Here is a 144,179-nt window from a genome sequence, read left to right on the forward strand (position 1 = left end):
AGTTTGAGCCCAGGCTGGAAAACATAGTGAGATTTTGTCTTAAAATAAATAATTTTTCCAAAAAGGTCTGGAGCTATAACTCAGTGCAAAAGCCCTGAGTTCATTACCCAATATCGAAAGAGAAAAGACTTTTTTATTAAAAAATTAAATCTTTCACTCCTTTTATCTTACATACTTTGATTAGATTTCAGGGTTGATTTCCATATATGATGGTAGATATCCTAAGGTTTAGGAAATTAATAGCATAAATAATATTAAATGAGAATTTTGTTGATTTTTATAAGAGCCACATTTTGATAGAATTTTTCAATTTAATTACTTAATAATGTCATCTATGTATACACTTCATTTCTTCAATGTAATTGAGAGTAACTTATTAATCTTTGTATGCCAGACAAAATCTATGATACAAGTAGAGAAAAGAAAACTTTTTAACTCTCCTATGGACCATAGATTTGAGTATCAGCATACCATGTCAAACTTATTTGGCTTTATATGTCCAATTAAAGGTAGCTTTACTGACTATCAATTCAAGAAATATTCTGTGCTACTAGATCATTTCTTTTATGTGAAAACACAATTCTTAATTCTTCTGAAATACAGTGTAAATAGATGACAAATTTGAATGTGCTGATAGTGAATTCCAAGCTGATGATAAATAAATTATATATTATGAATAGAAAAAAACTGTTATGCCAGTTCTACATACAAAAATGGTAGAAATAAATACAAAAGAGGTTATTTCCTTTAAAAATGGAAAAAAGTAGGTATGCTGTATCTCATAATTATATGACAATATGATTGTGATGACTTTTTAATTATAACACATAATCAAAATAAAACTACCTACATAATGAACACCAATTTAAAAATATGTCTTCTTGCTGAGCATGGGGGTCCACACCTGTAATCCCAGCACGAGGGAGGCTGAGGCAAGAGGATCGCCACAAGTTCCAGACCAGCCTGGGCTGGTGAGTTCAAGACCACCCTGAACTACTTAGTGAGATTCTGTCTCAAAAAAAAAAAAAAAGAAAAAAAATATATATACATAAATGGGGAAAAATAAGAATCAAGATATATTATGTGAACGTACAAATCTCTTTTGATAAATGTCATTATATTGTATACCTAAAATGTACCCATAAAATTAATTTAAAATATGTATATATTTATACATATATACACATATACATATGTGTATACATATACATATATACATATATGTATACACGTATATAAAAACATATATATGTAAATATGTATATATACATTCATGTACATGTATATGTATCTCCTTTTTACTTTAAATATATGATTTTGAATATTCAAGTTAATTCTTATTAACAATCTTGTGAGTATAATTGACTTACTAGTAACTCCAAAATCCATCATCAAATCTTTTTTTTGGGTACCGAGGATTGAACTCACAATCTTGTGCTTGCTAGGCAGGCTCAATGCCACTGAGCTAAATCCCCAGCCCACCAAATCTTAAATTTAGTTTTCATTAAAATTAAAATTAATAAATGTATCTGCCAATATCTGTAAATATACCTGCCAAAGAGTATGGTAAGAATAGTCTTTGGATTATGAGTTTTATCTGATTAAAAGTGATTTTCGGGGCAGGGGATTTAGCTCAGTGGTGCCACCACCTGCCTTGCAAACCCAAGGTCCCTGAGTTTGATCCCTGGTACCAAAAAGAAAAAAGAAAAAAGAAAAATGTGACTTGGGCATGGATTCTGATTTCCACAGAGTACCTAGAAAGATATATTAGAGTAAAAATGAAAATATCATAATACAAATAAGATCCTAGAAGTCTTAAAAGGAGGAAAGTTTATTGATATGGTTTTTGCCTCCTAATGCTCAAATTTTCCCTATCTCCATCATTTTCCTTTGTTCTTAGACAGATTTTTATCACTGTAGAAGTGTTCTCCAAACTGGTTTTCTTTTCAATCTTCAGTTGAAGATAATTTGATCCCAGGCCCCATTACTCCAGTGAAATAAATTTGTGGAAAATGCAAACAATAACTTCTTTTACTAGATTAAATAACTAGTTAGTTATCTCACTCAACTACTCTTCTGGATAGCATTTCACATTCCTGACCACAACTCTTTTTCAACATTTACGAAACAGTGGTTCATACATGGCCTTGGGTTTACTTTAAATATGTTTGAATCTCAGCTCTGTGTCTTAATTGTGAAACTCTGAGGGATTTTTAATTTTTTTCTTTTGAAAGTTCATACACATCTATTTGAGGGAGACAGAACATATTAACAGACATAAAAATATGTTTGCACATAGAAAACTAAAATTAAGACTAAAATAGACCATTACTGGAACCTACTCCAGACAAAGAGATGAAGAGAAAGGATTGTTTGGGCTGACATAAAAGGAGCTGGAAGATTATCCCAGGTCCAGCCAAAGGAACATGTTTCTGGTGAACAGAAGGAGAGCTTGTGTGTCTGGGAAACTCTGCCAACAGGACAGTGACATATCATGGCAGGCAGGGTAAGCAAGCATGAAAAGATAAAGAGCTTTGGAAACAAAGGTAAGGAGCCTGTCTGTTATTCAAAACGCAGTTAAGAAGTCATTGAGGAGTTTTAAACTGAAAATCATCTAGGCTTAATAAAGTATAAAATGCCCTTAGTAAGTGTGCAGCTAATTGTATTTGACACTTGATCAAGGAGGTTCAATAGAAAGCAAGACCTCATTTGATTGTAAATCTTAAATATTTGAGGGAGATCAAGGCTGGATAGACTGATTTTGAATTAAGAGAAAAACAGGCTGGGGATTTAGCTCAGTGGTTCCGCCGCCTGCCTCCCAAGCACAAGGACCCAAGTTCGATCCCTTGTACAGAGAGAGAGAGAGAGAGAGAGAGAGAGAGAGAGAGAGAGAGAGAGACAGAGACAGAGACAGAGAGAGACAGAGAGAGACAGAGAGAGACAGAAAAAACAAAAAACTTAACTATGGCTGAGAACCTAAAGTATACCATTGTCCTGGGTACTGCTCTATCAATTACTTGCATTTACCAATTAAGTCAAGAAGCTAGGTAGTAGCTAGCCCCTTTTCCCCAATATTAGTGGAGATTCTTACCTCATTTGCTGACAAATAATTCAAAGAATTACCCTCCTATTTGTTAGTGGTTGCTATATGGATCAATGTGTAAGCACCTGGTACGATATTTAGAAGATAGTAGGTACCTATATAGATACTGATATAGATAAATGATAGACATAGGCATATAGAGATGGCCTAGGATTTTTATTGAGATTTTAAAAAAATATTTCTACCCCTTTATTTTGTCATAATACAAGTTATTTTTAAATCTCAATGTTATAAAATATGAGAATTGCATCACAATATCTGCAATTTCATATTGACTTACAGTGTTCACTTGTCTAATACATTATCTCAAATAATACAAAAAATTTATTTGTGTGGATTAGCCTAATTTCACAGAGGCCTAATCTGATCAATCAAGGAGAAGTTAGTATATCTCATAACTTTCCTTGGATGAAAAGAAACTAGGCACAGATAATATATAATATTTACTTTATAAATTATCTGCATGCTTTGTCCTAACATCAATCCAAAGATCTGAAAAACAAATGTGGAAGTTAAAAATTGGCACTGAAGTTTCCCTTACGCACCCAACTATGCAACTCCAAGTTGCATAAATTCTTTTATAAACTTGATTGTCTCATAGTCAATCTGTCACAAGCATTCATCAAGGAAGAAATCTGGAAATATTAGAAATGGTTAGATCACCCCAAGTATTACCAGAATCACAGCTATCACCATCAACAAAAGAAAGGGATATGGCTATAATTTCTTTAATTGTATGACATAAAATACCAAAAACTATTATATACACAAATATTAACTTGGAAAATGTTTCCACATAAATAGTAGAAAGGAGAAAAATATGCTTTTAAAAATAATTTTAAAGAAAAATCAATGAGAAGACAAATAATCAATAGCAGTTGCCAAAGCACATGACATTGCACCTAGGGAAAGACCCAATGACCAAGAAATGCTTAATCTCTTAATCAGAGTCAGTGATCTTCACGTTAAATAAAGAAATAAAACACATTAGAACAAAAACAATTTAAAGAAATAACCTCCAGTGACGGTAGAATACTCATTTTTGCAGTAGAAATTCAATGGACCTTTAGAAATGAACTAGAATTGACATAAAAATAATGTCAACAGCTGGTAAAATTTAAAATATCACAATCATTGACTTTCAAACCCTGTACTTTTAAATGATCTGATAAAAACAAAATATGTATTAAATAAGACTATATGTGCAAAGATATTTACTGTAATGAATTTTTATCTGTATGGATGTAATTATATTTGTCTATAGCAGAAAAATAAAAAATAGCAAGTATGAATGGCAGTGTTTAATAATTATATCTAATATGTGCTACATAAATATTTAAATATTGTGCATATATTCCAATTATTTAATCTAATATGTACTATAGAAACATTCTGCATATATTCCAATTATTTAAATACAGTGATGCCTCAGTTAGTTCCAAGATTCTGGAAATGATGGCCACATTCATGTTTGAGCAGGAAAGATGTCCGCAGCTGTGTTCATTACTTGATGTAGAACGCAGAAACAAAAACAAAAAATTATGCCAAAGGCTTCTGTTTGTGAATCCAATCATTCACATTAACACATTGAGGTACATTAACACATTGAGGTACATTAACACATTGAGGCAAAGAGCCATCATGTTTTAAACTCAACAAGTTGATACATGTACATTAAAGGAATACACCAAAATATGTACAAAAATCTTTATTGTAAATAACTATAAGAATAAACTTTACATATGTGTATGCATATATTATGTATATTTGCATGAGAATTGATATAGTATGGAAAAATACATGTCATTATTGTTTAATTCAGCTAAAGTGGAGACACAAAGAACATTTACTTTACACTTTGGACTAGTTTGTTAGCCTAAATAAGAATGTACTTTTTCACAACTTATACAGATAATAGCCATTTAAAAGAAATATAAATTGTATGTGTAGAAAAAAATATAATAATGTCAGCTAATTATGAGAAAAAGTAATTTGGTTACCATTTTCTGTCTTCTCTAGCTGTAGTATCATTTCCAGTGTTACTGTTTAAAACTCATTTCCATCAGGAATTCTGTATTTGTAAATTTCTGTGATCCATAGTATCTCAATTTTAATGAAAGTTTAAAACATCTTGAATGTATAGTTTATGACTCACAGAACCCTAAAACAGCTTAGGATTATATGTCTGTGGTGAATGAGACCAACAGACATTTTCTTTCTAAACAATGAAAATAGTATTCACCTCATTGGTTAACTTTTTTTCTTTTAAATTTTTCAGTTTTCCTTGAATGTTACAAAGAACTTCAGCATAATCACTTGAAGAAATAATACTTACTTATTATGGTAAATATACTAGTACTTCACGAATCAAAATATCAAAGTAAATCAGCTATTAGCACTTTATTTCTGCTTCTCAGAAACTAATAAAACACATTAATAATAGAGTACAGTTAAATCTAAAAGGCCATGTAACAAGATGAAGCAATGGGAAAAAAGAATTTTTATACAAATAAGTATTTACTTCCACAAAATCTTAATAACTAGAACTGATACATTCACAGAAAGAGCCAGATTTATGATTAGAGAAAAGAGAACAAGTAAGGTCAAATCTATTTTTGATGTATATTTCATAGAGACATGTACAATCCTCATATCTAGTGATCCAGTCTTACATATGAAATAAGCCAAGTCAGATCGTGAACAAAAAATAGATTACACAAAGAATTCCTCAAAGCAAACATGCAGGGGGCACCTGTACATTGTCTGAAAGAAAGAAACAAAATGGATCATTTCCTGACAGCATGAAGAATTCCCTAGACTCCATAAATGGATATGAACATTGACATTATAAGGGATGTATAACAATAGGTAAGACTCATTCATTTAAAGTTTAAAGTGCACACAGGACATTATGTAAAATTAGAGGAATAAAAAAGCAGGATGTCAAGAATCTCAGTCATGAAGGAATTATTTTAAAATGCCTAAGCCAAAGTAATAGTCAATTTTCTGTATATTTTATATTTGTTCACATTTTTTGAACAAAAGCGCTGACTGCTTTCCTTCCAAACTGGTTTTTAAGCATACTGTTAGAACAAAAGGCCTTAAAAATTAAAGATATGGTAGTGTCTTTTTCTTGAGCAAAGAGGAGACGTATTTGTTATGTAGTTATAATGCAGGCAAGGACTCTCATAGGAGAAAGGACAGGAATTCTTCCTTAATGTAAATGGTCTGGGTTTCCTAAATTTAGTAGTAAGACTCTTCTGGGCCCATTTGCATGTCCCTCTAATGTTTGGCACAAATAAAACTGATGGCAATGTGCTACTCTGATGATTACTGATCCATGATTGTGCCATGAAAAGTGCATTCCTTTGTCCTTGGACTGACAGACACATGTCTTCCCCTCACATCCATGAGGTTGTATCAAGCTATTAGTTTTCAAATAGGCTTTTCGCAGTTGTTGACAGTGTTGGCAACAGGAGTAAGGTGTTGATCAAAACAAGGCTTTTTGAGGAGGGATGAAGGACTTGTGGGCCAAACTGGAAGATTCAACAGAGTCATGGAGATTGGTAGGAATCATAAGGTATTTGCAAGAGTATTCATTTACACTGAGTTGGAAATTCTAGAAACAGAAAGAAGAGGGAGGGAAGGAGAAGAGCTTGGGAAGAATAAAAGAAATAAAAGCAGTAAGAAAACAAAAAGGAAGGAAGGAGAAAGGAATGAGGGAAGGGAGAGGAAAAAGGGATCCTTTATCATGGATCGTTTTTAAAACACTGCTGTAGAAAAATTCTTCTAAATCTGAAAATCTATGTAGATTATTTTAATAAAAAATATTCTTGGTTTGATGAACTCAGCACTATTAAACTGGTTTCTTTGCTGCTGGGCAAAGTGCCCAATGCCTTTATTTCTAGCACTTGGAAGACAGGGGGAAGAATAGTAATTTGACCTGGGAAACTAAAAGAGACCTTGTCACTCACAAACACATACACACAAAATAAAAAAACTGGGGATGTAGCTCACTGCAAAGGGCCCAGTACCTAAAAGTAGAAATAAAAATTTTTAAAAGCTCCCTTCTGCATTTCTGTTTAACAAATATTGTAAGGTTTTATTTACTTAAAATATTTTGATTCTGCAAACTTCAGCTCTCAGCTTTTCATTATTTTTAATTAACAAGACTGACCCTGTCACTTTCTCCAATAAAATAGGACTTGCATCCTTAAGATCTGTCACCAAAGCCTTTCAGTCTCTTTCTCTGTGTATATGATTTGCACCAAAGTACTTTCGTGTGCAATCCTGATGATCTTCATTTTCTTTCACTACAGGAAGCATCCAAATCCAGAGATTTATCAAAAATTTGGAATTATAATTTAAATGAAAAGAATGTCTAATTTACCTAAATCAGAAAAAAAAATGTGAGAATTTTGTTAAGGTAAGCAATATTTATTATTTTGAAAATTATTTCTGATGTTATTGACCTAATAATAGGAAATATGTTCAATGAGACTTGGGTTTTACACTAGCAAAGGTTATACTTTTAAAGAGCTCTCAACAAATTCTCTCAGAATAGTAAAGAAGACAATTGAAAAGAATAATGAACATATTCATGTGCTATGTTTCACATTGAGTCTTCAAATTCTGTGACTTATTTGAACTTCCTCTTTTTTCTAAGTATTCTTTGGTTAACATTCATTAACCATACCCCACTGATAGCAAGAAATAAATTTAATAGAAACTGAGTTAGAGGGAATTTATCAGAGCTAAAACTGACCTCCACTAGTGATGCAAAGCCTTATCTTTCTCCAACTCTCTTGCTTATTAAAAACATATTACCACATAAGGATTATATTTAAATGTTCTTCAAGTCCTTTGCATGTAGGTGTTTTTTTTTGTTAAATTCTTTTATTAGTACATTGTAGGTATACAACACAATTACATTTCTCATTGGGAATTGTACCTTTACATAATGTGTCTTGGTTCTTATATTTTCCCCATTGCTGCCCCTCCCTTCACCCCCTCCACCCTTCCCTATTTACAAAGACTTTATTTCCATTTTTTCCATTTCTCGGCATTTTTCCTTTCCCTTCTTTCCTTTCCCCTGCCCCTCCCGCTACCCCTATCCCATTGGACATTTTCTTCCTACTTTGCATTATCGATTATTCATTCTAATCATCGGTACATTTTAGGTATACAATATAATGACATTCATCATTAGAAATGTGGACCTTTACATAATCTCTTGATTCTTATTTTTCACCCTTGCCCAGCCCTCCCTTCAACCCCTCCATTCTTCCCTATTTACAAAGAATTTGTTCCTATTTTTCCATTTTCTCATATTAATCCTATTCCCTTCCATCCTTTCCCCTAGCCCTCCCACTTCCTTCCCCTTTGCCCCTTTTCTTCCTATTTCACATTACCTATTATGCATTTTAGTCCTTATTTACACTTTCAGTTTCTCACACCAGAGAAACTATTCGGTATTTATACATGTGTGTCCTATTTCTTTCACTTAAGAGTATCGCCTCAATGTGCATCCACTTAGCTATAAATGCAACCACTGTGGAAATCAGTATGCAGATACCTCAAAGAACTAGGACTGGAAGTCCCATTTGACCCCGCTATTCCACTCCTGGGGATCTTCCCCAAAGAATCAGAAGAATCATACCACAGTGATATATGTGCACCCATGTTCATAGCAGCACAGTTTATAATAACTAAAACTTGGAAACAGCCCAAATGCCCATCAACTGGAAACTGGATAAAGAAAATGTGGGTTTTTTATAGAATGGAGTACTACTCAGCCATAAAAAATGAGAAATTAGAGACATTTATAGCTAAGTGCTTTGCATGTAGTTTTGAGTATCAAAGATAAGCTCAAATAAGTATTGGTCCTATAACTAAATATTTGAAAGAAATATATGTATGTGTGAGAAAATGAGGGAGGATATTCTATGGATATTTGTGTTTGCATATTTATGTATACATGTATGCACACATAAACACATGTTCATGCATGCATATATATATATATATATATATATATATATCACAAAAATATTTGTAATCTGCTGAACTAAACATTCAGGTCATTTGCCCTGGAATCCTAAAGCTGGTTATCCATAACCTTATGCTGGACAAGCTAAATCACATAAGAAAAAAATACTATTTTAAAAAGTTTCAATAATAATCCGTGACTTTTTAGCTTAATTGATTCCATAGTACTATTTATCAATTCTGTCTGAGAAATATCAGTCCCATGCACTTAGGAGATCTTGTTCAAATATTTTCTTTCATCATTAAAATTCCTTTAAGTCTGTATCACATCATTCTTAATTTGTATGTATATAATGATTTCCTTGTCTGATCTCCTGTTGTTGAAGATTCAGTTGCATATATTTTATCCAGTTCTAAGCTCAAAACTGTATTCCATTCACTCTGTCCTGTTCATCTATAGGAATCATTATTATTTACCAGTTTTTCCTGTTATACTATAACCTATCCAAAGTTCTGGCCCATACAATGACATGCCTTTACTTTGTGATTGCTCCTTTTCATTGCAAGCATACATCTTATCTTCACATTCCCACTCGATGTTCATAAATCGTGGCAGTCTAGCATCCACCTCAACACTACTGGTAAGGGTACTCAGTGATCTAATTGCCAACCTTAGTGGAATTGCTGTTTATTTATCTCATCTGTTCTTTCACATGAGTTTAATTCCTTCTGTATCAGTGGTAGTTCAAATTTTTCTGTCACTCTTTTGATTCTTTCCTAGGTATTTTCTTCTTTATAAATTGAGCCTCATTCTCTGTCTTTCTCTTAAATGTCAGTATCTTTGATAACTCAACTTCAAAAAAATTCTTTTGAAGCTTGGTGTGACGGTAAATGCCTTGCAATCCTAGCATTCTGAGAGGCCGAGGAAGGAGGATCACAAGTTCAAGCATAGCCTGAGCAACGGGGCATCTTGGTGAGACCCTGTCTCAAAATTATAAAAAAATAATAATAAAAGGGATAGGGTGATAGCCTGTACTGAAGGACCTGGGTTCAATCTCCAGTTACACACACACACACACACACACACACACACACACCCTTTTTCAGTAATAACAACCTCTTGAGATGTTGGTACAACCCTTTAAAAAATAACTTCTACATCTCTTTTACTAACACATACCATTCATATTGCATATGGAATAATTTGCTGAATATCTGCCTTAGATTTCACCAAGGTATCTCAAGTGCATCATTTCTGAAGTTCAATTGATCATATTTCCTCTGAATTTGTTCGTGAGCACTGTTTTTGATGACTCTAATTCCCAAACAAAAACTCAGGAGTTAGAAGAGATCTTTCCCCTACATTTCTCCACATCAAATTGGTCAAGGCCTGTTGTTCATTTTCCCCTATTATATATCAAATCTATGCAATATTTCCTTACATGGTAACTCATTCTTTCACTTTAATCCAGTAATCTCCTATTATTCTACACTCTCTTGCTTCTACTCCTGCCTCCTCCTTTCATATTGTTTTCATCGCTCCCAAATCGATTCTGATAAAATTCAAATCTTAGCTTACAATGTTTTATGGCTTTAATTGCTTACAAGCTCAAGCCCAAGTTCCTTAGGCAGCTTACAAAACCCCTCCTAGTATAGTCCCCATCAAAATCTCTTGCCTCATCTCCTATAATCTTAATTTATGCTTTAATAGAATAGCTATGTATACCTCCATTCTTTATATATGATAATTCTTTTAGAAATATTCACAAAAGCATGCACATACACACTTTCTCTCCTTTGAAAAATGTCTAAGCTGCCATGTATGAGGAGTCAGAAAAGCTTCTTTGCATGAGGACATAATCACTAGCACATTTGTGATGGTACTCTCCACTGAACATGGTTTTTATCATTTAATTTAGCACGTTGAACCACCATATATTTGTATCCATTTTTTTACCTACTTTATTGGTCTAGATGCTGTTTCATGCAAAGAATACCATATGCTTTTCTCTGTCCCACTCCTCGGTATGTAGGAACTGAAAATATATATGATGAATAAACAAATGAATGGGCATTTAGCTTTGTAAAGAATGATACACATTGCTGGTGTGAAGAAGGAACAAGAGTTAATAAAATGATATGGCGAATTGTAGGCACACTTCTAAGAACCTGGGTGCTGCCTTCTTTTCAATTAGCATGTGGACAAGCTCCATTTGTTTCTGTCGTACTGTCTGTGACTAAAATATCACAGACCGTTATCTTTAAATAAAATAAAATCTTCTGACGGTTGATGTTTTTGAAAACAGACAACTCTCATCTCATTTAAAGATTATATTCAAAAATTTTGCTATATTCAGCCATTTGGAATTCAAAAGCTTTTTTCCTGTGGACTGTTGCTCATTTATCTAAGCAGGCGACAAAGACAGTGCTACCCACAAAAGATCTGACTTTACTGGTGAATTCTATTTCAACTGCACTTTACTAATCAGTTACATGTGTATTCGAATAACCCATTTCTCCTTTCTGATGAACTTGGACCCTCTCTCCCAGTCTGAGGTGAACTTTAATCAGAAGGCTGGTTTGCTTTAAAGGTTTCTGTATTCTAACAGATTGCCTATATTTTTGTAGAAATTGACGATTGTTTCATGTAGTTGAAAAGTACTATGCCATTTAAATTCATGAGATTTATATTCCCATTAAAATCTAAATATTGTGGAGTATAGTGCAGGAAAAAATCATAAAGGTCTATGACACCACCAAGGTTGTAAGGGTATTTAAAAAATGAGAAACTCTGTATCTCTTGGCTTAGCACATAAACTGTGTGATATACAATAAAAAGTGAGGTTCTAGAAACTGAGCTGAGGATATTTCATATGGGCTCTCAAATGTCATGCTATGAATATTACTCTTAAATTGAATTCATTAAGATGTTGCTGAAACCTGTGGGAATGAACTTTTGGAAGTTTAACTAGCAAGTGGTAGGTTTTAAAGTGGAGAAGAGAGGATGACTATTAAAGAATTGTAATAGTTGAATTCCTTTCCTTAAGATTAAGGAATAATGATCAAATATCTCCAATGTAGGAATAAAGGCCTACATAGGCGCAAAACTATGCTGTGAAAGTTCACATATTATGGTTTCATTAGATGGAGTAACTAGTCTTTAAAGCATCAGTACTTATAAGAATGATTACATTGAAATTATTCAAGAAAGCTCAAATATTATGCACATCATGTAATTTTATACTATGCATGCAACAGCAAATAACCATGATTTGAGAAGATATCTTTTCTCAGTCTGTCACAATGATGTATAATCAGGGTATATGGAAATATGCACCATGAGATTGACAATCTCTTGAAAAAATATATGATTTCACCTGTCAGTTACATAGAAAACAGTAGTAGTTGTATAAAATGTTACAGATATGTCAACTTTAAAAGTCAAAAAATAAAACTCTTAACTAATAAAAAATCAAATTACAAAGAAAATTAAAGTAAAAATGATGAAAATAGCACATACTTAAATAAATCCTTGTGTTAAGTATATTGAGACAAATCTAATCTTTTAGATTACCAAAATCTCATTTTTCTCTGGCAGCTTATAAGAAGGTATCCAGTCACATGGAGAAATGTGATAATTAAAAATTACAAAATGACAACCTATGTGTCATCATTCTTTGACATTTTTTTTCCACATCTGAAGAAACTCAAGCATGTATGATTTATGCCACATTTCCTTTTCCATCACGAGAAAGAAAAACTGGGGTTCATTGTGTTTCTTTCTACACACACACACACACACACACACACACACATAAAAATGCCACTGAATATACATATATAAAAAACTTTAAAATATCTAATGAAGGGCAGGGATTTAGCTCAGTGTTTTCCCCACCTGCTGCGCAAGGGCAAGGACCTGACTTCGATCCCCGGTACCAAAAAAAAAAAAAAATATATATATATATATATATATATATAATAAAAATAAAATACAATAAAATACCTAATGATCTGCATTTTAAAACCTAAAATGAAAATGTTGAAATTTTCCAAAAGAAATTTCTTTTAACAGAGCACTCTAAATGCTATCTATCACCTTACCAGGTGACATTTGCTTTTGCAAACTGAAAGCTTTGTAATTTTGGATAGCAAATCCTTGTAAGCTGTAACATTTAAAGGTAATAATGTTCCTTCCAGGCCCATGACTGCCTTCCAGGCAGTCAAGCCATCAAGGAGGAGTTGCATATTTTCTCATGCCAGCCACTTTCCCTTCCTCACAGAGAAGATGGCCAGGCATACTACTCATAGTCCTGCCTCGTGGGAAGATACTTTCTTCACTGTTTTTCAACATCACCCCTGAATATGACTATCATGCAGCTCCCATCCATTTCTGCCTTCCTCCCTCACAGTGAGCTGGCCTGGCCTGCGCATTTTTCTTCTCTGTTACCACCAGTAGGGCTCCTAGCCCTCCTCCCCCTGTGATGATAGTTGATAACTAGCTAGATGTAGGTGTAGGGGCGACCTGGGGTCTGTGCTCCTTGCTCCTGCTCATTCATGCACACAACTCCTGCTCAGTTGGAGGCATACAATTTTTATTTTAGACGAAGTAATTTTTATTTTAGATGAGTCTACATATCTTTATGACATGGCCAGTGTGATGTAACCCAGGTCATGATGATGGCTCAGAAGTCTTGTTCACTTCGTGGCCTCTAGTCATCTGTTTCATAACTATAGAAGCCCAGCAATGGACCAAAAGTTTACTTCCTTTTTTTTTTTTCTGCTTTTCTGGTACCAGGAATCAAACTCAGGAACTTGCTCTTGCCAGGCAAGGGCAGCACCACTGAGCTACATCCCCGGGCCAAAAGTTATTTCTTAAAAAGTGCACAAATTTCTGTTGACAATGGGTGGGCTTTCTCCCAGAATCCTAGAGTATATCATTGTGATTTTCTCACAGGGCCCTGACAAATGTTATATACTCAATACAGTCTAAACACTGAGACATGGAACATTATAAGGTGTGATGGATCCGATGACTCTGAAGCAAGACAGCACACCACTGCTGCTGAACCCTTTGAGTACAGATCCCAGACAAATCTGTAGCTTTCTATGTCATCAGTATATCAGATTGGATCAATATTCCTGGATATGTAATAGGCTGCCTCCATATCTCAAAGAGGCCTAAAAAGAGCTACATTTAATTCATTATGATCAGAGATTAACATACACTGGCCCTAAGAAACTGACTGGAGTGGCAGGTCAGTGAATCTTCATGGTGTTTCTTTTACATCCTTTGAAACATATGAGGCTTTAGGGGCACATCTAAATACAACCGTAACACCATGGTTCTGGCATTGTTCTTAATAATACTCTCTTTCATTATGAAGAATTTTTACACAGCATGATAAATTTACAGTCATCCTGATTAAAATATACTATCTCCTACATTTTATTCACACCATAGATAAATATATATATATATATATAGTCTTAGAAATCCTGGTAATAATGCTATGATTTATTGAACATTCTGCACTATACTTAACTCAATAAATCTTTACTTCCTATTTCTAAAATGAGGAAACTGAGTCTCAGAGAGTTTAAATAACTTTCCAGATATTATCTAGCTGGTAAAACACAGGAATAGAACATAATACAAACCAGTCTGCTTCCACAGCTTTTGTATTATGATGATTTCTGTTGATCTCTCTTGCTACAGAAAACAGTTCTTTTGCTGTCACTAATTTCTCGAGGCCTTAGTTTCTCCACTTAAATGAGGTAGACTATATAATTTCAAATGTTTCATATCTAAAATTCTATCATTTAAAATAAGAAGCTACTCTTCTATCCAGATTTTCAAAGCAACTTTGAATTTTACTGAACATTGGAAGAACACACTAACTTCTCTTTTGTTTCCCATATTTCAAATTATTATCCATGCATGTAATCTCACATATAGACACTCTTCAAATGTCTCCTCACTTCATTCTCAGAATGTAGTTATAATAATTTTATAAGTATAATTAATATTTGTATCGTGACTCTGTAATGGTGTGGAGGTCACTCAAGCTTTAGCCTGGGTACATGTCAACACAGTTGTTTTCCCTGTCAGCGCTCTGATTTTCAAAACAATTTTCTTTTCTTTTCTTTTCTTTTCTTTTCTTTTCTTTTTTTTTCTTTCTGGTACCAGGGATCGAACTCGGGTCCTTGTGCTTATGAGGTAGGCAGTGGGACCACTGAGCTAAATCCCCGGTCCTCAAAACAAGTTTCTTATCATTTGCTTAGATGTCTGGGACCTAACTACTAATATACTTCCAAAACTCTGCTGTTATTTTCAAATGCCATTAACAAATTCAAACATCGAATATTTCATTAAGGAATCCTTCCTCGGGCCTGCTCCAAAGCACCAATCTCCCCTAACTGATCTTGAGGCTCATAACTCAGTTCTCCTACTGGGAGTTTCCTTCTCCACTCTTATGGAGATTCTCTATTCTTTGTGCATTGGATCTCCTTTCTAGTCCACACAATTTTTAAATTTATTTCTTTGTTGGTCTACTTCATTTATTGGTATATTAGGGTTCTTCAGAAAAACACAACAGGAGATAGATAGATAGATAGGAATTGATCTCTCTGTTTACAAAGCCAGAGAAGGCCCATGATCTGTCATCTCCAAGGTGAAAACCTATGAAACATGGTAGTGCTCGTCAGTTCAAGCCCAGAAGCTTGAAAGTCAACAGACCCAAACATGTAAGTCTTGTGACAGTTAGGTTTAATTGTCAAATTAATTGGCTTGGGAGCCAGCCAGGGGATTAGTAATACACACTTGCTGGTGGGTCTGGGTGGGTCATGGAAGGGAGGTTTTAGGGTCTGTATCTGTTTCCTGGACCCTTGCTCTCTGGTGCTCATGCCATCCCACTCTGCTCCCAGGCCACCAAGAAGGCCACCAGCTTTCCTCTGTCAGCCCTTCGGCTATAATGTTTCTGCCTTGGAACCAGCTGACCATGGACCAAAATTTAGGAAACTATGAACCACACAAACTTGTCCTCCTTTCAGGAGTAGGTGGCAATGATTGGAAAACTGACCAAGACAGTCTTACCATGGAGGCAGGAGAAGACTGAAACTCGAGGTAAAAGAGTCAGGTGGGGGAAAAAGGGCAAATTCTCCCTTCTTCTATACTTTACTCTACTCAGGACCTCAACTGACTGGATAATTCCTCGCCATATTGGAGAGGATAAATTGATCTTATTGAGTTTAATAATTCAAATGCCAATTTCTGAAAACACCCAAATACACACACATTTATATCTTTCCTCAAAATTGTTTTTAGAGTCCTCAATACTCATTTTGGTTCATGGATTATATTTTCTATTGTTTTTCTGAGTATATAAATGATAAATTATTTTCATTTTCGTCTCTGAAATGTTTCTGTTTTCTCCAATTTTTTTCTTTTATATTATTCCATTATGGATTTGGTGTGTATCCTTCCTTTTGAGCTTTCCTCAAACTAAAGATTTCTAATTTTTCACAAAATTTTATGATCAGGTCCTTAAATAGAGGATTAGAATTCTTTGGCCTATGGAATACCCTCAAGAAATACTCTTGATTCCTTTTTCTTTTTTTTACTGGTACTGGGGATCCAACTCAGGACCTTGGGCATGCAAGGCAGGCACAGTGCCAGTGGGCTAAATCCCTGGCCCTTGACGCCTATTTTTGAGAATTAAATTTGTCTGTGAATATTCTGATGACCAAGAGGAGAGCCAGATATCACAGTCTTATTATATAAATTTTTATGTAATCATCTGATTGTAAATATTCTTTTGAATGAATTTTAGAAAAAAGGAACTATATCTTCTTTTTTGTTTTCTTTATTCAAGTTATACCTAAATGGGTATGTGTTTATTTAAAAGTCTAATATGGATCCTTTTTTATATAAGCATACTCAACATACAAATAAAAATGAAAAAAATAAAAATGAAAAGAAATCCTAGAATTTATAGATAAATATGTGTAGCTATATGAAAAAGTTTTATGATAGTGTGTTTCAGATTGTGTGTTCATAGGAAGCAAATGATATCATATTTGACAAAGCATCCCGTGAGGATCCAATTGGAGCTCAACACAATCATGGTTCTCCCAGGCATATATCACTCATAATTCTGATCTGTCATAATAATTCCATTTCATATCTTCAGTCTGATTCTGGAGTAGAATTACCAGATTCCTTCATAATTACACTCATTAATACATGACCTCTGTTGTACTTGGGGAATCACTATTAGTTCCTTCATGATAAGGACATAGAAAATGCTCGTTAAGAAATGGGCAATCTATTATTTGTTTCTTTATTTTGTAGTAAGGTTATAACACCAAAAGATTTTTCTACATTCTTTTCATTCTTCAGAACTGAGATCAAAGATAAATCCTCACATGAGAAGATTTTCCTTAATATAATCATTTCAAAATTGTCAGCATAGATTTCCTTTCCAAGTTTGATGTTCTGATCTCTTTAGATAAAATTCACAAGCATTATCATAGGATGTATGATGTATGATGGAAAGAAGGTGATGAAATCAAAAAGATTTTTCAATGTGAGGGAGAGTGGTTTGAAACCTATATAAATCTTTATTAACTGTTCTCCCTTGGGCCTGGTGTAAGTTATGAAAATATCAACTTCTATGTAGGTAATAGATCTCCTAAAATCAAATCTTACAAAATTCAGCAAACCATTATTTCTATCTTTTCTAAATTACATGGAAATCTTATACAATAGACAGGTTGAAATAATCCAGGTAGCAATAACTTTTGCTTTACCAATCTGTTGTGAATTTGGTACTGTAGTATATGTTTACTGATTTTACTAGGCTTAATAAAGCATAGGTGAGCCCTAAAAACTTATAGTTTCATTATAGCACAGACAGTGGGTTAAATTGAGATTTCCTTTTTAAACCACTGGATTGGTCTCTACTACTGCACACGTGAAGTGCTATGATCCAGTATGTCTTCTCTGTTAACATGAGAAGTTAAACTGTGTTTATACTATATACATGTCTTGTACTAACGCACTTATCATATTAAAACCTACATTTATGGTCCAGGTAGTAGTCTGCTAAAACCCACAACTATATGTAAAATAACTGCAGCAACAATAAAAATCTTCCTCTAAAATGTCATTATCCATAGAGCTCATCAGCAGTATACCTGAGAAGGTAAGTTAAAAGACAATACACTGGTTCATATTGTGAAAGTTTAGGAAATACTACTTAACCGAGAAATATTGTGACACTGAATTAATCGATACTGATTCTGATACTTGATGACAAGCTATAGAAAGTTATGCACATTGACAACAATCTTTTCTGATAGAAGACACAGTCACCAGGAATAAAAAATAAAGTGCATAAAAAACTCATTGTTTTATCATATTCTACTGTAATATAAATTCTCCAAAAAATGGTAAAGTCATAAAAAAGGAAAAGTAGTTGCCCAATTTCTACTATTTTTTGCATCACACTTTTGTTGCAAATTTTTTGTTACCAATTTTTTACAAGGGCTTATTTTGTCAGGGGAATCAGGAAAACATATTTCTTTCTCAGTGATGACTGATCATTTTCTGTTCACTTTAATATTTAATGGACATCAGGGCCGGGGATTTAGTTCAGTCGTTCCACCGCCTGCCTTGCAAGCCTAAGGTCCTGAGTTTGATCCCTGGTACCAAAAAAAAAAAAGAATTTGATTACATGGAATTACTGACTATTAATGATCATCTCTAATTAGAATGAATAGGATATCACAAATTTTGTACCTCTGTTTTCCAGTGACTTGTCAGTGTGGGCAGATTGCTAGATCAATCATCCATCCTCACATACATAAAGCAAATTTAAATAAATTTTAAGATATTTACATTTTATTCTTTATATTTAATAAAAATAATACAGTCTCTGTTATTTATTATTTTAAATAATAGAGTAGTAGGATTCATTTCACTCTCATTTATATATTTTCATACATAGAAATATTCTTATTAAGTGCAAGACTAAAATTAGAATATGATGTGGTGAAGGGAGAGACTTTTAATTTAGATCTAATATTCTATACCAGTTCCACAAATCCTCAGTCACCAACTTCACTTACAGAATTTGAGTTCAGAAATTTTCAGAATTGGCAAATTAACACAGTTGGTTTTCGTTGGAGAAAGATTTTCAAATGAACATGAACTGAGAGAGGCTGCAATATGAGACAAATTCTGTGAAGCCCCAGTGGGAAAGAGCAATGTGGAATTGCTATTGGATTTCTGGGAATGTGGAAACTTTACTTGGCAGGCCAGGGTTTATGAGCAAAACAGAGTTCCCAAATGTGAAACTGTCTGGCAGACAGTTTTATTTTTAAATTTTTTACAACTCTAAATTTCAACCATTTAAATCATGCATGGATTTTTTTTTAAATCATAAAACTATTAATTTGTATTCACTCAAAGTTTGAGGCTATCCAGAAAAGTTAAAGAGAAGCAAATAGGTGTATAATTCAAGAAAATACATTTGCTTTTGACAAACAAACAATAAAAACCAGTTGGATTTCACATTTACGTATATTGCGGTGTTCTTCCTAAGCAATGCAATGGTATTCTCCAATAAAAATTGGGGTAGAAGAAGGGACAAATTCCTCAAAAAAAAAAAAAAAACACAATACCCATGAGCAATTGTGGCTGTAAATGCCCCATCCATTTGAATGAACGTGCTAGTCTTCTTTTTTTCCAACATAACAGTTTGGTTTCTCCATTATAAAAATGAAAATACTTTCAAATGAACTGAAACATTACTCTCATGGAAACATAATCTTCAGATTTCTCCATCATATAACTGAACTGAATGTAGAACTTTGTTTTAAACTATATTGTGCTTATAGGATTATTTCATTTTTATGCTTTAAAAAGAATAATTAATTTCAATAAGATTACTGGTGATTTTTAACTCATTCTGTTTTTTATTCAGTTTATATTAATCATTTCTATTTATATCTCATAATGAAAATTTTAATTTTAAAATATACTAGTTACTAGTAATGTAAGTAATATTTCTTAAAATAATTTCAAGTATGGAACACCAGTCTATGCTAATGAATGATAAAAAATTGTATTGACTGTCAAAGTGCAAAATGTGATGCACACAATGTGTAGAAATTATAGAGAAATTTGATCTTAACCTACTTGGTTCTTCATTCAGAATTTCATTTCAACATCGACATTTGGCCTTCAGAATTAAAACAATCACAGCTACTATAGTTGGCACAAAAACGTATTTATGCAATTGTTAGTTTCATACTCTCAGAGGTCATCTGCCACATCTTGAAGAAATAGAAAGTTCTTTATTTTTACTCAAGAATTACAATGCCTATGAAACAAAGTATAGAAACACCTTCCATTAGCTGCTTCATGGTAATTAATTGGGGTGAACTCCTTCAGCATCTGAAGATTTTACCCACATCCCTTGGGTAAAGCTCCAATTCACTGAAACATGGATAAAGTACTACATTTAACTTTGCAATTCTATTTGTTTAGTTCAGTTTTACTTTTTTTTAATGTCATTTACTTCCAAGTCTAATCGCTATTCTTTCCTGTTCTTCTTCCCTCCCTCCCTCTCTCTTTCTTTCTTTCTGTTTCTTGGAGGGTGCCAGGGATAGAACTCTGGACCTTGTGCTTGTAACTCAGGCCGGGGCACCACTGAGCTAAATCCTTGGCCCATGTCTTTCTTTCATTGGAGGAATCAACTTTCATTTCCAAACCAGCATTCTGCTCTATACATCTTGTCATTTGCCTTAGAAGTAGGTAGACCCTTTCTGTGTTTAGCTGTTATTTTTTATCAACTGGAACTTAAATATATTCTTCATCATTACCCCTACCCTAAAAGTCATGTTTTCCCAAACAATGTCACAGATTTCTGCCCTTAGTCCATTCCTGGAGCTGCCCTCCAACATTCAAGGTTAGGCTTTCAACACCATGAAATCATTAATCGATCTCTCATCGGCAAAATAACTGTGCAACACAGAAAAGAATAATTCATCTGCAATATTCTGAAGATCTATGCAGCATGAAAGATAATAGCATCAGTTTTAAAACTTTTATGTTGCTGACTAACAAAAGCCAATTAAGAGGCTATAGATGAATGTTAATATCCATAATTATGATATTTAGGGATTATACTTAGATATTTGAGTTTTTACAAAATTAATCAGAAACATGAGCCTCATCAAATGATACAGTGAATTGAGGTGGTCTCTATGTTATGCCCCTTCAGCTTGCGAGTAAGCTGACTCTCTTAACACTTTACTCCAAATTGTAATACTCTGAACACCCACAAGACAGCTCCAGGAAGCCTACTGCACTAGTTTGGACTGGAAATGTCCCAGAAGGCTATATACTAAAGGCTCAGCCCTAACTTGATGGTATTAGGAAGTGGTGGAAACTAAGCAGTTAGGTCTAAGGAGAGCTCTTCTGGTCATTAGGGATGTCCCCTTGAAAGAGATATTCGAATCCCAGCCCATTCTTCTTTCTCCATTTTGCTTCCCAGCTGGCATGAGATGAGAAGTTTTGCTCCAGCACACACTCCCTGCCATGATATACTGCCTCTCCACAGGCCCAAAAGCAAGCAGCCCAACCAACCATGTACTGAGAACTCTGAAAGGGTGAGCTAAAACAAATCTTCCTTTTTTATAGTGGTTATCTCAGGGTTTTTTGGTATAATAACAGAAAGCTGACTTATACATCTAGTATAATACAACAAATTGCTTTCTTAATATTTCAAGGATGTAGAATGTACCTACATTGCTCACAGAGCTGCTCAGTTTATGGATCAAGTTTGCCAGTGCTCCATTGGGATTATGTGGCTCAGGCCTTGACCTTTCTGCCCAGAAACACTTGAAATGCCATTGCTATGTTTAACACTTTTCCCCACCACAGCAGTAGCTTGTTGAAGTTAGAATTCCTACTCATTAGTCTTCTGAATTGTGAGGAACTGAGAAGGAAATGATTTTAAAGCTGTTTAAATCTCAGAAACTGGCAATGATGAGAGGTATGGATTTTGCCCTCTGCTAAGGCCAGCTAAGATGCCTTTCATAATCTGGGCTCCCGCAGTCTCTGTCTCATAGAGATTCCACCATAATGGTAATTCTCCCTACCCACCTTTGGGAAAGATCTGACTTCTGTTATTATTGCTGCCACTTCAGATATAAAAGAAAAACCTTTGGAATTATAGTTGAGAATACTACCCAGGCCAAGACTGCAATGTGGAAGCTATTCCAGTTTTGACTGGCCTCTCTTGCCCTCTAGTGAATTCAAAAGTTTGTTTATTAAACTTTTTTTGTAATTATTACCCATTAGAGAGATAGTTCAGTGGAAGGTATGCTGGTATTATTGGAAGAAAAACCATATTATAAGTTGAATTCTTCTCTTTATCCTGTCATACACACTCAATAGATTGTATCATATTCTAATTTATTGTGGGTAAATTCCTTTAGACATAGTAGGTTTATACAGATCCAATTTGCTTCCAAAATTTTTATGTAGTCTTGCTCTCTTCTTTACTTTTACAGTTCTTTGTTATTTTTGTTTAATATGTTCTTTCTGTATCATTAATTTTCACAGCAAGCTGTATTCTTCCACTACTTAGAACTGCTAAAGTCTTATTTTTCTATAGCATAATACTTCATACAAGGAATATAAAATAGATATTCATTAAAGGGTATAGAATCGCTATAGAGAATTACAAATGTAGTTACATTTTAAACTATTTTCATATCTAAAATAACTAGCTGTATTTCATTTGAAATATGAATAATGCAAATAAATACATGAATATGACAATGTGTCCTTTGTAATTTGGATAGCCACTGTATGGACAGCAAGTTAATTTAATTCATTTTGCTTCCTATCCCAAAGGCAGAAACATACTGACAGTAGATTAAGTTTGTAACAGCAATGTACCCCACCCTTAGATGTACTTCTTTGGACCACATACCAGAAGACAAAAAAATCTATTAGGTTTGAGCGAAGCTTGGAACAAGAAAAAGCTTTGCAGCATGTCTTGGCTACAGTTCAAGCAACCCTGAGCCTGACCACAGTGTCTGGAAGACTCTCTGAAGTTGGTGAGGCTGCCTTAGTGAGAGAAGAAGTAAGTGTAGTATTTATAGCAGCATCCATGAGACATTCACAATGCAGTCACTTGGCATTTACATATAAAACCATGTCATTTGCACCAGGCAGTAATATACCTTTTAATAAACAACTCTCGAGGTGGCATTGAGCCCTGGTAGAAACACAAAACTGTCTATGGGGGAACAATTGATTGTATATCCATAAATGCTTCTAAGAAGCTGATTTTTATCAGGCCTGTGCAGTCATAAAGTGAGAAGGGGCCAGCAGCATCCACTGGAAGCTGGAAATTGGACATGAGGGATAGGTCTACCTCACCTACCCTGACTCTATCTTTGCCTATCTCTCAAAGGCAGCAGAAATGGAAGATGCACATGATCTCACTGCATGTTTTGTTGAGCGCCAAGTTTGATTTAGCCACTGATGTCCTAAATTTTCTATCTATCAGTTACAGATACAAAATCAAACCCATAACATTGTCTTATTTCTCACAGGTACCGAGTTTACTCCCTGGTTCTCCTTCTGTCCTAGGTTTTATATTCTTATTTACAGACCTTCAGCCAGTACTGAACACTAGGGGCTGATGGAAACCTCACCCAGGCATGTGTTGATTCCAACCCATAAAGCAGTGGCTTTCCACTGGGCTTCTTAGCATCTCTCTTGCCAGCTGTAAAGTCCAGCAAACTGACAGAATGCGAACATCAGCTACAATGCAGGGCACACTTCTCCATGTCTGTCCCACCCTCTCATACCTTGCCCTCCAAATCCTGGCTGTCCTGAACTCAGATTTTCATCTCTAGATAGCCAGTAACTTCAGATTTTCTGCTAGCTTTTCTGTTGCTTGTCTATAATCATTTTTCTTTTTTTCCTACCTTCTTCTCATACAGAGCTAAGTAATTGGCAAATATTCTAAGAACAAAGAGGGTTTATAGAACACTTTCTTTGTGCTTCCATTCTCCCTACCATTTTTGGCCCCTAGTCCTGGCTGTCTGTACAGGTTACAAATTCCTTCAAACAGAATTTTTCTGATACTTTCCTCATATTTTGTTTTTTTCCGTGGTTGAGGAGCATTATGGTGCCACACGATAATTCTTTCTGGCTCAAGTCATGAGCATACGCTAACTATGTCTTAATAAAACTAGAAGCACCAATGACATTTCTAACTTTTCCAATATCCTCAATTTCAATGTCCAATTACCTAATAAAATATTTCTTTGAATATCTTATATTTTATATTCATAGATGGGAAATAAAAATCACTTGAATAAAAGCAAAGTAATAAAAGAAAAACTTTTGAACTTACATTGTGTGGCATTAAAATATTTATTTACAATACTTTAATGAACAAATGTATCTCATATGGTCTAAACTACTACTAAAGGTTAATAGTAGTATTAAGAAAACTAGAGCACAGAAAAGTTAAACTCACCATGGTTATCCGAGGTCACAAAAGTGGTAAGTAAATGATTGAAGAATTAAACCAAAATAATTTGGCTTTAGAGTTCAAAGCCTAAATAACTATTTTATTATACAAATAAAAATATTTCAATGATTGTAACTTCTAGTTTAATTTTCTGCCAAGAAATTATGAAACAACAGAAAAATGCTAAAATATACTAGAAATATTTTTTCTTTGATTCATTGAAAAGAACTGAAAGAAAACTAAGAAAAGAGGCCTTGTGTCATTCATTGATACTTAGTGCTAAGTTTGTCTACTCTCTAAAATCAACTTATATATCTATCTTGCATCTTGGAAAATACTATCCTAGCTAATAGATTTTACCAAAAATACTTGTATCTTTTCATATTTTTTAAATAAATCAAGGGGTAGATATTATATTTACTCCAACAAAATTTTAATTATAATATTTCACATAAATTTATTAGGTACTGAATATATAGAATAATGAATTCCTATTTTAATCATCTTTATGATTACTTTGTTAAATGAACATATTTTCATGTTTGTTGTTTTTCCTGTGGGGGTTAGCCCAAACAGGAAAATATAAATAAAAATTTTAAGAACATATCTGAATAATGATGGCAAAATGGTGGGGAGAAAGGAAAGGAAAAAGAAAAAGTACTAAAAGAAAAGGAAAGAAGAAAAGGGAAAAGAAGAGCCATACATGTAATCCCCGCACTCTGGGAGGCTGAGGCAGAAGGATCACACGTTCAAGTCCAATCTGGGCAACTGAGTGACTTAGTGAGACCCTGTCTCAATTTTTTTTTTTTTTAAGTACAATAAATTGGAAAAGGCTTGGAGATATAGCTCTCTGTGAAAGGCCTGGATTCAATCTTCAGAACTGAAAAAGAAAGGAGAAGATGAAAGAAAGAAAGAAAGAAAGAAAGAAAGAAAGAAAGAAAGAAAGAAAGAAAGAAAGAAAGAAAGAGAGAGAGAGAGGAAAGAAAAGAAAGAAAAAATTATACCATTATACACCTATTTGGTCAAATGAATGGTCAAAATACTGAACACTGAACATCATGAAATGCTGGCAAAATATATGGAACAACAGGGAGTCTCATTCATTTCTGGTGAGGATGTAAAATTCCATAGTCACTTTTAAATATATTTTGTCAATTTCTTACAAAAATGAGGTTTTTCTTACCATATAACCCAGCAATTAAGCTCCTTGGTATTTATCTAAAGGAGTTGAAAACATGGCGGGGGGGGCTACACGTATATTTAACATGTTTATTGCAACTTTATTTATAATTGTTCATACTTGGACGCAACCAAGATGTTCTTGACTAGGTGAATAGGTAAGTAAACCCGTGCATCCAAATAGTGGAGTATGATTCAGTGCTAAGAAAGCAATGAGTTATCAAGGCATGATAAGACATGCAGAGGAACCCTAAATGCATAACACTAAATTAGGGAGGGGAGGGGAATGGGAAAAAAAAAAAGAACAGAGATATATCATTGAAAGGTACAATTCTCAATGAAGAATGTCATCATATTGTACACCTAAAATGTACCAATAAACTTAATGAATAAAAACATTCCCTTGAATATTATAAAAAAGTCAATCTGAAAGACTATGTACTTCATTTCCAACCATGACATTCTATGAAAGGTAACACTTGAGTCATTTAAAGGATCAGTAGTTCCCAGAGGTTGTGCTGGATGACAGAGCAAGGGGAGAGCACAGAGCATTTTTAAGGCTCTGAAATTAATCTGTATGACTGTGTAATGGTGGATGGATGCCACCAGACACCCAAACCTGTGGAGTACACAATGCCAAGTGTGATGCCAATGCAAACTATGGGCTTTAAGTGACAATGACAATGACAATGAAGTGTCCACTGATTGTAACAAGTAGGGTTTTTCAGTAAGGGATGTTAGTAATGAGGAAGTCTTTCCAATTGTAGAAGAAGGAAAATCTTTGTAAGCTTTCCTCAGTTTTGCTGTGAACCTAAACCTGCTTTACCCAGTAAAGTCTATTTTAAACAACTGTCATATATTTATTTTCATTAAATTACATAAGATGACTACAATAGTCAAAATAGCCAGATAATGTGTCAGCTTTTCCTTAATGTATGTTTGCAGGCCTTCATTTTCCCTCAGAAATACACTGTTATGGGCCCGGGATTTAGCTCAGTGGCACCGCGCCTGCCTCGTAAGCACAAGGTCTTGAGTATGATCCTCAGTACCAAAAATAAAAATTGATCAATTAATTAATTATTTCTCCCCCCCATTAAGTTTATTGGTAGATTTTAGGTATAAATTACAGTTACATACACTACTGGGATCTTCTACCATTATATGAGTATCTTGGTTCTTATTTTTTTTCCCCTTGCCCTGCCCTCCCTTCCCGCCCTCCACCCTTCCCTATTTCCAAAGATTTGGTTTCCACTTTTTTTCCTTTTCTCATATATATTTTTCCCTTCTTTCCTTTCCCCTACCTTTCCAATGTACCCTGCTCCTTTAGACCTTTACTTCCTATTACACAATATCAATTCTACATTTTTAAAATTAAAATATGAAGACCTAGGAGACATTACCACAGATTTTACAGAATTTAAAAGGATATAGAAAGCATATTTCAAAAATCTCTTTTCAAATAAATTTGACAACTTCTATGAAGTACATTGGAAGACCAATTAATGAAACTAACTCTGGAAGAAATATAAAATTTGAATAGCACCTATTAAAGAAAGTATATTCCTAGCATGAAAACCTACCTATATGACAACAACAGGCTCATATACATTTTAATGGATGAATTGTATCAAACATTTAAAGCAGAAAAAAAAGGAACACTTCTCTCCTCATTTTAGGAAATCAACATTGTGCTAATCGCAAAACTGCATAAAGATAATAGAAGAAAAAGTATGAACATACATAGAAATTTGTTTAACAAAACAATTAGAAGTAAGATCTGACAGTATGTAGAAAGTGGTTTTGTTATAGGGATGGCAGTGTTGGTTCAGCATTGGAAGATCCACCCCCAGAAGTCATCATTTTAACAGAGGAACGGAAAAAGCCATATGATCCTGTCACTAGTTGGAGAAAAAGTATTAGACTAAATTCTACAGTTATTCATGGTAAAAACTATCAGGAGACTACAAGTAGAGCAAAACCTTCTCAACAGATTAAATACATGTACTCCATACCTCCAGCAAAAATGCCTTATATGAATGGAGAAGATACAATGCTTTCTCCTTAAGGTGGAGAACAAGGGCAGATATGCTTACTCTTTATCTGTCCATTAAAGTTTGAAACCTAGGCCCAACCAAAATACTCTGGCAATAAAATGACACAGTTAGGATAGGATTGGCAAGGTAGAAGCAAAATCTTTATATGTAGATGAAATGACCATCTACAGAGAAAATACTAAGAAATCTCTAGGAGCCTCTAGAACTGGTATTTGAATTTAGCAGGATTAGAAAACACAAGGTATACAGAAAAATTCAGGTCTGTGTATACTTTCTATAAATGAAGAATTGGATATTGAAATTTAAATGTTATGTAGGAGTAAAAAGGACCTAGAAAAGTAAAAAACAAAACTGTTGGAAGACGTTTAGTGTCTAATTTTAAAACTTCTTCTAAAGCTACAGTAATCAAGGCAGTATTGGTGTAAGGAAAGACATATAGATCATTGGAATAAAATAGAGAATCTAGAAATAGAACCACACATATATGGTCCACTGAGTTTTGCAAGATTATTTAACATTAGCATTTTATAGAATATAAACTGAATTCAAGAGCTGAGGAAAAGATAGTGTTTTCAGCAAATGGCACTAGAACACCTGGTATCCGTATATAAAAAATTAACTTCAACCCTTTATTTCCATACATAAAAATAACTTGAAGGAATCTATGAACCTAAACATGAAAGCATAAAATGTAAAACTTTAAGAAGAAATTATAAGGGAAAATGTTTATGAATTTAAGGTAGGCAAGAACTACCTAGAATACAAAAGACATGATGTATAAAAGAAAAAAATTGATAAATGAGATTCCATCAAAATTTAGAACTTTAAATGACATAATTAAAATGAAAAGTAGTCCTTAAACAGACCATATTTACACTGCATATAACCTATGAGCAGAATATATAAAGAACTCTTACAGCTCATTAATAGACAACCCAATTAAAAAGTATACATAAGAAGATGATAAATAGCCAGTACAACACAAGGAAAGGTGTGCAACTCTAGAATCAGAAAAATACTAATCAGTACAATAACAAGATTGAATTATACACTCATTAGGGAGATGAAGTTAAAAGTTTTCAAAGCCTTGTCATGACTTTTTCTTTTTGTTGGATTCTCCCCCTTTGCGTTTAATTTGTCACGCCCAATGGATTCATTCTGCTGGGCTTCCTGGGTTTGTGATCCTCATTGTCTTTTCCTAGGGTATTGTCTAAAAATTTTTGGAGTGCTGGTTTGGTATTCATGAAGTTCCTGAGGGGCTCTTTATCATAAAAGTATCTTATTTCTCCATCAATTATGCAAGATAGCTTTGCAGGGTACATCAATCTGGGTTGGAGGCTGTTTTCCTTGAGGGCTTGAAATACATCACTCCAATTCTTTTTGCCTTGAGGGTTTGCATTGAGAAGTCTGCTGTGATTCTGATGGGCTTTCCTTTGTACATGATTTGTTTCTTTTCTCTAAGTGCTTGTAGATTTTGTTCTTTTGTTGGATTTCTGGAATCCTAACTATTATATGCCTATGTGTAGATTTTTTTTTGATCAAGGCTAGCTGGGGTCTTATATGCCTCACTTATCTGTATGTGAAGTTCTTTTCCCCTGCTTGGGAAGTTTTCTGCCATCACTTCTGTGAACAGTTTTTGTATGTCATCTGCACTCCCTCTTCTTTCTTCATTGACTCTAATCAGTCTTATGTTATTCTTCTTTGCGTCATCTAGCAGCTGCTGCATTGATTTCTCATGGCCCCTTACAATTTTAAAGCAGTTTTTCTTTTCCTGGTCACTATATCTGAAATTCTATCCTCATATTGGTTCATTCTGCTGTGCAGACTTTTGATGGAGTTTTCAATCTCCTGGAAATCTGTTTGCATCTGTTTTATGGATTCCATTTGTTTCCTATGTTAGTATTCCATCATGTTCCTCAGTGTCCTCTCTAGACTTATTAATCATGTCTTGCACTATGAGCACAATCTTTGCTGTTATCTGAGTAATTATTTCTGATTTCATTGTTCCCAGGTCCTCTTTTGCTGCCAGTTCAGAGTGTCCAGGTGGTTGAGTATCAGATTGTTCCATCTCGTTTCCCTTTAGGGTTGCTGTAGTTGATCCGGAAGTCTATTTTTCAGGCTTGTTTACGTGTCTTCTCATTTCCACGGGAGAGGGGGAGGTGCTTCCTGTGCCCATGTGGCTCACCTTCTCTGCCCTAGGAACATGGAATGGCAGCGGGGGAGCTTCCTTCTGGGTGCTGGACTGGCTCAGCTTCTCTGCCCTAGGAAGGTGGAATGGCAGTGGGGGAGCTTCCTTCTGGGTGCTGGGACTGGCTCAGCTTCTCTGCCAATTAATTATTTCTTTATGACAAATGCTAGTTGGTATATCATTTGTATTTTATTCTTTTCAAAGAAAATATTTTTAAATTACCTGGCATAAAGTAAAGTTTCATAGAATAATTTGTCAAATTCTACTGAGTACCCCAAAAAAGACTTTACTCATACTTGTCATATACGTATTGTTGATACCCATTTCTCTCACTTAAAACATCTTGCTTATCCAAATACATTCAAAGGGCTTTGAGATGCCACTTGCCTCGTAAGCACCAAGGTCCTGACTTCCCAAGGGTAACTCATAATGCAGTTTGACTGCTAAAGCTGTAAAGATATTTTGTGTCATGTGTTTCTATTTAAACCATTTTGAGCAGTTTGTATAATTAAACCAATGGTTTGGGAAGAAATCTTGAACATCACATCCTATCATCAGGTATTATTTTTTATTTAAAGTTTAAAAGAAATTAACTGTATATTCAGATATCTTTAAAATGTCATTAAAATTTAGAACAACATGGGAAATACTTATATTTATTTATATGAAAAATGTATTAGACATTAGTATCAGCACCCTCTTACCCAATACACAATCAATACAAAAAGAGAATTTTCAGTGTCTTTTTCAAATTTGAATATTTCACTGGTGTAGTTAACATGATCTATCAGATATACTCATATCTGTTTATAGACAAATAGAACAAGGTACAACTTATCCCTATTCCAAATTTGATAAATTATTAAATGTTTTTCATGTCAAACAGCAAAATGAGAGTCTTCATCATTTACATGGTGAGTAGGCATCATTTAAATGGTGAATTGAATATTATTACACATGCCAAGCAGTTAGATTTTCAAATGGAGACCAAATAGTTGTTTCATAATTTTTCTTTTGAAGTTCCAAAAAGAAAACATTTCCACTAAAGTATTTAAAATATAATAGATCTCCCTGAAGAAATCATTCATTTTGACTCACAACACAAAGAAAACACTGTAGATGAATGACCTACTTGGAATAGGACTTGTGTATTATTTCTGAAGTCCAATCAGATATTTGGGGAAGGTTACTGATAAAGGGACTGTGCATGGAAGGCAAGGGAGAACATAAAAGACAGAAAATATTAAAAAGCTATGAGAAGTAGAGTCACAGGTATATGATGGTATAGCAAGGAGCATATTTTTTAGCTATGAATGTTTTCTGTGCAATAAAAAAATAATAACAGCAATGTTTGCAAGCCCTTTGTAATGAAGTGGAATTTTTAAAAGAAGCTTTTCTGGCTCTTGTTTTAACAAGGGGATTTTACAGGCATTCAAGGAATAGAAGTGAAAATAATTTGCCCAACCAGGTTTTGGGGGCATTGAACCCTATTTCTATGTTGCTGACTAGTTTCCCTGTGGCTTTGAATAATTCATGTCTAGATCTTTTTTTTTTTTTTTTTTTCAGGAAGCAGGCTTGGTAAAAAAGCCTCTCCTAGTCCATTGCTGACTCACTTTATTCCTTCTCCCCATCTGACAAGTATGTGTCTAATTGAAACACATAGTGAAATTTGCTTCTCCAAGAAAAGAAATGGAGGAACATAGGTTATAGTTAATCTTATTTCACTTTAACTGCTTAAAATCAAAATTAAATCCTCTTGACGTATGAATAAAGAAAGTCAAATCACATTGGTCAAGCAACATATATTGTAGACTTATTTATAGCAAGAAATAGATTACTATTTTCTAAAATAAATATTCTTTATATTACTTCAGTTAGTTTAGTGCCCCAGGTGAGTAGATAAAAGAGCAATGTGTTCAGTATAGAAAGCTAATAAAATTGTGTTAGACATACAACAATATTAAGAAAACTCGTACTTTTTCATTGTTTATAATGTAAAAATTGAAAAGTTGGTACAAATGTTTTAAAACTCATTGCAAAGTGGTGTTGGCTTTTGGAATTTTCAGTTTTATTCATAGCATAATTATCTGCTCCTAACACTACACAACTTTCCTTTGTAACTAGATTCTCCATTTCACAGTTAATCATCTTTGCTCTCAAAGTAGTCTCTTCCCTTCCATGTCCATTTTGGTTAGTGGCACCTAAAGAATTCCAGTCATTAGGTTTAAGTACTTGGTATCATTCTTAACTCATTTTTTCTTTTTCATTACCCAAATGCAATAAGAAATCCTTGCTATATATTCCACTGCTATGACTTTCTTACAGATAGAAACAATTTCGCTTCTAACAATCCAGCTTAGACATTTTTGTTTTACCTTTCACACGAGAAACAATGCCCTTCCAACAAAATCAGATGTGCCACCTCTTTTATATATAAACTTTTATTGGCACACAGCCTCACACATTTGCATATAATCTATGGTTACTTTTACTCTGAAACAGTATAGTAGAGTAGTTGTGAGAAAGGCTACGTGGCTGACAAAGCCCAGAATATTTAGTAACTGGCTTTTTATAAAAAAAAAAAAAAATGGCATTCTCTGACCCAGAATATTATCATAAATATTTTAACTAATACCTTCATCTCAACTCTTCTAAAATTCACCTTCACATTATACTCTTCAATTGAATCTTTGTAGAGCATGTACATTCAAAATAGTCTCATGCTTCAATTCCTTAAAGTTTCAAACTCAGTACATCAAAATGCATCATTGTGTACCTGATACTAAACATTCCACTGTGTAACTCATACACTTGTATATACTTGGTCACCTGAGTATGTACGACTTTTTCAGTCCCATGTGGAATATCTACCTTTCTTCTACAGAAATATGGTATCATGTTAAAAACTCATCTAAAATAATTCCTACTCCAGGAATCTTTCCTCAATTCATCCAGTCATAAGTGAACTTGCACACTTCTCTCAAAGGATTTTTCTTAGTCTTCTCTTCACTCCAGCCATTTGTCCGAATGCTCCACGAAGTTTGATGCTCATTGAGGAATAGAACTTTGTGCTACTTCTCCTTCATCTCCTATTGGTCTCAGTTTGGTTCCTTGGAATAGTTTAATTATTTAACAGCCATCTGTTTTGCAACTTATTATAGTCTCAGCACCATGATAGTAAAAGAGAGCACACAGAGAAGAAATGTGGTCACAGTCTTGAAAGAGTTTACTTGTTGGTATTAGATTTTTACAGTATAAATAATACAGTGTAGAGTTTTAACTAATATGCTGAAGAGAAAGACAAAAATTTCTACTTAAGCCAGACTGCAAGACAAGGGAAGCAGTCTCAGTCAAGTCAAGTTGGCAATTTAGTTGCTGGAATAGGAATTGGTCCAAATTAAAAAAAAAAAAAAAAGAATCTTAAGCAAAGATATTTTATATATTGTAAAATAGCATGGGAGAAATTTGGGAAAGCATGATCATTTCCATAAATCTGTAGTCAAGCAGATCTGGGATGGAGTGTCATAGAGTTAAAGCTATAAAAGGAAAAAGGAAATAAGTTCTAAAAATAGAGTCCTGAATGCTATTTGGATATTGGTGCCTCATGCTGTAATGGTCACAATTCACTTTGTGAAAAACGCTATCATTGAAGGATGTTAGTAATTTTTGAGAGGAGAAAGGAGAAGACTATGGCTAATTAATCTCAGGAAATACCTGGTTAAATAAAAGTAATTAAATATTTCTGAAGTATTTTCACGCTAATCACCAATTGGAAGAAGGGTTGTGAAGTACTTTGAAATGTATTAAGTGACCATGAACTTCATTCTTCTCAAAACATCACTAGCGACAGATATAGTTAGGAAACTTTAGGGAACACTGTTTTAAGTCATAAGACCACATTTAGTGCTTTTCCTCTCAGAAAAATGAGGACATATTTCAGTTGAGACAGAACAGAGGTAGGAAAATAAGAGAGAGAATTACAGTAATTTGTGTAAGAATAAGAAGGGCAATAAAAATGAAAGAGGGAGAGAAATTCTAGGTATATTTAAAAAGATAGGATTTGTTAAACTAGATATGAGGTTTTAAAAAACATATTTACTATGTCATGCCCCTACCATTAATTTATCATTTCTCATAGAAGCTCAAAAAGTCCTGTAAACACAAGTGTGTTCTGCTAATTCATTCTCCTTTATCTCATCAGTGTTCACCTCTGCTTAGCCTCTTTTCCCTCTTGCTCCTCTGGCCTTTGTCTGTCTACTGTTACCACATGTGCATCCTGTGGCCAGACAAGTTTAACACCCACAATTGCCCACCTGGAACTCTTTCTTTTCCATCTTCCAAACCAGTTGAGTCCAAGCTCATCCTTCCGTTCTTTGCTCAAGTTTCTTTTCCTCTGAAAAATCGTCCTTCATCTCTCTAATGCAGCTGAGTTTCCTATTATGTACTGACTTGGAATCAAGAACCTCTTATACTGAGCTCTTAACATAGCTGGGTTATCATTTTTGGTAGCTGTTGTTTTGTTTCTGATTGTTTGTTTAATATCAGCTACATCACTTTATGTTAAATTTCCAGGAAGACAGGGAGTCTTACAACCTTATCCTTAACACTGAGAAAAACTGCTGCCACTTAAAAAACTCTATAATGTGTATTCAATAAAATATTAATGATAAACAGAAGACGTTATAGATATTTCTAAGATTTCGGGTTTGAGCACACAGCTGTATGCTTAATAAAGAAGGCATGGTTACTCATGTTTTTGACATTGTATTTTCAATATGTCTAAGCACAGAATATGAGTCTGGAGATTAGAAGAAATGGTCTGGGTTAGCAATGGGCATTTTGAATCTCATTGCAGTTAATGATATAAAGTAAGGAGAATATGTGTAATAAAATGGGAAGCCCAGAAATGGCGCCCTGAGAAATAACTGTAATGGTAAAGTGTGTAAGAGAATACTGGCACAAATAGAGCAGAGAAAAGAAAAACAAGAAAGAGTATTTGCAAGGATGGAGGAGAACAAATTTCAAAACAGATGCAGCTTCACCGATGGACATGGAAATAAAGGGTTGAGGTTAATTTTTTATATAAGGTTACCAGGTGTTCTAGTGCTATTTGCTGATAACACTATCATTTCCTCAGCTCTTGAACTGAGTTTATATTCTATAAAATGTTAATGTTAAATAATCTTTCAAAACTCAGTGGACCATATATGTGTGGTTCTGGACCATATATGTGTGGTTCTATTTGTAGATTCTCTGTTTTATTCCAATGATCTATATGTCTTTCCTTACACCAACACTGCCTTGATTACTGTAGCTTTAGAAAAAGTCTTAAAATTAGGTACTAAACATCTTCCAACACTTTTTTTTTCTTTTTTTTTTATTTTACTCTTCTAAGTCCTTTGTACTCCTACTTAACTTTTCAATTTCAATATCCAATTCTTCATTTATAGCAAGTCTACATAGACCTGAATTTTTATATGTAACTTGTGTTTTCTAATCCTGCTAAATTCAAATACAAGTTCTAAGGGCTCCTAGAGATTTCTTAGTATTTTCTCTGTAGATGGTTATTTCATCTATATATAAAGATTTTGCTTCTACCTTGCCAATCCGATCCTAATTGTGTCATTGTATTGCCAGACTATTTTGGTGTAGGCCTATGTTTCAAAGTTTAATGGACAAATGAAGAGTAGGCATATCTGTCCTTGTTCCCCACCTTAGGGAGAAAGCATTGTATCTTCTCTATTCATATAAGGCAATTTTGCTGGAAGTATGGAGTACATGTCTTTAATCTGTTGAGAAGGTTCTGTTCTACTTGTAGTCTCCTGATAGCTTTTACCATGAACAGCTGTAGAATTTAGTCCAACACTTTTTCTCCAACTAGTGACAGGATCATATGGCTTTTTCCTTTCCTCCATTAAAATGATGACTTCTGGGGGTGGATCTTCTAAGGCTGAACCAACACTGCCATCCCTATAACAAAACCACTTTCTACATCCTGCCAGATCTGACTTCTAATAGTTTGTTTTGTTAAGCAAATTTCTATGTATCTTCATACTTTTTCTTCTATTATCTTTATCCAGTTTTAGGATTAGCACAATGTTGATTTCCTAAAATGAGAGGAGAAGTGCTCCTCCTTTTTTCTGCTTTAAATGTTTGATATAATTCATCCATTAAAATGTATATGAGCCTGTTGTTGTCATACAGGTAGGTTTTCAAGCTAGGAATATACTTTCTTTAATAGGTGCTATTCAAATTGTATATTTCCTCCGGAGTTAGTTTCATTAATTTGTCTTCCAAGGTACTTCATAGAAGTTGTCAAATTTATTTGAAAAGAGATTTTTGTAATATGCCTTCTATATCCTTTTAAAGTCTGTAAAATCTGTGGTAATGTCTCCTAGGTCTTGATATTTTAATTTTAAAAATGTATAATTGATATTGTGTAATAGGAAGTAAAGGCTAAAGGAGGAGGGGAGGTGGGAGGGGTAGGGGAAAGGAAAGAAGGGAAAAGAAAAAATATGAGAAAAGGAAAAAAATGGAAACAAAGTCTTTGCAAATAGGGAAGGGTGGAGGGGGTGAAGGGAGGGCAGGGGAAGGGGAAAAAAAATAAGAACCAAGATACTCGTGTAAAGGTACAAGATCCCAATGATGTATTAACTGTATTTTATACCTATATGTACCAATAAACTTAATGGGGAAATAAATAAATAAATGAAAATAAATTTAAAAAACAAAGAATATATGGAGAAAGCCAAATTGTATCCATGGGTAGTATATTTTACTTAGTTGTATTTAAGACTCTAGAACTTTCACTATAAAAAAGATGAAATCTAGAGCCGGGGATTTAGCTCAGTGGTTCCAGTGCCCTGCCTTGAAAGTGCAAGGTCCTGAGTTCAATTCCCGGTTAAAAAAAAAAAAAAAAAAAAAAAAAGGGACAACTCAGATCACCTTTCAGTCCTAGGGATTCCTTAAATGTAGGAATGGAGAGTCCTGGGTTTGAGGTTAGCCAGGATGCAATGAAGTTGGAGTGGGAGATCAAAGCTTTTTATGTTCTACTTACAGAACTCAGATGATTTCAATTTCTTCAGGTTCCTCATTTATGTATTGGAGGTAATAATAACTATTTTCCAGATTTATTTGGTTTAAGTAAAAATAAATGAAGATAGTTTATGTTTTCTATGTTATATGTTTTTATGGAAATTAAATCTACTTTAATCCTTTGAAAATTTAGAAAGGTAAAACTATTGACCTAAAAAAAAAAAAACTACTGACCTAACCTCTCCCTAATAGTAGTATCATAAAATGAGTTTTATGTATTCCTTAAGAGAAAATTTAATAGGAGTGCATTTAAAAATAATTCCACCACATTAGCAAAATCTATGCAAAAAGGTCAATATAATTCAGAAAATCCTTTTCATAAGCTAGTTCATCTGGAAGAGTATAAACAAGTTATAAAAAGGATCCATTTTAAAATTAAATTATAGATATTGAATTCCTAATGGATATCCTCAAATGATTTGAATAATTGTCCTTATCTAGCCCTCTTTAAATAACACCTACTAATGTTAGTAAACATCTGGGCAATACTTAAGGGAATAAAAAACTTGAACTAGAGGATATATGATAATTTCACTCTATCACAAAGTTTCTAGAATAAAGTGTTTCACTTGCTTCAGCATCACCCAAAATATAATCTGCCCTCACTAATAAATAATTTCCAGGAAGTTTTTCAAAATGGTTGTGTTTCACAGAAATTCTTTATAGGTGCACTATTTAGGAGATTGATTCTTCTAAGTTGTCTTAATCATATGGTCATTATAGATAGGAAGCATGAGATAAATATGCTGGCAGAAAATCTATCCCTGCCTTTCTTTGAAACTAGTCAGTTTCCAACTATAATGCTACATACACAATGACTTTTCTAATATTTAGCTGGCATTTTCATGCATAACATTTTCTGAATTTATTTCTTAAAACATGGTATATAGCCAAGTAAAGTAGTACAGACCTATAATCCAAGTACCTGGAAGAGGGTGGTAGAAGGATCACTGAATTCAAGGCCTGGCTTGGGTACATAGTTTGAGGCCAGCATGTATTAAATAACAAGACATTGTTTCTGGCAAACACAAAAACAACCCCTCCAAAGAGGTACTATATAATTTCATAATCCCTTAAAGATATTATTATAAATATTGTTAACTAGTTAACATCATGTATAAAGATCTAAAATTTAAAATTGTTTCTACACTGTGCTTCCACCATAAGTGAAATGATTTTGAAAATTAAATATCAAATAATCTAAAAAGGTAGAAAATATTTACTAGAGGCCGGGGATTTGGCTCAGTGATTCCACCACCTGCCTCACAAGCTCAAGGACCCAAGTTCGATCCCGGTTACCAAAACAAAAACAAAAAAAAGAAAATATTTTAACTGTATTAAATTTCATTTCCAAGTTCAGATAAAATCTAAGAAATTTCTGATTATATTTTTTCTAAAAATATGAATTCGAGAAAATATAATAATTGGAAGATATTTATATATCAAGTAAATCTACGAATTTTAGTTTTTAATAAAGATCTACCATTTTATTCAACATAAATCTTTAATTTCTATAAATTCGTTATGAGAAAATTTTTTTTAAATTATGTTCTTCATCAAGAACAAAAATACAATCTAGAAAAGAGTCTTTACCTTTTTAAAACACTTGAGTTATTTTCTCATGAAATAACCGTGATAATTTATTTTTATAACAATATTAATAATTTTAGACAAAATGGATAATTCAGAACTTGATCCTGAAGGATCTCAAGAATTATTGTCATTGTGTTTTTTCTTTTCTTTTTTTTTTTTTTTTGGTACCAGGGATAGAACTCTGGACCTTGCGCATGCAAGGCAGGTGCCGAAACCACTGAGCTAAATCCCTAGCCCAGTCATTGTGTTGTTGTTCAGAATAAATATTTATTTTAGTCTTACCAATGAATTATATACAAACATCTATTGAAACATTTCTAATAGATTAATACTGTTTAATATGTTCATACTTTCGGTTTTAATTAATTAAAATATGATAGAAATAAAATGAAATCATAAACGTTAGAGAAAAGCAAAATTGAAGCTATTAAAAATAGAATTGTTTTGATTTGAAGGCATGGGGATAAGGTAATTTCAATGTTTTAAGAAATAATATATTGATTAAGCTTTTGGGAGATTATCTTTAGGGTAGTATAATGAAGAAATATTCATTTTAAAAATCAAATATTCTTTTGATTAGAAGAGAAGTGTTGCCAAAAATAATGAAATTGGACCAATATTAATGTAAATACATTTTCCTTCCATATGGAGACCAAAAAAGAAGAGATAAGTATATAAATATGATATTTGAACAATTTTGATTAGATTTGAAAAGAATGCAATTTTAGCATACCATACAGCCACTACTAAATAGCTGCATAGCAACAAAATCTGCCTTTGTAACTTCATAACTTCAATACAGATGCTAACTAAAAGGTCACTAATGAAAAATCAAATATTGCCATCTCTAAACAAGACATAAATGAAACAACTTTGGGACACTCAACTTGATAAATATTATCTATATGTGAATTCTGAACCCAATGAATAGGTTTCTATGGATCCTAAAGAGAATTATGTCACCATCTGATACATTGTTGTTGTAGTAAAAAAAATTAAGAACACACTCTTTCCAAAATAAAGTTTCCATTTAGGAATAATCAGCAGGACTTAATTAGAAAACATGAATAATTGAACAAGCTGCTCTCTCTAAGCAACAAACTTAGGAGTCATGTAGAAGCAAATTCTTGTTAGACAAAAGGACACATTGTACTGAATCATTCTTTAATGTTTTTCCTCTCTTTGACAGCAACCTTTTCAGTGATAATTCAAATGAATACCCTCTGAACAAATACTATAAATATAAGTCTTCATTTAAAACAGAACAAACCAAACATATCAAACCAAGATAAGAAAAGCTTCCTGCAGCTTCTATATAAAGCCAAGTTTCTGAAATTATAATTGGGAAAGGACTATGGAAAAGGTCTGTGAGAGAAATAACTTAGAATGTTGAAGTCATCATAAAATTCATCATTCTGGAAACAATGGTCAAACATATAAATATTGTCTCTACCAAGACAGAGTTTGAATTTATGTACCTGTTTATCATTATATATGAGGCCTACCCTAAGTGCGTGTTGAACACTTACCTATAAGCTCTTCTGGCATTCCAGGTTCAGTAGGTTTAGTCAAAGTGATCACTAATAAATCAACTGGTAACCACTATATAAGTGAACTAAAAAAAGTTTAAGCAAAAATATACCGCGAAATCCAAATAATTAGAAATAGTATCAAAAACAAACGAAAGCCACAAAAAAATAAAAACACAAGTGTTAAGTATCTCATTTAGCACACCAACCACTGATTTCCCCAGAGCCCCAGGCAACGCTGCTGTTACTATGACTTACTGTATTTTATTCTTGCTCTCCTTTCCTATTATGGCTCATGTATTGTCTTCCCGGATTCACTGTTTTTTCTGTAGAACTAACCAAAAGGACCTCATCTATTTCTGTGTTTGTGTATCTGCTGTAAAGAATTGCAATCTTCTCCCCCATAGTTCCTCCTGCTGCTTTTGTGCTTGTGGCTGTGCAAGGCCTGCCAGATCCTTTCCATAATTCATTGCTCTCTCTTGTCTCAGCTGACTTTTTCCCATTCTATGCGGTTCCAGATTCCTGGACCTGAGGAAGACGTCAGGACACCTTTAGGAGTCCTGGATTGAGAAAGTTCACTGGGCAGATTTTTCTCATTGTGAAGCTAACCATGATGTGCGTCTATCACAACGTTCCTAGCGCATGTTAATTGATTCCTCCAACTTTGCTTTCCTATTCCTGCCAACACAATTGATTCTCTACCAGTTCTCACAGAACAGCCAACACAATGTCTCCATTGGCAATAACTCTCCAGGAGGAAAGTTGGCATTAATCTTTTATTTTCTATAAATTCACTGAATAAATTTAATATTTTAAGCTCTTAGTAATTTATTTTACTATTAAAAAAAGAATTGTCACTTAATACCCAAGACCTCTTTCAATACTAAAAATGTGCATTATGCAGAAATTTTTTGTGTAATTATGCCTTTCAAATTGAAACAAAATAGTTCTTAAAATATTTGAAATTAGCAATAATTAGATATGCCTTATTTTTGAATTATATGCTCTCATGGGCCAATCTTAGGCATGATAGAATAAATAAATTATTATCAAATACATGTTTCATGATGTGATTTATTTTTTTAAAATAATTATGACAGACATTTTTCTCACATTATTTTTACCTGACATTATTATCAGATATACTTTATTTCACTTGAATCACTACTTATAATTATGTCTAAGAAGAGCAAAATGTTAAAATACATTTTTTTTTCTCTATAATGAAATCCTATGTGGATGGATGGATCTGAAATTTCCCTTCATCTCAATTTTTTCACATATAATATTACATAGTTTGAAATATAAATAAAAGTTAAAAACAAAACCAACATATTCTTCAGTTTGTAATAGCCATGACATTCCCCAGAAGGAATACATAACCTTACCAAAACAACAGTTTTAGAAAGCACCTCCTATAGGAGAAATTGTTAGACAAAAACCACAATTTTATATTTAGAAAACAACTGAGATGTCATGTAGTTAAGTTTTCATTTAATACATCAAATACCTATAGAACATCCTATTTTGTAATAATCATTGACGTGGTTCAAAAACAACTAATGCTGGGCAACTCATCACTTAGCAAAGTGTTCTGTCTAACTATGTTTCTGAGATACTCCAGTCAGTCAGAAGTCACCTTTGTGCCATTTTCCTGTGGAAGTAAGTCCTGCTTCAGCCCTCTGAAAGAAGAAATAAGTGCCTATTTTTAGATATTCCTTGTAGCCTAACTTTTAGTTTTTAACTATCTTTATTGGTCTTCCCTCATCATATTCTTCCTTGGCAGTTTTCCTCTGATGGATTCGGCAAATTTCAATTCAAAACTGGTTTTGAATTAATAAGTCATTACTATTTATTGTCTACCTAGTAGATTCTGGCCACCAGAGTTTAATGACATTAAATTTGGTACTTTCAAATGGAGTGTTGTATGACTTTTGCTATTCTTTTGCTATTCTGAAGAGCTGTCTTTCAAATGGATCATTCAAAATTGCCCTTGTTGTCTATAAATCCTGCCCAGGGACATGTCTCACTCATTACTTATAATTAGTATGTAAATATGCACTTTGACAATGTTACAGTATCTCCACATTAGATCACTAGAATTTCCTATTAGCTGTCATTTTACTTCTTGAGATAAAACTGCTAATGGTCAATAAATACATAGTGGTAAGAATATCACTGATTATCCACTTTAGGGAACTTATCAAAAGAAAATTCAACAGAGGAAAATTTAATTTACAAATACTAATTACAGTATTTTTATAATTGCAGACCATTTTAAATATCCTAAGTGTCCACAACACAGAAATAAAAAGTTTTGTACTTCTATTCAAATAAATACTTAATGGCATGAAATTTTAACCATGAAGCTAATTTGATGATTATGTTGAGGATATCCATGAAAAAATGTGAACTCTTAAAAGTACAATATGATTATAAATGATGTAAGAAATAAACATGCATGAGAAATTGTTTAAAAGGATAGATGGACTTAGAGGATTTTATAATTGTAAATAGATTTTTTTCTTTAGACATGCTTGGTACTGATGTTATAATACAGATTTCACAATGCATAAAATAAAGTCAGTCTGATCATTTGATTTATGATATGGCAGAAATAGCATAATAACTCTATCAGAAAAGTAACCATATTTCTGAGCATGTCTAGTTAAAGTAACATAATAATATACATGTGACTTTAGTCTTGTTATTATACAACAGAGAAGTATGGCACCAAATAACTAGGAAATAAAATCTATGGTGATTTGGAAAGGTAAAAATTCTAAAATATATAAATAATGACATTTTAAACAAAATTAACCCGAAGTACTCAGGTAAAAAGTAATACTGACTACTGTTATTGTAGTAATATCCACTACTAATCCTAACCCTGACCCTAATCCTAACCCTAACTGTCTTTCTCTTTATTTTATAGTCCCTATATCACTTACCACAATCATATTATATGATTGCTATTATTATGAACTCTATATTATTGACAAAGAAACCTAATCTTACAGATATAAATGACTTACCTGAAATTGCAAAGCAAATTAGTGGTCTAACCAAATTTAAATCAGCTCTGTGTAGCCCGAGATTGTTTGCTTTTAAATGAAACACAGTACTATTTCCACATGAAGATGATCCATTTTCTCATTCACTCTGTTGAAAACCTCTTTCTAGTATATAAAGGAAGATGCAGAGTTGTGATAGTTACAGTGTGAGTTTTATTGTTTAGGTTCAAGTTGACCCTTACAAGCATATGCAAGATTTTTTTTTTATTTCAGCCAGCTCTTCATTCCTCTCAGTAAAAAGAAATAATTGGAATATATTTTCTCCAAAAGATTGAAGTTTCAAATATAAAATTTGTCCTATCATCCATTCATGCCAGCAATATTTGTTAACCAGCTACTTTGTACTAAGCCTTCAGGGAAGGTGTGGAGATACAAAGATGAGCCAATCAGGGAAGACAGAGAAACATTAATCAAATTATGTATGAAAATTAATGCATAATCACCATGGTGTGTTAACTTTCAGGAGAGAAAAATAAGGGAGTGAAGAGGGCTTAGTAAAAGGGTTGAAGAGATTTTCCAGGGGGGGTAATGCTATATCATGGGCTATATGAAAGATAATTAGAAAAATAGGTAAACAGCATGAGCTGCCTTTCTGGCAGAGGGCAGCATGTGTGAAGACCCTGGAGCAGGAAAATGTGAACTTGGGGAATAAAATTCAGGCAAGTAAATGACTTTTTGCCTCTGAACCAAAGGAGCTGCAAAGAATGATCCTGGAGAATATAGGCCTGGTAATGAAGAGGACTTAAAAGATATTAATCTTTTTCTAGGAGGAATATCATTCAAGGGTTTTGAGTAGAGGAACGACCTAATCAGATTTGAGTTTTTTTAAAAGATGGGAAACTGTGAAAGAAGATAGATGCAGTAAGACAAATTAACAAATACAGTAGGGAAGCTAGAAGGTATAGATATTTTGGACTATGACTAAATTCTGAGTATTTCCAAGAGTTACTTGTTGGATGCAGGACAATGAGCTAACCAAGCCTCTTCACAAAGAACAGCAAGGGAGGTAAAAGAAAACTAAGTAATCCAGAGTCAGAGACAAAAGGACAGGGTTTCCATGAAGGAGTTATTAAAATTGCCAAGTGTAGATTAAGACTGGTAATAAAAAAATATTACTGGATGCAGGGATGTGGCGCTCATTATAATGGAAAATATTTTTTTTGTTTTTATTGTTCCCACGGATTAAGATTTTGGTTCTGCTGTGGATCAGGTTTCATTTGTGTTAGCTCCTCCTCAATATTTTTCTTTTCAAAATAGCAAATGAGTATCACATTAAGCTTTAATTTACAAGGATATTTCTTTTTTTATAATGTTTCAGCCTTACTAGAAATAATGAAAATAGAAGGTATTTGGTATCAACAAAACCAAATCAATTTTTACTGAGGGTTTGGATTTTTCTTGTGATTTGCCAGTCAGACAAGTTCTACGGTTGTTATTTTTAAGGGTGACTAGATACCAGTTATCAACAGGACCTAAGTACTTTCAGAATATAAAATAAGAAGGTGGGTGAGTCTTACCTCTAGAATTTAGATTACTTCTGAAAAACTGAGCAAAGCTGATTCATCTCATTTAATTTTTAAATTGGCTCTCAAGTTATTTTATAGCTCAGGAACATGAAATATAGCCCTACTGTCAGATGGATACATTTGAAATCAAACTGATATTTTTGGATTCTTTCCCTTAAGATAATCAATATATAAAAGATTCCATAAGCCTTTCACTTTATTCCATTGTTTGATTACAAAGGGTTTTAGTTTCTGAAAAAACTTCCATATCTCATCTATAGAGGCTATAACTGACCACTTCATCATGAGTTTCTATTAAATTACATTAGTAAGTTTTTGAGTCTAAATCTTTATTCTCTTATTTTCACAATTTTGTAACTTAGATTTTCTTGCATCTTAATTCTCTACAATAAGTTCTCCATAAATCATAAATGAATTCAAATATTCTTTGGAAAACATCAATCTATGACCTGTACTTCTAATGGTTTGAATATATTCTCATAACTAACAATTTTCCTAAAAACAAGGAATAATTACTATAATTTGTGAGTAAATAAAGATATGCAGAATTGAGAAGGAGTGGGTTTCCTGTTTTAAACTAGTTTGTTCATATATAATCTATATTATGTCACATGGCAAAGAATAAACTGCTAATGTTGAAAGGAAATTGGGAGAAAAGGGAAGAAATGAACTCAAACAGTCAGGCATTTTAGAGCTTTAAGTAACTGATCCATTTCATTTTTAATGAATAGAGAAAAGTGCTGATCTTTGTTTTTCTTTGGTCTTATGATATTTTCCTTCATTGACTTTTCAAGTCTTACAAAAAAACTGATGCTTTTTATTGCTTCTTACCGTTGCAAACAAGTTGTTGGCACATATTATGTGACAGACATTCAACTCAAACTAACATATTCTAACAAGTTAGCTTTTAGTTTATGGTACATGAAAAACCTGAATAGAGCTCTTCTTAAATATAATTTATAAAGCACACATTTATTAACCAGGGCATGTTAAAATCTGTCTTGCTGTGGTCATATGCTAACAATTGGTATGATATATTGTAAGGGTAGTACCTGTATAGCTAAAACTGGAATATCAACCTATCCACCGAATTTTAGAGTATTAATAGAAAATAAAATTCTGAGTGCTATATTTAAAACACACACATGTATAAAGAGGTTAATAATATAGCACCATGTATACCACGTTATGATGAAAAGAATATAATGAAAGAACAGTTATAAAAATATTTGGGATAAATTTCTTCAGTTTTCTCTTTCTCATCCTTCTGTTTCCTACTTCCTCTAATTCTGAGCTTTTTATTTAAAATGTTATTGGAGAACTAGATTCTGCTGTTTCATTTACTAATTCTTTCAGCAACAATTTCCACAGTGTGTACTCTCTGTCAGATCCTTTGGTAGGATCAGGAAACGCAACAGTAAGCAAAACCAAACATTCCTATATCTTCATGGTATTTTCTGGCAGGTTGTAACGAAATAACAAATCAAGTTATCACCGAAGTAAACCTCAAATTGCCCTTTCACAACGCTTATAGAAGAAAGATACACGGAGTCATTTGAAATAACCAAAAGCATCAGGGATCGCTAAGTCTATCGTTCAGAGCAATGGGGTACAGGGAGAACCTGACTGCTAATTGAGGAGTGTATCTGGAAGATGAAACAGATGCTTCAAAGAAGGGATGGAGTGGGCACAGGAAATCTAAATAATTTTACTCTGGTCAGTACAAAGAGAAATGAATTTGGCTTAAAAACTCATTAAACATAGACCACAGAAAATTTCTGAGCAAAGTTAAGAATATTGTTTTTATGCCAAGAGTAATTGCAAGGCGCTGAAATATTTTGAGCACTTTATAGTTTCAAAAAAGCTATTGTGACGATACAGTGAAAAGTGGATCATAAAGAAAACAATGTACTTATGGATAAGCCATGTGTTGTGTGTTATCCACATTAAATGTTCTGGTAACATTAACCAAGTGATTGGACAGTTCCTTAAATATGCAACGAACAGTGGTGATGAGTTAGACGTAAAAGCCTCCAGGAGATACCAATGGTTTCAAGATTGCAGTTTTTTGGGGACTCTATTATTTAATAAGTTAAATAGGTCAGTAGCTTTATCAGCTTAGGAGTGGTCAAGTAAGTTGGATTTCATACCCGTTGAATTTATCACAGGAAGATGACTTTATCCTCAATAAGAGAGCTGGGAAAGCTATAGTACAATCAAGACTCATCACTGTCTGTTGTTTTTGTAAATGTAGTTCACTGGATCACAGCCACACCCATGCACTTAAGCATCATTTATGGATGCTTTTGCACAGTGCTAGAGTTGAGTTTTTCCAACAGAGATAAGGTCCCTAAAATAAGGCCGTATTTATCATTTTTACAGAAAAAGTTAATCAGTTCCTACTCTCAAAGATAAAGACGATTTTATTGTATTTGTTACCCACCACAGTATCATTTATGGACAAAAAAAGGATAATCCTTCGTGTGTGTGTGCATATGTGTGTTATGGTCAACTGAATCCAGAACCTTCATATACAGCCTTTTTATTTTGAGACAGAGTTTCACTAAGTTGCTAAGTTCCTCAGGCTGGGCTCAAACTTGTGATCCTCCTGCTGCAATCTCTCAGAGTGCTGGGATTATAGGTGAACACCACTGTGTTGACTAAAATAATCCTTCCTTAAATAAATTAACTTATTTACTCATTGACAAAATTATTCTTAAATTTTCAACCATGTCTAGGCACTGCTGATATAGGGGAAGAGATACAGCTCCCAACCCTGCTAGATATATGAAATACGAGTTTGTGTTCTCTAAAATCGAAGAATGAATTCTAGGAACAATGGAGGTTAAGAGTAGGAAAAATTTATTGAGAGAAAGAAAGCTTCTGTCTAAGAAAGACAGAAGGGGGACCGGAAAGTGTGTTGCATGCTCACCCCACTTTTCAAAAATGTTTTATACAGCAAAGCCGTGTGGTGAGGCAGGTACAAAGTGGGACAAAACTATAAGACCCAATGGAAATTTACAAGGTGGGCATGAGGCAAGACAAAACCATGACCAAGCAATAAGATTACAAGCACAGTCCCCCAGGTAATATGATTAAATGGGGATCAAATGGGAAGACAAGTCACATACAAGGAATTTCCCATTTAGAATATCAATCACTGCTATCTATCTCTAGGGGAAGTAATGCCTCTTCTTTTTATAATGCTAACCAATGAATGTGCCTCAGTTGTTCTCCATGTTGGTTCCTTGTAGTGTTGGCTCCTGGAGGGCTGGTCCTGTCTAACTGCATACAAGATATCTAATTAACCTACCTATCTGCAATACCGCTACTATTTAAGAGGATGATGGGGACTAAAGTGATTCATGTTTGTGAACAATTGCACCCAGCATGGAAGAGGTAAGTGATGTCTGTATCCCCTCTTCAGAGCAAATGTGCTCCAAAGAGCTCTCCAAAAGCAAAGCAAATAGACACACAGTAGGTCTAATCCCTCTTTAGAAAATATTTAATATTTTAGAAAATTACTGAAGGATACGTTAATGTTATGTCTTTGCCATACTTTCTTTCGTACAGCGTCTCTTTCTTATAAAATAAACTCAAACACAAACTGTGCCCTTGGGCCTACAGGGACAGAGCTAGGATTCCAAACACCTACATGATTAATAAACTGTCCCCTTGGACCCAATAAATGATTTTCTGGAAAAATAATTCTAGCAGCTTCATGAAGGTTTAACTATGTATGTGATCTTGTGATTCTGTTGTTTCATTCAATTCAACCAATAATAACTTTAAAAGGTATTTTTAAAATGAAGTATGTATACTTGAGCAACAGATATCTCTTTTCCTATAAAGAAAGATTTTTTTGGAGGCATGCACCATTAACAGTGTTCATCAGTCTTCTGTGACAAAGGCTGCTTTTCTAAGGTAAGGTCTCTCAATGATTATGCAATGAAGAAATGAGAGTGTTATTTAATATGAAAAGTACTGCTTTTAAGTCTTCTTAAATAGAGAGATAAAGCAAATTCCATTTCATGTAGTTTCTTTCAATTAAATTTTTATGAGCAGCATGTGCTTCCCTGGGGTGTAAACAGGGATCAAACACAAGGGAAACAAGATATGTGAATAATATTGTTTACGTCTTTCTCTGCTTCATCCTTCTTGTGTCAATAAAGCACCTACTTGAACATGATTACATGAAGAAAAAACTATTTCCAAAAACAATAGAAAAAAATGCATTAATGTGATTTTCTTTTGTGGAATTGTTGGTACATTTCAACAAAAATAGGTTTTATATAAAAAAGGTAAAATATTAATGGATTTTTTTCAAAGATCTATGTAATTAAATTGAATCTTTATTACATGTCTATGATAAATGAATATTATCATCATAAATTATGAAGAAAATATCTTTTCAAGTCTAATAGCTAGAGGCCAAGAAAGAAATAACAGAATTCATATCTTCTGATTTTCAAGCCATAGATCTAATGATACTAACTATTCTTTCCAATATAGAATAGTATTATACACTTCATGTAATTACAGTTAAATATCCCTCATCCAAAATGCTTGAGAACAGAAGATTGAGTTTCATAGTTTTTTAGATTTTGTAATATTTACATTTATATAATGGGTATGGAATCTACATCTAAACATGACATTCATGTGTTTTATGTACGCCTAATAGACATCATCTGAAGGTAATTTTACACAGTATTTTCAGTGTGACCATGTTTTGACTGTGGCCTGGTGCATGAGACCAAGTGTGAAATTCTCCAATTGTGGCATCAAGTTGTGCTCAAACAGTGTCTGATTTTGAACCATTTTAGATTTCAGATGATTGAGGTTGGGACATTCAATGTGCATAGACAAATCATTCTTAAATCATGCTCAGCAACCTGTTAATGACAAATGGTATTATGAAGCAAATTCTATATTTGCTCATTAAAAAGCAATTCATGTCTTAACTGCATTATTACTTGATCTTAGAAAAGACAGAGGTCTACTCTAAAATTTCTTTAATCTCTTTCTTACTGTCCCTAAACTTTGAGTCTCAGCATCTTTGTCTCTAAGAAGGGAATTTTTAGTAATCTCCTATTATTCACTAATATTAACTCTTATTTGTAACAAGAGTTACATTTGTAATAAGAGTTGTGGAGAGTTTCTCATGAGAAAGACATTTTCCACCTACCAAAAGTATCTAATTAAAGTAATTCTATTAGAATGCTCTCGAACAAACAGAGTGATTCTATTAGGATGTTCATAAACAAATGAGAAAATTCAGGATCCACTTATTTCCATTTCTGGGTCAAGATTTTATAATTGGGTCATGGCTAGAATCATGTCCAGGGAATCGGATATTTAATTTCAAACTCATAACACCCATGGATAAAGCCTCCTGTTGTGAGAACAGTTTGTTTTCTCTTTTCATCTCAGCAGATCTGCTAATACTAATACTTCGATTACATGAATACAACAGCTTTTGATTCACTCAAGTTTCCCAGCAAAAGTTTTCTTGACCTTATTTTGTAAAGAGATTCATAAATTCAGCAAATCTGCCTTTAGTTGCAAATATTTTTCCATGTCTTAGATGCAAAAAAACCCCATAAATGATTCTATAGCAACCCTCTGTTATTTGTCTACTGATAATTCATTTTGAAATGGCAAAAAAAAAAAGGAAGGAATACTTTCTTGTTCAGGTTTTTTGTTTTGTTTGTTTGTTTCTTTTCTTTTCTTTTTTTTTTGACCTATTAATCCTCTCAAGGTTCATCCTGCTAGGAAGCTGCAGGGTACTTCAAACCAGGTCATTTTAACCAAGCATAAATACCGCACAAATTGGATGTCCCCTCAGGCCTTTGAACTGACTTGAAGCTAAGACTATACACAGGTCTTTGGTTTTATCTGTGCGTGTCCTTGGACTTGAGCCAAATTCTCAGCAGAAGCACACATTTGCAGGAATAGGACCAGCTGCAGAAGGTTTTGAATCTATGAGCACTAGAACTTCTAAAAGCTGAAAAAATATAAACCACCTCTAAACTTTAATTACTTGACTTTATAAAGGCACATGGAGAAACCCCCTATGTCTATACCTAAACTGTTCACTGGTATGGGGTAAAGTGGAAAGACAATTAGTTTGGGAGATTGACTGTTTTTCAATCCTGACCTACCATTTAGTTTTGGGAAATTATTGAAGTTTTATCCTCATTTTCAGCATAATGTAATGGGTTTTTGTGACTTACTAGAACAGACTAAAATACTTCGGACAAATACTTTTAGCTTGAAGCTGACAATTTTATCAAATATGCAGATGGGTTTTAGTCTAGATAATAATTTTTTTAACAAGATTTAAAATGTTTATCTCTTTCTGTAGATAGGTTTCCTTTTGTGGTGGGAAATTCTCTTCCACTGTAGCTTTCTTTGTAATTACTCTGTCTTTTAAATCATCATTATACAGAACCAAATAAAATGCTCAAATTTGTAAAATATGAAATAAATATTTCTTCAAAATTAAGCTGAAGTGGACTGGGGATTTAGTTCAGTGGTGCTGCATCTGTCTTGCAAGCACAAGGTCCTGAATTTGATCCTGGGTACTTGGAAAAATAAAAAAAAATTAAAAATTAAGCTGAAGCGATACAGCCTCAACATCCAAATTCCTATAAAGGGCTTGAAAAGTTTGGGAATGAATAGGGGAGGGACCATTCCCAAACTCTATATAAAGAGATTAATTAGGAAAGGAAAATATATATTTGCTCCTTTAAGTATGACAGTGGAAAGAGGCATCTTGTCAAGTAGTGTCTTTTGAACTTAGGCATATTTACTGAATTTGGATTTGTTTGTCTTAGTCAGTTTCACAGTTCTACACTGTAATATCAATATTTTTCCGGGTTCAGTGATGTGCAGATCATTCCCTTTTCTAAGAGAGGAATGGGCTGAGGGAGACTGTTAATTCCCTCTACTCAGAAATAGCCAAGGCACATGTCCTATTTTAGTGATGGTAACACACCTCTCAGGAACACACAAACACACACACACACACACTATTGACAAGTGTCAATTTTTAAGGACTACAAAGAAAATGAGTTTGAAGGAAATTATAGAATGCCTATTTTCTTTTACTGGCTTCTTGAGGTTCTGAAAAAAAATGCAAACCAGTGTATTATAGGCCTTTCAAATTAGTCTCACAATTTACAGTCATTTATTAACTGAAAATACTAGAACCAATAGTGATAAAAAAAACTCTGGCCTCCAGCTGTGCTGAGTGTTCTTGGGGTTAACAGAACTTTCTAAGATACACAAAAGACACCCACAGCTGAAACCCTGGTAGACAGAAAAGAAGACCTTCAAAGTCTGATGAATTATATGCCAACCCAAGGCCCTTGTAGCAGCAGACTAGTTCACACTTAGAAGGATAAATCAAAGCATTAATCGGTCTTCTCAGTAAAGCAGGTGTTTTGACTGCTTTTATGGTTCATTTTCATGCAAAAGGGTTGTGGGACACAGAAATCACAAGGGATTGCAAATAAATGGCACTGACAGGATTGATACCACCAGGCGAGGGGGCCCCAAATCGGCCTGTCTTTTCACATTAGAAAATATACCTAACAGCAGGACCTTTGACAGCTCCAGGTCCACAATAGGCTATTTGTGAGCTCAGGATTTTTCTTCTCTTGTTTTTCTTGTCTTGTCTTTTCTTTTTGTGATATGCCAAAGACATTTCTTTTCATCTCATGATAAACTACTTTAGCAACCATAGCAGGTTTAGAATGTTAAAGAACCATGGAGCACAAGACTTGACAAAAGGATTTTGGTTTCTAAAGTACTTTAAAACAGGATACATACACTGTGTAATCTGCTTCCAAGATGGAAGGGGAAGGAAGGAGGCAGAGATGCAAATCTTTCACCTCATCTCAATTTAAAAATTCATCAGGAACAGAAATAACATTAAAATGTTTCCAGAAATCTCAAGAGTTGGTCTACTTGAGGCTTTATATTTTACAGTGTGACGAAGTTGGAAAAATAGTTTGAAATGTGGAAAAATCAAATAAATGTATGATCGGTACGATATTTTACAGAAAGATGATTTTGGGTTCCTGGTAACAGTGTTTTGACAAGAGTCCCTGTGTTAGCTGCCAAACAGGTTTTTGGTCTTGAAGTACAATGTTATGTTTTGGGTAAAAGATCACCGTATGCATATTTCTTTTTTTCTTTTTCTGTTTTTTAAGTGAGAAGAAACATCAGAAGTAGTTGAAGGACCACGAAGTGGGTACTCCAAGGATGAAGTGACATTCTGTTGGATGGCTTTTTACGTTTGCTCTGGAGTCATTTGCCTCATTAACAACAATTTGTGTCTTGGAAGCTTTTCTTGAGTGCTATAAGCTGACATGACTGTTCTTTGGGAATTACTGTTGCTCTAGTTCCTCTATACGTCCATCAAACATTTTCACCATGACAGCTATAGGCTGTTTATTTCTGCAGTGCTCATAGTGTCTCCTTTCCCAGACTTATCACCATGATCACCTGAGCCATTTCCTCAGCCAGAATCAAGACTCACACCTATGATCCAGGGCTCTGGGAGTCTGACAGGAAGCCTGCAAGTTTGAGGCCAGCCTGGGAATCTTAGTGACTTAGCAGAATTCTGCCTCAAAAGAAAAACAATAAAAGGGCTAAAGATGTAGCTCAGTATGACGACATTGGATTCAATTCCCCATACCACACAAAAATGTATTTCCTCCATATTACCATTTATCGGTGAATGAAAACTGGAGTCTCATTAGCAATGTTAAAATTTCTCCAATATCCTCTTCTTCAATGAATTTGTGATCAATAGCCCTTTAAACTCAAATGCTTTTTAAAAAATTGAATTGTCTTTTCTTAAATTTCTGCAACAAGCTATTAATATTCACATTCCATTTTCAGTTCACCATGAAAGATCCTTGTTTGTTTTGAGATCGGCCTATTATTAAGTGGTATGTGTTCACTACACATAACACAGACAGACAGAGGTACTCTTTAATATACGAGCATGACCTTTGCTTAACTTTATATAGTGTTTTTCTATATAATATTTTTCTCTTGTTAACTTCTCTTTGTGAATTTTAGCATAGAAACTTCAAGAATTTATCCTTCTGTTTCATCAAATCATATATGGTGATAATTCTAACACCATGTAGTCTTCTGTAATACATTTCACATTTCAATTGTCTAGTTCCTTCAACACTTTGATTTTCTGTGCTATAGATAAATCTAAGTTCATATTTGTTATAACTGTTATTCATAAAGATATTTTCAGGACTTTTTAATATTTTCAACAATATCTTTATAAAGCAAAAAAAGAGTTGGCAAAAAATTATAATAAATATAACACACTGGTCTTGATCCCACATTGTGGGGATCCTGCCTTTGGTATGTCCAGACTGCACATGTGCTATTTTATTACCCTGATTATGTGGGGAAACCTGAGTGTATGCAGAAAAGGTATGTTGTAGCTGAGTGGGGCTTGGTGAACCCTCCCTTGAGAATGCTGAATGTGTGGCTGCATTTTAACTGGAATCTGTCACATGAGATCAGGTGTGGGATTTTCCACTTATGGCATTATATCCCACTCAAAAAGTTTCAGATTTTGGAGCATTTCAATTTTAGATTTTTTCATCAGGGATGGTCAACCTGAATAATCACGTTTTCCACATTTTTTAGTCTAGTTGTTGAGTTAAATTAATGTACTTCTGACCGCTATTTCTTTTTCCACATTTTCCGTGCCATAAATTGATATAGGGTGTTTAGGTTATGCACTGCTACTTTGAGGACTTTATAAACACTGCTGTACTGGTTTCTAGTGCTAAATGCTGCTAGGACAGAATAGAAACCCAGAATATTGTCATTACCCTTATAGATGACTTGATCTTTTTGCCACAATTTCTGAAAGATTTTTTTTCCAATAGGAGACTTTGTTTCCATTTTTTCCTTTTCTTATAATTTTTCCTTTCCCTTCTTTCCTTTCCCCTTGCCCTCCCACTTCCCCTACTCCTTTGGACCTTTTCTTCCTATTTCAAATTATCAATTATTTGTTTTAATCATTTTAATTCTTATTTGCAAGCTCAGTTTCTCACACCAAAGAAACTATGTGGTATTTACATGTGTGTCCTACTTATTTCACTGAAGAGTATGGCCTAAATATGCATACAGTTATCTATAAATGTTTCTTGATTGTCATTCTTTATGGCTGAGTAGTACTCCATTGCATTAAAAAAACCACATTTTCCTTTTTTGTAAATAGGAAAGGGTGGAGTGGGTGAAGGGAGGACAGGGAATGGGGAAGAAATAAGAACCAAGATACATCACGTACAGGTACAAGCACCCAATGATAAATGTAAATGTATTGTACGCCTAAAATGTACCAATAAAAGAATTTAAGCAAAAAAGGTACAATAAGAATTTACCAGGCTATATTTTAGGGTGATAGTTAATTGTATTTTTAAACTTGACTTCCCATATTGAACATTATTTCTGAGTGTGGCTTTGATGATATTTCCTGATGAGAGTAGCATTTTAATCAGTGACAAAGTAAAGCAGATTTTTTTCCCCACCATGGAAGAGCATCAGTCTATCAAGCGCCTGACAAAGAGATAGAGGAAGGAGAAATGTGCCCTTTTTAGCTGTCTGTGTGCTTCATCTGGGACACTGATCTTCCTTTGCCCTTGGACTGAAATTTACACCAATTGGATATCCTTGTCCTCAGGCCACTGAGATTTGTACTAGAATCAAGCCACTGGTTTTCCTGGCCTCCAGTTACAAACGGCACATCACAATCACAGAACTTCCTAGCCTCCATAATCATGTGAGGCAAATCTTAATAATTCTCTTCTCATATGTAAAGCATTGGCTCACACAAGTATACAAATACACGTGTGTGTACACACAGGCAGAACCATAATACATTGGAGTATTTGTATAGTGGTTGTTCTGTATCAGTTTCTCCTCAGATAATTATCTTTCCTTAATCAATAGACTCACATTTTTATTTTTACAATTTTTATATTATTTTGAAAACTTTCATATGTTATTTTGGAAAATGTTTTTATATTTTAGGACAGTTTTATTATTTTTCTTTCTATCAATTGGTTCTTATTCTTATGGGACCTTGATTGAGAAAAATGAAATACCATTTACCTCTCATTTCCAATACCCATTTTTCTCTATTTTTAGAGTTTACCTTCATCTTGTCACTTATCTCAATCATATTTTCTACGTCACTCTGTTTTCAGTATTGTCAAATTAATTAGGGCTAAGCCCATTAGGGCTTACTTTTTTGATGGTTTTTATATCTATTGAGCATATGTTTATATTTTCTGTTTTGTCCGTCATATTTCCTTCTGAATTCTCAATCACAACTTTGTGAAACTTTTGAGCTGTACACTTACTATGTGTTTTTATTAAGGTGATCACTTCACTCTGCTTGAAGATACTTCCTGAAAATATGGCTCATGTCTGTGACTCCTTTCTCAGTCCTTTCTCCTATCAACCTGGAAGTTTTATCCCAAAGCACTTCCTGTAAGGTCTTATCATCCACTTGGCTTTACAATTATTGTTTGATTGGTTGACAGTTCCAAGAGTGGGCCTCTGAAGAATGTATTTTGGTTCTTTTTCTGGGACTGCCATAACAAAAAATCACAAATTGGTTTGTTTTAAAAAGCAAAAACCTAGTGTCTCAGAATTCTGCAGGCCAGAAGTCTGAAATCAGGGTATTGACAGGGCCACGACTTGAGGAAATTCTGAAAGTTCTTGAGGAGGATTCTTCCTTGTCTCTTTCAGCTTCTGGTGACTCCTAGCATTCTTTGGCTTGTGCTTTCATGACTCCAATCTCAGCCTCAGTCTTTGTATGAATCCCACGCAGTCCTTTCATTTGTATCTTCTCCCCTTCTCTTCATCTAAAAGAGCACCTGACATTTGGGTTTAAAGCCCTAACTGTCGCAGAGTGATGTCATCTTGAGATCCTCAACTTAATTATAGTTGTAAAAATCATATCAAGAATCATATCTGTTCTTGTTAGACATATCAATTTGGGGGCTACTCTTCAATCCACTACAAATCTTAATGTCATTGTATTTGCCTTTTTATTTTAAATTTTATTTTATTGGTACAATTTAGGTACACAATATAATGACATTCATCATTGGAAATTTGCAACTTTACATAATCTCTCTTGGTTCTTATTTTTTCCCGTGCCCTCCCATAAACCCCTCCATCCCCCCCATTTACAAAGACTTTGTTTCCATTTTTTTTCATTTTCTAATATTAATTCCATTCCCTTCTTTCCTTTACCCTACCCCTCCAACTTCCCCTTTGCCCCTTTTCTTCCTATTTCACATTATCTATTATACCATTTACTCCTTATTTACACTTTCAGTTTCTTACACTAGAGAAACTATTCAGGATTTACACATGGATGTCCTATTTATTTCATTTAAGAATATCATCTCAATGTGCATCCATTTAGATATAAATGTCTCTAATTTTGTATGGCTGAGTACTACTCCATTTTATAAAAAAAAAAAAAATTTTTCTTTATCCAGTCTCCAGTTGATGGGCACTTCGGCTGTTTCCAAGTTTTAGCTATTACAAACTGTGCTGCTATGAACATGGGTACACATGTATCACTGTGGTATGATTCTTTTAATCCTTTGGGGAAGATCCCCAGCAGGGGAATAGCTGGGTCAAATGGGACTTCCAGTCCTAGTTCTTTGAGGTATCTCCATACTGATTTCCACAGTGGTTGCAACAATCTACACTCCTGCCAGCAGGGCAGAAAGGTTTCTCTTTCCCCACAATCCCGCCAGCATTTGTTATTGGTTGATTTCATGATAGCAGTCATTCTTTCTGGAATGAGGTGTAATTTCAGCTTTGTTTTCATTTAGATCTCTCCAATGACAAGCAATGTTGAATACTTTTTCATATGTTTATTTACTTTTTCTACTTATTGTCTGAGAAATGTCTGTTCATTTCAGATGACCGTTTTCGGATTGGGTCGTTAAATTTGGGAGGTCTAATTTTTTTTAGGTTCTTTATAGATTTGAGATAGTAGACTTTTGTCTGAGGAACAGCAGGAGAAGATTTCTTGCCACATTGTGGGTTGTTTCTTCACACTGTTGGTGGTTTCTCTTGATGCAAAGAAGTTTTTTAATAAGAAGAGATCCCATTTGTTGATTGTTTGTGCTAGTTCACAGGTAGCTGAGGTTTTGTTCATAAAATCTTTTCCTACACCAACATCTTCAAGAGTCCTACCTAACCTTTGTTAAAGGCGATTCAGCATTTCTATTTCAACATTTAGATCCTTAATCCACTTTGATTTTAGTTTAGTGCATGGTGAGAGATACTAGTTTTAATCTTTGGCAAGTTGAAACCCAATATTTCTAGCACCATTTATTAAAGAGGCTATCTTTCCTCCAGTGAGGGTGTTTGGCTCCTTTATCGAAGATGAGATGACTCAGTGTGTCTGGAGTTGTTTCTGAATCTTTGAATCTGTTCCACTCGTCCTCAGGTCTGTTTCTTTGCCAGTACCATGCTATTTTTATCACAGTAGCTTTGTAGTATAGTTTTAAGCTTGGAATTGTGATACCCCTTACCATGTCTCTGCTACCTAGAATTGCTTTTGCTATTCTGGGTCTCTTCTTGTTCCAAATGAATTTTTGAATTGTTTTCTCAAGGTCCATGAAGTATGCTGCTGGGATTTCAACTGGGATTGCACTGAATCTATATAGCAGTTTTGGAAGTTTGGCTATTTTCACTATGTTGATCCTTCATACCTAGGAGCAGGGTACATCTTTTCATTTTCTGATATTATCTTCAATCACTCTTCTTAGACTGCTATAGTTTTCAGAGAAGAAGTCTTTGATTTCTTTCAATAGGTTGATTTCTAGGTATTTCAGGTTTTTGGGTGCTATTGTGAAAGGATTTGTTTGCCCCATTTCTCTCTCAGTGACTCTGTTGTTCATGTAGAGGAAAACTATTGATTTTTGTGTGTTGACCTTGTATCCAGCTACTCTATTGAATTTGGTTGTTAAAGTCTAGAAGACTTTTGGTGGAGTACTTGGGGTCTTCTATATAGCGTATCATGTCATCTGCAAATAATGACAATTTGACTTCTTCATTTCCTTCCTTTATTCTTTTTATTTCTATCTCTTATCTAATTGCCATGGCTAATGTTTCCAAAACTGTATTGAACAAGAGTGGTAATAGTGGACATGCTTGTCTTGTTCCTGATTTTAGTGTGAAGGATTTCAGCTTTTGACCATTTAGTATGATATTGGCTGTTGGTTTTTCATAGATGGCTTTTATCAGTTTGAGATAGAGACCATCTATTCCAATTTTTTGTAGGGTTTTTATCATGAATGGGTGTTGGATTCTGTCAAATGCTTTTTCTGCATCTATGGAGATAATCATATGGTTTTTAACCTTGGCTCTATTGATATAGTGTATTACATTGATTGATTTGCGTATGTTGAACCATCCCCGCATCCCTGGGATGAATCCCACTTGGTAAAGCTGTATGATCATCTTGATGACCTTCTGCATTCTATTTGCCAGTATCTCATTAAGGATTTTTCCATCTATGTTCATTAGTGAGATTGGTGTACAGTTTTTTTTTTTGGTTGGGTCTTTCTCTGCTTTGGGGATCTAGGTGATGCTTGTTTCCAGAAATGAATTTGGTAGTATTGTTTCCCTTTCAATTTCATTGAAGAGTTTAAACAGTAGTGGCAGTAGTTCCTCTCTAAATGTCTTATAGAATTCAGCAGTGAAGTCATCAGGGCCCAGGCTTTCCTTACTTGATAAGATTTTAGTTACGTTTTCAATTTCATTGGTTGATATTGGGTTGTTTAGAATTTTTAGGTCTTCTTCATTCAACTTTGATAATTCGTATGTATCTAGGAATCTGTCCATTTCTTCTGTGTTTTCCTTCTTATTGGCATATAGGTTCTGGAAGTAGGTATTGATGATCCTCTGGATTTCTGCTGGGTCTGTTGTAATTTCACCCTTTTCATTCCTAATTGCATGGATTTGGGCCTTTTCTTTCCTTTTTCTGATAAAGTTGGCTAAGGGTTTGTCAATTTTGTTTATTCTTTCAAAGAACCAACTCTTGGCTTCATTAATTTTTTGAATTGTTCTCTTAGTCTGCATTGAATTGATTTCTCCTCTGATCTTTATAATTTCCTCCCTTGTATGAGCTTTGGGGTTGTCCTGCTCTTCTTTTTCTAGAAGCTTGTGGTTCAATATCAGGTTGTTTAATTGGGCTCGTTCTGTTTTCCTAATATGCATATTCACTGCTATGAATTTCCCTTGTAAGACTGCTTTCATTGTGTCCCATAGATTCCAATATGTTGTATTGTCATTGTCATTTAATTGTAGGAACTATCTGATTTTTTCTTTAATTTCCTCTGTGACCCATTGGTTATTCAATGTGTGTTGAATTTCAGAAGTGTGTTGTTCAATTTCCATGTGTATATGCAATTTTTGCCGTTTCTTTTGCTATTGATCTCCAATTTCACCAGACTATGGTTTGATAATATACAGGGGATAACTTCAATTCCTTTGTACTTACTTAAACACATTCTCTGAGTGAATATGTGGTCTATTTTCAAGAACTACCCATGTGCAGCTGAGAAGAATGTGTATTCTGATTTTTTGGGTCAGAACACTCTGTAAATATCTGTTAAGTTCATTTGTTCCAGAGTTCAATTGAATTCTAGTATTTCATTACTTACTTTTTGTCTAGTTGATCTATCTGTTTGTGACAATGGGGTACTGAGGTCTCCCACTACAATTGTATTAGTGCTTATTTGATTTTTCATGTCTGTGAGTATTTGTTTTATATAGTTGGGCACACTAGTGTTTGGTGCATAGATATTTATGATTGTCATCTCTTCCTCTTGGATTCTTCCCTTTACATGGATATAGTGGCCTTCTTTGTCTCTCTTAGTCAGTGTTGGTTTGAAATCCACTTGATCTGCAAAGAGGATAGCTCCTCCTGCTTTTTTTCAGGTTCCTGTCACATGGAATATTGTTTTCCACCCTTTAACTTTCAATTATGAGTTTCTTTTTGAATTATGTGTGTTTCTTGTATGCAGCATATTGTTGGATTTTGCTTCTTGACCCATTCTGCCATTCTATTTCTTTTGATTGGTGAAATGAGACCATTAACATTGGTGGTTGTAACTGATATGTATTTACTTATCATTGTCATGACTTTTTGTTTGATTCTCCCCCTTTACATTTAATTTCTTGTTGCTCCTGATAGATTCATTCTTCTGTGCTTCCTGGGCTTATGTTCCTCACTTTCTGTTCATAGGATATTATCTAAAAATTTTTGGAGGGCTGGTTTCATATTCATGAAGTTCCTAAGGTGCTCTTTGTCATGAAAGTATCCTATTTCTCCATCAATTTTGAAAGATGGATTTTCAGAGTACATCATTGTGGCTTGGAGGCTGTTTTCCTTTAGGGCTTGGAATACATCACTCCAAGCTCTTCTTGCCTTGATGGTTTGTGCTGAGAAGCCTGCTGTGATTCTGATGGGCTTTCCTTTGTATGTGATCTGTTTCTTTTCTCTAACTGCTTGTAGAACTTTGCTCTTCTGTGGGTTTTTGGAACCCTAACAATTATATACCTATGTGTAGTTTTTTTTGATCAAGGCTATTTGGAGTCCTATATGCCTCACTCATCTGTATGTCAAGTTCTTTTCCCCTGCTTGGGAAGTTTTCTGCCATTATTTCTATGAACATTATTTTTATGTCATCTGCACACTCTCTCCTGTTTCTTTGTTGACTTCAATCATTCTTATTTTGTTCTTTTTTGCATTGCCTAGCAGCTGCTGAATTGATTTCTCATGGTCCCTTACAATTTTGAAGCAATTTATCTTTTCCTGGTCACTAATTGCAATCTTATCTTCTGTATCTGAAATTCTGTCCTCACACTGGCTCATTGTGCTGTGTAGACTTTCAATGGAGTTTTCAATCTTCTGGGAATCAGTTTTTATCCATTTTATGGATTCCATTTGTTTCCTATGTTAGGATATCATCATGGCCCCTCAGCTCCTCTCTAGATTTATTAATCATGTCTTGCACTATGAGCACAATCTCTGTTGTTGTCTGAAAAATTATTTCTGATTTCATTTTTTCCAGATCCTCTTTTGTTGCCAGTTCAGTGGGTCCAGTTGGTTGAGTATAAGAGTGTTGCATCTCCATTCCCTTTGGGGTTACTGTAGGTGACCTGGAAGTCTGGTTTTGAGACTTGTTTATGTGTCTTCTTATTTCAGTGGGTGGTGGTCCCTTTGGTGCCTGCAGGGCTCACCTCCTTTGCACTGGGTATGGTGGAACAGTGGCCCGGAAACCCCTTCCTCTGGGCTGGGAGTGGTGGAATGGCAGCCCGGAAGCTCCTTTCTCTGGGCTGGGAAAGGTTTAAAACATATTTGCCTTTTTAATTTTAAATTCTTCCAGTTTTTTCACTTAAGGATGCAAATGTCTCTGCTTTGTAAAAAATCAAGTTTTTCTCATATTTCTTATAACTTTGTATTGACTTTTGGATGACATGCCAAAAAGAGAAAAATATTTTGTCTTTATTATACTACTTTAAGAATCTAGTTTCCATTTCCTCAAACATATAATTTAACTTTACAGAGGTAGTATAATCAATAAAATTGACATATTTCAACTTTTTGCATGCAAATCTGAAACAACATCTCTAATTTCTACCCCTTTTTATTGAGTGAATAGATTATCACACTGCCACTTTTCTGTCACCTTCTAACTCCAGGGATATAGTCTCATTCTATTTTTGTTTTTTGCTCCAGTATTTTCAAAGTCTCTATCCTCTCTATATGTTAGATCATATGTTATTAATATTTTCTTATCCATTCTTCTTAAGTCTCCCTGGAATTAGCACTATTCTTGCTACCACCATCATTTTCTCCCTACACTCTACTCCATAACCAATTTTCTTTAATACATTTTTTATACTCACTGGTCACATTTTCTAATTTTCCATCCCCACTTTTCTATCAAACTGCTCTGATCAAAGTAATGAATACCATTTAAGTTGATAAAGCCACTGAATACTGTCTGGTCCTCATTTATAAGAATTTCCAGTGGATTTGACATGGTCAACTACACTATCTCTCCTTGAATCTTCTGATTTCCCCGGCCCTTATATCAATTATATATCATATGTAACAACTTACCTTCAAACTCTATGATTAATAGCAACCATATTTATCATCTCACAGTTCCTGAGGATTAGGAATTCAGGAATGGGACAGATGGGTGGTCCTGGCTCAGGACCTCTCAGGAAATTGCAGCCAGAATGTTGGCAGGAAGGGAGTACAGTCATCTGAAGGCTTAATTGCAACTTGGATTGGCTTCCAAGGCTGGCTTGCATGGCTATTTCTTCCATGGCCGTGGTTCTTTGCCACATGAAGCTCTCCCCATAACATGATGGCTTGCTGCCCTCAGAGTGTGTGATCCAAGTGTTGTGGAGCTATAGGACCTCTTAATGCTCTAGTTTCTTAAGGAGCACCTCATCACATCAGCTTTGCTGTATTCACTGGAAAATAGTCACTTGGCCTATTTAGCTCAGAATGAGAGGAAATAATCTCTAACTTTTGAAAGTAGGAGTAGAAAAGAAGTTATGGAAAAATTTTTACATGTGCTACAGCCCACTAATTACAACACTGCCCAGACTCTTTTATGGTTTCTTTGTGTTTCTTTTCCATGATCATCTTTTCCTCACTTTTTCTTTTCTACTCAGTAATGACACGTTGATATGCCCCTGAAATTTGCAACAAGTGACCTAAACTCTCTATCCACTCTGTAGAATCCCTTCCTGGTATTATTATATTCGATGCCTAAACCAAGGGAAATACAAATTATCATTGCAGTTTAGACTTGAGTATGTAAAAAAAAAATATGCAGATTTACAGTGATTCTAATTTTGGGGCACCAGGAATACAGGTAGGAAGAGCTGGGGGGAAATATAACAGAATCTTCCCTTAACAGAAAGTCATGTACAGTTATAATACATATAATTCTACCATGTATTTGCTTTTTTGTCATGATATTAATTCTAGGAAAAAAATTGAAAAAGCATTATACAAGATGGCTAGCTTTCATTTTTAAATTTTTGCTGTCTGCTTTTCAAAATGAGACATGTCTTATAATAACTTGAAAAACACTGACTTAACAAATATTGCCTGCCAAGGCTAATTGCTTTTTGGGAACACTACACATTATGTATGCAGCAATAATTTGAAAGAAATAATAACAAAATATTATTATGCATATTCTTATTTTTACTTAAAGGAAAGGGGTACAGCTTAATGAATTTAGCCTTCACAGAGAGACCAGAAATAATTGAAAAGTACAAATTGTCTAGAGTAGAGAAAAAGGTGGCTAGCAATTATTTTTTAACCTGTTTGTCCTTGCTCCCATATTTTAATGCTAAAATGTCTACACAATTTAACTTCTTCCCCTCAGACAAGATTTTGTGTTGATGTTCTGGATTTCTGAAATAGTATGAAAAGGTCATTATCTCCTTTCATTAAGTCCTCACAGAAAACAGGTTTCAAACTCATACTCTAAACTGATCCTGGATCACATTTCTCTAAAGCTGCTATATTTCATCATTCCTGCCATAAGTTCGGCATTATTTATCTGAACAACTTCTTGCTTTCTAAGTAAAATTATTTTCTTCTGACATAAATACCAAGGAAAAAATGTTGACTCTGTGAACTGATTATTATTTTTAATTTTACATAGTTAAAAGGATTGAAAAGGTATTATCAACTAGCTTTAAGAAAAAAAGCAAAATAAGATAATAAAAGTAAAAACAGAAATCCTCCTTTTAACTGCTTTTGTAATATGTGTTTAGTACATTTTCTTTCCATTTGAAAGATTTACAATGAGAATCACAGCATTTTTATTTTCTTCCAGATAAATTACAAAAAAAAAAAATGGCAATGGGTTATTTCAGGACAGTTTTTTGCAGAATAATTTGAATTAACATAAACTTAACATTTCCTAAATGGTTATTTCAGAAACTAGACAATTAACCTTTGGAAAAGACAAAAATAAAATTTGCTCTGGTATTACTGGCTTTGGATAGAATTTGGAAGAAGCACATCTCTTGGACTAACTTAAAACAGCACTGTTCTTGAGACACTAAGAAAAGCTTCATAATAAAACTCTTTAAAGAAGCATTTTCTATGGTTTCTATGAAGTAATTCCTCTCAATAGAATGTGTTAAAAGTGTTATCTGGAGTTTTGAAATAAAAAAGCATATGAAATTGAGATACACATTTTCTGAGGTGAAATTAGAATATTTCTTCTAAAAATCATAAAGTTTAATAAAAGGGATAGAATTAAAAGCAAAAGTACATTTAGATAAATGAAATAAAATTTATGAAAAATATAAAAACTTTAAAATGTAAATTTTATATAAATAATTATATAGAAGAAATGTAATTGTGTACAGCCTTCTAAGCATAAACTAAATTACCCATTTTGAGATGAATTCAGACCCATGTATATTAGTACATGTGCTATATCATCCCTACAGCAAAGTTAGCAAATGGGTTAAAATGATAAGGGTTGCTGATGGAGATGGAGCAGACAAGCCATCCCTCGGTGTCTAGAGGGTTGACTCAGAATTGAGGATTTATTTGTCTATGTGGGAATCGGCCTCTTGGCAGAATATTTGGAAAATGAAGGATAGTCTATTGAAACCAGCTATATACTAGGATGATTCACTGGACTTAGGGGCTGTGATAATGGATTGGGGCTAGAAGTCCCTGTGACAACACAAAACGCCATAGTGAAGTTCAGGGCTGGATTCTAGGTCCTGATCCAGGTAGTGGAGCAGCTTGCTTTTCCTCCAGTATAAGGCAACATAAGCCTAGAGCCCAGAGTCCTGGGCTCTTTTCCAGAATCTGAATTCTTACTCCACTTCAGCTTTATAACATGATTGGCAATAGGAAAATCATGTATTCCTGTTCTTTTTATTTTTTCCAATAATATTGCTTCAGATCCTGTATGCCTTCACGGTGATCAGTCAGTCTGTTTGGCTTAATCATCACCTTTTGAAAGTAAAATGAAAGCTAAATGGATGCACATTGAGGTGATACTCTTAAGTGAAATAAATAGGATACATATGTATAAATACTGAATAGTTTCTCTGGTGTGAGAAACTGAAAGTGTAAATAAGGACTAAATATATAATAGGTCATGTGAAATAGGAAGAAAAGGGGCAAAGGGGAAGGAAGTGGGAGGGCTAGGGGAAAGGAAAGAAAGATATGGAATTAATATGAGAAAGTGGAAAAATAGGAACAAAATCTTTCTAAATAGGGAGGAATGGAGGGGTTGAAGGGAGGGCTGGCCAAGGATGAAAAATAAGAACCAACAGAGATTATGTAAAGGTGCAAATTTTCAATGATGAATGTCATTATATTGTATACTTAAAATGTACCAATGATTAGAATGAATAATCAATAATGCAAAATAGGAAGAAAATGTCCAAAGGGGTAGGGAGTAATGGGAGGGGCAGGGGAAAGGAAAGAAGGGAAAGGAAAAATGCTGAGAAATGGAAAAAATGGAAATAAAGTCTTTGTAAATAGGGAAGGGTAGAGGGGGTGAAGGGAGGGCTAGGAATGGGGAAAAAATAAGAACCAAGATGTATCATGTAAAGGTACAAGTTCCCAATGAGAAATGTAATTGTGTTGTATACCTAAAATGTACCAATAAAAGAATGAAAAAAAAAAAAACTTTGCAGTTAAAAAGAAAAGAAAGGAAAATGATACAGTTTGGTGCTTAGTTACTTAGAAATTGTAACTATTATGCATACTGAATAAAAGACATGAGAGCACATCAACATTGTCTGTGTTGGTCAGTTTCCCATTGCTATAACAAAATACCTGACATTTGCAACTCAAAAGAGGAAAAATTAATTTTGGCTTATAGTTTCAGGGGTTTCAGTCGTCGTTGATTTGCTCCAGTGAAGAAACGTAGTGGCAGAAGGGCATAGTGGGAGAAAGCTGCTCAACTCCTGGCATCCAGGAAGCAGAGAGCACAGAAAGAACCAGAGAAGAAGGAACCAGAGACCAGATATCCCACAATCAAGATCCCATGTCCTAGCTGAAACAGCCAGACGTGTTCTTTATTAATCTAAATGTCACCGCTTATGCCAATCAAGCTGACAATCAAGATTAAGCATCACATGTTATTATTAAAATGTTGCACATTTATTCTCTATTGTCATATTTTCATTACTAGGTTTTGAGCTTGTAGAGCAAAGAATGGCTTTATTGGATCCTTGTATTGATCAGCTTTCATTGCTGGGACAGTCTACTTGACTCCTGCAGACTAAAAGAGAAAAGGATTAGTTCACCTCAAGGTTTCAGAGGTTTCAGTCAATGGTCAGCTGGCTCCCAGGCCAAGATATCATAGTAGAAGAGCATGAGAGAGAAAGCTGCTCAATTCATGGCATCCAGAAAGAATGAGAGTGTAAGGGGCCAGGGGCCAGATATAGCAGTCAGGTCACCCACCTCCAACCCTGCCCTACCTGTTAACAGCCCAGTCAGCACTGAACACATCAATGGTTTAACCCTCTGATAAGGTTAGTGCCCTTACAATTTATTCACCTCTTCAAGAGTCTCTCAATATAGTCAATAATCAGGATCAATGGCATACATACGTATTCACTTTTTTCTTTATGCCACAATATAAGATGCTTCATAAGCAGATTACAAGATAGTTCCCAATTACTAGTGTTTTCTAGTGTTGTTGCTTTTGTATGATCATCTCCCTGTGATCTTCTCCCTCCCTTCTTCTAAACAATACAGTTCTGCCAAAAAAAGTATGCACACTTCAGGAAAAGAAAAACAGTATGATGTTTTTTCAACAGATGATGTTAGCCTCATATGGGGAACTCTAGAGGATATTGTATATCACAGAAAATCCACTACAATGCCAGTCTCCTTTCAATTTCAGAAGAAATTGAAAATGTATGTGCAGCAATCTCAATGACCAAGGTTACCCAAGCAGCAGTTCCCCATATCAATAAATGTCTTGAAGCTCATGGCCACCACTATGAGCACCTCTTGTATTTGTAGAGGCCAAAGGTAACATATTAATCTCATGATGTCTCAACGAATTTAGTGCCTTATTTTTGACAAAGGGGCCAAACACCTTCACTGTAAGATAATCTTTTTAATAAATGATGCTGGAAAAACTAGCTTTCCTCATACCAAAAATTAAAACTAGACCCATATCTCTCTTATGTAAATGCACTAATGTAAAATCAAAATGGATCAAAATCTAAATATTAAAACAGAAACACTAAATCTGCTGGAAGATAGAATAGGTAGCACTCTTGAAGATATAGCTGTAGGCAAAATTTTATGAACAAAAACCTTGATTGCACAGAAAATATCACAAAGTCTCAACAATTGAGATTGCATTTTATTAAAAAATCTTTTGCACAGCAAAAGAAACCACCTTCAGAGTAAAGAGACAACCCACAGATTGGGAAAAAGTTTTTGCCAGCTCTTCCTTAGACAAAGGACTAATATCTTAAATATATAAAGAACTTAAAAATCAGACTTCTCAAATTTAAAAACCCAATTCAAAAGTGGGCATATGAAATGAATAGACATTTCTCAGATGAAGACATAGAAACAGCAAATAAATATATGAAAAATTGTTCCTCATCACTGGTCATCTGAACAAATTATAACAGCACTGAGATTCTATTTCACTCCAGAAAGAGCGGCTATCATCAAGAAATCATCCAATAACAAGTCCTGGTGGGGTTGTGGGGGAAAAGGAACCTTTCTCCACTGTTGGCAGGAGTGTAGACTGGTGTAACCACTGTGAAAATCAGTGTGGAGATTCCTCAAAAAACTAAAAGTAGAAGTTCCATTTGACCCAGCTATTTCCCTTCCCCAAAGAATTAAAAGAATCATGTTACAGTGATATATGCACACTCATGTTTGTAGCGGCACAGTTTGTAACAGTTAAACCTTGGAAATAGCCCAAATGTCAGTCAACTGATGAATGGATAAAGAAGATGTGACTTTTTTTATACAATAGAGTACTACTCTGTCTTAAAGAAGAATAAATTTGAGACATTTCTAGGTAAATGGATGCACCTTGATACCATACTTTTAAAGGAAAAGTAAATTGGACACACATAGTCAAATATTACATGGTTTCTCTGGTGTGAGAAACCAGAAAGGTAAATAAGGGCCAAAATGTATAATAGATATTGGAAAGTAGGAAAAAAAACAAGTTCAAATGGGAAGGGGAACTAGGGAGGAGGAAGGAGAAAAGGAAGGACGGGCAAAGGGAAAAAAAGAGAATAGAAGGAAAAACTGGAAATAGCTTTTGTAAATAAAGAGGGGAAGAGGGATTGAAAGGAGTGGGAGATGGGAGACAAAGAAGAATCAAGATATGTCATGTAAAGGTACAAATATTCTACAATGAATGTTATTACTTATATCTAAAATGTACCAATAAAATTAATTTTAAAAATAAATACTTTCATCAGAGCTATCAAAAACCCAAGAAAATAAAACAAAAATAAAAGAAAAATTATTTAAGTTTCTCTTTTCCTGAAGTGTATATATTTTTTTCAGTGGACTCCATAGATTATGAAAAGATAATGGGATGTCACTTCTGCATTTCTGTTACCTAAGATTGGAATTTCTGCCTTGCTAGCAGAGACTTTCTATTGGTTCTTGCTGGCTTTGCTGATGCAACTTGACCTATAGAGAAGTTCAAACAGGAAAGGTTAAGGAGGACCTCCAGGAGACATGTAGGAAGGACCTGAGATGCTCCCCTCAAAAAGCACTTAAGCTTCAAAACAAGCTTTTCCTCACACAAGCCCCAAATGAAACCCTAGGACTGGCTGGCACTTTGATTGCAGCTTTGTAAGAGAAACTGAAGGAGAGGATGCAGGCAAGTCAGCATTTCTGACCCACAAACTAGGCAATTTGTTACATAACAATAGCTAGCTGACACAACCATGTGTATTTAGTCACGTTTTGCTTCATCAATTATACTTTATTTTGTAAAAGGATTGCTTTTTAAAAACTTACTGGATAAAATGAGTTCTAAAACAAAAATACTTCTATTTAACAGGGCTCACATAAAGATTATCCTATCCATTTTAACCTAACAAAAAATAAAGAACAGAGGGTCAGCCTTGTGCAAACACAGCAAAACTGAATTTCTTGCCCGGTATCATGGTGCATGATTGCAATCCAAACACTCGGGAGGCTGAAGTAGGAAGACTGCTGGAGTTTGAGGCCAGCCTGGGCTACATAGTGAGTTCAGATGCAGCCTGAATGACAAAGTGAAACCCTGTCTCAAAAAAAATTTTTTTTTGGTACCAGGGATTGAACGCGGGTTCTTGCGCTTGTGCAGCAGGCGGCAAAACCACTAAGCTAAATCCCCGGCCCTCAAAAAAAAGTTTTTTTTAAGTGAATTTCTTCATAGTATGAGAGCTTATTCTCCACACTGTAGGGACAGTTAGAAATCAGTGGAGATAGTTCATGTTTTTTCTCAGTAGTGTGTATTTAATATCCAGCATCTCATTTTTTCATTCATTTATATTTAAGACAGGGCCTGTTTAAGTCAGTAAACTACGCAGGTGGGGCTTGAACTTGCAATCATCCTGCCTCAGCCTGTCAGAGTGCAGGAATACAGACCTGTCTCGCATTGTGGTTTTAAGGAGTATAGAATGACATGTATTTTAGTACAACTATCTATTTAGAAAAAACTATCACATTTCTTCTAACTATAAAAAGTAAATCTATTTATATATTTATTTGGCAAGTACAAAGAGAAAGATTCCTGGGCTGGAATTTGGGCAAGAAATCCTTCTCTTCTCTAGAATTCCTAATTTACTCTGTAAATACTATTAATTGGGAATTTTGCTCTGTAAAATTTTCTATTTTGATGTATGATAGAAAGACCTTTCCAGCTTTTCTAATGTTTTATTACGATGATCCATAGTTGAAATATAGCTCATTCTAAAGTAAAATTTAATGCAAATATTGTGGTGTCATATTTTCCTGGATCTTGGAAATATGAGAATAGAAAAAAGTTTTAAAGAAGAAAGAGATATTTTTTCAAATAATCTAGGTTAAATCACATGAACGGCTATAAAATATACATGTTGATTTATCTATAATGGTTCTGAACTCACTTTGCTTAGATTAAAACTCCAGATCCTTCACTATTACCTGTGTAAATTGGACAAGTTATATATTGTATTGATATTTCTTGATTTGTAAGACCAGCATACTGATACCTACTTTATGGTACTACTGTGAAAAGTAGTAATTCAACAATTTACTGACTTAACCAGGCCCTCTCTCCAAATATAAATGAATGAATGAATGAATGAATGAATAAACAAAGTGCTGGGGATTAAATATAGGCTATTGTGAAGATAGATGAATTATCACCGTTGATAAAAAGAATGAAATTCATTGCATATGAACTATCAATTATTATTACAATTATAATAATTTACTTAAGTATGGCACCATATAGAGAAGACAGGTAGCCATTACACAAGAAAATGGACTATCACCACTCAATTCATATATAAAACAACACAGCAGCATGAGGAGTGACAACACTTACATTCATTTACATTATTCTTCCCCCAATATACCTACACACAAATTTAGGTATTTCTGTGTCCTAATCTCTCAAACCTGTAAATACAACCTTACTAAAAGGTCTTGGCAGATATAATTTAGTTAAGCATTTTGACCTGAGATGACCAAGATCATTTTGGTGTACCCTAAATCTGCTAATGCTATCTTCACAAGATAGAGAAGAGAAAGAGAAGAGGGAAAGCCAGAGGCAGAGACTGGAATTGTGCAGCCACAAGTATGGGATACTTGCAGCCAGGAGAAAGAGGAAGAGCTGAGGAAGCATTCATCCCAGAGCCTGTGCAAGGAGCACAGCATTTCCAACACTTCAATTCTGCAAGTTTACTTTAAAAACTTTAAGGGAATATATCTGTCTTGGTTTAAGAACCAAGTCTGTAGTAATTTGTTACAGCAGCCCTAGGAAACTAGTACAGCTGAGAATCTGTACACAGGGTATATTGCTATTCTGTTCTACATGCTTTTGCCCAAGGCAAAACTGATAGAAGACAGAAGTTGACATTCAGTTTCACAGATTAGTAGCTGAGTCTGCTAAATGTTTTAGATTAAACTGCAGTGTGGGGCCATCATTGGATCCACTTTTAAAAAACTTGAACTTAGATAGTTATTTAGCTTACAACACAGCTTCTAAATTGTTCTTGGTTCAGTAAGTCCACAATAATGGGCTGTGAGGTAGGTACACAGCAATGCCGGGTGTAGGTCACCTTAAGTGTGACCTTGTTAAAATGTATTAATACCCCAAAGAAACATGTTTCTTTTGCTAAAAGATTTTCATTTTCCCAGAAGAATGCCTAACATTTGTAAATAAGTTTGTACTGTTCTTTATCAATCTTTCTTTTCTGAGATAAATTGTTCTGGCATGAGGCCATGACATCTTTAGTTTGAAATTAGGTATTACTATTGCTAGGAAATGTATTTCAGAAGCCCAGTTGAATGGATTTTGTGGAGTAGATATTTTAAAACTTATCATTATATTTATATTTTAAATACATGCATACTCTTTTCAGTCGGGCGCTGAGTGGTTCTTTGGATCACGCCTGGTGGTTCTGCAGATTATGACAGAGAACATGGAAGCCCAGAGGGAAGGGACCCTGATGGTGTCATCAAGAGCAACTGGAATGAGATTGTTAATAACTTTGATGATATGAATTTAAAGGAGTGTCTTCTTCTTTGGGGCATCTATGCTTACGGTTTTGAGAAGCCTTCTGTTATTCAGCAAAGTGCTATCCTTGTATTAAAGGATATGATGTGATTGCTCAAGCTCAGTCAAGTATTGGCAAGCCAGCCACATTTGCTATTTCCATCCTGCAACAGTTGGAGATTGAGTTCAAGGAGACCCAAGCACTAGTATTGGGCCCCACCAGAGAACTGGCTCAACAGATCCAAAAGGTAATTCTGGTACTTGGAGGCTCTATGGGAGCAACTTGTCATGCCTGCATTGGTGGAACAAATGTTTGAAATGAAATGCAAAAACTGCAGGCTGAAGCACCTCATATTGTTGTTGGTACACCAGGGAGAGTGTTTGATATGTTAAACAGAAGATAACTTTCTCCAAAATGGAGAAAGTTTGTTGTGGATGAAGCAGATGAAATGCTGAGCTGAGGGTTTAAGGATCAAATCTATGAGATTTTCCAAAAACTAAATACAAGCATTCAGGTTGTGTTGCTTTTTGCCACAATGCCGACTGATGTGTTAGAAGTGACCAAAAAATTCATGAGAGATCCAATTTGAATTCTGGTGAAGAAAGAAGAATTGACCCTTGAAGGAATCAAACAGTTTTAAATTAATGTTGAAAGAGAGGAATGGAAGTTGGATACACTTTGTGATTTATATGAGACTCTCACCATTACACAGGCTGTTATTTTTCTCAATACAAGGTGCAAGGTGGACTGGCTCACTGAGAAAATGCATGCCAGGGAATTCAGTTTCTGCTCTGTATGGTGACATGGATCAGAAGGAGAGAAATGTTATCATGAGGGAATTCCAATCAGGGTCAAGCCGAATTCTGACCACTATTGACATTTTGGCTCATGGGATTAATGTGCCACAAGTGTCTTTGGTTATAAACTATGATCTACCTACTAATCATGAAAACTATATTCACAGAATTGGCACAGAGGATCGATTTGGGAGGAAAGGTGTGGCTATAAACTTTGTTACTGAAGAAGACAAGAGGATTCTTCATGACATTGAGACTTTCTACAATACTACAATGGAGGGAATGCCCATGAGTGTGGCTGACCTTGTTTAATTCCTGGGATGAGATAGTTTTGAATGCACTGCTCGCTCTTGCTGACTAGGTGATCACAATGAGCACTGTGCTTCTTTGGGAATTTTTGAATCTTGTCTCAATGCTCATAATGGATCAGAAATACAGATTTTGATAGCAAAGCGACATTAGTCCCTAGCTCTTGTGAGGAAAGTCATTGACTTTATCGTCTTTAGAGTTAGACTGTTGGGGTGGGTATAAAATATGGGGTCTGTAAAAATCTTTCTTAGAAATTTATTTCCTAGTTCTGTAGAAATGGTTGTATTAGATGTTCTCTATCATTTAATAATATACTTGTGGACTAAAAGATATAAATGCTGTATAAAGTCAGCCAATTATATTAAACTAGCATACTTGCCTTTGTTGTGTTTATCTTTGGCCTGAATAGAAAGGCCTTTAAAATTGATTTTTTTAAGAAAGCATTTGAATGCATATTGTTTGGTATTGTATTTATTCAATAAAGTATTTAATTAGTGCTAAGTGTGAACTGGACCCTGTTGCTAAACCCCAGCAAGCAATCATATCCTAGGTAGGGTTAAACCCCCAGAAAAATTACCATATTGCACATGTCTTAATGAAGTTTGAATGTTAAATAAATTGTATATTCACTTAAAAAATACATGTGTACTACTCTAGAGTGTTCAAATACAAAAGAAAAATCAATGAATGTCTCTTCTATACCATACAACTTGTAGTTGAATGTACCTAGATATATTATTTTAAAACGTTATTCACAGAGGTAGAAACTTTGTTTCTTATGATTCTGATAAATTCGGCTCTACATAAAAATAATGTTATGAAAACAAAATGACTGTAGAAAATCTATCTGTAAAACTGAAATCTTAGACACAACAGTAGTTCCTCTCTGTTCTGAAATTGCAGTCATACGCCACTACAGCAGGCAGAAACTTTGAAGACAACGGTGATGATTGTAGAAAAATGTGAATGTATTTAATACCACCCAATTGTGCCCTGAAAATAAATAAACTGGCAAATGTTCATTGTGTATGTATTATCATAGTAAAAAAAAAAAAAAGATTATGCCCCTATATCATTACCAATAATGGTGGACTATTGTTAGACTGCTCTCACAGGTATATTTGCAAAACATGATGAATGGATGAAGAGTTTTATAAAATTATTTCAGTTAGGTTTCCTTACTTTTATTGAACTCCATGTGCTCCAAAAATATGACGTGGTTTATACTTCATGTTCTCAGAAAATTGCAGACATTCTTAATTTTAATATTCAAATTAAATATTCAATTTCCGTTTATGTACAATTTCAACAAAACTCCTTTGAGATTTATCCATGAGTGTTTAAGATTCCAAAGTACACAAAATGCTTCTATGCCATAAAAATGTGGTTGCCATATCATTGTATATGCTTATTTACAACTCTTAAAACTGATGTTTCAATGGAAGGGAGCTAAAGGACAAGATTTAATGAAAGTTGACTCACTTAGAGAAATTCTGATACCAAGAGAAATTACTCAAACTTATACACTCCGCCTGCATTTTCTGGTGATGGATGCAGGGGTGTTCTTAGCCTAATGTCCCTAAGTATTTGCATTATATAAACAACTTTACTTTTGTTCAAGGAATCTATATTCAAAGAACAAATTCCTGCTTTGAGAAAATTCCTCATGCAGATTCCCTGCGTGGCACGAAGGTACTAGCCAGATGATATGGCCAATTTTATTTTCTTGGAAATTTATAGTTCTAGAAGTCTGCATATAAATCTTGTCCTGACAGTACTTGCCAGTACAGTAACACAGAGATTAAACAAGATTTATATCAGATTGCAAGTTGAGGTTGTGTTTTCTTCAAATCACTTTTTCTTTGTCATCCAAGGACACTTCTTTCTGAACCATAGATCTAGAACATTCAGGGAAATAAAGAATTTTTTGTTTGTCTCCAAATATGATTAGAAAATGTAATATGAACTCTCCAGCAAGATTTTATCCTGGGGCTGGTGATGTAGCTCAGTGGTGATGAGCCTGCCTAGCAAGCACAAGGTCCTGAGTTCGATCCCCAGTACCAAAAACCAAAACCAAAACAAACAAAAAAAGATTTTATCATATATTACAGACTGGGTGTTCTACATAAAACCACATGGGGGGCCCAGGGATTTACCTCAGGGATTCCATCACCTGCCTTGCAACCGCAAGGTCCTGAGTTCAATCCCTGGTACCAAAAGAAAAAAATATATGGAAAACACAATTTGGTTTAAGAAACTCTCTTCTTAGCTTATTCTCTTTGAAATATAAATATGTATTGCAAAAAGAACTATATAATTCAAACCATGAATATTAATATGAGAACAAGGAATCAAAGAAGCTATTCTCTGGAGACAGAAGAGTGTTATGGAAGAGCATCAGGACTCTAGACTTCATCTGTGTCAAGCCTAGCAGGTACACAATCTAGAACAAGTTACTTCTTCTTGCTCTGTTTCTACATTCTTGTGTGGAATTATTTGGCACATACAATTGTAAGTACTGCACATTTAATGAGCTCAAAATAATAGTCAAAATATATTAAGTACTCAATAATTGGCTGCTAGCTAGTTGACATACCATTTTGGAATTTATCCAAATGTATACCATTATACAGAAAAATAATCATGAAATCTACAAGAGAATTTAGAACTATAAATTCTGTGATTTTTCTCTATATTAATGGGTGTCATTTTTTCAGTATTAGGTACACTTGTGTGATTAAGTATAAGAAAATGAGTGTTTAGCATTAGCAAATAGATTTAGAGTCAGGGATGATAGTGATGTCATACAACCACAGATTATCTAGGTGGATGTTAAAAACAGTAATGTCTTTGTTGTATAATGGTTCAATATATTCAAAATCTATTGTATGTGCAAAATTATTAAAATGCACCATAAATTACTTTAAGGTTATGTGTATAAATTATGTGTTAAATATATATGAATTTTTATAGCTAGACTTGTGTCCTAAGATATCTCATTATGTACATATAAATATTCCAAATTTTGAAAAAAATCCCAAATCTGAAACACTTGCGGTCATAAGCATTTCAGATAAAGGATATTCCACTTGCATATAAAAGCACAGTTGCCCTGAAAATGTAGAACTGAACATAACTGGAATTGTATTAGAAAGAGAATAGCAAGAGAACTATGGTCAATGAGATGACTGCATCAACTTTTATACATAAAAATTAAATGAAGCCGTTAAAGGTATAAAGTCATAAATGTCTATTTTACTGCATAAAGCTAAATAAAAAATAGCAGTCAACTAAAAGTCAGAAGAATAAAAACTAAAGAGATAAAAGGGAAGAAGAAATATTGAATGACCCCATTGCCTACTATCAAGATGCATAAAAGTGAAGTGCAAATTTGTTACATTGTTAGAAGTGTAAGTGTATAAAAACTAGAAATCAGCTGGCTAAATGGTGCATGCCTATGATCCCAACATACAGGTGACTGAGACAGGAGAATGGGTTCAACGTAAGTTTGGATGGGACAAGTTCACAGCCAGCCTGAGCTACCTAGTGAGACCCTATCTTGAGTTTAAAAAATTAGAAATCTTTCATAATATAAGAAAAATCAAACCAAAGTGTCAAAAATCAGAAAAACAAAATAAACAGTGTGATTCAAGTATAGAATATGAAAAGTCAACAAATGTTGGCTAATACAAATCTTAAACTATTAAAAGTAAATTGATAATAGTAATTTATTAAAAGAATAAATGCTTAAATTGGACCATAAAACAAAATATGCTATAATAAACAAGGACTTTCAATACAAAGACATTAATATTGGTTAAAAGCCTGCAAATGGGTGAAAACATGTTAGATACTGTCTATGCACCAAATGAAAGAAAGAAAGGAAGAAAAAAGCTTAGTAGTATCCAAAAAAATGGTCCAAAATCTACAGAAAAGACAAATAGAAAGAAATACACACAGAAACCAAAAATAGCCATAAAAAATCAAATAGTGCAATATTTAAATCTAATATTACACACGTTGGTATATAATTTTTTTTTTAATTTTTTGTTTATCAGTGCTTTGGACTGAGCCCAGGGCAATGCAAGTGTTCGACCACTGACCTACATATATATCTCTAGCCCTGTATAGTCTTGATTTAAGGCATATGCATGTCTGAGTTATGGCTTGTATCTTGATGTGTCCCCAAAGCTTCATGTGCTCACAGGTGGGGCTTTTGGGAGGTGGCTGGTTCATGGGCGTGTGATACTTGGATTAAGGGTGTATGGTACTGGATCAGTCTACTAATCCATTTAGCATAGTTATGGGCATGGCTGAATGGATTTACTAAAAACAGAAGCCCCACCCTGGGTATATGTGGCACCAATCAATAGGTTTGTAGCCTGGAAGGAATATAAAGAGAAAGGGAGGCTTGCATTTGCTGCTTCCTGGCTGCTGCCCATAGACTGTTTCTCTTTTGCCAGGCCTCTGTTCCATGTTACCCTGCCTTGGAACCAAAGAACTACAGACTGAAACCTCTACCAACTATGAGGTGAAACAAACTTTTCTCCTTCAATTTGGGGTTTTGGGTATATCATCCTTGTAAGAAGGAAGTAACTAAGAGAGTCTGTATTTACATACTTAGAAAAGACAAGAAAACATGTTTTCTTGTCAAATTTCTAAATAATATTAGCAAGTTCATCATTTATTGGGACTCATACAAAAGCTTAATAAATTCCATAGAATAAAAGTAATATAACCTTAATACAACAAAATGGAAGTTAACAACAAGAAGAGAGAAATGATTTTTCAACAGGGAAACATAATTTCTCATATATACATGAACTGATTTAGAAAATCATACAATTTAAATATATATTTCTGAATCTAGTGAGGCACATGGGTTAAGAAGTGCACAGAAGAAACATAATATATAATAATAGCAAAGACAAATGTAAGAAAAGAACTGAAAACTAAAAGTAAAAGCAAAGTTTAATTAAGTATAAGCTGTTAAATGGTAGGACCAATAAAATCCCCTTGCTTTCATTTGGAATAAAGTTGATAATATGCATATAGAGGATTAATAATTATTTAACCTTGTCAATGACAATAACCACAAACATTATAATATTAGCAGAATTAGTACAATCTTAGTAGAAAAAACTAATTTTAAACTTTTAAGTAAGTTTAAGAACATGGATGAAACAGATGGAAAAAATGATGCTATTTGAAGGAAATTTAAACAACCAAGCTGACCCCAGTATGTGTGCCTGGATCATTTACCATTCAAGAAACAGAGTTTTCTAATAGCTGTTGCCATATGGTTCCACATGGAAATTCTTCCAAAATGTCAAGTAACAGAGAAGTGCAATTAAATTTTAATTGTTCAGAGACTAGGAATAAAATTATATATAAATATATTCAGATTGATCTCTAAATTCCATTAAAGATCCATACACAAATAAAACCATAGAATAGCTTGGTTAAACACATTGTGATAAAAACAGTTTAAATAACTAGCAAAATTCAGCTTTTTATTTAACAAAGAATAAGGTAAATGAAGTTTATTTCTAGAGTATTAGTGAGGTTTAAGACTAGGATAGGTAAAAGTAGAACTAATTTATTTAGTAAATCAAAACAGGCACATAAATCTCACTAAGCAGATAAAATACATTTAATAAAATAGAATACCTCCTCTTGGTTTATAGAATCATTAAATACCTATATGAGAAAACTAAAATAAAATAAAAAGCAAAATAAAATATAGATAATAGGAAATAAGGAGATAGATCTTTTGCAAAAAAGAAGGGAAAGAAGAGATAGGGGAAGAGATAAGGGGATGAAAAAGGTATTAAGATGTGTTATGTAGATGTAACAGGTCCCCAGGAAGAATTTACATTATATACTGCAAACATGTATACTAATAAAAAAAGTAAAAATTGAAAAAAATTAAATACTGTAGTTTCAATATAACTCTGAATGTGTACATGCAAAATAGCATATATATGGTAATTGGGTCATCATTAGAAAGATCCTCTTCAAAATCAATAGCAAACAAAAAAATTTTGCTATTAGCATTTGGTTACAAATTATCCTAGAAGTTATTAGCCATTAAAATTAGGTAATATATCGAGGAATGAATTTAGAAAGAAAAAGTGGAGTAAAGAACTTTAAAATGTCATTATGTGAGAATAATAGGTATTTTCCTTTAGAAAACTCAAAAGAATCCATTGGAAGATCATTATAAATAATGAGAAACATCAGTTGCAGAGCTCAGTAAAAAACCGATAAATAAGAATAAAGGACATTCTTGTATAGATAACAAGGTAGAAGAATAAAACATCAAAAGACAAACTACAAAACCTAACAGAAAACATATAAAATCTTCAATAAAGAAACTATATGTGCCATGGAGAAACCTAAAAGGAAGTTTCGGTACAAGGAAAGACACATTCTTGGAAGAGAAAATACAATATACATAAGAATGACTTTTCTCCCTTAAATTAATTTATAAAGCTAAGGTGATATCAATAAAAAATACCAACAGCATATTTTTGGAAACTAAGAAAGCCAATTCTCAAATTAAAATCAGAATAAAATAGCTAAAAATTTCCTAAAGATAGAGAGGTAGAGGAAGGGGGAGTTATATTTCACTCAGTAGTTATTTTAAACTTGTAATAAAACAGCATGACACAGTACATAACAAAGGCGATTTATGTACTATTAAGCACAAAAGGCACTGATTTTTTACATTATTATTAATTTTTCTATTTTTAATCTAAAACTAACCAACTGTTTAACACTATATGATTTATTTTATATAAATAAAAAGCACAATTAACTGTGTAGAAATATGTCTTATACAACTTGAAGAAGACATTTTACAGCAGTAGCTTTTGCCTGAATTAGGGCTAAATAAAATGAATAAAGTATGCAGAGTCAATGAGAGATATGATTAAATCAAATTTTCTTTTCACAAAAGAGGATATTCGGGATATGATACCCTGAGGAGTGATTAACTTTTGAAGGTATGTTAGAAAAATCAAACTGAAAGGCACTGAGAATGAAAGCGTAATTTGTTTAAGAAAAATTGCCCATCAAGAAATAAAATGAATAATTTTAAGTCAGTCTAAGCCACTGTCCCATTAGTGATTTGGAATTTGGTTATTTTCATTGCAATTCAGAGGGTTGAATATTAATGGAGATTTTTCATAAAAAAGTAGAAAAAATCTTTAAAAAATTATACAGTTGAGGGATTCAGCTACAGAAGGCCAAATATTCCATATGCTCCCTTTTATCTGGGGTAGTTATTTCACACAGCATGTCTTCACTTCTATCAGACTGGATGCATTATAGTAAACATGAAGAATGTAGACGGGGAAGATTGAGCTCTTGTTGTTTTGTTTTACTTTTACTTTTTTTCCCCATTTTCATATTTGCTTTTTTGTTTTCAGAAAAGAACTAAAGCTGTACATTTGTATGTTGTAAACTTTTGGCAGTTATTCATTCAGCTGAAGAGCAAGTTTTCTGTAAACACTTTTGAGTGGGTTCTCCATGTCTATAGCTCACACCCTGCAGGGCTGTTGGATGCCTAACCCATCTATCTAAACTGACAGGCTAGGGACTGCTGCATTCTGGCAGCTTTCTGGCTGCTTCATCATTATAATTTTAGCGTACCAATCTTGTTGCTGTTTGAAATCTTCATGTGATAGTTCTGGGTAAATGTCTGGTTTCTCTTCTCACATAGCTAACAAGAAATACTCCAGAAGTACTTTCACAACAGTTGAAGAATTCTATCTGTTACATACAATATTGTATAGACACATAGATGATAAAGAGATGATAGATTGTTATCTACTTGCCCACAAAATCAGCTTCCCTTGGAAAGCCCTCAGATCTTTATGTGACAGGAATGGGTTTGGCTTTCTGTCAAAACAAAACAGAATCAAAATCACAGGTGTTTCCCTAAATCCGGAAAGGTTTAAATAAAGTATAGCCATCAGCTTCCGTGATATTTTCCTCAGCACCTTTGTTCTTGTCACAAGTGATGCTCCAGTGGTCTCATTAATTAGAAGTTCTCATACCTGAGAAACTTAGAGTTGTATGAGAAAGGCAGGAGCCTGGGTCACGGAACTGAACCTCTGCCTACGCGACATCCTGGAGAACATCTTGCTGGCAGCTTTCCTTGGACTGAGTTATTCTTGAATTAGAATTAAATTGATTTGCTTATAAGAAGCCCCATAATCTTCTCTGTATTTGCTACTTTGTCCTATTTATTAAGAGTTTTAGTTTCTTTTTTCAATTTTATGGAGATGTAACTTAATACAGTAAAATGCAGAGATTAAATAAGCACTTACTTTTGACAGTGGTGATGTCCCACCCCTGATCAGCTCGAAGAACATTCCCATTTCCTTAAAGTTTCCCTTACTCCATTTTGCAGGCCACTTTCAGCCTCTCTATCTGTTCCCCTCCCCATAACCAGGTGACAACTTCTAAGATATCTTTTGAAAAACTATTGATTTTTAAGAATTATTAAATCTCCCAGTCCTTCCCTATGTCACTCCTCTGCACTCACCCGTCTACCTCCCAGCAATTTGAAATTATAGTGTAGAGTACACATAGGATTTAAATGATATCTTTTGTCTGATTGGTTTATTCATATATTGAATGCTTTTGCAAGGTCAAATTATATTAGTCTCTGGAGGCAAAAAAAAATAATCAGAAAATAAAAATGCATGCTGTCTTCTGTCAAGGTCCTGAGATTCATGTGGGCCTTTGAGAAATGAATTAGAAATTATGGCAGAAAATACATAACTGATTTATAGTGACATTTTGGAGATCCTAGAACTCCTGAAGATTGTGCCTTAGAATCAGTGCTGCTTGCTAAAGTACAATGAGCAACATTTCATAGCCTCCCTATGTGATCATGTGACTTCTCCTGGCCAATGAAGTGTCAGGAAAAGTGAAATGAGACACTTGGTCCCTAAAGACCTTCTCATAGCACTTCATTAGCATTTCCCTCATGTATAGTGGGGGGGAAATTCCTCCCAAATGATACATTAATGATGGCACTTATTTTTTTCTATAAGTTTATTGGTACATTTTAGATATACAACACAGTTGCATTCATTATTGGGATCTTGTACCTTTACATGATGTATCTTGGTTCCTACTTTTTCCCCATTCCCCTGCCCTCCCTTCACCCCCTCCACCCTTCCCTATTTACAAAGACTTTGTTTCCATTTTTTTCCTTTTCTCATATTTTTTTCTTTTCCCTTCTTTTCTTTCCCTTACCTCTCCCACTTCCCCTACTCCTTTAGACCTTTTCTTCGTATTTCATAATATCAATTCTACATTTTGATTCTTATTTAAACATCTAGTTTTTCATACCAGAGAAACTATTTGGTATTTACACGTGTGTCCTATTTATTTCACAATGATTCCACTGTCTTCATGAGACATTTGATTCCCAAATGATCGCATAAGACATGGTAGCTCTCTGAGGATTTGTATCTTCACTCAAGACTGGATAAAGTTTCTTTTGTATTTGAAAAGTTACTTATTTTGAGTTTACATTATGTAACAGTTACATACCCTAACTAATACCAGTATGGACCATTTATGTGGACCATTTATGATCTTTTTATATAAACTTATGTTTTTCCTTTCAGCATATTCAGTAAGATCTTAGATGGGCAAGAATCATGTTGAATTCTCTACAGTTGCACCTGGGCTGAAGAACCCTTCTATAGAAAAAAAAAAATGACACAACAAAACACATTGTTTGCTGTTATAAACTCTGCATGGTCTGCTTCTAATATAAAAATATAATTTTTTCTTGTTCCACTTGACTCCTACAATCATTCCGTGAGGTGAATAGAGTGTGACCATTAGTGATATTATAATACAAATGTGGGGACCAAACTGTTCACATGTTACATGTAACACTTCCTGAGAGAATTGGGTCTGGAACACAAAATTTGAGAGTTTATATGCTCTGCCTGATCTGGAAAATAACTCCCTCCCAGGAAATGACAAAATATTCAAAGTGTCTAATGGAAGTTGAGGAAAGTGGGCAAGACATGGGCATGTCCTTTTGACTGGTCCCACTTTTTCTTGATTTCCAATTTCTGCTGTTGGCAGAAAACACTGGATGCTGTTAATCAATGTTTTCTGGTTCCCCCAGATTTAATATTTAATTTTGTTTGGATAAAAATACAATTTTTAATGGTAAGAACAGGATTTTTTTTCAGTCTTTCTCTCTCAGTAGCATAAAGGTCCAAGAAGAAGCATCTGGTCATATCCTATTCTACAATTATTTTTAGAGCATCTATAACAGACTAGGGACTGTTTAGAGTCTCGGGGATATATTAGTAAGTGCAGGAGGGCCTCTGGCCATGTCTCTGCCCTGTGGCTATTCTTCACACCTGACAAGAAGCATCCACCTGCACTGGCATGTGTGGCCTGTTCTGTCCTGATAGTCACAGCTGTGGGCTTGGTGGATCAGCTCAGTTTTGTCTAACTTTGTCATCAGTGTATCTCAGAAATCTATCCTAGTGCCTGATGGGCAGTAAGTTCACAGTGATTATCTGTTGAACAGAGCAATGACTCCATGTTGGCCCTATATCCAGGCACCATTCAGAGAGAAAGAGAAGTCAAATAATTGGGAGAAAAGGCAAAGAAGCAGAGTCCACATGAGGACCACTCTGTGGTTGCCCTCTCCTATAGTGACACTTTGCTTACTGCCAGGTGGCCTTCTTGTGTATTTGTCACTAACCTTTTTTGACAGACACTGAAAGTCTCTACAGAAATATGATGATGTCCACAAGGACTGCCTCCAGGCACAAGTTTGAAGGAGAGATCCAACTTACAAGGCAGGGACTGCAGAAACATTTTGTTGTTGTTGTTAGAATTCATAAAACATTCTTAGTTGTATGTTTTGGATTTATTTCATCATATGCAGCACCATTTACTACAAGTTGTGTAGATCATTCGGAACCTAAAACATTGTCTAACACAGAGGACTGCTTCCTAAGGGAAAGTTTATGCTGCTTCTGCCCAGAATATTTTGTGGTAAGCTATTTTAAGCTACAGAGTGTGCCTTTTAATAAAACAAGAAAGTAACTGGACTTTTAAAAAGCCTATCTGCATTTAGATAAAAGCACTCTGAAATGTTGCGGGGTTTGCCCAGTCAAGGCCTCCCCCAGTTAGGCCTAGTCCATCACCATCCGAAGGCACTGAGAAGCAAAGGTAGACACCATGTCCTTCCGTGCCTGCACACCTGTTCCACTAGCATCAGGGAAAGGAGGAACCTGGTCCTAAGCTTTTGTTCTGTGTTGTCCTCCACAAATCATTGGCAAAGGGAATAAAGAAGCCACTAATACCTGATATTTTACCCTCTTTAATGCATTTACCTCTTGGATTGTATGGTCCCAACAATTAGCTACCTTTTCCCCATAGCCAAGGGATTTCATTGCTTAATACTGTATTTTTTTTTCACTTAAACTCTTTTATTGGTACATTTTAGGTATGCAGTATGTTTACATTTATCATTGGGTGTTTGTATCTGTACATGATGTATCTTGGTTCTTAGTTTTTCCCCATTACCTGTGAGCCCTTCACCCCCTCCACCCTTCCCTATTTACATAGACTTTGGTTCCATTTTTTTATTTTCTCATAATTTTTCTGTGCTTAACTTCACTTTATAGAAAAATTCTAATCTTGCCCTTTCTAGCCTGACCTTTAATGCATGAAAGGAAATGTTTATATTTCAAAAAAAACCCTCCTCTCTCAATAAGCAGTTTTCGATGCTAGTGTGTTTTTAGCCTCTCAAAACATTTAATTTAGAGCAAAACAAAAGTGAATGTTTTGTCCTTATTTGCATGAATTTACTTTCACATTAAAGTAAGGATGCAGAAGGGCAGAGTTTATTGAGAATGAAATATATTGGCTTTATATATCAAAAGCATGTTCTATATTATATCAGCAACAAAGAAAAGACTGGAAAATTGATAAAATCTAAGTAATTATATAAGGAACTATATACATTTGAAAACGTGGAGAGGGTTGCTATAAGTGGGAGCAGTAGGATAAATTATCATGGAGTAGTGCCACTAAATAAATAAATTGAGGAGATAAAATCTGAGAAACCAAACAAGAATTAAGAGCATCTCGCAAAAGTCATAAAAGGAAATAGAAAACTATTATTTTAAAGTGCCAGAATAAGATGTGTTATTGCAATTTTAAAAGTGAAAAAGTACGTAAATTTTGGTAGCAATTTTTGTGATGCCAGCTCCTCATAAAATTTTTTAACAGCTTCTCAATTTGTATAAGCTAGCATGTAATGAAAATATAATAAATTAATAAAGAATATTGCTTCCATTTTCACATCTATTATATAGTGTCTATCTATGCAACATTTTTTTTGAGATTATATTAACAATCCCTGTTACTTAGTAAGAGTGTATACCTGACTATGACTTTAATTACAAAGATGAAGAGTGAAACCACAATTTGAACAATAAAATATTTTTTCAATCACAGTGTAGTGCTCTAGATATCATGTAGTTATTTCAGAAAAAAAGACTGTGATTGTTGTAGGAATTTAACTGAACCAGATGATTCTCCAGTGACACAAATAGCCTAATTAATCAAATTAAAACATCTATTTATGTAAGTATGTACAAGTACTCTAACAATTATTAGGAAATCCTAACATATTATAAATGATAATGATTTGGTACTTTCACAACATAAGATAGCTATGAGCATAAAGGAAGTTTTGTTTTGTGAATTTAACCTATAATTAAGGAATTCAAATATACTATTTTTAATATACCTACATTTTTCAAATTCTTTTTAAAACTTGAAATAAATCTTTTAAGATTTTCATATAGTTTAAATCTTATTCAGAAGCATTTGCTGCTTATTCAGAGTTCAGTCTCTTTAATCTTTGATATTAAAATGATACTTTATCAAGATATTTTGAAAGGAAAAAGAAATACCAAAACATTTTTAATAGTGTCAAAGAAAAAGAATACCTATTATTGCAAACATGAGAAAATCACATGAAAGAAAAGTGGGTATCATGGATTAGTTATATGAGATCATGAAAGTTTAAAAGCTGTCATGCCAGACAATGCATTTTTTACTCAGGCAACTAATTTGATACGAATTTTCTTAATTTTCTGAGAATCTTGAACTTTAATGTGTCAATAATTTAAATTCAACTTTGAACATATTCTGACAGTGGTACTAAAGGAATGAAGCAAGGAAACTGAGCTGGTTTTCATAAATGTGACTGAGTCAGTAATTCTAGTAAGACAATAACTTAGCCATCTTTACCCTTCCTAGTTATCTAATAGGGAGAGTTTGATACACACGGAACAAGAGTAACAAGAATTTAAATGACTAACAAAGGTTTAAGCTGCATCTGCTGAATACTAGGAAAGAAATGAATGAGAAATAACAGTTAGTTACAAAATGTTGAAGAGACCTAATTCTAAACATTCTATTAACAAGCATTTTAAGGAGGATTTGTTGAGCAACAGATTCAGTATTGAGTTACATTTTTGGAAGATAATTCCCCTTAATATGTAATTGTAATTAAATAATATTTAAAGGCATCCAATGGAGCCAAAGAGATTAAAGAATAATGAATGAAGAAAACAGTCATAATTGTTTTTTTTCTTCAATCTGAGGAGAGGCATGGTATCAAACACAAGAGATACAAAAGTGATGAGGCACTCAACCCCTGTGATAGCACCAGATGTCCCAACTTTTACCAAAATACTACTGGCGAAAGTAACACGAGTGAAAAGCTAAAATAATGTGCTAATGTTCCCTTAAATTGTGGGCACAGGAATTTATGATAAATGCACAAGGCTGGAAAAACAAGAGATGAGAGTCATGATATATTCTGTATAGGATCACTATCCAAAGACTTTGTGTTGAATATATTATTACATTTTATTTACTTCACATTATTCAACATATCTATTTCCAGTTTTGCTTGCTCAGTTGCTGCTAATGCTTTAAATTAAGAATAGGAAAGTTACAAAAATCTTTTTCTTAATGGTAATATATACTGAAAGGAAGTGAAGTTGAAAGGCAAAATGTATTTAGATGTGGTGAGCATTTGTATGTGTAATCTACTGAAAAATAAACTGAAATCTCACGTGTAATTTCAGTCTTTCCTCTGAAGCCAAATGTGACTTTTCAAAGAGATAATGCCTTCTATTTAATGTGGCACTCATTTGAGAATTTGGGTATGTTAGTTTTAGCCAATTTTAGGTTATTTAACTCTTCTGATATTTTAATTCCCTCCTATTCAGACAAGGAGGATGATATTTTAGCCTTTTGGAAAGATTTTAAAGATACCTTTATTTTTTCCTGCACAACTTAATGCAAAATTTTCTGAGAAAATATTTTGTGTAATTTGAAAAATATTTAGGCAGTGATTATTGATTGATCTTTTTCTTTACACTCCAAATGCACTAAAGATAATTTAACACAGTTGGAATATGATCAACTACTTTCATTCCCATAACAAGGTTCAAGTCCATTCCTTTTCCACAGTGTTTCTCATCCAGTTGGATGTTCCCCCTCTGTCATTTGAAACAAAACACTGAATTAACCTCTCAGGAAGGGGAAGGTACATGCCAGGCTTTTGAACATACATATATGTGTGTGTGTGTGTGTGTGTGTGTGTATACACACACATAACCTTGACTTATAGACAGTTCTTTCACATTGCTTTAATTTTCCTTTTATTTTCACTGACAGTAAAATTTTCCAGAGATTACAATCAAGAGAGTGTATTAATAGAATAACATTAATAGAAGCTTGATCATAAATGATAATAGTCATAAGGACCTCTCTCACCAAGGCATTCCACACAGAGAGATAACAACACAATAAATAAACTCTCATTTGTCACACAAGAAATAATACAAAATCATAATAACAAAAATGTGGTACTTTAAATGTTCTAAAAGGCAAGCAAAAATATAAGATCATGCACTGGAGACAAAGCTAAAAGTGAATAGTTATAGCTAAATAAAAAATATTGTAAAAGATAAAAATGTTCAAGTTTTATGAGAGGAGAGGGAAAGATTCAAACAGAATGGTTTCAAAAGAAAGGAATTATTTTTCCTGCCCTAGGAGTGACACTGACATAACTGTGCATTAAGACTTCACACCACTGGAACACACACTGCTATCCATTCAAAAGACAGATTCCATTTCCTTGGACCACACTACATGTTACAAAGTTGGAAGGAAATTCGTTGTTTACCCTAATAATAAGTAGACTACAACACTGTAGGAGAAATATTCTCAAGATCAGACCAGTGTGAAGCCTGAAATAGGAGCCTTGGAGATAGGAAGGATTGACCTTAGTGCTGTTTATGTCATTGTGAAAACTTCATTTCAGAAAATCATCTCACAGATATTCTTGAAGGTGCTTCCCAATCCTAAAATAAAATTTCTCTTCATTCTTTAATTTTACTGTTAGAGGTGAACGACTGGAGCTAGCAGAAAACCGTGAAAATAATAATAATAATAATAATAATAATAATAATAATAAAATAGCTTGCTATGTTAAATTATGATTAATTTTTAAAGTATTGAAAAATAACTTGGGTCACTTAATAGAACTAAGAATTGTATAATGCATTATTGGGGTTCTCACAGCATAGTTATTCTACCCCAATTTAACTAATCTAAACAGTACCTTTTACACTTCGTGCTTGAATATATATATCAGATTTAAACAATGGCTAGTTGCTACATGAACAGGAGAGACATGTTTGTCATGAGAGTAAAAAAATAAAATTTGTTTGTTAAATTACACATAAATATAAGGTACAAATGTATTTTTAAAATACAGATTAAAATAATCACACTTGCATTGTGTACATATGAAAATACAGTATTTAATATTCATTATACACACACATTTATGATAAATGTAACTATTTGGCAGAGCCAGTTCTTCCGGGTTTTTCCTGTCCCCTATTTCCACACATGGAAATAAAAACGCTTTGCTGAAATCACCTAGCTCTGGCGAACATCCTGAAGCAGTTTGTTAATCTCAGCCACTAGCTCGCTGGCGTCCATGAGTTCATGCTTCCCATCATTAAGGTGGTTGAGCACATTGTCAAAATCATCCTCTTCATAATTTTCTGGGATCTCCTCCATGGCTGGCAGCCACTTTGAAGAAGGCTGCACACTGGAGTGAGTTCCGAGTGGAGACGCAGAGGTGGTGGTGGGATTCTGAAAGTGTGTGCTGGCTGCCCAGGCTGCCACCCCTTGTGGGTACCCCGCAGTTTTCGCTGGCACTGGTCCCTTCCGGCGCTCCAGGGAGTTGGACCGATCCACCTCGCTGCACTCAGGATATGTGTCCATAGAAGGGGGTAAAAGGCGCTGGAAGACGCTGCTCATTTCTGAGAGCAGGGAGGATGTGCTGGTGTCCCCAGTGCCATCGTTTGGCGAGTCCTTCCCAAAGGTGGAAAAACTCTTCTTCTTGTCCCCAGTTTCTGCGTGCTGGTTGTCGTCGTCGAGATTTGGATGGGGGTGCTGCTGCTGAGGTTGGGCTGGAAATTCTTCCCCTGGGATGAACATGTTGCTCCTATAATCCGAGGACGGTGAGTGCAGCGGTGGCATCCAGCACTGGTCAGAGTGTCCCAGGACCCTGCACTCTTCCGTGCACAGCCTCATAGCTGCACTCGAGGAAAGCAATGAGGACTCGTTATTATACTCAGCGGGACTCAAAACTACGGGGAAATAGAACACTGTTTTTATTAAATAGAATGAGACCAATTTAAACTATGACCAGTATGCTAGCTGGCTACTAGACGCGTTAGACGGACTACAATCGTGGTTTGAATTTGAATACTAGATTTACGGACCTCCAGAAACCACATCTGGTTTTCTCACTTAATGAATAAGGAAAGGGGGAGGTTAGTAAGTGAGTGTTTCTCAGGAATATTCTTCTATTCAAATAATGAAAAAATGGATTGATAATTTCTCCATGAAAAGAACTGTTAAAGAGCTAAGGTGTTGATGATAAAATAAAAACTGAATATAATGCCAGAAAGTAAGACTTTTAGGGTGAAACACTTAACTTGGGAATGCCACCAGTAATCCTTTAACACCTGTGTGTAACTTTCTTGATATGGAAGTCTACCTGTCTTGCTTTAATGGAAACCATGGAAATATAATTAGCTGTCAAGGAATTATACTTGTGTAATCTCTCATACGGATTTTATAAATTATTTATTGACTTATTATTTAAAATAATTGTGCAATGTCTCCTTAACTACTGAACATCTGCAGTCTTGTGTGACTAAGTCTTCTCTTAAAAACTTGAAATTCATTAATCTTCAAATGCATGGAAAACCCCCGGGGATGTAGCTCAGCACCACATCGCCTGCCTGGCAAGCTCAATGTCCTGAGTTCAATTCCTGATACAAAAAACAAAAAAACAAAAACAAAAAACATGGAAAAATAATCAAAAACTGAAAAATATGTAAAATCCATTATGTAGTTATCCCAGATGTTCTTACATCCTTTTGTAATGGAAGTGGCTACATTCATGGAAAATAAAAGATATGAGAAAGACAAAAAATAAAAAGGAAAAAAATCTCAATATTGGCAAATACAGTAACTAAACCACAAGAAAGCCAAGTCATGCAAAGATGTAAAATACACCTCACGAATATTTATTTCAGGAAAAGCTAGGGCTTTTCAGTGTCATGATTTCATTTTAGAAGAACAGAATTTCAGAAATTGCAAAGCAATTCTCTTAGATTTCAAAGGCAATTGATCTGATATTCACCATACCTATATATTTGGAGCTAAATCTGCAGATCTGACTACTTAAGAACCATTTCTCTTCCTCCTCAATTATTGCTAGGAGACTGGTTCCTGTAGAACGTCCTGCTCCCTATGGTGTCCTCGCACCTGCACCCGGGGAAGTGCCTGCATAGGGGAGGGATTCACATGGTACTTTCTGAATGGAAAGTAATGCAAGAGCATTTGCATTTCAGAAGGGGGAAAGTAATGTTTTTTGTTTTAAGGTGTAGAAATCACCACATTTTACAGGTAGAACCTGCAAGATAATTCTGCTCTTCAATCTGTCTTTGACCTCAGTTTTTAATGGGAAAAGGAGAAATTGGAGGAACAAAAAAAATGAGAGCAAGTTCTGTAAGAAAAAAAGAAAGTTGTATTGCTAGGGAAGCTACAAATACAGAGAAAAACATAAACACCAACAATATGTGAATCAAAGTGGAAAAAGAATGAACATGGAGAATCACTGTGTAACTTGCTATAAACAAAGATTAAATTTTAAAACGCAAGGGTGATTTAAGAATAAAAGCAGGATTAGATGTCTGGACTTCATGCATTATTCCTACTTAGAAATATTTACCACCTGCCATTTTTCACCACATGTTGTAGACAATTTCAGGAGGAGTTGAAAGCAACTGGAATACCTAAAATAACAATGAGGTTTTCTCAGCAGTGAAGTAACTATTATAGTGTTAATGATTTTTTTTTCTTTAATTCTTTGGGCCTCTGAAAATGGAAAGGAGACCTGTATGCGCTGTCTTACTCACTTCCTGTCAGAAGGAAGGGGAACAGACCTGCCATCGCATCTTTATTTGTCTTTCTGGCCTTTAACTCTGTGGTTTAGACTTAGGGAGAGCTTTACTGTGCACTTGGTTATTCATCTGGCTTAGTTTTGTTTTAATGCTTAATGATGGTGGTAGGGGTTAGGAGATTTATGCAGGCTTCTGAGAACTCTGGACATGAACACCCTCTCCAGATCCCTGATTATAATGACCATATAACCAGCAATAAATACAACAACAAATCTGAGTGATTAACACTCTGACAGTTCACGCTTAAAAATAATTTCAATCATAGGAATTATTTCTAAACAGTGAATGCTATTTACAATTTCATCATAATAAATAAGTATGGCTTTAGTTATAAAACAACTAACCTTAAGTGAAATATAATAACAAAATAAAAAACAGTGAGGCGAGGAAGAAAGACTAATGGAGAGTCAGCAAAACAACAGAGAGAGAGGAATAGTGGTACAGAAGACAGCATTTCTTGCAATTCCACTGACACTCTCAATATTTTCCCCAGAGACTCAACTGTTTGAAAACATTCTTGGTGCATACATAATTCTGTTGAATTATGTATGCACCAAGTTCCATCCCATACCCCAGAGATTAGGAGTTGTTGGCAAGCAGCTAATTTTCTTTTACTCTTTAAAAGCTCTTCGGCTGGCTAAGGTTCCTCTGAAACTCTTCCATACCACTACACCACTGCGAGTTTTGTCACTATACTGCACTTGAAAGGTGAGGAAGTAAGTGGAACATGGAATGTAAGAAAAAAATTTCATGCTTAACTTTATCAAGTCGTTTGCCACGGGGTAACCAGTCAGCTTCCTCTTTAAGAGCTGGAGTATATGAAATACTATGATACCATCCCATGCTCAAAAGGGTTATGGTCTAGTTCTGAGTCATGTATAATAAATGACACTTTTATGCTCAGTTAAAGTGTGAACTTAGGTGATGTCCCAGGAATGGCAAGAGAAGATAAATAAGTGAGGATAAAGGCTGATGTCATTAAAGGCAGCGCAACATGAAATAAAGTTTGAGAGATGAACAGCATATACTTCCAAAGTGAAGGAAAAACATTTTTTTCAGATAGGAAGGCAAGATGAGCTAAGAATTCTTATGTTTTGGGAAATGATGGCACTACCTGTTGCAAAGATTCAAAAATGGCAAAACTGAGACTTAATAAGCTGGGAGTGGATTTTATTGGCCTTTAAATACCAAGATAAATAACTTTGTTCTCTGCTGCTGAGCAGCAAGAGTTAGGTGTTGATTTTAAACCAAAAAATATAAATTAAAATGATCTGAGAAGGCTATTTAAGCTGTATGAAGTAAAGATTTGATAGTGGGAGGAACCACTGGAGAGGGGCTATCACCTTGGGAACTGGTATGATCAACTATCCATGAAGGAAGGCCAGGACAGAGCTAGGGCACCTACCATGAGAACAGAGAGAATCTACAATTAAAGAAGAGTGTTTGAAGTAAGTCCTACAGAAGGCAGATGATGAAAAGTGGAATGGGCTCAGTCAAGAAGGACTATTCCAAGAAACAAAATCAAAAGCCTTTATAAATCATCCTGGTGCCACAAAATACATAGAGAAGGAGATTTTGCAGGCATATGCTTAGTGTTATAGTTCAATGTTGGATGAGTAAGAAAGAGAACAGTTGACAAACAGCCAACATACAAAAATACATGCTAATTTTATTGCTCAGTATGGAGTACATTTATATGGGAATTGAAAGAATGAATGACCAGAAATGACCCTACTGGCAAGCAATCTATATTTGCTCATAGGCTAACACTAAAAAAGTTGAAATGAGATGCTTAAGTCCTAAAAATAAACATGCTTCAGAGAAAACTGTCCTGAACTCTGTTAATGGAATTCAGATGTGGACTTACATATTTTTCTACTTAGGAAATGTCCTGGAAATATAAGTTTACAAAGGATATATTTTATACTTTAATGTGCAAGTTGCCAGGAGAAATATTAAACTATATTATTAGTAAGTAGTCATCAGAATGATGCTCACAAGTAAGGGATCTTTAGCTCTCTATTGATAATTAACATCCACATGGCAGTCTATGCTGTCCCAACATGAATATACTTTCTGGACCACTGGTGATTTGCTGGTGCTCTATGCTTCCAGCTAAGACTATGCACCATAGGGAAGCACATAGCTAGCGAGGCAGAAATGAATCTATAATAATACAAACTGTTGCAATGCTAGGTTACATACTAGCAAAATAGCTTTTCTCCCACATCTCTGGATCAAGCATGATTGGGTAAATATGAAATTATTTTTAAAGGACTGTCTATATGTTAGTGGAGTTGTGAATATTAATATAAAATTAAGCCCACAACTTTCAAAAGAAACGTGACATGGATGAAGTATAAAGTCACTCACTACACAAGACTTAGTGTTTTCTACAGTTTATCTTTACCCATCTATTGTTTACCCAATGTCTTCACTCCTAACATTTAATATTATTAATATTATCTACAGCAAGACTAAATAGGTACCTCTCCTGCTTGGAAGTGTAGCAGGATGGTATAGAGTGTGCTTACTATGCATGAGGCTCTGGGTTCAATCCCCAGTTCCAAAATGAAGTACATAAATAATAAATAATTTTAAAAATATAAAATAAGAAAATACATTCATGATAAGCTATTAGAATTAGATGATATCAGAATTAAAAAGAGGTCTAGGTATTCTAGAGGCTAGTAAGTCTTTAGAATATTGTGTAAGAAAAAATAAGCTACATACTTACTTAAAAAAAGAAACACCTGTTAATCCATGTATTTCATAGATTAGACCTTAAGAGTTATGGAAATTGGATCAAATCTCACTTCTACCATGTACAAACTGCCTGATTTGAAATGCATTTTCTAACCTTAATAAGATTCAGTTTTCAAATCTGAAAAAAAAAAAATACAAACACTAGTTCTAGCTACCACCACCACAAGTTAAGTGTTGTGTCAAAGTCTTGACAGAAGCAATGTACTCAAAGAACTCTGGAAACCTGAAGATGTAGCACAGTGGTTAGAGCTCTTACATAGCAACCACCAGGCCCTGGGTTCTACCCACACCACAACACAAAGCAGGGGAAAGAATTAAAGGAGGGAGGGATAGAAAGAGGGAGGAAAGAGTAAGAGACAAAGGGAGAGTCGAGGGAGGGAAGGAACTCCATTTAGACTGGGAGTACTTAGACTGGTCCCAGAGCAAGATCTGAGACATAGCTGCTGATTCCTCCTGGTGCTGTAGCTACTGCCACTTTGATCACTGCATCTTATGAAAGCTAGAATTTCTATTTATTGAATTTCTGTAGCTTCTTCCTATTTATTTTCTGTACTCTTTTATTAACTATATTTGGAAAATAGATGTTAGACAGAACTAAGATGGGTGAAAGAATGTCATTCTGTCTTTCTTTCATTTATCAAATGCCAGACATTTGATTCACAAGTAGAGAATTTAAAAACATAGTTAGCTAAAGGAGCACTTCTGTGGTCCTAAGGGCTGATTCAAAATTACAGTCCTTAGTAACAGAGTTGCTATAATGACACAGTATTTACTTAGTTGGTTCAGCAAGTTTCTGCTGCACAATTAGAGGAAAGGAATACTAAGGAAAATGTAGTTCAAAACTTAATAGAATCTTCTCCATTTAGCTGTGTGGTTATAAATTCCCCCATTGGATCATTGGTTCTCTTCTACAGTACAGACATTAAAATGAATGGTGGCAAGAAATATTCCATCCTCACCACCTACAAGGTGCATTCTTTCTCTTATTTTTAGTGCTTAAAATGCACCCTTTCTCCTGTATTTCAGTCTCTGGCTTTGTGAGCTGGTTCCCATCACAGGAAATGCACTCTCAAATTATAGTCCATTTCACCACTCTGCACCAGAACAGGCTACCAGAATAAGAACATCTACCCAGTAATTTTATAGAGTTGCTCAAGAGTATCCTGTGGCAGTGCTGGATGGGGTAAAAAGAGGTGAAAAGGGTTTTCTATCCTCTCCTTTCATACTTACTCCTTCTCTATCAACTAATCACTATGAATTTTAAGTGGATCATTTTACAGCATTTCACTTTTGTACTCACTGGTAATAGTGTGCAGACTATAAATCTTTAGTGCAAAGGACACAAAAGAAATAGAAGCATGGGAGAAATTGTTCATTTTACTAGAATTGGAGTAGATTTGAACATAAAGATTTACTATCCTTGTCCTCTTTCCTCTTACCTGCTGGAATTCTTCCATCTGTAAGAAACAGGTCACTGAATCCTTCACCCAGCAGCCTATCTATGGGAGAATCTCGCCCCAAATCATAATCACTGTCTCCTGCTTCGCTGTCACCACGGCCACTGTCTTTCAAGCTAAATTTGTCCATATCTTGGAGGGCATATCTAGAGAGATCAAGCAAGGAAGATACGGTTTTTACTCTTCAGCATTTTTGTTATTTGAGACTGAATGGATAACACGGGGATAATTCATACCTATAGCTCCTGGAATATTTGTTTCCTCGAAAGCTGGGCCGTGGCTGATACTGGCCCTGGTGAAGCATTGACAGAAGCTGGGATACCTGCTGGAAACCAAACAGACAGAACGGATTCCTGTAGACACACCCCCAGATACTCCCATACCTTGAACAGGGAGCAACAGTTCCTTATTATTCCAAGCTGAGTAATCGAACATGTTACATCCATTTTAAGGATTTTCATAGGCTAGACTGTGGCAGGCTATGCAAATATACCTAAAATTACCAAATATACCTGAAATATATCCCAGGAGATCTGGATGATAATATAATTAACATTTTTAGTGAAAGAGGACTCCTTTATATAACTAATTGATTTTCTTTGCAATTCAGATAAAGTCATCAGTTATAAAAATATATAGATGTTGTAAAATTCATTATAACACATCTCTTAAAATAATATCAGAAAATTTTCCAAGTTTGGACAAAAAGAACATCCATTCAGATGGGAATCTGAAGGCCTCAGTGTTTATTTTTTAGTAGAGACCAAAACAATGAGAATAAAATAAGTCTATTTACATCCAGGCTTTAATCTGGAAATCGAAGGGAGTGGAATTAGATTCCCTTCTGAGTACCACACTTGTTTTTCAGTGCAATGCATATTACCTGCAAATAAATTATTTAAGAAAAATGGAAACATTATGCTGCTAAGGTGTGTATACTTGCTACACATGTACACAAGTAACCCATAGCAACACTTAGGAACTAATGCACACAACACTGACAGCCGGTATTGTCAGTGAACTGATGCAGGTCATGATCTTACCTCAACAGCAGGAGTGGCATGAGTGAGTTCTAATGAGAAATTCTCTGGCACGTGGTTTGAGGAGATTGTCACCAAACTGTTGAGTGACTGGTGACTGTTGTGACTCTGGCGGCTGCCCATCTGCCCTCTTTCTAAGGTCGGAGATGAAGATGGGGATGATCTGTGATGAGATCTGATGGGCAGAGTGCCATTGATGGTGGGCACCAATGTGATGTCTCCTTTGTGGATCTGCCTGGATGGTCTTTTTGGGTGGTGCTGGTAAGTTGATTCTGCTACCCTGCAGTTGTAGGATCTTGTGTCTTTCTTTTCCCGGTTATACCTAGTTGCAAATAGCACCATAATAACCAACAGCACTGCACAAATTGCTCCCAAGGAAATAATTATAATCATGGAGACATCCAAGGAGCCCTGGCTTACTAAAGTCATTGCTGTGCTTGTCACAGATTCTGCATATTCAAAGATCATGCACTTCAGGAGTACTTTGGTATGCAGCTGAGGATTGCCTTTGTCCTGGATGATGACTGAGAGCTCCCATTCAGTGTACGGGACAGAGTCCATGCTCACATTGGTATGGATGTCACAAGATCGTGGATCAATTAGGAAGATACTTTCCTCATTACCTGCTACTATGGAGCAGCTGAGTTCAGCATTTACACCAGAGTCTCTGTCAATTGCCCTTATTCTTGTGACATGAAAGCCACTTTCAGCCTCTTTGGGGATGGAGATTTCTGCAGTATTATTGTGGAGCACAGGCCTTATGACCACAGGAACATTGTCATTTTCATCAATGATAGTAAGCACAACTGTGGTGTTGCTTACCAGTTGCTTTGGACTCCCTCCATCTCTTGCTTCTACCACAAAAGTGATCTGACTCACTTCCTCATAGTCAAAGATTCTGAGTGCATAGATGGCTCCATTAGATGGGTCAATGGTTACATATGTAGTGACAGAACTTTCCAGGACAAAAGTCTCCAAAATGGTGTATGTCACTTGCCCATTTTCTCCAAGATCCAGATCTGTGGCTGTCACAGTGGTGATATATGCCCCCGGCGAGTTATTCTCTGAGATCACAAACTCATATTGGCTTCTCTGGAAGCGGGGTGGATTGTCATTAATATCATTGATTTGAACAGTAAAATGTTTCACTGAAGAGAGACTGGGTGTCCCCTTGTCCTCAGCAATAACAGTCAAGCTATATTCAGATCTCCTTTCTCTATCCAGTGTAGCATTGGTCAAGATTAAATAATTGTTTTCATAGGTCTGCTGGAGTTTAAAGTGACCATGTCCATGAAGCTTACAAACTATTTCTCCATTCAGCCCAGAATCTTTGTCCTGTACCCTGACCAATGCCACAAATGTGTCAATAGGATCCCCTTCAAAAATATAAGATATTTCTTCTTTTCCAGGGGACATGAGGTTTATGTTAATTTCAGGTTTATTATCATTAACATCCACAACATTAATTATAATTTTGCAATGAGCTGGGATTGAATTGGGTCCCAAATCTTGAGCTTGAACATCAATCTCATATGATTTGGTGATTTCATAATCCACTTGCTTGAACAGGGTCAAATGTCCTCTTTCAGAATCAATTTTAAAAGTCTCTATAATTTTGGGAGACACATGACTGCTGAAGGAATAGACAATTTTCCCATTAGCGCCCTCATCTGGATCAGTGGCATTCAGGTCCAAGAGCAAAGTGCCAACAGGAGAGTTTTCTAAGAGTTGTATTATGTAAGACTGCTGCTCAAAGGCAGGGCTGTTGTCATTGGAGTCTGAAATACTGATTTTCAGTAGGGACGAGCCAGACCTCTGAGGCACCCCCATGTCAGAGGCAGTGAGCTGGAGCTCATAGCTGGACTGGAGCTCCCGGTCCAACTCACTGACCACTATGAGTTCTGCATACTTGGCTCCATCCGTCCTGGTCCGAACCTCGATATTAAAAAAATCATTGGCAGAGAGGGAGTATGTGTGGAGGGAATTTTCCCCAACATCTGGATCGAATGCACTGTCCAGAGGAATTCGCGTCCCTACTGCTGCACTCTCGGATATCTCAATGGGGATGAGAGATCTCGAAAACTGGGGAGAATTGTCATTAATATCTAGCACTTCAACTTCAATATGGAAAAGCTGCAGATGCTCCGTGGGTAGAGTGATCACATCAAACTCTATGGAACAGTTCAAGTTTTTCTGGCATAGTTGCTCACGGTCGATTGTAGCCCCTATGCTGATTTCCCCGGTATTCTCATTCACCACAAGTAGAGAATTTCCCCTTTGCATGGCTCGGAAACGAACGGCAGACGGATTAGGTAGCTTCAATAAAACATCAGCCACATCCTCTGATAGTCTAGCAATTACTGATCCAACCCTCTGTTCCTCATAAATCCTGTATTTCAAATTCTTGCCCAGTACATCGTGGTTGAAAGATGCTATTAAGAGTGCAAAAAGAAATCTAAAGTGCATTTTAGTATTCATTTGGTGCATTGGCCAATTTCTGAGATTCCCCTCAGAGGAAGTTAAAACAGCAAAGCAATTTCCTCAACTTCCTTCGGCAACTTAAAGCTAAGCCACATTTAGTACTTGAAACTTGAAAGCGTCTCTTAACACAGCACAGCAATTAATAGCTCGCAAACTTTTGTCTCATACACACCGCGTCACGACTTCCCGCTATCCGCTCGGGGTCCGATCCTTGCATCGGTTCGGCCTTTCGTCCTCTCGCCAGACCGACCAGTGTCACCTCCGCGATGTTCCCGGGGTCTGGTCGAAATCCATCTATCGCAGGAGGCCGGCGGAGTCTGCGGCGTGTCTTTCCGGAGCGATTCCTTCTCCCTCTCTCTGCTCGGCTGCAGACTAAACACCCGTGATTGCTGACTCCAGTCTGAAATCTGTACAACTTCACTTCAACTCAGACAAAGCTCTTGCCCGGCGTGTGTTGAATCGCTTCCAGCCAATCAGCGCGCTTCCAAATCAAAAGCTGCTGGAGTCACCGAAGAAGGGAGGGCGCGAGAGAAGGGTTGGGAGGGGGAGAGGAGGAGGCGGGGGCGCTGGAGGGGGAGGGGAGGGGAGGGAAGGGGGAGGGGGGAGCCCGGCCTTCCCGCGGCTCCCTCCCTCCCTCCTCCTTTCAGTCTTCTGCATTCACTTTCTCTGAGCGTGCCATGACAAAGGGGAGACAAATTACAGAAGAAAAACTTTAAATCAACTTCGAGTCCCCTTTATTTATATGGCACCTTAAATTGTTCTTGTTTTCTTAAATGCCCTTTCTTCTGCCACAAACATGTAATCATCTTGCTTTTCATAGTCCTTAAGTGCTGGTTTAACTTAAAAATACCTCTAAGTGCGTTTTGTTGGTGGAGGAATTTAATAAAATTTGGAGACTTGCTTCTAATTATGCTAAGCAGACCTGCCGCCTCCCCTTTTCCCTCTGTAAATACTGGGGTCTTTCTCCTCCTAGGAGCAGAAGCAGATTTTCTTAGGGCTCTGTTTTAAAGAACAGAACAAGTAAAGAGGATTCATTTTCTGTTTTCTTTCATCTTTATTCTTTGAAGATAAGAAAAGGCCTATCTTGTACTCTTGATTCCTGTTAATTAGCAATATTTAAAAGAACACCTCAGAATTTGGGACTAATTAACAATATGCTTCTACCTTATATCACTCCTTTCTTTGAGTTTGGACAAAATTGCTTATGATATGTCTTTGTCTTACACTTCAAAAAATCCTATTTACCGTGGGCAAAAGGCATTGTGCACTTTAATGTGCCATATTCTACCAAGAGGCACTACCTATACATGGTGAGCCTGCACAATGAATACTGAGGGCACAGGTACTCAATAGTTTACAAGTCAAATTTGTATAATATATGCATTATTTATGATAACTTTTCAGATATGTATTTTAAAAACCCAAAGCTTGTTTACACTGACAAGTGAAATGCCTGAGCTGAAAATTGCATTTTGTGCACATCAAAATGCTAGAAATACCATGGTAGAGTTGAGCTCTATCCAAGTCACAGAAACTGATATGGTATTCTTATTTGAAAATATGATTATTTATGATGCTCTCTCTGCTCTGCAAGTCCCTTTAAGTTTATCACTGTCGTTCCATTCTTGCTGCTTTTACCCCCCTACCTTTTGCATTATTCTTCAGCTGTCTTCATCCACTTGCATATTTGCTGTTTCACATAATCTAACTGTGCCTTTTTCCCATTTATTTTCTCCTACTCTCTATTTTGTGCCCCCTAGAAGTATATAAAAAAAGTAATTTTCTGATTTTTCCACTTTGCTTACTCTCAGCAGAGCTCAGCTAAAGTCACTAAGATGGTTCTTTCCAAGAAAGAAAGCAGAGGGGGCTCAGCATGAACTCTCCTTCTTTGTAAGCATTCAAAAGCATTTTATAAGCTATTGTCTTTTTCCTCCTCCTGAAACTAGTGCTGTGCGGCAAATTGTACAGAATAGAAATGCCTATAATGAATGTATTTGGTGGTGGGTCACGCCGATGAGCATTCTGCTCCCATGAATAACACTGTTTTACAAGTTTGTAGCCCTTTCAAATTGCTGATCCCCAAACCCTATAGACGAACTCAGAAGACTACCACAAGTAACTGAGACTTTAGAAACTCATAGCCATCTGGCCTACCTATCTAACAATTTGAGCCAATAATTATATCAAGTCAGGCTTTGGTAAACCCCTTTGCAAAATCCAAAAGAGCAAAGAAAGGAATTAGTGACTATTCGAAGTTGGGGTGAGAATTCAAAGGTAATCTAATACCATTAGTTCTAGGAGTTTTCTTTGTGAATTTGATAAGTCTACTCCCAAAAACTCCAGGATCATTGGATTTGATTACCTTAATGTATAGAACATTTTATTCCCCTTACGTTTACAAGATAAAAATATCTTTCAGTACTTTTATGTCCAACAGTGTTCAGGAACATAACTATTGTAAAAAAGACCTTCAGAACAATGTACTGAAATATTTAAAATGAGTTGTAAATTAATATGTAGTCATATAGAATGTGTGTGTATGATTACTTCTTTAAAGAAATGGAGAATTGCTTTATTACCTTCACCAAACATTATTCATTATTTCACCTTCAGCTTGCTAATCTCTCTGTGAGAAATTACATGTATCTACTTGAGAGTATAATGCTTTTGATTTATCATTAGTATGTATTATGTTCTTTACTTCTTCACTTTTTATTTTTCAGTGATGGGGATGAAACCCAGAGCTTTGCATGTGATAGATAAACACTGTATCACTGAGTCACACCTTTAGCCCTCGCATGGTTCAGTTTTGTTGTTTGGAACATATAGGATTAGTTCCAGTAATTCAAAATGTCCCCATTTGCTAATAATAAATAAACCAGAAAATACCATAAATACATTCTCCCTAATTATTTACTATCTGTAAAGGGTTCTATTTTATATATAAGAGGAGAAACCACATGCACTTCTATTATTAGTGGTCATCTGATGGTGGCCTGGCTAAATTTGCCTCTTTTTCTGGAATTGTAACAAATCATGAACCAATGGTGGACCTTCCAAAACAACTCCTCTCACAGTAAGTGAAAGACAATTTATTCAATGTTCCTGCAAGTCATCTGCCTTTGATATGGCAGCCCTTGTTGACAAGAAAAAGAAGGGGTTCTACTTCATGCAGACAGTGTTACTGTGAGTAATATTAGACATGAAAGCAGAGAACTCCTAAACCTTTTGAATGAAATCATGGATACAGCCACTCTGTTGTGCATATTTTATTCATATACCTTCTTTTATCACTTTAGCCTAATTTGGTTCAAAATTACTAAGCCTATGGGCCGGGGATTCAGCTCAGTGGTTCTGGCACCTGCCTCACAAGTGCAAGGACCCGACTGCAATCCCCAGTACAAAAAAAAAAAATTACTAAGCCTAGATAAAAGATACTAGCCAGCATATGCAATGCATCCAGTCACCAGTCATAACAATTTCATCATGCCTTTAATTGTGATTGCTTACCTATCAAGGAAAATTTAGTTATATATATTTAAATCTTTAATATTTACCTTCCTATCACAGAAGAATGGAAACTAAGAGCTCAATTATAAAGCTCAAGTGTTTCCTCATTACATAAAGAATAATTTATCTTCCCATACTGGAATGCAAATTGAAAATCACTAACATTTCTGAAAAGCAGATTTGGATTTGTTTTAAAATATCTATTGATTTTTATTTTATTGGAATATATGAACTGAAAAGAAATAGTTAGAAAAATATAATATGTTCACTTCCTTTTCATCATATTATTTCTTTCCCAATACAAAAAAATAACATGGATCCTGATCTTCTTGTGGATTGGCATTTCCATCTTTCCTTACACTGTTGGTTGTAAAATACCTTGTAGAAGAAACACATGCCTATCATAAGCCAAAATAACTACCCTACTATACATCCTGGGAAATTAGAAAAGGAAAAAAGTACACCAGGTAGGTAAAGCTAAGGAAAACCAATACTCTAAAACAGCTTATAATTAAAAGTTTATCTTTTATAGGAGTCCAACAAATAAATGATAACAGGTACCATAACTGGATAGTTGTGCAATCCTGCAAAAGTTATTTATCTTCTCTGTCTCCATATAATCCTTTGTGAGATGAGAATAATAATAATTTGCTATAAAGAATTTAAATGATTGGATTATTTTGGAAGGTCTATCATCTTTTCATGACTTTATAAAATTCCAGAAGAAGTAAATTTCATCAGGTCAACATTAGATGACCACTAATAATAGAAGTTTATCAGTTTTCTATGGATCAGAATAGACATATAATGAAGATTGGTTTTCTTTTTTTAGCCTGTGTACATCTATTATCTGCTCAACACTTATGGAAGAAAGAAACATGAATCACATATACAGTCCTTGATGAGTTTTGAGCTTTTGCTTTAGATGCTTAATAATTTCATGCTGAGAGGATGAACCTCTCTCCATTTTGGTTTATGAAGGTCACCTATAAAACATAATTGATAAAACTACTAGTGCTGAACTATGAGAATCTTAAAATCCTTCTGGTTACTGATGAAACTTTCCCAAGGTCTATCATGTATATCCAAGCACTTCCAAACCAGAAGCCACAGAAACATATCTAATATACAATTAAGAGAAGTTTTCCAGATGCTTAATTATCTTTGATATATATGAGTTAGGTACATATCTAATATTTGCCTAGTTTTAAATCATTTAGTCTAAATAGTTTTATTTTTAAATACCATGTCACACTGTAGTAAGAAGATAAAAAGATATACTTTTATAAAATGTTTTGGCAAAGAAAATTTATCAAACAAAATTTTCATTTGAAAATATTCTATTTACTAATATATTCAAACATATAACAATAAACAACAAAAACTCTTTGTTGAAACAAATTTCTCAGCATAAGCTCAAGGTTCGAGAAATGAGCATGTATGTCAAACTATCCTTAGACCTGTAGAATGGAAATAGACTCCAGTAGATTCTGACCAACACACAATGGGCTAAGTGCCCATAGGAAGGCGACACACATGGAGACATAACTAACTATACAGGTGACATGGGGCAGCATAAGCCAGGGGCCATGAAGAGTTGGATTCTATGAAACACAGTGACAGGTGCTAGGTCAATTTTGTCTGGCTGGGCAATCAGGATTTAGGATGTCCTGCCAATGGTAGTATGCCAAGTTCCTGCAGGTGACTTAGGTTCTGGCAAAAGGCAGTCTGCTGAGTCCAGATGAGAGGCAGGTAGGTGAGCTGCTATCCATTTTATGATTTTAGGCCTTCCAAACCAGCAGGTTATGAAATTAGAGAGTGAAATGAGGAGAACGAGCAGGCTGGTTATGAAATGAGAGAGTAAAATGAGAACAACACAGGCATCTAGAGATCTAGTGTTTTGAAAACAGGTACATACTAGGAGCCTAGTCAGAACATAAGACCAGATCACAAAATTAAACTAGATGGCAGTAGAGTTGATTTTAGCATTAATCATGCAAACTATGGTAGAATCCATTAAATTCCTTCTTATCAGGGCAATGTCCTGAGGCAAAAAGCTTAGCCTACAAAAACTATTCCTACAGTTACAGCTGAGAAGATTTGAGGGACAAGTAAGCCTTTAAGGTACCCGAGCCTCACTCAGCTGCTGTTGAAAGCACTGCTACTCAGTACACGGTCTAAGAGCAGCAGGATGGATGTCATTTGGAAGCTTTTGGAAATGCAGACATTCAGACTGCATCCCAGACCTATTTACACATACTGTGCATTTTAATAAGATCCTGGAGTGATTCCCATGGACATTAAAGTTTAACACACATTTCTATGAAGAGTAATCTATTGTCTGAAGTGGTAGAAATTCTAACATGATGGTATTTAAATTCTATGTGCTGTGAGATTTTGCTCCTGTGGAGAGTTTAGAGACAATTGGCATATGGAGAAGATTATTATAAAAAGAATCAGGGATTAGACATCATTAATTCAAAAATATAAGTAAAGTGATATAAGAAAACTTCTCTATTTAGTTAAATTTGTAGGAAGAGAAGGGAAATTTGGCTTCCCCTTAAATCCAAAGTTTTATCCCAACTATTACTCTGTTTATCCATTTAGGCAATATCGTTTTCATTAGTGAGGGAAACACTTTTCTGAAAAAGAGATCTAATTCTTTTCCAACAGCTAGTTCTTAAGGCAAAATTATTTCCAATGTCCACACAAACACACACACACACACACACACACACACACACACACACATTTGTTCATATGTATATTTTTAAGAGTCTCAGGTAGAGCAGTTTGCACCTGCCAAGTGCATATAAATTACAAGCTTGCTTTATGTTTTTTTCATGCAAATGTTCCTTTAACATTCATCATTCCTTCTTCATGTGGGAAAACAAAGCCAGGGTACCATTCATTTATCCTAAACTACTCCCAGCTCAGGATTAAGAAAACAAGTTGAAGTTTGACAAAAAGTCTATTGCCAGTGTTTGACTCTTTTGTGTTCACGTTAAAATCTAGTTCATGTTTAATACTTACAGATGTCCCTAATAAATGTCTAATTTATCAAATAATTTTTATTCCAACTAGGAGAGTCCCAATGTTCATAGACTGCTGACTGCTCATTCTAAAACTATAAAAGGGAACTCATGACACAAAAATATGAGCAACCAGTTAAACAATGGAAAACAAGTCAATGATATTTTAGGATATGTTAGATTAGATTAAAACACATGAAAAGATGTTTAATATAGAATTTTAAACTTAAATAAATGACAATTGAATACTAGCATGAAGTATTTATACAAAATTTTCTAGTGGTAAGCGCAGCTAGGTTAATTACCATTTGAGTCAGTTGCTTTTTTAGAACCTGGAAGAAAGTATTCACTTCCTGATGTTCATCCATCGCTTGAACCACTTTGAAGAAGAAATGTAGGATATTTGTAATACAGCTAAGAGCATATGAAACTGTGAGATATTTTATTTTTCAAGAAAAAGTGGTAGCTATTCTTTAAATGGCAATTTTCTTTAAGAATAACTAAAACTTCATAAAATAAAGACAATAGATGATTGACAGACTGAGAAACTGCTGCAGAAAACTAGCTATAAATTTGATCTCTGGCAATGCATGTGGCTGTCATTCCTTTGCCAACCTATGAGGGAAAGAAGCTGTATGCAGGTGTAAATATTTTAATATGTAGGGACAATTTCTACGAGCCATATGAGAATGTTTTACTCAATGATACATTCCATATACAGTGGTGGTCCCATTAAATTATACGGCCAAATGATGTTCTGGCCTTATTAGTTTATGTAATATACCCTGTGATATTCCTACAATGACAAAATCACTTCTCAGAACATATCTTTGTTTGTAAGTGGCACATAGAAGGGAGTTGCTAGACATTCACTGAAAATAAGAACTGTTTTCTATAAGACATAGCAGGCTACTGTTTATGAGAACATGGTGTTCTTTTATTATTGTATGCCATTTCCTTTTTAATTTAAATAATAAAGTAATTATAACTGATATCATCTATCCAGAGGAAATTAATCTCCAAAGCAGATACGCATGTAAGCAGTGAAGAATTTTAGAAAATATCTGTTCAAAAAGCAGTGAAGTACATAGAAAATATTCCAAAAATGTAATTAAAAGGCCAATTTTAACAGTTTATATTTAGATTGTGTTTCTTCTAAAAAATACCATCTAAAAGAGTAACATCTCATCCAGTGCTTAAATGTAAGGGAATATATTACAAATATGGAAATAGTTGCTGAACATTATGTGCCAGTAGTTTACATATGTACTCCTTATTTAATCCTTGCTGTAATTTTAAGAATGAAGTATGTATAATATTTACAAACATGTAAGATACAAGTAATAGAGAGTCATGAAGGAATTTACTATTTCAAAGCACAAGAAATAGGCCGTGCATAATGGTGCATGCCTGGAATGCCTTAGCCTGAGAATCTGAGGCAAGAAGTTCACAAATTCCAGCCCAGCCTGGGTAATTTAGTGACTTAGCAATACTGATATAGAAAAGACATATAGTAACTCCTGACCTGGTAGATGTCAGATGTTCAGAGTTTGTGTCCTCCGAATAACAAAGAATGAATTTCAAGGGACAAAGGAGGTTAAGAGTAGGAAAGTTTTATTACGATAAAGTTCCAAGAGAAACAAAGGATCCTGAATGGGCGGCCACTGAGGCCCTTTGTCAGGGGTAATTTATACAGCAAGGTCACAACATGGGTACAACGTGGGTCAAACAATGATCTTCCTATAGGATGACAAGTATAGCGGCTTACATAATATTGAGCCAATAAGGAAAGGAGTTGTGTAGCAAGAGCAGAGCTCATGGAAATATCAAAGGAATTCTTGGAAAGGGAGGGGAGTATGAGTGCAGGTGTTCTGGTCCCCACCTATGTGTCTGATGCCTGCCTGGGCTCACTGGACCAGAGGGTGCTAATTACAGTATAATCTCCAGCTGCTGTTTATCTCCAGGGAGGCTTGCAGGCCTGTTGTTTTTTTTTTCCATCCTGAGGCCTGTTTCTCTTAGATTCACCGCTCCTCACAATTCTAACTTCTCTATATTTTTGTGCAGGTTTCATTGAGGGCCTAGTCCCTCTCTGACTGTATATTGATTTCTATCTAACTTAGCTGCCTATAATAATACCCTGAGTAAAAATAAAGGAGTAAAAAGGATTCTAGCTGTAGCTCAGTGTGAATATTATCAATGTTCACTCTCTTATACCAGAACAAAGCAAAACAACCTGAAAGATACAAAAGATAGAACACTTCTAATGCTGAAAAATTAAGCAGTTTAGCAATGCATAATGAACCAGACCTCTCCCATTTTCCATACTTTGATCTCTAATCTGCTAGCTTGTCCCCTTTGCATAGGTTTGATCATAGCCTCAGTACAGCTGCTACAGTTCTAGGAAATATTGCTTTACTTAGATGAATACAGATTTACAAAAAATAATATCTCCTAACAGATTTTTTTCATCAAGAAGTAATTATTTTTTTCTGTAGGCCTCCTATTGATATCCTCTTAAAGTTCTTTGGTCAGAATTATGTCACATGACTGTTCTTTAACCAGTCTGTAGCAAAGAGAATGCAGTTGTTCAGATTGGTCTAAACTAAAATCGTGTTAGCGCTAAGACAAAAGGCTGAAATACCAAGATTTAGTCAACAAGGCAGAATCCAGAGGGGATGCTGAATGGAGTATAAGTTTTGTTTGTCAGGTAATTCCTAGAACCCTTTTATGTATAAGGGAGTTAAAACTCAAACAAAGTTTAAGTAAATTCACAGCTAAAATACTGAATTTTTATATCCATGTCTATCTCCAAATTTCACTTGTATATAGTACTTGTTCCTTAGATATTTGTGTATATATTTCTTAGATATTAAATGAAGAAAGGTATCATTTTTTTAAAAATTGTTTTCCAAAACTGTGAAGTTATCATTAAAAGTTTATCAATAAATATTAAGATGAGCTGTCTTGTAGAAAACTATTGCAACCTATTCAAGAAAACCACAAAAAAAATCATCATCATTTTGTGCTTAGGGTGATAACTTTGTATATGATCAGTGCTGCACGATTAATTGAAGTGATCCCTACGTTGAAGAGAAAGGAGGTAAAGATAGAGGTGATATTTTTACTGGTTCTAACTACCTTAGGTATCCTAGCCCTTCATGAGCTATATATGATTTCTTTGAGACTAGACCCACCCACAATAACAATTTGATCATCTGTAAATTAAAAGGTAGAAGTGAAATGTCAGTGGGAAACAGAAAAGGAGAGGAGACATCTAGATTCTTGTGTGATTGTCAGAAATATTCCAAATTTACAGCAAAAGCCAACCAGGGAACTGAAACCAGGAAGTAACATAATGTGGTACAAGAGACATGGCCTAGAGATCAAAGAATCCCAGTTCTCACTCAACAAGTCTTTGATCTTGTATCATTGTTTGTAGCATCATCAGACTTCACATTGATAAGTTTCTCTCTGCAATATTATCCTGAATAAATGATTGAATCCCAGGTTTAAAAGGAAGACATAAAAAGTACACCTGAATGACTATCCTCCTTATTTTGAGTACCTCAGGGTGTGTTATTTACTTTAACAGAGTAAGTAGTAAGTGTAGTAAGTAGTAAGTGTAGTTTGTGAGGTGAGGCTAAATGAAAAACATTAGGATTTTTGATAAGAAAGTTGTATAATATATTCATAAGCAAACACGTACTTTATATTGTTGAGCCAAAAATATTGGATTTAACCATCCAAATAAATAAAAATAACAACCTTTCATTACATTTTAAGTAACATACATAATTTACATAGAATTTCTGCGTGTCTAACATGAACTTAATGAAATCATAAAGTAATATTCACGTTCTCCACAAGTCTCAGTACAAATTTCTCTTTGACAAAATGGCTGCATACTTCTACTTTAATAGAACAGGAATCTGTAAAAGCAAATTTCAGGATTTCCCCCATCATTTTCCCAGAACAGTTTACCAAAATACAATAAAATAGTTAAAAAGATCTTCCTGGATAGTGTTAAACTTATACAAATCCCTAATTTACAAAAAATGTAAACATTTTTAAGCTTTCACACAAATAATCAGCAAGTGGTTTTTCTGTTTTGCTTTAAAGTAACAGTGTTTTAAATTCAAAAGGTTTCTGCTAGGAGTGGATTATGATTATTATGCAGGAGAGTATCCCAGTATAAACAGCTTGCTTGGCATTTACATACTGTTCCCACATGCTTCCATATCTGAGTTCTCAGTAAGTCAGAAGCTCATATTTTATTGTTGTGAAAAAAAACAGTTTTTATTTACTATAGAATCTTGAGTCTCCACAAACAGAATAATCCAGCACCACAGAGTTTATCCAGCCAATACCTGAATTGACAACAATGGTATATACGCTTGCAATGCATGTAAACATTTCAATCTAAAATCTGTATTATTAATGCATGATTGTCAAAAGTTTTTACAATGAGTTCAGAAATTCCAGTCTAACTAATTGCTTTTATAGCAATGAGAATCAACTGGCTGAATACAATGAGAATTTAAGCACCTTTTGTTTAACCTGACAGACAGGGAGCCTCCGTCCTGGGGCCAGGTCAGCAAGACAAATGTGCCATATCTGAGTAGCCATTTAGATGACTCTATGTTCTCATGCTAGAAATAGATTCACTAATTCCTACAAGGAATATAATACAAAATTCTGAAAACTAAGTCTCTACAGCCTCAAAAATGAAAATAACTAATATATAACAGAACTTCTTAGAGTTTCAGGCCAATCTGCTGTTCTCAGGAAACAACCCAAAGACCATGTAGAAAACTCTGCCACACACAGCCAAGAGGCCAGAGCATGAGGTGCCCTTCGCACTTCGCTGGCCTCCATTCTGATCAGTTTCCTAACACAGGGCTCTCTGGACACCTTAGGTTCAGCTATTTGGCATGTTATTATTACTAAATGATCAAGGGGCAACCCCAACCCAATAAAAACAGGTCATTCACCAAGCATTTTGGCTAAGATGATCTAAAATATCAAAAAAAAATTTAATGGAAACAAGTCTTTATTAACTTTTAATATCAGAAAAATAAAACTCATAATTCTCCACAGCAAATAGATGATATCAGTGCTTTGGCCATCTTAAGTTAAAGGCACTTTATCACAAAATATATGGTTTTAAAACTTTACTGAAATTGAATTTATAATCCCTATGACTTCCCTACATATACATAACAAAAGGGTGTAGTAAAATTAGCAAATACTAAGCTATATTGATAATTTATCATTCTTAGTTTTGTGGATTTTAGAAACAGTACACATGCCTAATGTATGTCGATTCCTTGGCTTATTAGTTGCAGTGTACAATGCAACAAAATACAAAATAGATGCTTGGTGAACATTCGTTCACATCTACAAGATGGCAGCTAGAGATTAGGTTTCAATACTGACATTTAACTATCCTACAAGCAATTAGCATTATATCAAAAATTTTTATTTTTATTTAGACACAAATATTTACAACAATTCTGTTTCCTAAATGCTTGCTGTTTGGGTATTTCTGTAGGGAGAAAAAGTCTTCTTTTCTTAAGGTCATCAAAAACCATATGGTCCTACAAATCTGCTATATAATAAACAGGTTCTGGCAGGAATTGCCGGAGAAGAGGGTAGGCCTGCTTTATTAGAAGAATATGTATCATGTACTGATCACCAGTCTTTACATGTAAGTCATTAACTTGGGTGTAAATATTTCTTCATAAAGAATCAGATGTTCCATTTCTCTAGTATGGTAAAACCAGTGCCATAAAGTCATTGCAAAAGACAGCAAACAACTTGGTGATTGTAATGGGTTTTTTAAACAATAGGTTTAACAGGTGGCATGTGGCTATGGCTGGTTCTATGTCCATTTCCAGGGTGCCAAGATGTCCCTCAGCATTGCTGGGGGAGGAATTTGTTGGTGGGATTTGGATTGTAAAGGCACGCGAGCATCTGCTGCCTCCCTGGTCTCATTATCATTCACACAATTAACTCCTGCAGCTCTGGCTGAGCAGCCAGAACCAAGTACTCAATTTTCCTGCCTCTTTGACAGTATTCATTATCATTCATCATCGGAACTTGAAAGTTCTCAGGCTTTCAATGCAGGGGAAAGTTTTCTCTGGGAAAAGTGATCACAAACAGCAAAGCGCTAGGAATGGAGAGTGAAGGAACAAATAGTGGTTCAAACCAACCCTGAAAGGAACTGGGGCCCCAGGATGTGGAGCTGTTTTCATTTTGTTATAACACACCACGTCTTTTAAGATTGTATCATACTGACCACCCTTGGTCTTCTAACACTGCAGTTAACGATAATTCTATTGTCCTCATTGCTTCCATATCTAATTTTGCATCCTGTTGAAGAGTTGGCCAAGACTAAAACTGTCTGCAAAAAAAGCTTTGGGTTATTCTCAGCAGAAACGAAACAAAATAAGGTTGCCATGCAAAGAAGGAAAGATTGATGAAAGATATGACAAATTCAAGCAAGCTTATATTCTTAAAGCCTCAGCAGTCTGATTAATCAGTACTGAACTGCGTAAATATTGGAAATGCTACTTGGACATGCTGCACTCTTTTTTTTTTTTTTTTTTTTTTTTTTGCAAAACATGGGAAAGATTTTTTTTTATCCTTTTATTGGTACATTTTAGGTGTACAATATAATGACATTCATCATTGGAGATATGCACTTTTACATACTCTCTTGGTTCTTAACTACTCTGTTACATGATAAATATTCATAATCTCCAGTTTTTGACAAGTTTATGTTGGACAAGAGTGAGGTGATACTGTATAACTTTCCCCCCAAGCTTAAAGAGCAAAAAAAGTCTGTCATTTATTGATATGTAGACTACAAAGAGGTTAAAAGGAATTTTCTTTTCTTGTTATTAAATAGGTGATATAAAAGCTGTACATTCTTGTAAGGGTAAAACTTAATTTTGAAGAAGCACTTAAAACAATCTGCTGAAATGGAATAAGGCTGCTTTGTGTGAAACAACAAAAGAAAGACTGAGCTGTTAAAAGCTAAGGAAGCGGTGCTATATCATTTTGTGGAAAAAAGTAGGTGCTGAAAGAGAAAGTTTACAAACCTGTATTCTACAAGTAAAATTTTAATCCAGTGGCTGCAGTTAGGGAAAAATTGATGCTATCTGTGTTACCACTACTGCAACTTGTTTTCTTTCATTGAGCATTATATTATTAATCTTAACTATGATACTTTTTTAAATTCCAAAGTCAAAACACATAATTTCATATATATAGACACTGAGAATAAAGATGTTTTTAAAGATTACATAGCTTTTTAAAATTATTTAATTTACCTACCATTCTATACTGTTACAAAGCAAATTTCCTCAAATAAAACACAAGAGAAAATAAAATAAAAGCCTGATATTCAAACTCATTAACATGTGAAGGGAAAAGTATCCTTTTTTAAGAATTCTAATGCTTATAATGTGTTATGATGAATGTATGGAGGATAAGTAATGGTAGTTGCATCTCAGAAAATGCATTGCCTGCAGGCTGTTTAGAGAAAGAAAAGTGTGGGTATCTGGGTTCTTTATAGTTTTGTCTTAACATAAGTGATAATGCTCCATTAAGAAAATCTATGCACCTGCAAGTTCTTGACATATTAGAATAATACACTTGAAGTTATTTCTCTTATGATTGGGTCCTAGTATAAGGATCTCTGCTTACTTATACAGCTCACAAAAACTTTCACCATGAGGCTGTGAAACTTAAATTCTGACTATTCTTTATTTTGCAAAAGTGTCAAACAAAGCTTTCATAAATAAGGAAGTGAAGAAGGGTTGAGGGGAGAGGAGGGGAATGGGGAGAAAAAAAGAATCAAGATCTATTATGTACAGGTACAAATTCCTTATGATGAATGTGATCATTTTGTATATCAAAAGTGTACCAATAAAATTAATTTTTAAAAATCTGACTACAGATTTTTCTGGAATTCATGGGAAAAAATATATGTTACTCTTGTAGCTTGAATTCTGGTTCCTATGTGCAATGCTGCCTGGTTTACAACCTTTGTATTTCTCTTCTTTTTTTTATCTCACATCACTTGAAACACCTCCTCTCCCCCATCCTCAGAGTTTTGAACTCTTCCAAATATATCTGGAGCCCATCTTGTTCTTAGGAAAGACGTATGAATGGTAGCGTTCAGCAATACATGATGATCACTTTGAGTCTTGACCCCAAGCTTGCTCTCAACTGTAATTAGACTTCTCCCTTACACCTGATGCGTCATTCCTGCTTCCTATTACATTCCAATAGTTGACCTTCGCACACTATTTGGTTTTACTAATTTTATTCTCCTACTATTCCAATTCCAAGTTACTCAAACCTCTTGCAAACTCTTGGCTGTTGCCTTTATAGCAGCACGTAAAATTCTATGATGGGACTCTCCGTGGAGTCCTCAGTCCTTCTTCCACCTACCCATGAGATTATCTAAGATCTGTTGTGCTGCCACATATTTACTGACTGATGGTTTGCGTTCTTCTGCCAGACACTCCAATGTTCTTCCTACCACATTGCAATTTTGCTCAGTGCTCCTAGGTGATTTTCCTAGCATTTTCTCTACTATTGCAATAGATTTTGTTTGCACACTCTCATCTCATGGACTTACACTGTCACCAGTAACCAAGTCTTGCTTGGCATGCTAGCGTACATTTGTAACATAAACATTTAGTAGTATTTTTGCGGGCTACTGAGTTATAGAATATATTAACTATAGGGCCGGGGATTTAGCTCAGTGGTTCCAGCGCTTCCTCACAAGTGCAAGGTCCCGAGTTCGATCCCCAGTACCAAAAAAACCCACCAAAAACAAAGAATATATTAACTCTTTAAAAAGTAAAATGTCTAACACTTATATTCCATTTTAAATATTGTAGAAGTTAATAGCATGGAATATTGTTTAACATAATGGAATACACACATATGTTATTAATACAAGTAGATCTCCAGAAGTAGCAACTTTTATTTTATTTTTGTGAATTATGTTAGTGATATTATTTCAGGTGTCATATTTATTTACTCTACCTGAATCAAAATAAATCTATATTAATGTGATAATGTGCTTCAACTAAATCAAATTCAGTACTTGGTGTAATCTGTATTATGCTAAAAGAATACCCAGATTTGAGCACAACAATTATAGCAATATATCGGTTATATTTTCTCTAAGGATTCTTATTTGCATACTAATGATAAATATAGATGTGTGTATACATATATCCCTGCATTATTTAGTTATATGTAGTAGTAATATGTCAATACAAATTTTCAGAGAGATATAATGATATATATACCTACAGGCTAAAATATAATTAAAATAATAGAGTGCACTTTCTCTCCAGAGTTATGAGTATGGCAACATCCAAGTGTTTACTAAAATGTTTTCTAAAAAGCATATGCTCTCAAGCACGTGAATTAAATCCCTGAGCGATACAATGTATAATGAAACAGCTGGTATCACCTCTTAAAATTTAAAAATATACATATTTTAATATTTTCATGATAAGAATTAAACTAACCTGGATCTTCAAAATCTAGCATGCATACAAATATAAGCAAATGTTACCTTTTTCCTTGTTTAAATATATCACTTGTCTTTATAGAAAATAAATAGTAAAATCTTATCATTTACTTAGGAAAAATTAGCATATGTCACTAACAAAATTGATATGCTGAATTTTGCTTTTAGATGGAATATCTGCATTATACTCATGTTACTAATCAATGTTAAAAATGCCATATTCACATTTTGCCTTCAGTGCCCTTTTAAAATCCTCTTGTTATTAAGATATTGTTTGACTGTTTTGCCCTTACAAAAATCCCCTTAAATCACGGAATAAGGCTGTTAAGCAAATGTAAAATAAGTCAACCATACATTCTATGGCATATGGGCAATTTGCAATAAAGAAGTTTGTATCCAGTAGATAAAAGTAAAGCTCCATCAAAGAGAGTATTGTACGCTAAATGGTTGTGGACAGTAATTATTATGAATGCTACACTGGTCAAGTTCCTTGAGTAAGCTGGATATCATTCCCAGTGATTTTCATCTTTATAACTTGAACAGGCAGTTAAATATTAGCACTTAATTCTTCTTCATCACAATTTAGAGCTAACATCGAGTTATAATTTATTCTTCAACATGGTATTTTACTTTAGTTATTTTGTAACTATAAATGGTAGGTTAGTTAATGAAGTTGGTATTGAATGATGGTTTTACAGAGCTGATGACACTGATTCTCAAAACTTTTTCTGGTCAGTGTTGTGGTGACCTTTTACATTAGCAGCAGCTCACAAGTAGCGTAGGGATTATGAACTGGAGATCCGTGTTTCTTAGAGAAATATATTTTATTTCCAATGGTTCTTCCCCTTAGTTTCACACTGGAATCATCTGAGGAGCTTTACAAACCATCCGTGATTGTGCCTCACCCCCAGAGAGTCATAGCTAAGTGGTCTGTTTTGCTTCCTGGGAGTTTTGAAACATCCTGTCTAGTGATTACAATCTGCAGTTAAGGCTGTGACTTTTTAAAAACAGGCAACTTGGCTATGGAAAATGTGATGTCTCTACTATGTGTAAAACATTGAAACAAGTAACTGATCTGTAATTAGATAGCAAAGTTGTTGTTTAGACCTCTTCTAGATTGGAGTATATCTAGGGAAAAAGTTCATAAATGAAATGGTCCTGGTTAGAAAAGTAGAAAGAGAAGGATAGCAGGTGTGTTTGGAAGAGAAAGAAGGCAGAGAGCGCTAGTGCATAAGGGAGGAATTCAGGGATGGGGTGGATACAAGAATTCCTGTCCATCTTTATTCCTTTACAATCCTTTTTGTCTTCCTGGACTTCACAAAAGGATAGAAACTATATATAAACAATAGCACTGTAGGAAGGTAAAGAACAACAAAACATCAATATTAAACAGGCATTAGCTGGTCCATTAAGAAATTAAAAAACCTTAAATTGGAAATAAATTTGCTTTGGGGATTCTTTGGAAACTATGAGTTGCTTGTTGATCAAGGACAAGTCTGAACTCATACATGTGTATGTCATCTTCGCCATTTCCATGCAACCACTCTAAAAGCATAAAAATCACACCCTTGATTCCTGCTTAACAGTCACCTTCACTTCCCTGAAAAATGAACTGTCAATTCAGAGGCAATTAAAAAGAGAAATGGTGATAGATGAGTTCTAATACAAATGTTAACACTTTAAATAACTTAAGATGTTGCAGAGAGGGACACATAAGTGCTCCATGAGACAAACTGGGGAGTGATGTGGCTCTATGAAATATGCATGTAAGCTCAATAAGTGGTTCTCTGAAAGAAATGGATCGGGCCATCTCTGTAAGGCCAGGGCAGGTGAACAGGAATGGCAGTCAGTAGAGTTTTAAAGAGTTAAGAGTTAAAGAGATTTCCCATCACTATGTAGGAGTGCCTGGAAGACTATTTGGTACTTCACAGAATGTGCCAAGTTACTTGAATAATGTGAAATTGATACATCACTCTATAGCTCAAGTACTGAAATGATAAAACTTTAATTTTTCTCTTGAATGGTGTATTATGGATGACAATTGACAAAAAGGGCAAAGGCCAGTATTAAAAAAAGAAATAATAGGTGAAACCAACAAAGGCAGAGCCATGATATCAGAGAATTAGATCCAAGTCCAGTAGGAAAGACTTCTGAGGGACACCATGGTGAAGCTATTCCAGTTTATCAGGTTTTGTCTATAATTTGATATTTGGTCTTTAGTCAAATTAAATAGGAAGAAATTTTATTCTCTTCTTGTCCTAATTTCTTCCACTGGTATGCATTATAATTATTTGGCTGGATCATAGATCAATCAATCATTTGGTCAATAAATTAAAATTATTTTCTAATGCTTAATTATCTGACCAAGAGTCTTGTCTTTTTATTAAATGAGATGATTGCCTGTCTTAAAGTGGCTATTATAAAAAACAAGTCACTAATTGGCAATAATATAAAATAAATTATTTGGACAAGATTACTTATCGCAGCACTATTTGTAATCAGAAGAAATTAAAATGAATTTACAATGGAAATGACTCAAATATCTATCAATAATGGACTGTTCAAATTAAATGTATAAAAATATCCACCCTGTATAAGATTATGCAGCTGGAATGAGTAACCATTCTAGGGGATGACTGTCATCCTCTACAGTGACTTCTTGGGGGAAGTCATAGAGAAAAGTTGGATATCACAAAAATATGGATATCTAAAAAAAAGCTGGATATCAGAATTATATTGGGTTTACTTGTCAATGTTTAAAGTATTAGAAGTATAATTCACAAAGTATTTAAAAGATTATCAATGGAGAAAGTGGAGAAACGGTAGAGATGAGAAGTACATAAACTGAATTTCTTTGTATATATGCTCTTTATAAATTATATTTTGGAATCATGTAAATATGTCACATAATTGTAAAACAAAAATGAAATTTAAAATGTCAAAAAAATAAAAAGCTTAAAATAAGTGCTCATGAATTTGTATTTAAAAAAAATACACACAACTATTTTGCATACATTTTCTTTTTACTACTGAAAATGGCTATAATTAATGACTAACCTAATAGAAATGTGCTCCTTTAGTGCCTGAAGTTCAGTATCTCAATGTTGTTCCAATTGAAAGGATCTGGTAATCACTGGGACAATGATTGCTTTAAGTCTGAAATAGGAAATGTATAGAGTAAGTCTATCAACTAACCATAGTTTAGAGAAATAATTCTAAAAAATTCAAGATCAAACTTGAATAATTTCCACTGGTCAAAAATGGAATCATTTGACATGATGAAGGAAAATTACTATAGTGTGTTAAAAAAATGAAACAATTATAAATCCATGAATTTACAATGACAATGTCCCTTTTTAAAGATGTTACAGAGCTACACATTTTGTAAGTAAAAGGGAACAATGAGAACTATCTTGCCCTTGCTAACCAATCTCTATTTCTAGTTAGTCAAAGAGTCACTATGAGGACATTCCTTTATTTAGAACTACTGAATTCAATGAAAGAAAATAAATGTTAGAATATAATTTGATAATTTAAAAATTCATAGTGAATATATTTCACAGAACTAGAGAAAATAATCCAAAAATTCATTTGGAACCAGAAGAGACCTAGAAGACCAAAAGAAATTTTAGGCAACAGAGATATGACTGGGGGTATTACAATCCCCAACTTGACACTGTGCTACAAAGCTACTGTGATAAAAACAGCATGGTACTAGCAAAGAAACAGACCCGAGGATCAGTGCAATAGATTAGAAGATGCAGAAATGACTACAGATATGCTCAGCCACCTCACCTTTGACAAAGGAACCAACCACCCTCATTGGAGGAAAGATAGCCTATTTAATAAGTGGTGTTGGAAAAACTGGATTTCAACCCGCCAAAGATTAAAACTAGACCCATACCTATCACCATGCACTAAATTAAGGTCAAAGTGGATTAAAGATTTAAATATTAAGACAGAAACACTAAATTTTTGGGAAGATAAGTTAGGTAGAACTCTTGAAGATATAGGTATAGGAAAAGATTTTATGAACAAAACCTCAGTGGCACGGGAACTTGCACAAAGAATCAACAAGTGGGATCTTATCTTATTAAAAAGCTTCTGCACTGCAAGAGAAACCACCAACAGAGCTAACAGACAACCTACAATACAGGAAAAATTTTATAGCAGCTGTACCTCAGACAAAGGACTACTATCTAGAATATATAAAGAAATGAAAAAAATCAGACCCCCCAAATTCAAAGACCCAATTCAAAAATGGGCATCTGAAATGAACAGACATTTCTCAGACAAAGAAGTAAAACCAGCAAATAAATATATGAAGAAATGTTCAACATCACTAGTTATTCGAGAGATGCAGATAAAAACAACACTGAGATTCCACCTCACCCCAGAAAGAATGGCTGCTATCAAGAAATCAACCAATAACAAATGCTGACAGGGTGTGGAGAGAAAGCAATCCTTCTCCATTGTTGGTGGGAGTGCAGACTGGTGCAACCACTGTGGAAATCAGTATGCAGATATCTCAGAGAACTAGGCTTAGAGGTCCCTTTTGACTTAGCTATCCCCCTGCTGGGTATCTTCCCAAAAGAATTAAAAGAATCATACCACAGCAATGTATGTGCACCCATGTTTATAATGGCACAGTTTGTAATAGCTAAAGCTTGGAAACAGCCCAAGTGCCCATTAACTGGAAACTGGATAAAGAAGATGTGGGTTTTTTTATAAAATGGAGTACTACTCAGCCATAAAGAACCAGAAACTAGAGACATTTATAGCTAAATGGATGCGCATTGAGGCCATCCTCTTATGTGAAATAAATAGGACACATATGAGTAAATACCGAATAGTTTCTCTGGTGTGAGAAACTGAAAGTGTAATTAAGGATACACACAGATGAAATTGCCTAACAACATATATCTCGGATTGTGTTTCCATCGCGTGTCATATGACTGTATTGAAATTTAAATTAGGGAGAAATTTGGCTTATGTGGAGTCTGCTAGCTAACTGGAGTTTTTTTCCCGACCACTATTTGTTCAATGTTGGTTTTGGGGATCTTTCTGAAACAAATCACATACTCTGGTGTCTTGTTGGTGCTTGAGATGCTTTTTTAAGTTATATGGAAAAATGTTTAAGTGCTTTTCAGTTTTGTTTTGGTTGAGTTCTACTGTATTTGAATATTATTGTAGGTTTTTTTTCCTTGCATTGTTCTTCTTTGAATGATTTTAATTTTTGTATGTGTGTGTTTGATAATAAAATTATTTTTAAAAATTCATAGTGAAATTAAAAATCTAGCCAGTGGGCATCAATGACTGATAATATCACCAAAAGGAACCCAGAAGCTTTATGCTTCTTCATGAATATATACTCACATAGGGAACGCATTTCCCAAAATCATCTTACATGAATCCAATCAATCCTGTGGAGTTATTTTACAAATTACAGCAAATATAGGGGGGAAATTATGCTGTTACTGGGATGCAAACAACAAAACTTACAATGAGGGGAATTTGGCATAATAATAACACAGAACTTCAACAGAAACTGAAGAATATTAGAGTTGATGTGGCAAACTCTATATTAAAAGGCATTTCAATTAACGATAAAATATAGCCCTTATTTTCATTTATGTTTCAGGAAAACTAAACTTCTTTTGAAAGATAAAATAACTGGAAAATTTTCTGAGAAGTGCCTTAACAGAAAATTTCTAAAGAAATAATCGAGTGTACATTAGTAATTTTGTATTTAAAAATGTACAAGTACAATTAATATTCAAAAAATTAACTGATTTATTTCAGTTGCCACTTACCCCTGTAGATTGCTGTTATTGTTTTAGTCAATAAATTGATATGGCAATAGCTAGTGCCAGTAATTCAAAAATTGTTCCAAGCAATGTGGCTTTCTGGCAGTTGTCCTTCCTGAGTCTGATATACATCCTGAAAGAACTAGGAATTAATACTCTTTATTGATTTATACACTAACAAGTAATTTTCAGGTTGCTGGTCCCATGTTTGTGTTTTGGTTGGATAGAATTACAAACGTTTGATACTGTGAAATTAATAGGTATGAACAGATCACAACTGGAATACAAGAGTAAAATGACTGAACTATGTTCATTACCAATTTAAGGTTAAGGTTTTCACTTAATCATCCAAGGACACAAGTTCACAGTGCATTAGAGTAATTTCTAGATATTTGTGTTTTTATAAATGCCTAGATGATTATTTTTACACCTGTTTATATATGTATGAGTACACATGAGTCCATAGAAATGTATATGTGTATAAGGGAGAAGGGAGGAGAGGGGGAAGGGGAAGGGAGGGGAGTAGAAGGGAAGGGAAGGAAAGGAAAGAGAAGAGACCAGCTGAGACAAGAGGAGATGGAACAGAAGAGAAGAAAAGAGAAGAGAAGAGAAGAGAAGTAAGGAGAACAGAAGAGAGGACTTTGAGTTTATAGTTTCCATATAGAGATAGAAAAGCATGAATGGTAATCAGTGGAGATTGGTTTGAAAAGAACCCAAAAGTTCAGGGTACCAAAGATTTCATGAGTGATGGAGAATGATTTAAATATTCATAGAAAGAAAAGAGACAGGAACGAAATATTTATAATATAACCAGATGAGAAAAGTCTCCAAAAGAAAAGGTTTTATCAGAAGTAGGCAATTAATGGTGTACAAGTGGCAGTGGGACCCAAGAGAACACTAAGATTATATACTAAAGCAAAAATGACAGAGATAAAGAGAATTTGGGTTCTAGATTCAGCTCCAATGATTAGGGGAAAAATTAGTAATTATACAAGGAAGTGAGTATGACTTACATGAAGGATTTTAGATAAAATTCTATAAAAGGCCAAAAGCTATTTCCTGTAATATCAGAGGGGACTCCAACAAAGAGAATTGTAAAGAAAATAACTTTGAGCAATCAGAAAAGAGATTAGGAGTGGAAGAGTGTGTAGAGGAAGAGGTCCACAATCTAAAGTGATGAAGTGAGTAGGGCGTGGATCTAAGATTTGCATTTTGGAGAGAGGACAATTACTACTTACAAGCCTAGTTTTTCAGAATAGTCTTCAAATCTGGAGAGAAAGAAAAAGCCAGAAATATAGAGATAATATATTTAGACATTAATGCATAATTGGAATGAAGAATTTTATATCACATTTGTGGCTAGGAAAGTGACTGCAAAGTCAGGAATGGGTGAAAACGTTCTTTTTATCTTCATTGCATTTCCATAACTGCTGAGATTCTGAAAGAAAATCAACAAAAGCTAACTATGACATATTCAATCTTGTGCTTACATTTAGAATTCAAGGAGTGAAAAAGATTTTTGCCATTAAATTTTCAGGAAATGAGTTATTATGTTATTTCACATAAGATAATAGAAGATAGGGAAAGGTAGAGTATTCAATAAAACCTACTTCCCATTACCACTATACAAAGAAAAAAGCAGAAGGAAAAAAAATGGGATTGTCAAATGAAAACAAAACAAAAAAATCTGAGAAACATAAATAATGAAAGATTGGTCACATGAGATAGTCTTTATTTCACTCATTTTCCTTCCTTATGTCATCATGGAATGTATGGAAAATAGACGGTTTGAAATAAGCTAGGAGTTTTATGAGATGTGAACCAACATGTGTGACTCATTCTAAGCAAGGCTCTTGATTAGGTACTTTGGGAATACAAAATGAACAAGGTTTTATAGAGACTTACTATTCAAGGAAGATGAGATGGGCTTAAGAGTTACCCAAAACATAATGTCAAGTTAGGGAATGGGGCTGGGGCACAAACAGGTTTAATTCTTCTTGGGAGTATCACAAACTGCTTTACTGAATGAGATGATATATAAATAAAATCTTAGGGATTGTGTAGAAATTGTGGAAATGGAGCAAAATGGAATTAGTAGAAATTCAGGAATATTTAACTGGAGGGCAAATTCAAAGCAGGTGCTTAGATAATAAAACCATAAATTTAGGTGGGAAAGGATAGATGGAAGGTCTAAAGGCTGTGTTGAAAGATTCTTGTGTTATATTGGTTACAGACTCCTGTGGGGAACCAATGAAAATTATTGTTTCTCATGCATAAATGGAAATTCATGTAGCATTCTTCTCACTGTTTCACTCTCACAGACCTCAAGCCATCAAAGAGCTCTGGTGGTAGGCAGTGGGAAATTGATGAAACTATAAAAGAACCCAAGAGTAGATATTTTATGATAAATGATAAACTAGGCCTTGTTCCATGTGAATGTCATTATCACCAATCAGAGCTCTCATCACAATATGGTACATAGTCTCTTTTTTTCTTTTTTTGCTACAAGGTTTCACTCCTTTGATGTCATTCAAACTAGACTCAAATTTGTGATCCTTTTGCCTCAGCTCCCAGAGTGCTGGGATTACAGCTATGTGCTACCACTCCTGGATAAAAACATAGTCTTAAAACTGTGGCGATTCTTTCCCACATATGAAAAGATTAAAACCCTTCTGTGAAATAGGTTACACAATGCCAATGGTATATTCTTTCAGGAAGTAAACATCATCTACATAAGCATATGTTCTTGATTGTGTGGGTGTCTGTGTGTGTTTGTGCATACATACGTGTACGTTTGTGTGTGTGGAGAAAAAGGTCCTCTGATAAGTGAGCTACTTTAAAGGGAAAGAATATATGTACTTTGAAAAGGGAGGAAAAAATGACTAAGATTTTTCCTCCCATGTTATTTGCATAAAGGGATTTTTATCATTTAGACATTTCTAGAATTAGAAAACAGTTTTCACAGATTTTTACCCTTTGAAAATGACAATATCTAATCTCTTTGCTTTCATGAGTCTAGGCTGTATTGCCAAATATCTCAGAAGGGGAATAGTAAACTATTTTTCACAGATCCTCCATAATAGATGAGATAAAAAATAAATTTCATGGAACTTGAATACCCTGGAGGTTATTAGTTTGCCATAATATATAACATTATTCTGACATTATATCATTATCATTATTATTTTCCTGTGCAACCAACCTGAAACATTTGAAAAAATTTATCAATTTGAACATTTATGGATCTTAATAAAGAATGTGTGCTCTTTTCTTAAAACTGTTAAGCTATGAGAAGGACTTTTGTTATACACATATGCAATGAATATTTATCACATCCATCTAAAGTAAATTAGAAAAATCAGACAATATTGAGTAAAAGTAAGGTGAGACTTCCTTTTAAAGCAAGCAACCAGTATTCAATTCAAACACTAAATTACTGACATATTAAAAATATGTGATAATTTGTACCTTCATTATCAAAGGTTCAACATTAAAATCAATAATAATAATTACCAATCACTTTCTAAATATTATGCTTGAATACTAATATATATTTAAATATTATTGCATACATGCATATATATAAATTTTATATATATATATAATTCCAGTTCATTGAGGACACCGAATATGTTTCAGACTCTCAAAATTTTAATTTTGAAATTCTCTTAAGAATACCCAAGCAAGCTTCAGAATCAACTTTAAACAGTTGGAAATTCAGAATCTTGCCTTTTATCAACAACTTTCTTCCCTCAAACTTCTAGAAATCAGCATTAAAATATAAACTGAACATAACTCATCAAATGTATTTGTTGAAACTAATATAATTATACATTTTATATAAATTAAACCTCAACAAATCTGAATTTAAAAATCTCACACGTGAAGTAAAAGAATAATGTAAAAACTTGTAATGCATTTTATTAAAAATCCTTCCTAGTAAGCATAGTAGGGCTACTTGGGAGGCTAAAGCAGGAAGATTATAAGTTGAAGGCTACCCTGGAAAAGTCTCAAAAAACATACATACACACATACATAATGCTGAGAATGTGGTTCAGTGGTAGAGTGACCCTGGGTTCAATCCCCAAAACTACAAATATACAGATATAGATACAGATACAGGCACAGATACAGTGGTGCCTTGGCTCATGATTACTTTTGTTTGTAAACAATTTGGTTCACAAACAGAAGAGTTTGGCAAAATTTTGTTTTTGTTACAAAGTCTGCATGAGGTGACAAACAGGATGACAACCATCTTTCCTGCACAAACACAAAGGTGGAAATATTTTCCAAAAGCATAGAATAAATTAAGCTTGTGAACTGAAGTACCTCTGTGTATGCATATATATACATATGCATTGTTTAGAATGTCAGTATGACTATGAGCTAAAGAAATGTTGTCAGTCATAAAACATTTGTCCTAAAGAGCACTGCAGTTATAAAAAAAACTTAAAACTGTCTATTTATCAATAATATTTTCCTTCTAAAAATGTTAACTTACTGATTCCACTACAAAAATTTGTATATTAGAAATTAAACAAATATTTCCTCTTAAGTCTCTGCGGGAGATGTGAAAAGAATGTCTTATATATATATTACATTTTCTCATTTTTATCATTTAAAAGATTTATGGTTGTCTATTTAGCTAGCAGATGGGAAGTGATTTTCAGATGTTCTGTATTCATCACGAAGTGACTGCTCATTCCTATTTTTCTCTATTTCAAAGGAAACCAAAAGAAAAATCACTCCCATTATATTGTACTACTTTCATTACTGTGATCTTGTCAGGACCCTTTACACTACTACTAGAGATGAGTTAAAGCAATGAGTATCCACTGAAGTAAAGTATATAGCCTTCTTCTACTGTCTCCAGTCATCCAGTTGCAATTCAAAGCTTTTCTGTGCTCACCCACTGCACACAACTGCTCCTGAAGGTCTCCCTTACTCTTCCCCTTCTGAATTCCATTATCTGCTTTTTCTGCTCACCTCTTATTGATCCTGCTGCTAGTTGCTTTGCTTATCTTTGAGCTTTTGATAAAATATTTTTCTTTTGTTAGTAGTAGCAAAACAAAGACCAAAGACCTAATGTTCTGTAATGAGTCAAAGGAATGTTAGAATCCTAGGCACCTGTATCTAATGTGAAATGCTCACAAATTTCCCTTGACACTCTTCAAAAGCCTAGAGTGTAAAAGAAAGCTCTAACCAGTAGCACAAGTAGCATTTTGATCACTAAATATCAAATTCTCCCAACCAAACTATGAGGAACAGCATAAGGTTGCGTTATCCTATGTATGAGGCTTGTGGCTCCAGAAACATCAAAGAATGAAGTCACAAACCAAAGGAGGAGGATAAAAGAGTCTTTATTGGAAATAAGAAGACAACAAACAGCTCCTACGTTTCCAGGAGGGGTCCCTAGTGGGTTGTCATGTGACCCCTCAATCTAGAGTCACTTATAGGTAAGCAGGGCACAGGAATTGCTTAATATATAATATGGAGCTCTATGAAGTTAAAAAAAAAAATGACTAGTTGGAACTCAGGCTCTCTAACCCAGTTCTTTCACCTACTGTTTACAGTAAACTGGGATCTTAGAAAGAGACTGGTTATTTTGCATAATTTCCTCAGGACCTTAGGGATGGCTGGACCTCTAGTGGGCTGGATTCCTTGTTGCCCAAGGAAGTTCATTCTTGGCCCAAAGTCTTAGTTCATTATTCTTATTTAAATTCCCATTAGTAACTGACTGATTACTCACCTCTATCACAGGCCCTTCCCCCTAGCTGGCTTCCTTAGTCATTAGCTAACTAAATAAGCTGTTTTATACATTTTCCCCTAGTTCAAGAACAGATGAGAGAGCCATGGCCCTCTCCGTTGCGTGACATTTTTGAATCACCTCCAGAGACAGCTCTCCTACATCTCTCTTGTCTCTTATTGAAAGAATAAGCTATCCCATGTGTAAATGGACAAGATCCTATCCCTTTCCAGGATAGCATCTCACTGGAGGTCATAGAAGAAATGATAATTACTCCATTTCCAAAATTTGATAAAGCTTTTTGAGGTAGAAAAAAAATTTGAAGTATTAAAATTTCCATATTCCTAATCATGTAGGATTAGGATGTATATAGGATTTAAGGTGTGCTTTCCAAATTTTTAGCCCTTATTCCTGTAGAAGTGTTGATCTTTCATCTACTTGTCATCACATACTTTAAAAATTATATATAAAAGCTGTGGGTGTGCAAAATATCTAGGTTTTAAAACCCATTTCCTTCCTCCATATTACAAAGTCTGAAAAGCAATATTGCATTTCCAAGAGTGAGTTACATCAAAAAGTAGTTATTTATAGAGGCCATGCTTCATGCCATTCTTAAAGATTATAGCTTTCAGTAAAAGTAAAAACTCTTACCTATTCTAGTTAAGAAAACTATTCTGTATATTTCTGAATCTTTTCTCTCACCTCCTCTAGTATGATTATAGATTTTGTTTCTCCATCTCAGCCCCAGTGACAGATTGAGCTGAGTGATTTCTTGTTGCAGGGGGTGGGATACCTCTTGGATGCAGTGGTGCCTCAGTTCACAAACTTAATTCGTTCTCCAATTCTGATGGCAAACTGAATGAATTGGTCGTGAACCAAATCAAATTTTCCCATAAGGTTCAATGTAAAACAAAAAAATCCTTTCTGGACCGTATGTGTATTTTAACTACAAAAATATGAAGCAAAGCACAGTATATAGTACACTAGAGTACAGTATGAAGAGAGAGAACATTAGCCTTGTTTGAGGTGACTTCTGGTGTGGAGACAGGATGGTGGGTGGGGTTATTGTTTGGAGGGAGAGTCCCCCTCCATGTGGCCATAGGAGAGATCTCTTTCAGGGGTTTCTTCTCTTCTTTGTCTCTTAGCTGCAAGGTCAATTCTGATGAAAAATATGTCTAATGTCACCCATTTTTTCTGGCACTTCATAACCCTCTGGAAATGAGAAACCACATTACTGTTTATCAGATTCAACACTCTGTTCATTACAGTAATGTTGAAACAGTGTCTCTCAAAGATATCCAGGCACTCACTTCATTCTTCCTCAATGGATTTTATCACATCCCTGGTAACCTCCTCCCTTGTCTACTTCTACCTCAGTGGAATGCTCCTCAATGAGCGCCTCCTGCTGCTCACTCCAGAGTTCAGAGAGTTCTTCGGTCCTCAGCTCCTCTTTATGGTCCTCAACAAGCTCCCCTGTGTCTGCACCACTGATGTCCTGACCCATACTCTTGCCCATTAACACAATCTCCTCCACTAGCCCTGCATCAGACCCTTCAAAGTCACATTCAGTGACCCTTTGTGGCCACAGTTTCCTCCAGGCTGAATTTAAGGTCCGGTACATAACACCTTCCCAGGCTTTGTCAATGAGATTGATGCAAAGGAGGACATTAGAATATTTCTTCCAGGACACTTTCAGCATAAAGGACACCTCAATACCATTAATACGCCTGGTGAAGAGCAACTTTGTGTACAGCTTCTGGAAGTTGCAGATCACTTGCTGGTGCATGGGCTGCAGAAGAGGTGTTGTGTTGGGGGGAGCACCTTGACCTTTATGAAGTCCCACTCAGCATCCATATCATCCACCAAAGCTGGAGGGTGTTCCAGGGCATTGCCCATCAGAAGAAAGCACCTTTCAGGTAGTTGGTTGTCATAAAGATATTTCTTTTTTCTTTAGATCAATTTTATTGGTACAATTTAGATATACAATATAATGACATTCATCATTGGAAATTTGCACCTTTACATAATCTCTCTTGGTTCTTATTTTTTCCTCATTCCCCTGCCCTCCCTTCAACCCCGCCACCCCTCCCTTTTTACAAAGTCTTTGTTTCAATTCTTTCATTTTCTCATATTAATTCCATTCCCTTCTTTCCTTTCCAGAAAGATTTTTTTTTTTTTTTTTTGGGTACTGGGGATCAAACTTGGGACCTTGTTCTTGTGAGGCAGGTGCTGGAACCACTGAGCTAAATCCCCACCCTGCCAGAAAGATATTTCTTAATGGTAGGTATGAACACCTCATTCAGTTATTCCACGAACAATTGCCTTGTGACCCAAGCTTTTGCATTGGCCTCCACATGACAGGCAGTCTGGCCTTATGCATATTCTGTTCCTTGAATGCTGAGGGGTCTGGGAATGGTGCACCAGTAGTGGTTCAATCTTCAGATTGGCACTTGTGTTCACACACACCCCAAAATGGTCAATTTGTCTTTCATGGGTTTGTGCCCTGGCAGTGCCTTTTCCTCCTGTGTGATATAGGTTCTGTTGAGCATCTTCTTCCAGAAGAGTTCTGTTTCATCCCAGTTGAACACTTGTTGAGTGATGTATCCTTCTGTCTTCATGAATTCCAGGAATTCCTTGTTGTTGCAGTGGCCTTGTCAGAACTGGAAGCCTCACCATGTCTTCTCACACTGTGGATGCCACTTCTGTTGTGGAATTTATCAAATCAAGCTCTACTGTACGGGCTTTAACTTCATCACTTGTTGCGCTTGTAGAGGGGTTTTCTTGTGGTAAATCACAGTGCAAATTTCTGGCTTTTTCGTAGACCGTAGCTTCACTAACCCTATCACCTGCCAGATGTTTCTCATTCAACCACACTAACCAGTTTTTCTACCTTTTCCAGGACTTGTGTCCTCTGTTTGGTTGACATCATTACTCTTTTTACCACATCAGCTCCCTTAATGGCGTCTTTGTTCTTCAAACTAGTCGAGATTGTCGACTTTGCCATGTTGTACTCCACTGACAGATCAGTCACACAAATGTCATGCTCACAGATTTCTATAATTTCCTTCTTCAATTCAGTTTTTTCTTCAAATCCTTCTTCTTACCATTCTTTCTCTGCATTTTCTTGTTGCCTTCATTACTGCTCTGCACATTCTTGTCACTTTCATTACCACTCTGCACCTTCCATTCACCACCATGCTGGCTCTGCACTTTCTCCGGAGCCATGCTGGATTGAGTAATGCTGTACAGCACTGTATATGGTACAAAGCACACAAAATAGCTTCACAGCAAGTGTGCGCAGGTCTGTCTGCAACCACAATCGTGACTAGAGGAAGCCACAACCATGTATCAGAGCAGGGAAGGTGGATGTGTTCATGTTCATGCAGGGAAGACACCTGTGGTTGTGTTTGTCACAGGATGTGCAATTTGTGAACAGAAGCAAAATTTTGCCAAATGTTTCTGTTCATGAACCAAATTGTTCTCAAACAGAAGTGTTCATGAATGGTGTTGTTATATTGTGGAATATTTAGCAATGTCCCTGGCCTCTCGATAGGTGTTGGTGACACCACCTTCTCCCTACTCCAAAACTGGGACAATGAAAAAATCCTCCACACATTGCCAAATATCCCCTGGTGAAGAGGGGAACGAAACTATCTGCAATGGTTGAAAACTTCTGTTTTAACGCAAGGAAAAACTTGATTCCTAAGTAGATACAGGACCACCTACATAGTTTTCAGCTTCAATTTTCTTTCAAGGAGAATGTAATGTAACTTATTCAAAACATACAGTCAGTGAGAGGCAGTTAAATAATCAGAAATCCACCCTGGGCTTTGGGTTCATACTGCCTAGATTGGAACTCCAATTCTAATACTTAATAATTACTTGAGATCTCATCCCTGTCTTCATTTGTGCAAAAGAGATAATGATTTCATGGTGATGATTTTCTTTTGCTTCTCCAGGTTGTTTCAGCCTTCATCTTCCCTCAGTGGGAGCCTGACCCCCAGGGCTCACCCCATTTTTCAGAAGAAGAACCTGTGATTCTCTGACCTTAATAAGCAATTTCTAAGATTACAAAGTTTGACTGTGGGAGGCCTGGGCTTCACAGCTAAGAGAAATGCTTAAAATCAAATCGGTGCTCACAGGGTGAAAACAATATTAACTTATGGTTTTACCAATTCTACTAACTAGGCAAGTTTTGTACCCTTTATTTTATGTTTGATATAACTCTTGAACTTTAATTAGTTCTGCATAGGCTTGTTATTATTTACTTCTCAGATGTTTCTATAAAGATTATCATCACCCCCTTTAACAAAGAAATTCCTGCCACAAGGCTGTTGTGTATGCTGTTTTACTCTTTGAACATTCTTCCCTCAATCACTGCTTGATTAGCTTCCTCCCCAAAGTGCTATCTCATCACAAGCATCACACCACTGGAGAGCAATTTTGTGACTATCAATGCAGAGTCAGGCTTTCCTATTTCTCATTTTCTACAAGTCATTTATATATAACTTCTAATTATGGTACTTCTTATATATTTTTTACTTGGCATTTATCTTTCTCTCCACTAGGATCTATCTTGCTTATCTCTGTTTCTACTGCATATAACATGACAATAGAAAGTGATGCATGACTAATACATTTTGAACTAGTGAATGAAGAATCACAAATCTCTGAAAGTGTAGTCAGAAATTGAACTCAGATCTTCATGTATTAAAAATGATTTAAATTACAAGAGCTATTTTATTTTGTAATCTATAGGAATCTTTGAATACAAAAGGGAAGCTATGGAATAGAAACTGTTCCCATCCTATGCAGTTCCATCTTTCATCTTTCTCTCTCACTATTGGCCATCCCCTTTTTCATCCTCAGTTATCAGTTAGTTTTATTCTACCTTTTCCAAAGTATGCAATTAATTCAGCCACCACTTCCATAGTCATCGCTACCTTAATCCAAGATAATGGTGTCTTTCCTGTGCTATAACACACTCTTTTTACAGGTCTCCTCCTACTTTCTCCCTCTTTGTATTCCCTGTAGAACAGAAGTGAAAAAAAGGGAAAAAAAACAAGTACAGCTATGTCATGGCATTAATGAAAAGTGCAACCTTTTGACTTTTTGATTAAAATAAATACAAAATCAGAAAACTCCACAAATTTCTGCTCCCTGACATCATTCTCTGCTACTCTCCACCTTTTTTCTGCTTCACAATGCATCGGTCTTCTCTGAGTTTGTTAAGAAAGACAAGCTCTTTCTTTTGGAATCCAGATCTTTAGGCATTAAGCTGCTTCATTATTTGATGTTCTGCTCTAAGAGATGTTTCTGACTGTCTGTCACTAATAATACATAGCCCTTGTTTCTTTTCTTTGCAGTATTTATTGCTATTTAAAATTATTTACTTTCTATTTAATGTGTATCACTCCACACCAGAAGTTTAGAATCTTTGTATATATGATACTGGTATTTCCAGTTCCTAGAAGTGTACCTAGCATGAACTAGACACTCGGTGTGGTTTAGACCTAAAATAGAGACCAAAAGTCTCAAATGTTCAGAGGTGGGATGCTTGAAAGATTGTCTCATAAGTGTCCAACTTCATCTTTGGATTATCTTGAATGAGATCATAATTTCATGGCATTACTGAAAAGTAAGAGAAGTTTAGGAGATGGGCCAGGAGAAGGGTATGAATCATGAAATGTGATCTTGGGCCTTACATCTTGTTCACAGCCCCTTTCTTGCTGTTTCTCTCTCTCTCTCTCCCTCCCTCTCTCTCTCTCTCCCTTCTTGGCTGCCGTGATGGAATAAGCAGCTCTGCTCCCATAGACTCCTGCCACCATTATGCTCTACTGCTCTACCAATCAACAGAGCCAAGTGAGCATGGACTGAAAACATGAACCAAAATAAACCTTTCATCCTTGAACGTATTTATCTCAGATATTTTTTTTTCTCACAGCAACAGAAAGTTGATTAATGTAGTTATATAGACTTACATGTATTTGTGTATGTACCTGTGAACACTTGCATATTACCTCTGACATTTGGATAAAACAATGCTTTGCAATGGTGAAGATATGTGTTTTTCATTTCAAAGATGTTAATTATCTGTCTATATATATCCTGAGTTGAATAAAACAACAAACTCTAATTTGCCAACTTTGGCTAGACCAATGTTTTTAAAGAATTCTAACAGTTTAGCAGTAAGTGTAGCCAGAATTGTCATAATCATAACAAAAATATTCCTACATAAACCAAAGATTCTAGTGAAAATAAACAATATTTTGCTAAGTAAAAGCTACTTAGTCAAAAGATTTATTTTGCGCTGGGGATTTTTCTCAGTGGTTCTGCCACCTTCCTCACAAGCCAAAGTCCCCAAGTTCGATCCCCAGTACAAAAAAAAAAAAATCTATCTTGCAAAACTTATCTGAATTATTCTTGAATCATTATTAACGCAGAGGCACCAAATCAAAAACAGTAACTTTCTAAAAGAAAATGTGTAGGGGGACTCTTTTGGAAGACTTGAGAAACTTAATGTAAATTTCTTGAGAAGAAAAAAAATTTTAAGCAAGCAAAGACAGTAGAATAAGATAATTTAAAGAACTGACCAAGTTCAGCTCTTTGCAATAATACCAATACCAGAAGAAAAAGGCACATATTGCATGCTAGATTTAATTAAGAGATCTAGTAAAGATTCAAGCAGATGCCGTTTTAATGATGAATGATGTAATTTTAATGAAGAGAGCTTTTCCTGACCTTGAGCCGTATCATTGCTGTTTCTTCAACTGCACCTGAAAGCACTATGTTGACAAAATTTTTAATGACAATAGTACATGATCTATAATATATTAACATAAAAATTATAATGTATTTATACTGGCAAAACATTACTTCTTCTACTTACATGAAATCTTTTTTTTTTTTTTTTTTGTACCAGGGATCAAACTTGGGAACTTGCGTTTGCAAGGCAGGCGCTGGAACCACTGAGCTAAATCCCTGGCCCCATACATGAAATCTTATCTTAAACTACATTAGTGAAGGTAATTATGATCTGCTCTAAAAATCTCTCTGGCTAAGAAAGATGAGAAATTATTATTTACTCTACATTATTTGCAAGTATCACTAAATCTCCTTTATATTGATACATTTAATGATGTAATAAAGAATAGTATGACGTAAGCAACAAAAACCGAGTGCTAAAAAAGAACAAAAATATATTTGGCAAATCCAATGGTTCAGTTTTAGTTTTCATCTTCTTAAATTTTGGTAGTATAATTATCTCTGATAACCAACTTTGTCCTAACTTTCCTTTTCTCTTTCCTTTTCGGTAGAACTCTTTCTCTTTTGATTTTTTTTTGTCATACCCAGTGCCTTCTTCAAATCCTTCCACCTTCTCTATTTCCTCTATCTGTAAATGACTCCATCCTTGTTATCAGGTGTAAAATTTGAGTCATATTTAATTCCTTACTTGCACTAACCACAGGTACTCAAATATGTTAGTCATATTATTCTACATTCCAAAATATCTTTGTCATTCTTCCTTATCATTTCTTTCTAATGTTACTCTAAGTGTTATATGTAATTTATTGGATGTAGGAGCATCTCACAGTTGCACGCCTTGTGGCACCTTGCACAGTGCACTATGCCAATTAGGCAACAATTGGATATGTTGGAAAAGCCTAATTTTCAGGGCTCTTATATGTAATACATCAAAATGGAAGCAAATCACGAAAAATAATGAATGCAATTTAAAAATTGAGCAAGGCAAAGGATGCCAACATTTTTTGAGTGCAGGATATTGGCAGATGCTGTGAAAAACAATATAAAAGGCAGCTCAATTCAAATCTTACAATATACAGTGGAAAGTTGTTATTTTATGATATTTTACACAGGGGAAAACAGTCATATTTTTAAAATTAATTTTATTGGTACATTTTAGGTATACAATATAATGACATTCTTCATTGGAAATTTGCACCTTTACATAGTCTCTCTTGGTTCTTATATTTTCCATATTCCTCTGCTTCTATTTCCCCTATTTCTTCTTCCTTCAATCCTTCCATCCCTCCCTATTAAACATTCATATTTTCACTTCCCCATGATCACAATCTAGTACATTGCTCCTCTGAAAATCAAATCTCTTTATTTCTTCAAACCACATTTGCAGGCAGACACCTAATAATAAATAACAGGCTTCTGCCTCACTCTACAATGTAGATAAAATTTAAAAGGAAAAAGAACTTTATACTACATTTGGGAATTTTTAGAAAAGAACTAAAGGTTTCAGTTAAACTGAAGCACTTTCAAATCTCTAAAACCATCAATCATGCATTGCCTAGCCTCCAAGCACTTATATGGACTGTTTCTCTAACTAGTAAAATAAAGGCATAATGTAATAGTAAGTGAATCACGTTGAAATCATTCATGCTTTCATTAATTTAATAACAAAATGGAGTGAATGCTGTCTGCAGTATCTCCATACTATCTTGAAATTTTAATCACACTTAGAGACATATAGTCATCTTTTTGATATTCTACTTATTAGCTATATGACTGTGTATAATCTGTATATTTATCTGAACTTTAATTTCTTTTTTTAAAACGGGATTAGTATCAATTGCAGAATATCATCAGTCAAATGTTCTTTATGTCATTACAGCAACTATAAAGATTAAAAACTTAAAGCTAGGGATTTAGCTCAGTGGTTCCACCGCCTACCACGCAAGGGCAAGGTCCTGAGTACAATCCCAGGTACCAAAAAAAAAAACCCTGAAATCTAGGGTCTTTTGAACTTTTCATTTCATTCAACTTCACTTTTGGAATGATTTTTGAAGTAATTTTGTTCAGTGGCTCTTTATAATAAACCAAGAGAGAACTTCATCCTGTGTTGATGGATGCTGGCTGCTCTGCTGACGTGACACATTTACTTTGGGTAAAGTTTTCCTTCAGTACAGTTACTGATCCTCTTTTTAGCCATTAGGTTAAAGAAGAGTTGAAGCTATCATTTATAACCCTCTTCCCGGGGCGAGGATTTAGCTCAGTATTTCCGCCACCTGCCTCATAAGCACAAGGTCCCGAGTTCGATCTCTGCACTTACTAAATAAATAAATAAATAAATAAATAAATAAAACCCTCTTCCTAACAACATTCTAGGAAGGATATGCCTAATTCAAAGGAAATGCTGTCGAAACAAAAGAAAACGTGGAGAAGCTAAAAGAACAATAGCAACAAAAACAACAAAAGAAAGTTTGGAAAAGCTTTCAAAACTTGTAAAGCTTTACTGTACTGCATTTGACATATCTTGGGGGAGTGTGCATCAGAGAGGAAAAAAGCATGTCATTGGTCTGAAACTGTCTTTTCTAATTCAGTGCATCCATGTATTGTCATAAATCTGTTTCCCAATCTCACTTCCACACTGAAAGATACAGACACAAGGGAACAAGCTTCACTGCTATCTATCAGCTCAGATAAGGAAAAGTTCCTTTCAGCCTGACACTGACAACTTAATGATATGGAAGCCGAGATGCATGCAAATGAGAAAAATCCTGATAAGGTAATGACCATACATGGTATTGAAAATGGGCAAGGGCCAGAGTTCCTTGTACCTCTGTTTTTATTCCCTTAGGCATGGTCAATGAGACACAGGCAATAGGAAAGTTTTCTGTGGATGGCTTATGGAAAATACTTTCCCAGTTTTACAGACATGAATTATAAATGACCTACTAAAGGAAGTGAAGCTATAACATTTTTAGAATAAAAAGCTATTTTTGATATTTTATAAAGGAAGAAAATGAGAGGATCTCAGATCTCACCGTCGAAGTGTGTTGGGCATTGTAGTTTCCTGCCTTTCTTTGCCATGGAGACTTTTTAAAATCTAAGAGTCATAGAGAATTAGATAAAATTAACTGCAAAATTGTTTCAGTCTCTTACTCAAAACATAGCAAATACTTATTATCATTCATTTCCCCATTGGGTTTTCACACGCCTACACTTTTGCTTAATTTCTGTAAGAGAAGGAGAACAGGAAGACATTGGGGAAAAGGTCTTGTCAGAGGCCATATTATTAATTTTGTGTAAGCAGGAAGTTCTCAAAATCTCATGAGAAAATCAGACCTGTGAGAGAATTACAGTATTAATCCTGATGAAGAGGTGATAGTTATAAGGAAATCTTTTTATAAGAATATACAGTTTGGTCGCCACTCAGATTGAACCCAAACATCAATTTCTTTTCTTTTTCTTTTTTTTTTTTTTTTTGGTACTGGGGATTGAACTCAGGACCTTGCACTTGTGAGGCAGGCGGCAGAACCAAACATCACTTCTTAAAAGGGTTATCTTGATGATTTATGTGATGTCATTCCTGATTTGAACACATTTACACTGACTATTCAGGAACTGTATCATAATACTTATTACCAGTCTCCTCTTAAACACAGGTTTCACATTGTAAAACTATTTCAGAAAAAACCAAGGAAAAGAGATTGCTCTTTCTACGATCCCTCCCACCACTTTTATTTAAATGTCTATAACACCATTAGGATTTCTCGTGAAAGAGAAATCTGATTTTTACCATTCACTGTTCACTAGCTAGATTTGTATTTAATGTCATTCTATACCTTCGGGGCATGTTAAAGCTTACATCAAGGATATGTTTGGAATAAAAATTAGCAGAAATATTAATGCTGCAGCTTTAAAGTATAGGAAAACCATTGGTGATAGTCTGTACTTAAATCAGTTTAGCTCATTTTAGGTGTTTCATCTTCATATGTGAAGATTTTTTATCTCTATTCTCCATCTATTTTGTTGTTTATCCTCATACCAATGGCCACAGAAAAAAATTGAGGTGTTAAATTAATTTCCTCATTTGCTTTTACATAAGTGGTGCCTCTGCTTCACAGTTAAATACTATTTATTGAAAGCCAAGATGAGAGACATAATGCTGACAGAGAATTACTTTCAAAATATGTAGTCATTCTATTCATACACTTAAGCATAATCTTAAACATGTGTCAGATCACTAGACATGTATTTACTGAGTAATTATATTTATACTTCAGAGAAGTGGACTTATTTCATGTTGCCAAAAGTTATAAAAACAAAATCCCTAATTGACTTAGGGATCTATTTAAACAATGTTTTATTACCTAGAACAGGTAAATTAGCCTTAAGATTCGAAACAAAACAAAACAAAGCAAAACATAAAAGTTTTAGTTAACATAATAAAACCTCTCTCATCTCTGCCTAGTTGGGCAGCCTCCTCAGGTAACTGAGAAACTTGAGGTCATTCTATCTGGTGACTGTCCCATCCTATGTCAGCCATGTTCTCCACTAGATTCTGTGAATCAGGCCTAGCTGGAAGAAAGGAGAGAAAGCATGGGGGAGCTCCTGGAAGGTGTGCTAGAGGCCGTGCCTATATTGGATGAACATCATTTCTTTCCATTTTACATTACCTAGACCTTAGTCAAATGGCTCCACCTAACTATGGTGCAATACAGAGTTGATACCTCTATGAAATCATAGCACAGACTTAGCAGCATTGTCATTGAAAATGGCGTTCGTCATTAATTCCAGTGTTCCTAAGCCCCAGAGGAATTGTCTCTGAATATTTTAATAACACCGATTTCCTTGTGGACATTACTAAAAGGACAAATTTCACTTATCATAATACAGATATGCAAATTGTTATGGTAGGTATCATTAAAAGTAGGACAGAAGGGCCGGGGATTTAGCTCAGTGGTTCCGGCGCCTGCCTAGCAAGTGCAAGGTCCTGAGTTCAATCCCCGGTACCAAAAAATAAAAAAAATTAAAAAAAAAAAAAAGTAGGACAGAATATACACTATCTTCATTAATGTTCTTTGTTTCTTTCATTTCAAATAGATGGCAGATGTATCAAATACTTTATGTAGATGTATGAAATAATTGATGTTACTATAATAAATCCACAAATAGAAAAATTTTTTAAAATGCACCAAGTAAATGAACATGTAAACAACTATATAAGTAGATAGGTATATAAATAACTAGGAAGATAGATAGAAGGACAAATCACTATGTAAATTTTTGGGGGGTTACTAGGGAGGGAACTCGGGACCTTGCACTTGCAAGGCAGGCACAGTACAGCTGAGCTAAATCTCCGGCAGGATATAAATACTTATTATGAATAATATAGTGTGATATTAAAAATGCAGAGATAAAAGACTCTGCTTTCCAATTTTCTTTAAGAAAGCTACAGTTTGATAAGAAAGATAGTATAGTATGCACAAGATGAGTACTGGCAGAATAAAAGTGGGCATTATACTTTCTGTAAATTAAATGAGCATCTAGGCTGTACTACTGTGTTGTTTAATAACTTCTAAAGATATTGATTCAGTAAGTAGGATTTTGGGGGAATTGGATACTAAACATTTTCTCTGCCACTGAGCTACACTCTCAGCCCTAAATAAAACTTCTAAAGCTACTGGTTGATAACAAGAGCCCTTTGAAAGTGTTCACCAGATGGTAACAAAGAAAAAGCTCTTTTTTAAAATAATAAGTGTCCTGATAGTTGGGGAAAAGATGAATTAGAATTAGGGAGTGGAAAATAACACACCTTAGGAAGTTGCTGAGTAATCCAGGTGAGAAATGATGAAGTAAACTATAGCACTGTTGGTGGTGGACAATCATTTGGTTAATACAAAAGCAGCTATCTGTAGATACTAAATGATTTACATAGTTTAAGTTATTTAGTTCTCACACATCTGTATAAAGCAAGTGTTATTGCCTTTTATAGATATAAAACTTTAAAGACACACTACTTAACTTGCCTTGCCAAGACAAGCAACAGGCTGAATAGAACTCCAACTCATAATGACTTCAGGCCCCACCATTTTTGAAAATCATGGTGGACTGTAGAAGACTCACTTTGAATGTGAGTGGCACCATGCAAAGGGGTGGGGACCCAGATAGAGCAAAAAAACAGAAGAGGACAACTTGAGAGCCCATGCATGCTCCAGTTTTGTTGAGCAGATGTACTTTTACTACTATTATTATCCGTGGACATCAGATTCTAAATCATTTCCTGAACATGAGCTACCACCGCTGACTCTTTGGGGGGCTTCAGGCCTTTCACCTCGACTACAGCTGCTTCATTGGTTCCTTTCATTCAGATGCTTGCAGATTCTTAGACTGAGCAGCTACGCTATTCCCCTTTCTCCAGTGTGGCAACAGCTATTTTGAGGCTATTCAGTCCTGCTCATGTAAGCCAATCTAGTAACCCCTCCTATATATACGTTCTGTATGTTCTGTTCCTCTAGGATAGTGACAGATACACATTGATAGGGTACATTTTATAAAGCAGAGGAGTTTCAGGCAATAAAAACTTTCAAGTGAGGCCATGAGTGTAGATGAACAAAGTTTTCTCTTGAAAGTGGAATCAACAAATATCTGAAGGCAAAGAGAAGAGCAGCACTGCAAGAGAGACACTGACAATAAGGCAAATATGGAAATCTTTTCAATAGAAACCAATTGTATATACTTTATTTGCTATTTGATAAATCACTTTCAACTTAACGTTTTATCAGAAATGAAAAATATAAAGCAGAATTGCTATTACTTCTCTTCCATAGGAAGTATTGGTTATCAATCTTAGCACTCATTCCTTAAAAAAAATTATTAAAAGGCCAGCCTCCTATTCCTTTAGAATTTACTTCTCTAGAAAACATTATTTATTATATTATATTGAATCTATTTATTACATTTGGTAAATAGCTTACGCTGACAATTTTATAATAATAGTATTGATCATTTTGACTCTACCAGTTGGTATTTTCTAAACAGTGTTGTTAATATAAAATACTCCTGCTATTGAAATTATTTTAAAACTATTTGGATATTTCCCTAATTAAAAGGTAATTAGAAGAAGGCAGAAAGATAACTAGTAATTTAAATATTAAAAACGTTGTTAGTTTTTTACCTAAGTGTAGACATCTTAACATATTTTAATTGATCTATTAGAGTATTTTGAAATATGTAAAATATCAAGGAATTAGTAGGGGAAATGAGCAAAGTCAGGAGATTACTTAATGAACCCTCCCCAAAAGAGCCTAAACTTTTGAAAAATCACATTGTAAGTTTCCTAACATTTAGAGTCCTTCTGAACTCTTATTTCCAGCTTCAGAAGCAGAGCAATTTGTTCTGTAAACACTGCCATTGTGAAGACATATTGTGCTCCATACTCTCCATTAAGTTTTCATTTGCCAAACTGGAGTCAACTAAGGCAGGGGAAATATATTTTGAGTGCAAGCTAGGAAAAAAGAACAGCTTATAAAAATCTTTAATTTTCGACAGATTCTCACTCTCAATTTTCGCTTTCCTGTGTAGACAACTTAATTAATTTCAGAGAAAGATAATTTTAAAGCTGCAAGAAATATACCAGTTTCCAATTTTTGTACATCCCTAAAATGCCTTTATGGCCTGTGTTCTTAGACTCTTCTCCCACATAGGAGTTTTCTTCTTTCCCCCCTCATAGGAATAAATAAGTAAAACCACCTCTTTGATACAAAGAAACAAATGATAAAATCTTTGAAAATTCCCATTCACTCATAACCCATTCTTAAGACTCTCAAATGAATCAAGGTGAAGAAGTACTGATATATCAAAGTCCATATTAAAATCCCCACATTTCAGTCATGACTTAAGGATCATAGTTACAAGGATCATCAGTGTTCAACATTTAGAAATGGAGAAAAAATTTAAAAATCAAAGAACACCAGAAATAATTATTATAAGGGTGTGGAGGATGGTATCTTCAAATCTGAAAGAACAGTGATCATTTGTATTAGTTTGCTTTTCTTTGAATACAATAATCCCATGTAACTTAGCCTTTCCTTTTGACCTTAAGCTGTTCAAGCCTAGAGGGATTGGCAAAAATTCCTCCTCTGCCATTGAACTCTATGTGAACATAGATGTTTTGTAGTTCACACAGATCACAGACTTTTTAAATCTAAATATATGAAAAAAAAGAGGAGAGGAAGTCAGGAATTTCTACCAGAAATATAAGATGACATTCTCAGAGATAGGAGCTCATTTGGATATTTTTTAAATGCTGTGATTTTTTTTTAAAAAAACAGTGATTTAGAGTAAAAACAGAGCTTTAGAGGATTCATTATATGATGCCTCTGTCACTCCCTCCCACTAATAATGACTTTATTACTTCACTCTCATTATTGTTCCAAAGTTTTCCTTATCTTTGTTTTATCTAATATGGTCATATATAATATATTCATATATCAAGTTCATCTTTCACAAGCTCAGCTTGTGCAGTGAGGCTTTAGCTGTCTGTGATAGAATTTCTGTGTCTCCTCGGGTTTTGGTCCTTTACTATCCAGATCTGAGCTCTATGTTGGTGAGGAGAGACTAGCAGAAATGCAGCCACCAAGCTGTGCTTGCCCTTACACAACTCTGTTGTGCAAGTATCAGTTTGCTGTGAAGCTAGAAAAAATGAGATCATGAAGAATTTAAAATTAAGTTTTATGTAATAACTTTGAAAATCTCTTGCTCTCTCTCTATATATAATGTGTAAACACACACACACACACATATATATATACACTTCTTACTTTTTTAACTTTTGGTGCAAAAATATTCCTTCTTTCATGGTGAGAATATATAATAGAATTATGGCTCAGTTTTTCTTCTTGATTTTTCATTTGACAGCCCACCCTCACACAGTGGTATTATGCACACACACACACACACACACACACACACACACATACACACAGCCCAAATCTTGGCTAAATTTTAAAATAATTATTACCCCATCAGAAGAAAATTGGGTCACTTTTTTGCTATATGACCAAGAAAGATAACCAAGCTCAAGATTCACCTAAAACTATTAAGGATGTATTCTTGTGGTTCCTGCAAATCAAGTCTTTTAGAACATCATTTAGAAATAGGGTATGATCTAATAACAATATAGCTACAGTTCTTGAGCAATTGAAAGTGTGAAAATCCTACAGACCTCAAAGCATCATGTACATGACAGAAACATGCAATGTTATATCGAGATTAAAAAATTCTCTTTAAAAAAACACATCGTCAAAAACTAGAGTAGTGATTTCCAGGGCCTGGTGTGGCAGAAGAAATAAAAAATGACAGCTGATATAAAATTTCTTTGGGGGGAGGTAAAGATGCTTTGAAATTAGATAGTAATGATGGCTTCACAGTTTAGTGAATATACCAATAAAAGCAAACTGAATTGCACATTTTAAAAGAGAAAATGTGATGGTGTATGAGTTAGTTTTCAGTAAATTTGTTACAAAA

General features: G+C 34.8%; 1 protein-coding gene and 1 pseudogene across 6 annotated transcripts; one reads left to right on the forward strand and one right to left on the reverse strand.

Moving 5' to 3' along the window:
• Positions 1-24,664: 24,664 nt before the first annotated feature.
• Positions 24,665-73,859, forward strand: LOC101702344 (eukaryotic initiation factor 4A-II pseudogene; annotated as a pseudogene).
• Positions 73,860-88,586: 14,727 nt separating this feature from the next.
• Positions 88,587-100,724, reverse strand: Pcdh18 (protocadherin 18). Of its 6 annotated transcripts, XM_087193291.1 has the most exons (5): positions 97,764-100,724; positions 96,957-97,045; positions 96,703-96,866; positions 92,269-92,329; positions 90,446-90,556 (listed from the first exon to the last, which is right to left on the reverse strand). In XM_087193291.1, the coding sequence occupies exons 1-4, from the start codon at positions 100,245-100,247 to the stop codon at positions 92,301-92,303; spliced, it is 2,766 nt and encodes a 921-aa protein (XP_087049417.1). In that variant the 5' UTR covers positions 100,248-100,724; the 3' UTR covers positions 90,446-90,556; positions 92,269-92,300. The 6 variants fall into 6 exon arrangements, with proteins under 6 accessions (XP_004855028.1, XP_004855029.1, XP_004855030.1 ...); XM_004854971.4 differs by lacking the exon at positions 92,269-92,329 and having other exon boundaries at positions 88,587-90,610; positions 97,764-100,722; XM_004854972.4 differs by lacking the exon at positions 92,269-92,329 and having other exon boundaries at positions 88,587-90,610; positions 96,957-97,042; positions 97,764-100,721.
• Positions 100,725-144,179: the final 43,455 nt, after the last annotated feature.

This window comes from Heterocephalus glaber, unplaced genomic scaffold (assembly GCF_053883595.1).
Source record: "Heterocephalus glaber isolate CG9 unplaced genomic scaffold, H.glaber_assembly_v1.0 deba00001586, whole genome shotgun sequence".
NCBI lineage: Eukaryota > Metazoa > Chordata > Mammalia > Rodentia > Bathyergidae > Heterocephalus > Heterocephalus glaber.

Bases quoted from the DNA above. Each gene is read 5' to 3' on its own strand.
- Pcdh18 (XM_004854971.4), bottom strand. From the start codon at position 100,247: ATGCACCAAATGAATACTAAAATGCACTTTAGATTTCTTTTTGCACTC. The intron at 96,867-96,956 runs GTATGAATTATC...TGATCTCTCTAG, and splicing joins AAATATTCCAGGAGCTATAG to ATATGCCCTCCAAGATATGG. The intron at 90,611-96,702 runs GTAAGAGGAAAG...ATTTCCCCGTAG, and splicing joins AGATGGAAGAATTCCAGCAG to TTTTGAGTCCCGCTGAGTAT.